The sequence below is a fragment of the Dendrobates tinctorius genome, unplaced genomic scaffold (genome assembly GCF_039654945.1).
Source record: "Dendrobates tinctorius isolate UK_male_01 unplaced genomic scaffold, ASM3965494v1 ptg000237l, whole genome shotgun sequence".
In the NCBI taxonomy this organism is placed as follows: Eukaryota; Metazoa; Chordata; class Amphibia; order Anura; family Dendrobatidae; genus Dendrobates; species Dendrobates tinctorius.
The window spans coordinates 364,295-508,473 of record NW_027361904.1 but is presented as its reverse complement, the minus strand read 5'-3'; the positions used below and the strand labels follow the sequence as shown (position 1 = coordinate 508,473).

Genomic DNA, 144,179 nt, shown 5'->3' with positions numbered 1-144,179 from the left:
TGTCAGCACTTGTGATCAGGCCCCTGCTCCTCCCTTCGGTCTCTCCTGTACAGTGAGGCCCCATTATACCCCTGTATAAGGATCTAGTGACGCAGTGTAGACTGTTATTCAGCATTGCTGTTTCCTCAGATTGTCAGCCCTTGTGATCAGGCCCCGGCTCCTCGCTCCGGTCTCTCCTGTACAATGAAGCCTCATTATACCCCTGTATAAGGATCTAGTGACGCAGTGTAGACTGTTATTCAGCATTGCTGTCTCCTCAGATTGTCAGCTCTTGTGATCAGGCCCCTGCTCCTCGCTCGGGTCTCTCCTGTACAGTGAGGCCTCATTATACCCCTGTATAAGAATCTAGTGACGCAGTGTAGACTGTTATTCAGCATTGCTGTCTCCTCAGATTGTCAGCTCTTGTGATCAGGCCCCTGCTCCTCGCTCCGGTCTCTCCTGTACAGTGAGGCCTCATTATACCCCTGTATAAGGATCTAGTGACGCAGTGTAGACTGTTATTCAGCATTGCTGTCTCCTCAGATTGTCAGCTCTTGTGATCAGGCCCCGGCTCCTCGCTCCGGTCTCTCCTGTACAGTGAGGCCTCATTATACCCCTGTATAAGGATCTAGTGATGCAGTGTAGACTGTTTTTCAGCATTGCTGTCTCCTCAGATTGTCAGCTCTTGTGATCAGGCCCCCGCTCCTCGCTCTGGTCTCTCCTGTACAGTGAGGCCTCATAATACCCCTGTATAAGGATCTAGTGACGCAGTGTAGACTGTTATTCAGCATTGCTGTCTCCTCAGATTGTCAGCTCTTGTGATCAGGCCCCTGCTCCTCGCTCCGGTCTCTCCTGTACAGTGAGGCCTCATTATACCCCTGTATAAGGATCTAGTGACGCAGTGTAGACTGTTATTCAGCATTGCTGTGTCCTCAGATTGTCAGCTCTTGTGATCCGGCCCCTGCTCCTCGCTCCGGTCTCTCCTGTACAGTGAGGCCTCATTATACCCCTGTATAAGGATCTAGTGACGCAGTGTAGACTGTTATTCAGCATTGCTGTGTCCTCAGATTGTCAGCTCTTGTGATCAGGCCTCTGCTCCTCGCTCCGGTCTCTCCTGTACAGTGAGGCCTCATTATACTCCTGTATAAAGATCTAGTGACGCAGTGTAGACTGTTATTTAGCATTGCTGTCTCCTCAAATTGTCAGCTCTTGTGATCAGGCCCCTGCTCCTCGCTCCGGTCTCTCCTGTACAGTGAGGCCTCATTATACCCCTGTATAAGGATCTAGTGACGTAGTGTAGACTGTTATTCAGCATTGCTGTGTCCTCAGATTGTCAGCTCTTGTGATCAGGCCTCTGCTCCTCGCTCCGGTCTCTCCTGTACAGTGAGGCCTCATTATACCCCTGTATAAGGATCTAGTGACGCAGTGTAGACTGTTATTCAGCATTGCTGTGTCCTCAGATTGTCAGCTCTTGTGATCAGGCCTCTGCTCCTCGCTCCAGTCTCTCCTGTACAGTGAGGCCTCATTATACCCCTGTATAAGGATCTATTGACACAGTGTAGACTGTTATTCAGCATTGCTGTGTCCTCAGATTGTCAGCTCTTGTGATCAGGCCCCTGCTCCTCGCTCCGGTCTCTCCTGTACAGTGAGGCCTCATTATACCCCTGTATAAGGATCTATTGACACAGTGTAGACTGTTATTCAGCATTGCTGTCTCCTCAGATTGTCAGCTCTTGTGATCAGGCCTCTGCTCCTCGCTCCGGTCTCTCCTGTACAGTGAGGCCTCATTATACCCCTGTATAAGGATCTAGTGACGCAGTGTAGACTGTTATTCAGCATTGCTGTGTCCTCAGATTGTCAGCTCTTGTGATCAGGCCCCCGCTCCTCGCTCCGGTCTCTCCTGTACAGTGAGGCCTCATTATACCCCTGTATAAGGATCTAGTGACGCAGTGTAGACTGTTATTCAGCATTGCTGTGTCCTCAGATTGTCAGCTCTTGTGATCAGGCCCCTGCTCCTCGCTCCGGTCTCTCCTGTACAGTGAGGTCTCATTATACCCCTGTATAAGGATCTAGTGACGCAGTGTAGACTGTTATTCAGCATTGCTGTGTCCTCAGATTGTCAGCTCTTGTGATCAGGCCCCCGCTCCTCGCTCCGGTCTCTCCTGTACAGTGAGGCCTCATTATACCCCTGTATAAGGATCTAGTGACGCAGTGTAGACTGTTATTCAGCATTGCTGTGTCCTCAGATTGTCAGCTCTTGTGATCAGGCCCCCGCTCCTCGCTCCGGTCTCTCCTGTACAGTGAGGCCTCATTATACCCCTGTATAAGGATCTAGTGACGCAGTGTAGACTGTTATTCAGCATTGCTGTCTCCTCAAATTGTCAGCTCTTGTGATCAGGTCCCCGCTCCTCGCTCCGGTCTCTCCTGTACAGTGAGGCCTCATTATACCCCTGTATAAGGATCTAGTGATGCAGTGTAGACTCTTATTCAGCATTGCTGTCTCAGATTGTCAGCTCTTGTGATCAGGCCCCGGCTCCTTGCTCCGGTCTCTCCTGTACAGTGAGGCCTCATTATATCCCTGTATAAGGATCTAGTGACGCAGTGTAGACTGTTATTGAGCATTGCTGTGTACTCAGATTGTCAGCTCTTGTGATCAGGCCTCTGCTCCTCGCTCCGGTCTCTCCTGTACAGTGAGGTCTCATTATACCCCTGTATAAGGATCTAGTGACGCAGTGTAGACTGTTATTCAGCATTGCTGTGACCTCAGATTCTCAGCTCTTGTGATCAGGCCCCGGCTCCTCGCTCCGGTCTCTCCTGTACAGTGAGGTCTCATTATACCCCTGTATAAGGATCTAGTGACGCATTGTAGACTGTTATTCAGCATTGCTGTGTCCTCAGATTGTCAGCTCTTGTGATCAGGCCTCTGCTCCTCGCTCCGGTCTCTCCTGTACAGTGAGGCCTCATTATACCCCTGTATAAGGATCTAGTGACGCAGTGTAGACTGTTATTCAGCATTGCTGTGTCCTCAGATTCTCAGCTCTTGTGATCAGGCCCCGGCTCCTCGCTCCGGTCTCTCCTGTACAGTGAGGTCTCATTATACCCCTGTATAACGATCTAGTGACGCAGTGTAGACTGTTATTCAGCATTGCTGTGTCCTCAGATTGTCAGCTCTTGTGATCAGGCCCCCGCTCCTTGCTCCGGTCTCTCCTGTACAGTGAGGCCTCATTATACCCCTGTATAAGGATCTAGTGATGCAGTGTAGACTGTTATTCAGCATTGCTGTCTCCTCAGATTGTCAGCTCTTGTGATCAGGTCCCCGCTCCTCGCTCCGGTCTCTCCTGTACAGTGAGGCCTCATTATACCCCTGTATAAGGATCTAGTGATGCAGTGTAGACTGTTATTCAGCATTGCTGTGTCCTCAGATTGTCAGCTCTTGTGATCAGGCCCCGGCTCCTTGCTCCGGTCTCTCCTGTACAGTGAGGCCTCATTATATCCCTGTATAAGGATCTAGTGACGCAGTGTAGACTGTTATTCAGCATTGCTGTGTCCTCAGATTGTCAGCTCTTGTGATCAGGCCCCGGCTCCTTGCTCCGGTCTCTCCTGTACAGTGAGGCCTCATTATACCCCTGTATAAGGATCTAGTGACGCAGTGTACACTGTTATTCAGCATTGCTGTCTCCTCAGATTGTCAGCTCTTGTGATCAGGCCCCGGCTCCTTGCTCCGGTCCCTCCTGTACAGTGAGGCCTCATTATACCCCTGTATAAGGATCTAGTGACGCAGTGTAGACTGTTATTCAGCATTGCTGTGTCCTCAGATTGTCAGCTCTTGTGATCAGGCCCCTGCTCTTCTCTCCGGTCTCTCCTGTACAGTGAGGCCCCATTATACCCCTGTATAAGGATCTAGTGACGCAGTGTAGACTGTTATTCAGCATTGCTGTTTCCTCAGATTGTCAGCTCTTGTGATCAGGCCTCTGCTCCTCACTCCGGTCTCTCCTGTACAGTGAGGCCTCATTATACCCCTGTATAAGGATCTAGTGACGCAGTGTAGACTGTTATTCAGCATTGCTGTGTCCTCAGATTGTCAGCTCTTGTGATCAGGCCCCTGCTCCTCGCTCCGGTCTCTCCTGTACAGTGAGGCCTCATTATACCCCTGTATAAGGATCTAGTGACACAGTGTAGACTGTTATTCAGCATTGCTGTGTCCTCAGATTGTCAGCTCTTGTGATCAGGCCCCTGCTCCTCGCTCCGGTCTCTCCTGTACAGTGAGGCCTCATTATACCCCTGTATAAGGATCTAGTGACGCAGTGTAGACTGTTATTCAGCATTGCTGTGTCCTCAGATTGTCAGCTCTTGTGATCAGGCCCCTGATCCTCGCTCCGGTCTCTCCTGTACAGTGAGGCCTCATTGTACTCCTGTATAAGGATCTAGTGACGCAGTGTAGACTGTTATTCAGTATTGCTGTCTCCTCAGATTGTCAGCTCTTGTGATCAGGCCCCTGCTCCTCGCTCCGGTCTCTCCTGTACAGTGCGGCCTCATTATACCCCTGTATAAGGATCTAGTGACGCAGTGTAGACAGTTATTCAGCATTGCTGTGTCCTCAGATTGTCAGCTCTTGTGATCAGGCCCCTGCTCCTCGCTCCGGTCTCTCCTGTACAGTGAGGCCTCATTATACCCCTGTATAAGGATCTAGTGACGCAGTGTAGACTGTTATTCAGCATTGCTGTGTCCTCAGATTGTCAGCTATTGTGATCAGGCCCCTGATCCTCGCTCCGGTCTCTCCTGTACAGTGAGGCCTCATTGTACTCCTGTATAAGGATCTAGTGACGCAGTGTAGACTGTTATTCAGTATTGCTGTCTCCTCAGATTGTCAGCTCTTGTGATCAGGCCTCTGCTCCTCGCTCCTGTCTCTCCTGTACAGTGAGGCCTCCTTATACCCCTGTATAAGGATCTAGTGACGCAGTGTAGACTGTTATTCAGCATTGCTGTCTCCTCAGATTGTCAGCTCTTGTGATCAGGTCCCCGCTCCTCGCTCCGGTCTCTTCTGTACAGTGAGGCCTCATGATAACCCTGTATAAGGATCTAGTGATGCAGTGTAGACTGCTATTCAGCATTGCTGTCTCCTCAGATTGTCAGCTCTTGTGATCAGGCCCCTGCTCCTCCCTTCGGTCTCTCCTGTACAGTGAGGCCCCATTATACCCCTGTATAAGGATCTAGTGACGCAGTGTAGACTGTTATTCAGCATTGCTGTTTCCTCAGATTGTCAGCTCTTGTGATCAGGCCCCGGCTCCTCGCTCCGCTCTCTCCTGTACAGTGAGGCCTCATTATACCCCTGTATAAGGATCTAGTGACGCAGTGTAGACTGTTATTCAGCATTGCTGTCTCCTCAGATTGTCAGCTCTTGTGATCAGGTCCCCGCTCCTCGCTCCGGTCTCTTCTGTACAGTGAGGCCTCATGATAACCCTGTATAAGGATCTAGTGATGCAGTGTAGACTGCTATTCAGCATTGCTGTCTCCTCAGATTGTCAGCTCTTGTGATCAGGTCCCCGCTCCTCGCTTCGGTCTCTCCTGTACAGTGAGGCCTCATTATACCCCTGTATAAGGATCTAGTGATGCAGTGTAGACTGCTATTCAGCATTGCTGTCTCCTCAGATTGTCAGCTCTTGTGATCAGGCCCCTGCTCCTCCCTTCAGTCTCTCCTGTACAGTGAGGCCCCATTATACCCCTGTATAAGGATCTAGTGACGCAGTGTAGACTGTTATTCAGCATTGCTGTTTCCTCAGATTGTCAGCTCTTGTGATCAGGCCCCGGCTCCTCGCTCCGCTCTCTCCTGTACAGTGAGGCCTCATTATACCCCTGTATAAGGATCTAGTGACGCAGTGTAGACTGTTATTCAGCATTGCTGTCTCCTCAGATTGTCAGCTCTTGTGATCAGGCCCCGGCTCCTCGCTCCGCTCTCTCCTGTACAGTGAGGCCTCATTATACCCCTGTATAAGGATCTAGTGACGCAGTGTAGACTGTTATTCAGCATTGCTGTCTCCTCAGATTGTGTAAAATATCAGTATTTCTATAATATGTATTAATTCTCTCATACAGAATAGTTAACAGGTTCTGCTTACTTTAGAGAAGTGACTGACTTATTCTGAGTGCCTTGGCTCACACAGCTGTTTCTCTTGTCAAATGTATAGGTCAAAATAGTCAAAGCTGTCAAAATGTGACTATTTAGAGATAATGAATGGTTCTAAAGATCTCAGACTTTAGGCTTAAATATCTCAGACTAAGGTAATGCATAAATAACTGTATGCATATTGTTTAAAATAACTAGGGTTCACTTAATATGGAAGAAGTTATGAACATAGTGGCAAGCCACCATATGTGGTTGTAGTTTATAGGTCAGAATAGTATATAAAGCCGGCCTAACTCTTGTTCAGGAGATCTCATATCCCTTGAGACTCTCGAACACCTGGACAACACAGCTGCTCAAGACTATATGTAAGAACAATGCTCGTTTTCTCTTCAAATAATTATTGCATGTCATGAACTTACTTTTCTTCATTTTTTGTAATCATTTTTTGAAATGAACAATTAAAAACAAGATTTATTTTATCCTCAATTCAACATTGCTTTTACTTTTGATTCTCAACCGTGCAAGAAGATATATATATATATATATTTTTCTACATTTTGGCGAGCCTGAGCCAGCCTGATCTTTTGTGCTAATTTTGGTTGGCATTCCTTCCTCGATTGTACAAGGGGGGAGCACGAACTCTGCTAAAAACCACCTGTTGTACAAGCCTCCTCAGGAATTCCACTATTTCACGGCACAAGGATCACATTGAACCTGGAGACGACGGGTGAGGATCGTAAAGAGCTGCATGCGTCTCATCCAGACGGAGATCTGAGGATTGCATAAGGACACTGAGGACCATCCATTGACGGGAAAGACTCTCAATAGGTGAGAAAAAAAAAATATAATGGATTTTATACATGATTATGCTAAGAAAAGTAACATAGATTTCAAGTTTGTTCATAATCATACGGATGCCCAATTATGGTCTAGTTTGTATAATCAATGTGAGGCAGAAAATGTTAAAATTGACAAAAGGTTTTTCTCAGTAAGAAAATTACAAAGGAAACTTCAGAATGTTATGCAGCTTGTTCATGTGTATAATAGCTTAGTCTTTGAGAAAACTGAACCTAACACCTATAAAACATGCATTGTCACACAAGACATTAATCACACTGACACACCAGGTGACACACAAGAGTCTGACGGGGATTACTTTGATTGTCCAAATTGTTTGATTTTGTCAGAGCACATAGAACAATTGGAAGATCAAATAGATACCAGGACAGAGTTATTGTCTAAATTACGACAAGATATAAAAAGGGTTTCTGCTAACACAAGATCAACAGGTAAACAGGAGGACAGTGTTGCCTCTTCATTTGTACCAAATATGCAAGATCCAGATGCTTCAGTAGAGGAATTAGAGGCAGTAGAATTACAACGGAAAAAATTACATGACAGAGCAGCACGCATTAATCTGAAAATACACGATCAGCTAATGAAAATTGTAAAAGACATTCCAAATTACAATGATAAGATGGATGCCTTTTATAATGCGGACACTTTTGAATCAAACACAGATAAATACAATCTGAATGATGAGCAAAAGAATAAAATATTCAAAGTTTGGTTACCTTCACATATGGGAAAAAGATTACAGACCACACCCAGATTAAATGATGAGAATGAAATGGCACATAGTACAAAAGAAGACAGACTTAGACAATTAGTATTGTTTACAACCGGAGAAGACATGCCTACAGTTGATATTTTAGGGAGTTTACAAACAAATATTTCTGAAGACCCATTCTCTTTTTTGGTAAAGTTTGAACAGGCCTATAGGATGGTAATGGATCTCAGGCCTCACGAAGAGCCGGCATCCATGATCAAATTTTTTGTAAAGAAGTTCAAGTACTTAGATCCTGCCTCAGTGCAATTGGCTAACACTCAGCCATCATTGCAAGAAGCAACAGTTTTTATTGACAGAATAAGGAGATCCATGAAACAAAATCAGGTCAAGGCTAAAATAGCGGTAGTTCATGAGAAGGAAGACAGTCAACTGAAACCTAGAGCCACAGTATTCTCCAAGAGCAGGGATCACATTGAGCATAGAGGTAAAAATACTACACAAAGGAACAATGTCCATTGTTATTTTTGTGGTATACCTGGACACTTGAAGTGGCAGTGCAGGAAATTTTTGAGAGCAGAATCAGAGATGGGTACACAAGGAACAGGTAAGCTTGGAAGGGAAAACGGACTCATGCCAAAATCATACACCACACCTTCCGCACCTGCATTACAATTATCTGCACCTGCTCATACTGCCAACAGACAAACACAGTCACCATATGCACCATTAATCAGACAGATCAGAGAAATGACAGTGAAGGAAACAGAGTCAAGGGATAGAATTCCAAGGTCTTTTAAAAAGGACACTGGTCTTCTCCCATCTCCTTCATCTTTCTGACAATCACAGACTATTCCTGAACCACATCCATTGGAATTTGTGACTCGACTTACATTGGATGACTGTGGAAGACCATTTATCAAAGTAAGTTTAGCAGGCCAGAATGCTGTATTTCTTATTGACACAGGAGCTCAGTTAAGTGTTACAAACCTTGATTTGAAGCTAAACCCAGATTCACCAGTTTGTACAATTGTCGGTTTCAGTGGAAAAGGTGGAACTAAAGCGACCTTAGCTCCCAATGTGATATTGGAAATACCTAGTTCTTTCAAAACAGAAATTGACATCTGGTATTGTCGTGATTCTGAAAATATACTTGGCACAGATTTTATGCAGAAATTCGGATGGGTAGTTGACCTAGGAAATCAAGTGATCTGGAAAGATTCCAATGGTTGTAAACCGGTAGTCATTGATCCTAATGATTATAGCCATGTTGGAAGTATTTGCTTAAATGATGTGGTGTCATCTGACCATTTGTGGCCTGACACTAATGATGACGAGGTATTGACAGAAATTGTACAGCTTTTTCCTTCTCTTTGGGCTCAGTTCAGGAATCAGGTTGGAACAATGAAAGACGTTATCGTGAATGTGGAGGGGCGTGATCCCCCGCCACAGCGTCAGTATAAATTGCCTCCAGAATCAATTGACTCTATGTCAAAGATCATACAGGAATTGTTAGATCAAGGTGTTATCCGAAAGGCTAATTCTGTAAGTAACAATCCTTTGTGGTGTGTTTTGAAATCTGATGGTTCTTATCGAATGATATTGGATTTACGGATGTTCAATAAGCATACACCCAATGTCGCGCCAATTGTGGCAGATACACATGACATGATGGCAAGGTTAAATGCAAAGGCCAAATACTAATCTGTACTGGACATTAGCAATGGTTTTTTCAGTATACCTCTTGAAAAGAGTTGTCAGTATAAGTTTGCATTTACTTTCTTGGACGAGCAATATCTGTTTTGCAGGTTACCTCAAGGAGCACATTTGTCACCTAGTGTTTTTCATCAGGCATTGGCAAAGGTATTATCCAGATTTTCGAGGCCTGATTGCATTCTGCAATATGTGGATGATATTTTATTGTCTACAGAGGATAAAGAGACACATGTTTCTCTTCTGACAGAATTGTTTGAGTTGCTGCATGATGCAGGGTTGAAATTGAACACCAAAAAGGTCAAATTAATGCAGACTGAGGTCAGATTTTTAGGGGTGCTGTTGAGTCCAGGAAAAAGGCAGCCACTGCAGGAAAGAATTGAGGCAATTGCTTCCCTACCAATTCCGACATCACACAAGGCATTGAGACATTTTTTAGGTCTTATGAATTATTCAAGGGATTTCATTGAGAATTTTGAAGATAAGGCCAGACCTTTATATGATCTTTTGAAAGGTGAAAACAGTGATTACTTTGGTCCTTGGGGTGATGAACAGCAAACCTCATTTGAACAATTGAAAATGAATTTACAAAATGCACCTGCTTTGTCCACAGTAGATCCTTCGGCTCCATTTGCTTTGCAAGTGCATACATCAGGAACATCTGTTTCTGCTGTATTACTGCAATTACAGGGAGAAGAGTGGAGAATTTTGGGCTATTTTTCAAAACTTCTCTCACCTGTTGAAAAAGGTTTTGAGACCTGTGCAAGACACTTGGTAGGTGTGTACTTTGCAGTCAAAGCAACCGAACATATTGTCGGGTTTAACAAAATCATTTTGCAAACTCCTCACTCTACACTAAAACTTCTCTTTGAGAATAATATCCCAGGTGTGTCACATCAGAGATTTGCTCATTGGTTATTGTCATTGTCTCCCAAACAAATTGAGGTAGATTACAAGGCCAAATATGTTCTTCCTCAGCTGATGCAATATGAAGGACAAACTCATGATTGTTTACAGTCTTTTCAGGATCCAAGTCCATCACTTTTCAGACGGAAAGCAGAGGTAACAGACGAACCAATTTTTGTAGATGGTTCCAGATTCTATTCAGATGGGCACTATTATTCAGGATATGCCATTTTTTATCCCAACAGAGGACAGGTTGTGAAGCACAAATTACCGAGTCATTTTTCAGCTCAAAGAGCAGAGCTAGAAGCAGTAAAAATGGTACTACAGCTGAATGAAGCAGATGATCAGTGTCCCATTACAATCTACAGTGATAGCTCTTATGTTGTAAGATCACTGACAGATTACTTGTCAGTTTGGGAAAAAAGAGGTTATGTAGATTCATCTAATAAGACTCTTGTTCACAGTGACACACTGAAGACAATTTTCAGGATAGCATCAAAAAACCCTAATGGTTTTGCTATTGTCAAGGTTCCGGCCCATAAAAAATCTGATGATGAATTATCTGTTGGAAATGCAACCGCAGATATGCTAGCCAAAGAGGCAGCCCTGACAGGAGAAGAGGTGTTTGAACCTGAACCTCTCAAGGTTTCAGCAGTTCAAAGAACAGACACGCATATCCCTTCTTTTGCGGAAGAACAAGAAAAAGACTCATCTCTTGTTGCTTCCCGGGTTGATCCAAAACCTCCCTTTGTTTGTGAAAACGGGGTTTTGTGTCATGACTTAAACGGGGAGTTGCGTCCTGTTGTCCCAAGACATCTACAGGTTGAGTTCACAAAATACAATCATGAAAGTTTGGGTCATTTGGGCCAACAAAAATTGTTAGGCATTCTCAGAGAGAAATTTTACTGGGAAAAGATGGAAGAGACAGTGCAAAGTGTTGTTCAATCATGTCTCATTTGTGCCCAAATTAATCCAAGACCAAAAGGACAGAAACCGCCACTACTCCGAATCGCACCTGCAGATGGTCCATGGTCTACGTTACAAATCGACTACATTGGACCGTTACCATCAGGTAAAAATGGTCTCAGGTATGCATTGGTTGTAGTAGATGTTTTTTCTAAGTGGGTTGAAATTTTACCTGTCAGGAAAGATGATGCTTTGTCTACAGCTAGAGCATTAGTTAATCATGTCTTTTGTACTTGGGGGATCCCAAGAATGGTCACCTCTGATCGAGGAAGTCACTTTACAGGAAAAATCATGCAAGCCGTTTGTGCTATTCTAGGGGTACGAGAGCAGTTTCATGTACCCTACCATCCACAGTCTGCTGGTATTGTGGAAAGGATGAATAGAACAATAAAATCCAGAATTGCCAAGATGTTATTGGACAAAGGCAATACTTGGGTTGATGCAGTACCTTTTGTACTGTTGAGTGTAAGAGGAACAACCTCCGCCACAACTCAGTTTACTCCTTTTGAACTGATGACAGGAAGAAAAATGCCATTGATTTTCCCTCATGAACCATTTTTGTCTACACCACAAAAAGATGCTGTTGCAAGGTCCAAAGGGTTGCAATTGTTGCAGGAAAATTTGAAAACGATTCTTCCACATGCTGCATCAAAAATGCAGAGAATGGAGCCACCATATGTATCCAAATTCAAGAAAGGGGCTCTAGTGATGATTAAAACTTTCAGGAAGAATGGACCATGGGAAAGTAATTGGGAAGGTCCCTTTGAAATTATCGAAACCATGGGACAAGTGATGATACTTGTGCAACGAGCATCTAAGGTGGTTAAAAATACCCGCAGACAACAAAAATTGTGGGTACATGTTGATCAATGCAAACTGTATATTGCAAAATAATGATACTGCATTTCTTTTAGGAAGAAATGGATTCCAATAAGAACTGGAATATGAAACTCCACGTCTTTGACGGAAGGGATTCAACACCAATCCTTCAGGAGAAAAAGACATTTCCCAGGAAAAGCTACTATCTGATGGGAATCACATTTCTGCTGTTTTGTACTGTTTCAACTGTGATCTACGCTGAAGATATTTCACACCATGAAACAAATACTAGTGAAGTGAAGGAACTTTTCAAAGGAACTTTACATCCAAGGAAACCAAGAGGAACGAATCTACAAAGCTTAATAGATGAGGACATACAGGACGATTCAGTAGATATTACTGGAAACATTTGCATGGGTTTTGGTGCAAAATACTGTATTGAGCTACACTTCATACATGACACTGACATAATATTACATGCAGCCACAGGACCTAAGACTAAGTTCACACAGTTACAAGGAGATTATATACACAATAATAAGACAGGCACATGGGAATGTAGTCCTACAGATGTGTTATTCTGGAATATAGAGATAAGAGGTGAAGAGAGAGCTGTGTGGTCAGGAGATATTACAAATGATATGATCGCAAAAGGGAAAGTTGAAACATCCAAAACAGATGCTTTGTTAAAGACACAACTTTTTGGGAAAGTTTTAGATCCTGCATTTCTTTCTATTACAGAAGGAGACGAGGATTGGGTAAAAACATGGAATTTTCAGATAACCAGAGAACCAGTACAAGTACAGGTATCTGTAGTTTTTACAGTTTCAAATACTATAGCTCCAGAAGTAAGGGTTACACCACAAGCAGTATATAGTCAAGAAAATATGTCTCCTTTATTACTAAAATGCAGCACGAGGTTAGAGCTACCTTCAGAATCTTTGTTAATATGGACCAAAGATAAATCATTTTTGGGAAGTTTTTCAAATGGTCCAACAAATGTTATACACAGAGGTCAATCCGGTAATGTGAGATGGTTAAATAAGGATTTTATTTTTTCTGTAGATAATCCATCTCCTAAGGATTCTGGACTTTACCAATGTTGCATTTTAACGAAATATAACTACAAACAATGTAGAGATGTAAAGGTAAATATATGGTCAGCAGTAGATAATGTATGCACACAGACAAGATTTCAACCATCTACTCCTTTTCAGATCAATCAGTTCCAAACTAAACCTCTGTTACGAGATGGAGTGTTTCTGACCATGGTATGGACCTTTAACATGTCTAACTGGAAAATCTCTTCTAGATATCCCCAGTGTCAACCATATCTCACTAACATGGAGATGGGAATAGAACAATGGTTTGGGAAAAGAACTTCAACACAGGTTAGGAGTAAGAGGGGAGTGTTAGAAGGTATTTTGGGGGGATTAGGAACAGAAGGAAGTTTAATTAACACTATGGACATTCATACACTTAAATCAGATCTGGAAAATATTGGGTATATTGGAGGAAAAGGGGTAAAGATTCAGAAAAGCTTGAATCAAGTCCTTGAAAAGATGGTTTTGAACACTGCTACTGTATTGGGATCTTCTGTATCACATCTTCAAGATGCTACTTTAGCTTTAATGGAAAGTGAACAGGAATCTCAAGTGGCCAAAACATGTCTAGAAATTCAGATTGAATATTCCACCAATCTGAAAATGATTGCACAAGCCTTACAAAGTGGAATTACCCCTTTAGGGCTAATAAGAAATTTGCCCATAGAATATAACTTTGCGTTAAACCATACAGATTTGTGGGTAAATAAGTGGTTAGGATGTGAACAGAACATTTGTGTAGGAACATCACTGATTCCAGTGTCAGGAAGAGAAGAAACCCTGGTTCCTATAGGTGTTCTGGGAATTCCTGTCAGCCCTACACAATTGTTATATTATCAATTACAGTACACAGATTTTGCATTTGATGGTATCAACACTGAACAATTAGACATTTCGTCATGCTTAAATTTTGTTTCCAAGGTAATGTGTCTACCTGGACAGGATAAAGTCATTTATCATTCATGTTTCCATAATCATACTTCTTGTCATGCCAGAGTTGAGAATGTCCACACGATACATGACTTGGTGACACCAGTAAGTGCTAACAAAACTTGTTTCCAAGTCATGTCAGGAAAAGAAGCAGTTTCTGCATTCTTCTCATCTTGTGTACATGTCGAAAATCTGACAATGGGTTTATATTGTATTGAGGGAAATGTTAAAACTCTCACAAAGAAGGAAGGAAGTATTAATATTACGTCAATAGGCTCAAGACGTCTGAAAATCCTTCCGATCCAGTTCAATTTGTCACAAGTCAATAAATTCCCTTGGGATTTGTGGACAAATGAGATAAAGAAAGACAAGGGTTTATTAAATCTGCTGACAAAACAATTAAAAGAAGCTGAAATTGTATTTAGACATGAACAAGGTAATCTAAATGATATTGAACATGAATGGACGAGTATGTCAGGCTCATCTTGGTGGAGAAATTTAGGAAAATCTGTAACTAGTTGGTCACAGTCTTCAGCGAAAATGGCAGCAGGGAATGTATTGTCTAATCCGATTGTTATTTTATTTATCATACTTTTGCTGTGTATAATATATCAAATAATTATTATGTGTAAAATTAGGAGAATTTATAAGAATATAAAGATAGAAATGAAAAAGGAAGATGATATTTTAAGAGAGATGTTAAAACGAAAAAATATAACTCTCTGATCTAATTTTTGTTTTTACAATAGGTTTGGAAATTCAGATGACATTCAGGGCAGATGGTGATACAAGGTTTTCAGAATAAAGAATGAATGTGATACGAATGGTGAGAGAATGAGTTAGGATTGATTATGATATTTCTCAAATCATAATCAGGGGGGACTGTAAAATATCAGTATTTCTATAATATGTATTAATTCTCTCATACAGAATAGTTAACAGGCTCTGCTTACTTTAGAGAAGTGACTGACTTATTCTGAGTGCCTTGGCTCACACAGCTGTTTCTCTTGTCAAATGTATAGGTCAAAATAGTCAAAGCTGTCAAAATGTGACTATTTAGAGATAATGAATGGTTCTAAAGATCTCAGACTTTAGGCTTAAATATCTCAGACTAAGGTAATGCATAAATAACTGTATGCATATTGTTTAAAATAACTAGGGTTCACTTAATATGGAAGAAGTTATGAACATAGTGGCAAGCCACCATGTGTGGTTGTAGTTTATAGGTCAGAATAGTATATAAAGCCGGCCTAACTCTTGTTCAGGAGATCTCATATCCCTTGAGACTCTCGAACACCCGGACAACACAGCTGCTCAAGACTATATGTAAGAACAATGCTCGTTTTCTCTTCAAATAATTATTGCATGTCATGAACTTACTTTTCTTCATTTTTTGTAATCATTTTTTGAAATGAACAATTAAAAACAAGATTTATTTTATCCTCAATTCAACATTGCTTTTACTTTTGATTCTCAACCGTGCAAGAAGATATATATATATATATATTTTTCTACAGATTGTCAGCTCTTGTGATCAGGCCCCGGCTCCTCGCTCCGCTCTCTCCTGTACAGTGAGGCCTCATTATACCCCTGTATAAGGATCTAGTGACGCAGTGTAGACTGTTATTCAGCATTGCTGTCTCCTCAGATTGTCAGCTCTTGTGATCAGGTTCCCGCTCCTCGCTCCGGTCTCTCCCGGACAGTGAGGCCTCATTATACCCCTGTATAAGAACCTAGTGACGCAGTGTAGACTGTTATTCAGCATTGCTGTTTCCTCAGATTGACAGCTCTTGTGATCAGGCCCCGGCTCCTCGCTCCGGTCTCTCCTGTACAGTGAGGCCTCATTATACCCCTGTATAAGGATCTAGTGACGCAGTGTAGACCGTTATTCAGCATTGCTGTTTCCTCAAAATGTCAGCTCTTGTGATCAGGCCCCTGCTCCTCGCTCCGGTCTCTCCTGTACAGTGAGGCCTCATTATACCCCTGTATAAGGATCTAGTGACGCAGTGTAGACTGTTATTCAGCATTGCTGTCTCCTCAGATTTTCAGCTCTTGTGATCAGGCCTCTGCTCTTCGCTCCGGTCTCTCCTGTACAGTGAGGCCTCATTATACCCCTGTATAAGGATCTAGTGACGCAGTGTAGACTGTTATTCAGCATTGCTGTTTCCTCAGATTGTCAGCTCTTGTGATCAGGCCCCTGCTCCTCGCTCCGGTCTCTCCTGTACAGTGAGGCCTCATTATACCCCTGTATAAGGATCTAGTGACGCAGTGTAGACTGTTATTCAGCATTGCTGTCTCCTCAGATTGTCAGCTCTTGTGATCAGGCCCCGGCTCCTCACTCCGGTCTCTCCTGTACAGTGAGACGTCATTATACCCCTGGATAAGGATCTAGTGACGCAGTGTAGACTGTTATTCAGCATTGCTGTTTCCTCAGATTGTCAGCTCTTGTGATCAGGCCCCTGCTCCTCGCTCCGGTCTCTCCTGTACAGTGAGGCCTCATTATACCCCTGTATAAGGATCTAGTGACGCAGTGTAGACTGTTATTCAGCATTGCTGTCTCCTCAGATTGTCAGCTCTTGTGATCAGGCCCCGGCTCCTCACTCCAGTCTCTCCTGTACAGTGAGACGTCATTATACCCCTGGATAAGGATCTAGTGACGCAGTGTAGACTGTTATTCAGCATTGCTGTTTCCTCAGATTGTCAGCTCTTGTGATCAGGCCCCTGCTCCTCGCTCCGGTCTCTCCTGTACAGTGATTCCTCATTATACCCCTGTATAAGGATCTAGTGACGCAGTGTAGACTGTTATTCAGCATTGCTGTCTCCTCAGATTGTCAGCTCTTGTGATCAGGCCCCCGCTCCTCGCTCCGGTCTCTCCTGTACAGTGAGGCCTCATTATACCCCTGTATAAGGATCTAGTGACGCAGTGTAGACTGTTATTCAGCATTGCTGTCTCCTCAGATTGTCAGCTCTTGTGATCAGGCCCCTGCTCCTCGCTCCGGTCTCTCCTGTACAGTGAGGCCGGCCTCATTATACCCCTGTATAAGGATCTAGTGACGCAGTGTAGACTGTTATTCAGCATTGCTGTTTCCTCAGATTGTCAGCTCTTGTGATCAGGCCCCTGCTCCTCGCTCCGGTCTCTCCTGTACAGTGAGGCCTCATTATACCCCTGTATAAGGATCTAGTGACGCAGTGTAGACTGTTATTCAGCATTGCTGTCTCCTCAGATTGTCAGCTCTTGTGATCAGGCCCCTGCTCCTCGCTCCGGTCTCTCCTGTACAGTGAGGCCTCATTATACCCCTGTATAAGGATCTAGTGACGCAGTGTAGACTGTTATTCAGCATTGCTGTCTCCTCAGATTGTCAGCTCTTGTGATCAGGCCTCTACTCCTCGCTCCGATCTCTCCTGTACAGTGAGGCCTCATTATACCCCTGTATAAGGATCTAGTGACGCAGTGTAGACTGTTATTCAGCATTGCTGTTTCCTCAGATTGTCAGCTCTTGTGATCAGGCCCCTGCTCCTCGCTCCGGTCTCTCCTGTACAGTGAGGCCTCATTATACCCCTGTATAAGGATCTAGTGACGCAGTGTAGACTGTTATTCAGCATTGCTGTCTCCTCAGATTGTCAGCTCTTGTGATCAGGCCCCTGCTCCTCGCTCCGGTCTCTCCTGTACAGTGAGGCCTCATTATACTCCTGTATAAGGATCTAGTGACGCAGTGTAGACTGTTATTCAGCATTGCTGTTTCCTCAGATTGTCAGCTCTTGTGATCAGGCCCCTGCTCCTCGCTCCGGTCTCTCCTGTACAGTGAGGCCTCATTATACTCCTGTATAAGGATCTAGTGACGCAGTGTAGACTGTTATTCAGCATTGCTGTTTCCTCAGATTGTCAGCTCTTGTGATCAGGCCCCTGCTCCTCGCTCCGGTCTCTCCTGTACAGTGAGGCCTCATTATACCCCTGTATAAGGATCTAGTGACGCAGTGTAGACTGTTATTCAGCATTGCTGTGTCCTCAGATTGTCAGCTCTTGTGATCAGGCCTCTGCTCCTCGCTCCGGTCTCTCCTGTACAGTGAGGCCTCATTATACCCCTGTATAAGGATCTAGTGACGCAGTGTAGACTGTTATTCAGCATTGCTGTGTCCTCAGATTGTCAGCTCTTGTGATCAGGCCCCTGCTCCTCGCTCCGGTCTCTCCTGTACAGTGAGGCCTCATTATACCCCTGTATAAGGATCTAGTGACGCAGTGTAGACTGTTATTCAGCATTGCTGCTTCCTCAGATTGTCAGCTCTTGTGATCAGGCCCCGGCTCCTCGCTTCGGTCTCTCCTGTACAGTGAGGCCTCATTATACCCCTGTATAAGGATCTAGTGACGCAGTGTAGACTGTTATTCAGCATTGCTGCTTCCTCAGATTGTCAGCTCTTGTGATCAGGCCCCCGTTCCTCGCTCCGGTCTCTCCTGTACAGTGAGGCCTCATTATACCCCTGTATAAGGATCTAGTGACGCAGTGTAGACTGTTATTCAGCATTGCTGTCTCCTCAGATTGTCAGCTCTTGTGATCAGGCCCCCGCTCCTCGCTCCGGTCTCTCCTGTACAGTGAGGCCTCATTATACCCCTGTATAAGGATCTAGTGACGCAGTGTAGACTGTTATTCAGCATTGCTGTCTCCTCAGATTGTCAGCTCTTGTGATCAGGCCCCTGCTCCTCGCTCCGGTCTCTCCTGTACAGTGAGGCCTCATTATACCCCTGTATAAGGATCTAGTGACGCAGTGTAGACTGTTATTCAGCATTGCTGTCTCCTCAGATTGTCAGCTCTTGTGATCAGGCCCCTGCTCCTCGCTCCGGTCTCTCCTGTACAGTGAGGCCTCATTATACCCCTGTATAAGGATCTAGTGACGCAGTGTAGACTGTTATTCAGCATTGCTGTTTCCTCAGATTGTCAGCTCTTGTGATCAGGCCCCTGCTCCTCGCTCCGGTCTCTCCTGTACAGTGAGGCCTCATTATACCCCTGTATAAGGATCTAGTGACGCAGTGTAGACTGTTATTCAGCATTGCTGTCTCCTCAGATTGTCAGCTCTTGTGATCAGGCCTCTACTCCTCGCTCCGATCTCTCCTGTACAGTGAGGCCTCATTATACCCCTGTATAAGGATCTAGTGACGCAGTGTAGACTGTTATTCAGCATTGCTGTTTCCTCAGATTGTCAGCTCTTGTGATCAGGCCCCTGCTCCTCGCTCCGGTCTCTCCTGTACAGTGAGGCCTCATTATACCCCTGTATAAGGATCTAGTGACGCAGTGTAGACTGTTATTCAGCATTGCTGTCTCCTCAGATTGTCAGCTCTTGTGATCAGGCCCCTGCTCCTCGCTCCGGTCTCTCCTGTACAGTGAGGCCTCATTATACCCCTGTATAAGGATCTAGTGACGCAGTGTAGACTGTTATTCAGCATTGCTGTCTCCTCAGATTGTCAGCTCTTGTGATCAGGCCCCTGCTCCTCGCTCCGGTCTCTCCTGTACAGTGAGGCCTCATTATACCCCTGTATAAGGATCTAGTGACGCAGTGTAGACTGTTATTCAGCATTGCTGTTTCCTCAGATTGTCAGCTCTTGTGATCAGGCCCCTGCTCCTCGCTCCGGTCTCTCCTGTACAGTGAGGCCTCATTATACTCCTGTATAAGGATCTAGTGACGCAGTGTAGACTGTTATTCAGCATTGCTGTTTCCTCAGATTGTCAGCTCTTATGATCAGGCCCCTGCTCCTCGCTCCGGTCTCTCCTAAACCAGGGGAAGAGTCTTGAGGAGATCATTTGCATATTCCCAGTGCCTTCTGGGATAAGTGAAGAGTCTCCGCGAGCTCAACGATCACTGGGTTTTGGCGGTTGCAGCTGAAAAGAGGAAATCGGAAAAACCGCGCGCCGAAGTTTGGCTCATCTTTCATCGTTTTTAAGAAATCTCAAGATGGAAGAGGCCAGGAGCCATTTGGTGAGCTGCATTTCTTGCTACATGTTCACAGATTTACCAGTGGAAAAGCCAAACTTCACATGCCACAAATGCAAGCTTGTGTCCCTGTTGGAGGAAAAGTTGCAAAATCTCGAAGAGAGGTTAGCTACGTTGAAGATCATTAAGGAAGGTGAAGAGTTCTTGGACAGAGCAGAATTATCTCTTCATGTTACAGAAAGAGAAGAAATTCGAAGTGCACCTGAAGAAACAGAGGAATGGAGACATGTGACCCAGAGAAGCAGGAGGATCAGGAGGCAGTCAGCACCCATACTGCTCAGAAACCAGTACCAGGCTCTCACGCAGGAAAACGATGAAGAAATACATCAGGATAAGACTTTGCCAACAAACAGCAACCTTGTACGCCCTCAGAGTCCTCCTGGATGGAGAAAGAAAAATCTTGTGAAGAAGAAACGGAGAGTGGTGGTCATGGGGGATTCCCTGCTGAGAGGAACAGAGGCTGCTATCTGCAGACCGGATATAACTTCAAGAGAAATGTGCTGTCTTCCAGGTGCAAAAATTAAAGATGTGTCTGACAGGATATCAGGACTCTTCAGACCTACAGATGACTACCCATTCCTGCTACTACATGTGGGGACAAATGACACCGCAAGAAACGACCTGGAAACCATCTGCAGAGACTTTGAAGACTTAGGCAAGAAAGTGAAAGAACTGGGAGCGCAGGTGGTCTTCTCTTCCATCCTCCCAGTGGATGGCCATGGAACAAGGAGGTGGAATAAGATTCTGCAGGTGAACAACTGGCTACGTCGATGGTGCCGTCAGCAACGATTTGGATTTCTGGATCACGGAGTGAACTACTTATACGATGGACTACTTGCTAGAGATGGGGTGCACCTTACGAAGACTGGAAAGCATGTATTTGGAAGTCGCCTTGCTACACTTGTAAGGAGAGCTTTAAACTAGAACAACATGGGAAGGGAAGCAAAAGACCAGAAAAAGCCATACACCTGACATATGCTATTGAGAACTCTGCTATTAGAAGTGGAAAGGAAGAACAAAGACGAAAGAATCTAATTAATAAAAATATTGGAGAAAGAGAAACCAATCACAAACTAAAATGTTTCTATACTAATGCACAAAGCATGGGCAACAAACAAGGAGAATTGGAACTACTAACACAGGAAAAGAAATATGATGTAATTGGAATCACTGAAACTTGGTGGGACAATACACATGATTGGAATACAAGACTAGAAGGATACAACTTATTTGCAAGAAACAGACTTGATAAACGAGGAGGGGGTGTCGCATTGTATGTTCGAAACGCGTATATCTGCACAGAGATTGAAACTTCAGAGACTGGGAGTTCTGTGGAAACTGTTTGGGTAAGAATACAAGGACAGAACAATGGAAAGGACACCATTGTAGGCATTTACTACAGGCCGCCTGTGCAAGCCGAAGATATAGATGAACTCTTTATGCATCAGATGGCCAAGTTCTCCAAAAAATATGACATAGTTGTCATGGGAGATTTCAACTATCCAGACATTTGTTGGGAATCTCTCTCAGGCAAAACTAACAGGTCAAGGAAATTCTTATCCTCTCTTGCTGACAACTTTATCTTCCAAAAGGTAAAGGAGAAAACAAGGGGAACTGCTACCTTGGATCTAATCCTTATAAACAGGGAGGAAATGGTTGAGGAGGTAAAAGTGGCTGGGACCCTAGGAGGTAGCGACCATGCTATTTTAGAATTTTGGATAACTAGAGGTGGAAGACCTGTGAAGACTCAGACGTCAAGGTTAGATTTCAGAAAGGCAGATTTTAAGGGATTCAGAAAGAGAATTGGAGGGATCCAATGGCTGGATATCCTTAAAGACAAAAATGTCCAGGAAGGATGGGAAATCTTGAAAAATGAAATTCTCAAAGCACAGTTGTTAACAATTCCGAAAAGAGGGAAGAATAGGAAGCATTTAAGGAAACCAGGATGGATGAACACAGAACTTAAGCACATGCTAAAAAGGAAGAAAAAAATGTTTATAAAATGGAAAGAGGGAGGCATATCTAAAGAAGAATATAATGCTGTCTGCAGAACCTGCAGGGCACAAATCAGATTAGCTAAAGCTGAAAATGAACTGAGGCTTGCAAGAGATGTCAAAAGCAATAATAAAGGATTTTGGGGATATGTCAAAAGTAAAAGAAAAGTCAAAGATGCTATAGGATTTTTACAGGATGAAAATGATGAAATGGTAAGACAGGATGTTGAGAAGGCTGAACTTTTAAATTCCTATTTTGCATCTGTTTTCTCTCAGAAAGGAAATGCAACATCAACTGTTATTCACTGTCCTATTAAGGGAATAGAAGAATCCAGGATATCTATAAACAGAAAGATAGTGAGGAAACACTTAGCTAACCTAAATGAATTCAAGTCTCCAGGTCCAGATGAATTACACCCCAGAGTACTGAAGGAGATAGCAGAAGAAATTTTTGAACCCCTCTCCATAATCTTTGAAAATTCTTGGAGAACAGGAGAAGTGCCAGAAGACTGGAGAAGAGCAAATGTTGTTCCTATCTTCAAAAAGGGGAAGAAGGTGGACCCAGGCAACTATAGGCCGGTGAGTCTGACTTCTATACCAGGAAAGATCTTTGAACAAATTATTAAACAACATGTATGTCAATACCTGGATAAGAATGAAGTGATTAAACAGAGTCAGCGTGGGTTTCTAACTAATAAGTCATGTCAGACTAACTTAATTTCCTTCTATGACGGTATCACTGATTGGGTGGATCAAGGAAATGCTGTAGATATAGTATATCTTGACTTCAGCAAAGCATTTGACAAAGTCTCTCATACAATCCTTATTGAAAAAATGACTAAGTATGGAATGGACAAGGCAACTGTTAGGTGGATTCATAACTGGCTTAGTGATCGGACCCAAAGAGTGGTCGTAAATGGCTGCACATCCAGTTGGAAGAATGTCTCAAGTGGGGTACCACAGGGCTCTGTCCTGGGCCCTGTATTGTTCAACATCTTTATCAACGATTTAGATGAAGGAATTGAGGGTAAACTGATTAAATTTGCTGATGACACAAAGCTAGGAGGGATAGCTAATACTAGAGAAGAGAGAGAGAGGATTCAAAAAGATTTAAATAAACTGGAGAAGTGGGCAGCAACTAACAGAATGGTTTTTAACAGGGAGAAATGCAAAGTACTACATCTGGGCAATAAAAATGAAAAAAGCATATATAGAATGGGAGGAATAGGGCTAAGTGACAGCACATGTGAAAAAGACTTGGGTATACTAATAGATCACAGACTGAATATGAGTCAACAGTGTGATGCAGCAGCAAAAAAGGCAAATGCAATTCTAGGATGTATTAACAGAAGCATACAGTCTAGATCACGTGAAGTCATTATTTCCCTCTACTCCTCTTTGGTCAGACCTCATCTGGAATATTGTGTCCAGTTTTGGGCACCACATTTTAAAAAAGACATCAACAAACTGGAGAAAGTTCAGAAAAGAGCGACCAGAATGGTGACCGGTCTGCAAACCCTGTCTTATGAGGAAAGGTTGCAGGATTTGGGAATGTTTAGTTTGCAAAAGAGAAGACTGAGAGGAGACTTAATAGCTGTCTACAAATATCTAAAGGGCTGTCACATTGTAGAAGGATCAACTTTATTCTCATTTACACAAGGAAAGACTAGAAGCAATGGGATGAAACTGAATGGGAAGAGACACAGATTAGATATTAGAAAAAACTTTTTGACAGTTAGAGTGATCAATGAGTGGAACAGGCTGCCACGAGAAGTGGTGAGTTCTCCTTCAATGGAAGTCTTCAAACAGAGGCTGGACAGACATCTGACTGGGATGATTTAGCGAATCCTGCTTTGAGCAGGGGGTTGGACCAGATGGCCCAGGAGGTCCCTTCCAACTCTACGATTCTATGATTCTATGTACAGTGAGGCCTCATTATACCCCTGTATAAGGATCTAGTGACGCAGTGTAGACTGTTATTCAGCATTGCTGTGTCCTCAGATTGTCAGCTCTTGTGATCAGGCCCCTGCTCCTCGCTCCGGTCTCTCCTGTACAGTGAGGCCTCATTATACCCCTGTATAAGGATCTAGTGACGCAGTGTAGACTGTTATTCAGCATTGCTGCTTCCTCAGATTGTCAGTTCTTGTGATCAGGCCCCAGCTCCTCCTCGGTTGTAGTCTTACCATGTATTGTGGCATTTTTTGTTCATGTGCTTTGTGAATTAGTAAATGCTGTGATATGTGTCGGTGCACATGACGCATCCTGATCCTGATGCAAACGCAGGTCCGTGCGTCCCTATGTTCAGTATAGTGATGTAATCTGGATCAGGATTGTTACACATCACAACGCACCGTACCACAACGCTAGTGTGAACGCAGCCCCACTCGTGCAGCCCCTAACCAGGTGCCCCCATGTTATATACATGCTCCAAATACATTTTATTATCATTACCACACTATAACACAGGGCACAAGCCCTTCTAGTGAGGGGGAAAGATCACTGTATGACAGAGCAGCATGCGGACATAGTCTAGATTATGTCTGCAGTCTGGTCCCATACAGCACATCCCTCGCTTCCGCGCATGCTCAGTGCCGCAAAACGTATTCCTGCACACGGAAGCACATGGATCTGTGTTGTCCTGGATCCGTGCGCCATAGAGCTCCATGTTAATTCCAGACGTGTAGCCGCGGATCCGTGCGTCTCCCTGCGCCTGTGTGTTTTTCAGATGATAAAATATGCAGACATGCGGATCTGTGGGAAAACGGTGACATCTGGATGCACACGCAAGTCCCATCCGTCATCACTGAAAGTCAATGGAGACGAAAACGGATCCGTGTGCTGCCAAAATATGCAAGTGTGAGACCAGCTTACCCCTATATAATGATTGGGGCTGGACCTGATCTCTCCACAGGTTTTGCCTAAAATCACTTTATATTACTTACCCCTCCCTTAGGGCTCATACTCACTAGCGAGAGACTCGGGTGATTCTCGTGTGAGTCTCTCACATGGAAACCTGGCACTGCCGCCGGCACTCGGACCGGAGGGGGTGACTGCATAGAAGTACATGTAACCGCACGCTCCCGTCCGAGTGCAGGTGGCAGTGCCAGGTTTCCATGCGAGAGACTCACACAAGAATCGTGCGACTCTCTCGCTAGTGAGTATGAGCCCTTAGCAGCAACACCTGCCGCCGTCTGTCCTCCTCCCTGTAGTGTTGTCCTGAATCCTCCTGGCCCTGCGATCAACGGGATCCGTTACATAGCAGCACTAACGCTGTGTAGCAGATGAGTTAGCGCCCCCAATGGCTGCAATGATACTAACGCATCCAAACTCAGCCTGATGCGTTACTTCATGACGCCCCCTGGAACGCGGTCTGCAGCAGTCAGGGGGCGTCATGAAGTAACACATCATGCCGATTTTGGCATCCGTTTGGATGCATTAGTAGCATTGCGGCCAATGGGGGCGTTATCACGTCCGTTACATAGCGTTAGTGCCGCTTGCTATGTAACGGATCCCGTTGAACGCAGGGCCATTAACGCAATGTGAACCTGGCCTGACACTATGAGAAGATGATATACCAAACAATGTGCTGAGTCTCTCCTCCTGCACACACCATATACTGTATGTATACGCCAGGGATGAGGGGACAGTGAAGTAGATCTTTATTCGGGACTGTAAGAGAATGATCAGCCATAATATACTGAGCGGCCATGTTGTCTCTAGCAGCCATTTTGTTGAAAGTTAGAGAAGATTCAACTTTTACAAAAGAGCTGATAAAATCTACTAAATGGAGGATGGAAAATGAGATCATGTCTCCTAGCAACCTCAGCCGATGTGCGTAGAGGAAGATTGGATCAATAGGGGAATAGGGTCACCAAATATATGGTCAGTAAGCTTATACGTGATAGTGTGGTAGCGAAGTGTAGAGTAGTTAAAATGTCAGGATGTAAGAATTTAGGGACCTAGACTGGAGACAATGATAAGATTTTAGGACAGTAGCCATAGATACCAATGACTTATGGGTTTTAGTGTTGCTTGGAGAAATGTTAATTAATATCTTCGTATTATGTCATTATATTCTCTGTTCTAAACCACGTTTCTGTAGATTACCATGAAAACGCCTTAGAATTATAATGTTAACGCCCTTTGCGGCAAAATGCAGCTTTCTTTGTTCTGATAATGTATAAGAAGCCCCTGTTACTGTCGATCGGGGCCATTCCATCGCCATCATGCCACTGTGCCTCACCATGGCCAGGGCACAGAGCCTTACCATCGCTAGACCTCCTAGCAAATCTCTGCCTGTCTGAATTCCTGTTTTTGCCCGCATATTCCAACTCCTCTGTTATTCTGTATCTGTTTTGCCGTGTATCTCCGAATAAACCTTCAACCTCAGCTTGATAAGAGATCGTCTGTGGAACTTCTTCCCGACTCTTCCAGCTCTCAGTAGGACTTTTTCTTACAGGGACTAAAGGTATCACACAGGTCACTGCAGATGATGACAATGTGCTGAGTCTCTCCATGCCATATATGCCATGGAGGAACTGGCAATGTATATTTGGGACTGAAGGGTTAACGCCACTGCATTTATTCACAGTCCTCTCCTGACTGCTCCGCCCCCAGATGAGTGACAGTCAGGCTTCAGTAAGCTGGGTCTGATAAGCTGCTGAGGCGCCAGGAAAAAAAAACAAAAGACGGCTCCTTCACCCTGCAGAGCCGGCTCATTTCGTTCACAGCAGGGAGCCGGCTCTTTGAATCGGATCATTCATGAAAGACACATCACTAGTGGGCGCCGCTGATCGCTTTGACGTACTATCCCGTCCCTGGGAATTAAGTCCCAGGGCACATGGACGGGATAGTACGTCTGATGGCAGAAAGGGGTTAAAATGGATTGGATTGAGTCCATAAAGAAAGTCATACGGAACGCTTTTTCCTCACATGGTCCTCCTTTATTGATCTGCAGCCACTATCGGTGCGTCAAGCATTACATGGTTGCTTTCAATTCACCGATTGGTATATGAGAGAGCTTATATCTGGTAACCAACCTATTAGGCTTACCTGATTAAGGGGTACTTCACACTAAGCGAGATCACCGATTTTGTGACGCAACAGCAATATTCTTCTTTTTGCTCCATTCAAAATAGAACAAAAATGAAAACACATATTTGATATCGCTGCTTTCTGAATCGCCCGATCTATCAAAATATATATAAAAAAAATCCGATCGGTAATTGGCGTACAGGCAAAAAAAAAGAAAACGCAAGAATTACGTTTTTTGGTCGCTGTAACACTGCAATAACAGGCGACCAAAACATCTTATCTGCCTCAAAATGGTATCAATAAAAAGTCAGAACACTGCTAAAAGAATAAGCCCTCACCAAGCCCTAAATCCCGAAAAGTGGAAATACTACGATTCTTGGAAAATGGATCCATTTTATTTTTTTTTTATTATCTCCCCAGTTGGACATTTGGTGCATAATGTTACCGTATATACTCGTATATAAGCTGACATTTTCAGCACATTTATTTTGTGCTGAAAACGCTCCCCTCGGCTTATACATGAGTCATTGTCGGCGGGGGAGGGGGGCGGCGGAACAGTGTCAGGAGCCAGCGGCTGTGGCACAGTGACAGCTGCAGCCACCGGCTAACAGAAGACATTAATAGTCGCCCTCCATCACTGCATCTCCGTTGTCCGGGCGCCGGCAGCTTCTTCCTGTTCCTGTGCTGAGCGGTCATGTGGTACGGCTCATTAAGGTAATGAATATGCACGCATCTCCACTCCCATAGGCATGGAGCGCATATTCATTGCCGTAATGAGTGGTACCACGTGACCACTCAGCCCGGACAACGGAGATACAGGGATGGAGAACCAGTGCACCAGGAGGGTGGGTAGGACAGGGGAGAGCCGAGCCATGCAGGATGGGACCCGGTAGGGGGAGCCGAGCCTTGCAGGATAGGACCAGGGAGGGGGAGCCGAGCCATGCAGGATTGGACCAGGGAGGGGGAGCCGAGCCATGCAGGATGGGACCAGGAAGGGGGGAGCCGAGCCATGCAGGATGGGACCGGGAAGGGGGGAGCCGAGCCATGCAGGATGGGACCGGGAAGGGGGGAGCCGAGCCATGCAGGATGGGACCAGGGAGGGGGAGCCGAGCCATGCAGGATGGGACCGGGAAGGGGGGAGCCGAGCCATGCAGGATGGGACCGGGAAGGGGGGAGCCGAGCCATGCAGGATGGGAACGGGGAGGGGGAGCCGAGCCATGCAGGATGGGACCGGGGAGGGGGAGCCGAGCCATGCAGGATGGGACCGGGGAGGGGGAGCCGAGCCATGCAGGATGGGACCGGGGAGGGGGAGCCGAGCCATGCAGGATGGGACCGGGGAGGGGGAGCCGAGCCATGCAGGATGGGACCGGGGAGGGGGAGCCGAGCCATGCAGGATGGGACCGGGGAGGGGGAGCCGAGCCATGCAGGATGGGATCGGGGAGGACGAGCCGAGTCATGCAGGATGGGACCAGGGAGGGGGAGCCGAGCCATGCAGGATGGGACCGGGGAGGGGGAGCCGATCCATGCACAATGGGAGGGGGGAGCTGAGCCATGCACGATGGGACGGGAGAGGGGGAGCCGAGCCATGCAGGATGGGACGGGGGAGCCGATCCATGCACGATGGGACGGGGGGAGCTGAGCCATGCACGATGGGACGGGGGGAGCTGAGCCATGCGGGACCGGGGGAGCCATGCATACAACAGGGGGAGCAATGCATACCGGGACAGGACAGGGGGAGCCACATACCAGGACAGGACGGGGGGAGCCACACATAGCAGGACAAGGATGAGGGAACAATGCAAACCCAGCTTATACTCAAGTCTATAAGCTTACCCAGCTTTCCGTGGCAAAATTAGGTGGCTCGGCTTATTCTCGAGTATATACAGTAAATCCAACACATTAGATGTGGTGCAGCTGAAAATACCTGGGGTCTTGTAGTCCTGATGTGAGCTAGGACTCTTTGGTCATTATAAATGGAGATTTTACATTTTTTTCTGATTTCTGGGAGTTTCCTCCAATGATGCTTCTTAGATTCAGTGGCTGCCTATAACAAAGAAATGGGATTCCGGAAATATGGATTTCCCTATCGCTTCGTTGCGGGACACAAGCAGCGTCGGACTGGAGCACCTTGGGCCCACCAGAGAAAATCATCCTTGGGGCCCACTATGTAGCTACATAGAAATAAATACAAGAGACCACCAATTGTGTGGTAAAACACGCTAATATCACGGTATAATATAAGGTAGTACACGTCTTAATTATGTAGCAGGGGTTGGGGTAGCCTCCCTCATAGAATATAATGCAACCCCCTCTCATAGAATGTAATGCAGCCCACCTCATATAATATAATGCAGCACTCCGCAAAATATAATGCAACCCCTCATAAGGTATAATGCAGTCCCCACCATAGAATATAATATAGCACCCTCATAGGGTATAATGCAGCCCCACCACCACACCACCACCATTGTCCCTTCCACCACTACCATCATTGTCCTTTACAACCATCATTGCTTTCTCCCCATCAACATCATTGTCCTTTCCACCACAACCATCATTGCCTTCTCCCCCACCTTCCTATCATTGCCCATTTCACTACCTCCATCCATGCCTCCTTCCCCACCACCCACATCGTCCCCATCGTCCTTCCCCACCACCCCATCATTGCCCATTTCACTACCTCCATCATTGTCTTCTTTCCCACCACCTCATCATTGCCAATCTCCAATAAACACTCCAATACAGTTCGGGGAAAGAGGTGAGTGTGCTGTGTATCTGTCTGCGTGCATGTGTGTGTATGTGGTGCGGTGCTTTGTGTGTGTGAGAGAGTGGTGCGGTGGTCGTGGGGCTTTACATGCGGGCAGTGTAATGGTATTCACTCCTCTCCACGCCAATGGGGGCGTGGGGAAGCATAGCATGAATATTCATTTCTCTTTAGCAGTGGGGACAGGATCCTGTCTCCAGCTGCTGCTCTGCTGGCACAGGGCAGGCCCCCTTGACTCAGGGACCCAATAGCCACTGTTTGGGAGTCCCTGGAGCAGTGGGGGCCCTAGGTAGCTGCTGACCAGTATGCCAGCAGGTGTCAGTGCCTGTGCCCACCGGAGAATCCTCCGGTTCTCTGGTGGGCCAGTACGACCCTGAACACAAGTAACCATGGGTTACACTAGGAGGCTGTCACTATGCAAAATAGTTAGCTCCTCCCCATCAGTATATACCCACCAACTGTCACAAAGCTAATCAGTTTTAGCTTAGTTGCCAGTAAGAGGCGGGCATGGGGTTGCATTCAGCCCCGTTGCAACCTTTAGATTTTGTTGTGTTTTATTAATTATGTCTTTTTTTGCAGATACAGCTTGTGATTTTGGATGACAGAGTGGAATTGTGTTACTCTGTTCACCTCCATAGAGACCGGGAGCACAGTGTAGGATTACGCCATTACTGTACCCTCCCATGCAGGGGCGTACCGTCAATAGTAGCAGACCAGCTGCTATGGGCCTGGATGGGTGAGGGGGCCTGGATGGGTGAGGGGGCCTGGATGGGTGAGGGGGCCCGCGACGGCCGCTGCGGTTTGGCAGCTGTGTTGTGCTGACACAGTACTATCTCCTTTAATTAAATGTAAGCGACGGCCGCCGCCGGCTGTATACCCCCTGGCTGGGCCCCTTGAAGCTCCCCTTTCCTTGTTTCCTGGTCAGCAGTTGGCTGAAGTCTCTGGCTGGATTTGCATATGAACGCCACGCCTCCTAGCAGCCAGAGAGGTAGCAGCACATGTGCATTGCCGGAAGCAGAAGGGTCTCTGGTGCTGATGGGCTACATGTACAAAGTGATGTGTTATAATGAAGGGTCCTGTCTGCACGTGTAGGCTGTCTGTCAGTGGTGGGCTGTGCTTGGTCAGGATGTAGCAGAGCGCTGTGTGTTCCCCCTGCAGAACATGAGCTCACAAGAAGGAGTTAAGATGTTGCTCCTTAGGAGGAGGGAGGAGACCCAGCCGTCTGTCAGGAGGTGGATGAGGTGTGTGAAAGACTTTGGCTTCCTCCTGTGAATTGTGACATAACATTGCTTCTTCAATGTGAACAGGCCCCTGCTCCTCGTTGCAGTCTGACCATGTATTCCTTTCTAATATAAGCCTGCAAAAAGATTTGGACTAGGCCCAGTTTTGTTTACATTTTACACTGAAAAGATCCTTCATGTTCCCCAACTGGAACCACATTCCTCCTGACTCCCCTATTACTGCATTGTAGTAAAGTCATGTGCAGTAAAAATCATTTCATATCAGCACTGGTGATCTGATAATGAACCAGCAGTAGCCCAGCGGGACATCCATTCCCCCAGACTAGTAGTCCGCACCTTCATTGTTGTAGTCCAGGGCCGTTTTTAGGGGGGGACGGGGGGTGCGATCGTCCGGGGCGCCACCCAAGCCAGGGGGCGCCTGCCCAGGGCCGCCATCAGGGCATGACAGCCCTTACTGCTGTATGGGGCCCGATGAACAGCAGTACAGAAGGGGGCCCCACAGATCAGGGGCCCTGCTCCTGTGCTTACAGTCATCGGGCCCCAAGTGCTGCATGTCATGGGGCGCCAGGCGGGCCCCAAGTGTGCTTTGCGGCCGGGCCTGCAGCGTACACATCAGCAGAGCCGCCACAGCGGCCGACATCCAAAGCTACAGAAGAGCTGAAGGACCTGTGGTGACGTCATCATGACCACAGTTCTTCACCATTGATCAGCTCCGCCCCCTGATCACATGACGATGACGTCACCACAGGTCCTTTCAGCTCAGCCTCACACAGCTGCAGCTCCAACTTCAACGTAGGAGCGAGGCCAGGTAAGAAAAAAGTTTTTATTTTATTTTATTATTGAAAGGGGCAATATGTTTCCCTGGCAGAATGGAGACTAGGGGGCAGGACTGGAGACACAACACAGGGGTAAATATGGAGAAATGGGGGCAGAATACAAGACATGGGGGCAGAATGTAAGACATGGGGGCAGAATGCAGATATGATGGGGGCAGATTGCAAGACATGATGGGGCAGAATGCAAGACATGATGGGGGCAGAATGCAAGACATGATGGGGGCAGAATGCAGGTATGAAGGGGGCAGAATGCAAGACATGATGGGGCAGAATGCAAGACATGGGGGCAGAATGCAAGACATGAGGCAGAATGCAAGACATGATGGGGCAGAATGCAGACATGATGGGGCAGAATGCAGATATGATGGGGCAGAATGCAAGACATGGGGGCAGAATGTAAGACATGGGGGCAGAATGCAGATATGATGGGGGCAGATTGCAAGACATGATGGGGCAGAATGCAAGACATGATGGGGGCAGAATGCAAGACATGATGGGGGCAGAATGCAGGTATGAAGGGGGCAGAATGCAAGACATGATGGGGCAGAATGCAAGACATGGGGGCAGAATGCAAGACATAAGGCAGAATGCAGACATGATGGGGGCAGAATGCAGACATGATGGGGCAGAATGCAGATATGATGGGGCAGAATGCAAGACATGGGGTCAGAATGCAGACATGATGGGGCAGAATGCAAGACATGATGGGGCAGAATGCAAGACATGATGGGGCAGAATGCAAGACATGGGGGCAGAATGCAAGACATGGGGGCAGAATGCAGACATGATGGGGCAGAATGCAAGACATGATGGGGCAGAATGCAAGACATGATGGGGCAGAATGCAAGACATGGGGGCAGAATGCAAGACATGGGGGCAGAATGCAGACATGATGGGGCAGAATGCAGACATGATGGGGCAGAATGCAGATATGATGGGGGCAGAATGCAAGACATAATGGGGCAGAATGCAAGACATGGGGCAGAATGCAGACATGATGGGGGCAGAATGCAGATATGATGGGGGCAGAATGCAGACATGATGGGGCAGAATGCAGAGATGATGGGGGCAGAATGCAAGACATAGGTAGAATGCAAGACATGATGGGGGCAGAATGCAAGACATGAGGCAGAATGCTGGACATGATGGGGCAGAATGCAAGATATGATGGGGGCAGAATGCTGGACATGATGGGGCCAGAATGCTGGACATGATGGGGCAGAATGCAAGACATGATGGGGCAGAATGCAAGACATGATGGGGCAGAATGCAAGACATGATGGGGCAGAATGCAAGTCATGATGGGGGCAGAATGCAGATATGATGGGGGCAGAATGCAGACATGATAGGGCAGAATGCAGATATGGTGGGGGCAGAATGCAAGACATGGGGGCAGATTGCAAGACATGATGGGGGCAGATTGCAAGACATGATGGGGGCAGAATGCAGACATGATGGGGCAGAATGCAGACATGATGGGGCAGAATGCAGACATGATGGGGCAGAATGCAGAGATGATGGGGGCAGAATGCAAGACATGGGGGCAGAATGCAAGACATGGGGGCAGAATGCAAGACATGGGGCAGAATGCAGATATGATGGGGGCAGAATGCAAGACATGATGGGGCAGAATGCAAGACATGGGGGCAGAATGCAGACATGATGGGGGCAGAATACAGACATGATGGGGCAGAATGCAGACATGATGGGGCAGAATGCAGATATGATGGGGGCAGAATGCAAGACATAATGGGGCAGAATGCAAGACATGATGGGGCAGAATGCAAGACATGGGGCAGAATGCAGACATGATGGGGGCAGAATGCAGATATGATGGGGGCAGAATGCAGACATGATGGGGACAGAATACAGACATGATGGGGCAGAATGCAGACATGATGGGGCAGAATGCAGATATGATGGGGGCAGAATGCTGGACATGATGGGGCAGAATGCTGGACATGATGGGGCAGAATGCAAGACATGATGGGGCAGAATGCAAGTCATGATGGGGGCAGAATGCAAGTCATGATGGGGGCAGAATGCAGACATGATAGGGCAGAATGCAGACATGATGGGGGCAGAATACAGACATGATGGGGCAGAATGCAGACATGATGGGGCAGAATGCAGATATGATGGGGGCAGAATGCAAGACATAATGGGGCAGAATGCAAGACATGATGGGGCAGAATGCAAGACATGGGGCAGAATGCAGACATGATGGGGCAGAATGCTGGACATGATGGGGCAGAATGCTGGACATGATGGGGCAGAATGCAAGACATGATGGGGCAGAATGCAGATATGATGGGGGCAGAATGCAAGACATGATGGGGGCAGAATGCAAGACATGATGGGGCAGAATGCAAGACATGATGGGGCAGAATGCAAGACATGATGGGGGCAGAATGCAGATATGATGGGGGCAGAATGCAAGGCATGATGGGGCAGAATGCAGACATGATAGGGCAGAATGCAGATATGATGGGGGCAGAATGCAAGACATGGGGGCAGATTGCAAGACATGATGGGGCAGATTGCAAGACATGATGGGGCAGAATGCAGACATGATGGGGGCAGAATGCAGACATGATGGGGCAGAATGCAGATATGATGGGGCAGAATGCAGACATGATGGGGCAGAATGCAGACATGATGGGGGGCAGAATGCAAGACATGGGGGCAGAATGAGACATGATGGGGGCCGAATGCAAGACATGGGGCAGAATGCAAGACATGGGGGCAGAATGCAGATATGATGGGGGCAGAGTGCAGACATGGGGGCAGAATGTGCCAGTAAGACAGGATGGGGCAGAATGTGACAGTGAGACACGGGAGGGGGCAGAAAGTGAGACATGGGGGCAGAATGCAAGACATGGGGGCAGAATGCAAGACATGATGGGGGCAGAATGCAAGACATGGGGCAGAATGCTGGACATGATGGGGCAGAATGCAAGACATGATGGGGGCAGAATGCTGGACATGATGGGGCAGAATGCTGGACATGATGGGGCAGAATGCAAGACATGATGGGGCAGAATGCAAGACATGATGGGGCAGAATGCAAGACATGATGGGGCAGAATGCAAGACATGATGGGGCAGAATGCAAGTCATGATGGGGGCAGAATGCAGATATGATGGGGGCAGAATGCAGACATGATAGGGCAGAATGCAGATATTATGGGGGCAGAATGCAAGACATGATGGGGCAGATTGCAAGACATGATGGGGCAGAATGCAGACATGATGGGGGCAGAATGCAGACATGATGGGGCAGAATGCAGACATGATGGGGCAGAATGAGACATGATGGGGCAGAATGCAAGACATGGGGCAGAATGCAAGACATGGGGGCAGAATGCAGATATGATGGGGGCAGAATGCAAGACATGATGGGGCAGAATGCAAGACATGGGGGCAGAATGCAGACATGATGGGGGCAGAATACAGACATGATGGGGCAGAATGCAGACATGATGGGGCAGAATGCAGATATGATGGGGGCAGAATGCAGACATGATGGGGCAGAATGCAGAGATGATGGGGGCAGAATGCAAGACATAGGGCAGAATGCAAGACATGATGGGGCAGAATGCAAGACATGGGGCAGAATGCTGGACATGAGGCGGCAGAATGCAAGACATGATGGGGGCAGAATGCTGGACATGATGGGGCAGAATGCTGGACATGATGGGGCATAATGCAAGACATGATGGGGCAGAATGCAAGACATGATGGGGCAGAATGCAAGACATGATGGGGGCAGAATGCAGATATGATGGGGGCAGAATGCAAGGCATGATGGGGGCAGAATGCAGACATGATAGGGCAGAATGCAGATATGATGGGGGCAGAATGCAAGACATGGGGGCAGATTGCAATACATGATGGGGGCAGATTGCAAGACATGATGGGGCAGAATGCAGACATGATGGGGGCAGAATGCAGACATGATGGGGCAGAATGTAGATATGATGGGGCAGAATGCAGACATGATGGGGCAGAATGCAGACACGATGGGGGGCAGAATGCAAGACATGGGGGCAGAATGAGACATGATGGGGGCCGAATGCAAGACATGGGGCAGAATGCAAGACATGGGGGCAGAATGCAGATATGATGGGGCAGAGTGCAGACATGGGGGCAGAATGTGCCAGTAAGACAGGATGGGGCAAAATGTGACAGTGAGACACAGGAGGGGGCAGAAAGTGAGACATGGGGCAGAATGCAAGACATGGGGGCAGAATGTGACAGTGAGACACAGGAGGGGCAGAATGCGAAACATGGGGGCAGAATGTGACAGTGAGACACAGGAGGGGGCAGAATGTGAGACATGGGGGCAGAATGTGACAGTGAGACACAGGAGGGGGCAGAATGTGACAGTAATGACACAGGAGGGGGCAAAATGTGAGACATTGGGCAGAATGGACATGGGGCAGAATGTGACAGTAAGACACAGGAGGGGGCAGAATGTGACAGTAAGACACAGGAGGGGGGTAGAATGTGACAGTGAGACGCAGGAGGGGGCATAATGTGAGGCACGGGGGCAGAATGTGATAGTAAGACACAGGAAGGGGCAGAATGTGAAAGTGAGACACAGGACGGGGCAGGATCATGGTGCAGGATGGATACGATGTAGACGGGGCAGGATCAGGAGATCATATGGGGGCAGAATGGATACTCATGAGGGCAGGATGAGAGAAAATATGGCTGAAGTCAGGAATGAGACACACAGGGGTCAGGATGGGGGATATTATTACCATAGGGGCTAATTAAGGGATATTATTACTGCAGTGATGTATTTATTTTATTTCTTTGAGGATACTGTGGTGGTTAGCCTGCTGTCTTTGTGTGTAATATCGGGGGTGATGCCTTCGAGGATTGGATTGATGCAAAGGTAAGACACGTTTATCTAAGTTTATCTAAAGTATTCAGCTTGTTAATGTTGGGGGGGGCGCTTTTTCGATGTTCGCCCTGTTGGCAAAATTCCCTAGAAACTGCCCTGCTGTAGTCATTCCCTCTTGGACACGATTTATCCGCAATCCGTGTTTTTTCTGCAAGTGGATGCAAACGCGTGGAATCCTGATCAGGATTTGGTTGGAAATGTGAAATTCTGATTTCTGGGGCAGAGGATAGGGGAGAGAGAGGGGAGGAGAGGAAAGGGGAGAGAGACTGATGAAAAAAAAAAAAAAAAATGTGGCTCCGACCTGCGCAGTATGAAATCCACATGCAGATTGGACGCAGGCATCCCGATTCGGGTACGTCTACATTGACTATCATATGATTTTAGGACGCGCTGACACATATGATGTCTGCAGATTTTTTTTAACACCCAAAACTTGCAAAAAGCTGCGTTTTGGGACCACATAGAAAATCCTGATGCATACAGCTCCTGATGCAAACGCAGGTCCGTGCGTCCCTATGTTCAGTATAGTGATGTAATCTGGATCAGGATTGCTACGCATCACAACGCACAGTACCACAACGCTAGTGTGAAAGCAGCCCCACTCGTGCAGCCCCTAACCAGGTGCCCCCATGTTATATACATGCTCCCAATACATTTTATTATCATTACCACACTGTAACACAGGGCACAAGCCCTTCTAGTGAGGGGGAAAGATCACTGTATGACAGAGCAGCATGCGGGCATAGTCTAGATTATGTCTGCAGTCTGGTCCCATACAGCACATCCCTCGCTTCCGAGCATGCTCAGTGCCACAAAACGGATCCCTGCACATGGATCCGTGTTGTCCTGGATCCGTGCTCCATAGAGTTCCATGTTAATTCCAGACGTGTAGCCGCGGATCCGTGCGTCTCCCTGTGTCTGTGTGTTTTTCAGATGACACAAAACTGCAACAAGTTGCGTTTTTGTGCATCTGATAAAATATGCAGACACAGCGATCCGTGGGAAAACGGTGACACCTGGATGCACAGTCCCATCCGTCACCACTGAAAGTCAATGGAGACGAAAACGGATCTGTGTGCATCCAAAATATGCAAGTGTGAGACCAGCTTACCCCTATATAATGATTGGAGCTGGACCTGATCTTTCCACAGGTTTTGCCTAAAATCACTTTATATTATTTACCCTACCCTCAGCAGCAACAACTGGTGTCGTCTGTCCTAGTCCCTGTAGGGTTCCTGTCCTGTCCTGAATCCTCCTCAGTGCTGCTGACATAGTATACTAGTATGAGAATTACTATTATTATTTATTTATATAGTACCATTGGTTCCCTGGTGCTGTACATAAGAAGGGGGGGTTACATACAAAGCTATAGATAAAGCTATAGATATTACTTACAGTAAACAAACTTACAATGACAGACTGAAACATGTTACAGGATGGTGGGGAAGGAGACAGTAGGTTGGGGGTTGCAGCAGTTCCGGTGTTGGTTGAGGTGATATCTCCGGTAGTGGTGAGGAGATAGTGGGGTCATTGCAGGCTGTAGGCTTTCTTGAAGAGGTGGGTTTTTAGGTTCCGTCTGAAGGATCCGAATATGGTTGATAGTTGGACATGTTGGGGCAAAGAATTCCAGAGGATAGGGGCTATTCGGGAGAAGCTTTGGAGGCGGTTGGGTGAGGAGCGAATAAGTGTGGAGGAGAGAAGGAGGTCTTGGGATGACCGGAGATTATGTGAGGGAAGGTATCGGGAGATTAGTTCAGAGACATATGGGGGAGACAGGTTATAGATGGCCTTGTAGGTAATTTGAACTGGATATACTGAGGGAATGGGAGCCAGTGAAGAGATTTGCAGAGGGGAGAAGCGGAGGAGTAGCGAGGAGAGAGATGAATTAGTCGGGTAGCAGACTTAAGGATGGACTGGAGAGGTGCGAGGGTGTTAGCAGGGAGACCACAGAAAAGGATGTTGCAGTAGTCGAGGTGGGAGATGATGAGGGTGTGCACAAGCATTTTAGTAGATTGAGGGTTGAGGAAAGGATGGATTCTGGAAATATTTTTGAGCTGGAGGCGACAGGAGGTAGAAAGAGCTTGGATGTGCGGTTTGAAGGACACGGCAGAGTCAAGGGTTACTCCGAGGCAGTGGACTTCTGGTACTGGGGAAAGTGTGATGTCAATAATTGTGATAGATAGGTCAGGTAAGGAAGATCTGTGAGATGGAGGAAAGATGATGAGTTCAGATTTGTCCACATTGAGCTTGAGGAAGCGAGAGGAGAAGAAGGAGGATATGGCTGATAGACACTCCGGGATTCTGGACAGCAGAGAGGTGACGTCTGGGCCAGAGAGGTAGAACTGAGTGTTGTCAGCATAAAGTTGGTACTGGAATCCATGGGACTTTAAGAGTTGACCCAGGCCAAGGGTATAAATTGAGAAGAGTAGGGGTCCTAGAACAGAGCCTTGGGGGACTCCAACAGAGAGAGGGTGGGATGAGGAGGTAGTGTGGGAGTAGGAGACGCTGAATGTGTGGTAGGAAAGGTAAAAGGAGATCCAGGATAGGGCGAGGTCTTTGATGCCAAAGGAGGAGAGGATCTGTAGTAGGACGCAGTGGTCAACTGTGTTGAATGCAGAGGACAGGTCTAGAAGCAGGAGTATAGAGAATTGTCCATTTGCTTTGGCTGTAAGTAAGAGTAATTTTGGTCAGGGCTGTCTCAGTGGAGTGATGGGGGCGGAAACCAGATTGTAGATTGTCAAAGAGCAAGTTAGATGAGAGGTGGGAGAAAGGTCGGCGTGGACGTGCAGCTCCAGGAGTTTGGAAGCGAATGGGAGCAGCGATATTGGGCGATAGCTGGACATAGCGGTTGGGTCGAGGGTTGGCTTTTTACGGATAGGCGTGATTGTGTCATGTTTAAAAGCAGAAGGGTAGGTACCGGATGTGAGCGATAGGTTGAAGAGGTAGGTTAGAGATGGGATAAGTGTGGTGGTGAGGTTGGGGAGGAGGTGGGATGGGGTCAAGTGCACAGGTTGTGAGGTGCGATTTGGAGAAGAGGCGGTTAAGCTCTCCTTCAGTGATGTTGGAGAGGGAGGTTATGGGGTTTGGGCATTGGTCTGGTATATAAAGGGGTTGTGGAGGTTAAACAATGAAGACTTGCCTTGTTTGGTCGATCTTATTTTTGAAGTGTGTGGCAAAATCCTCGGCAGAGATGAGGGAGGTTGGAGGGGGCAGTGGTGGGCAGAGGAGGGAGTTGAAAGTTTTGAATAACTGTTTGGGATTGTACCATAGGGATGATACGAGGGTTGTGAAGAAGGCCTGTTTAGCGGCAGATTTGAAAGCGAGTGTTGCCTGTTTGAATGCAGTGAAGTCATCTTGCGAATTTGTTTTTTTTCCAACGCCGCTCTGCAACCCTGGACACTTGCCAGTTGTCTGTTGGTATGTTACATTCTGCCATGAACGAGAGGGGCGACCGTGTCAATAGCTGATGTGAGAGTGACATTGTAGAAAGCAGGGGCAGTGTCTGTGTCTTGGAGTGAGGATATGGATGCCAGTGGTAGAATAGAGTCAGAGAGCGCATGGGTGTCTAGGTGTGCGAGGTTTCTGCGGGGGTGCACATGTTGCTGGACATGGGTGCCAGGAGAGGAGGACAGGGATGAGAAAGTGAGTAGATGGTGGTCAGATAGAGCGAGAGGGGAGATGGTGAAGTTAGAAAGAGAGCAGAGGCGGGTGAAGATCAGGTCTAATGTGTGTCCGTCTGTGTGGGTGGCTGCGGAGGACCACTGAGTAAGTCCAAAGGATGAAGTAAGGGACAGGAGTTTGGAGGCTGCTGACTGAAGGGTATCAGTGGGGATGTTGAAGTCACCCATGATGATAGTGGGGATGTCAGTTAAAAGAAAGTGAAGAAGCCAGGTAGAGAATTGGTCAATGAAGGCAGTGGTCGGGCCTGGAGGTCGGTATATGACGGCCACTTTGAGGTTGGAGGGAGAGTAGATGTGGACAGAGTGGACTTCAAAAGAGGGGAGAATTAGGGAGGGAAGAGGTGGGATTGGTTTAAAGGTGCAGTTGGAAGAAAGGAGAAGACCCACTCCTCCACCGGGTCTATTGCCAGGGCAAGGAGTGTGGGTGAAGTGGAGGCCGCCGTAACACAGCGCAACAGGGGAGGCGGTGTCAGAGGGTGTCAGCCAGGTTTCTGTGAGGCCGAGAAAGGCAAGATTGCGAGAGAGAAAGAGGTCATGAAGCTTATGGCAGATAGAGCGGGCATTCCAAAGTGCTCCAGAGAGAGGGAGCAGGGGGTTGGGTGTCAATGGCACAGGTTTTAAGTTGGAAATATTGCGGTAGTTTTTATTAGATATGGAGCAGTAGGAAGGGGTAGTAATGGGGGGTATGAACTGTGGGGGTCCAGGATTGGGAGATATGTCGCCTAAGTGGCGCCCCTGAGGCTCAGTCGCCACAGAGGTACTGCACCTCCTCCTGAGGTGTGGTACCCCACCGTCCAGGTAAGGTGGAGACTCCTGACTACACTCCAACACCTGCACCCCACACTACAAAGTAGTGTAGCAAAGCACCTTCGGCGGCTCCCTGCTTAGAGTGTAGCAAAGCACCCATTGGTGGCTCCCTGCTTGGAACACAAAACGTGCTGGGTGGTGGGTGGAGCTTAGTTTACTTTAAAGAGAGCGGGAAGAGTTTAGGAGTCAGTCAGTGAGTGAGTTGTTCAGTTGGTGAGTGAGTAAGAAGAAGATCCCCAGAGAGAGGGATAGATGGATGGAAGTGCTGCAGCAGATCCCAGTGACCTGGGTCTGCTGGCACAGGAAAGGAAGAGAGAGAGAGCGACATAGACTGAAAGCCTGATTTTCCATAGAAAGAAAGATTAGTACGGAACGTGAGAGGACGTGGGTTAGAAGAGAACCCTTCCTAGAAGTTCTAAGCGCAAGGCTGGGGCCCGGTCCCCGAGGTTGTATGGATACTAATGGTCCTGCAGCAGACACCGGAGGAATAGAAGTAGTGACCGCTTTATTCCCACACAAGACTTGGGGGCACAACAGCAGCTGGATAGTTAGCCGGGACTTAGTAGCAAGGAGTCCCCGAAGCAGGCTATAGCTGTCTGCCGTACAAGTAGAGTTCATAAGAACAGGAGGAACTCCAGTGTAACTCAGTATTAGGAGTACTTCATTTAAAGGCGCTATAAGAGGAGACGTTCAGAAAGGCACATGTTGGCGGAGTGTTGGAAAGGAGTATTCCATCTGGCCTGGAGGTTGACTGAGTCCCGGACCCGGAGGACACGGCACGGAGGCGGGCACCTGTGTGTACTACAGACTGTGAGTAAAGCTTTGGAACTACATGCCCTGGTGTCCTCCATTCATTCCTGCGCTACACACTTGGCACATCCCTGTGCCTACACTGCACCATTCCTGCAACGCTTATCTACACTGCCCTGGGACTACAGCTTCACCTGTGGGGAGCTACAACATCTCTGCTGCACCATACCATCAGTCCCAGAAGATCTGCATGCAGCGTCGGTCTAACATCTCTCTTGCCGAACACCACAGGTGGCGCCACGAACCATTCAACTTGATTCCATCATTCAATTCCCCTTTTTACTTGGGCGCCCAGGCCCACGGACCGGGTCACCGCTGCTGTGACACCTTTCCCCCTGAGTTACCGGCCCGGTACCGAAACCAGGGGAAGAGTCTTGAGGAGATCATTTGCATATTCCCAGTGCCTTCTGGGATAAGTGAAGAGTCTCCGCGAGCTCAACGATCACTGGGTTTTAGCCGTTGCAGCTGAAAAGAGGAAATTGGAAAAACCGCACGCCGATAGGCGCGCGAAATTTGGCTCATCTTTCATCGTTTTTAAGAAATCTCAAGATGGAAGAGGCCAGGAGCCATTTGGTGAGCTGCATTTCTTGCTACATGTTCACAGATTTACCAGTGGAAAAGCCAAACTTCACATGCCACAAATGCAGCTTGTGACCCTGTTGGAGGAAAAGTTGCAAAATCTCGAAGAGAGGTTAGCTACGTTGAAGATCATTAAGGAAGGTGAAGAGTTCTTGGACAGAGCAGAATTATCTCTTCATGTTACAGAAAGAGAAGAAATTCGAAGTGCACCTGAAGAAACAGAGGAATGGAGACATGTGACCCAGAGAAGCAGGAGGATCAGGAGGCAGTCAGCACCCATACTGCTCAGGAACCAGTACCAGGCTCTCACGCAGGAAAACGATGAAGAAATACATCAGGATAAGACTTTGCCAACAAACAGCAACCTTGTACGCCCTCAGAGTCCTCCTGGATGGAGAAAGAAAAATGTTGTGAAGAAGAAACGGAGAGTGGTGGTCATGGGGGATTCCCTGCTGAGAGGAACAGAGGCCGCTATCTGCAGACCGGATATAACTACAAGAGAAATGTGCTGTCTTCCAGGTGCAAAAATTAAAGATGTGTCTGACAGGATATCAGGACTCTTCAGACCTACAGATGACAACCCATTCCTGCTACTACATGTGGGGACAAATGACACCGCAAGAAACGACCTGGAAATCATCTGCAGAGACTTTGAAGACTTAGGCAAGAAAGTGAAAGAACTGGGAGCGCAGGTGGTCTTCTCTTCCATCCTCCCAGTGGATGGCCATGGAACAAAGAGGTGGAATAAGATTCTGCAGGTGAACAACTGGCTACGTCGATGGTGCCGTCAGCAACGATTTGGATTTCTGGACCACGGAGTGAACTACTTATACGATGGACTACTTGCTAGAGATGGGGTGCACCTTACGAAGACTGGAAAGCATGTATTTGGAAGTCGCCTTGCTACACTTGTAAGGAGAGCTTTAAACTAGAACAACATGGGAAGGGAAGCAAAAGACCAGAAAAAGCCATACACCTGACAAATGCTATTGAGAACTCTGCTATTAGAAGTGGAAAGGAAGAACAAAGACGAAAGAATCTAATTAATAAAAATATTGGAGAAAGAGAAACCAATCACAAACTAAAATGTTTCTATACTAATGCACAAAGCATGGGCAACAAACAAGGAGAATTGGAACTACTAACACAGGAACAGAAATATGATGTAATTGGAATCACTGAAACTTGGTGGGACAATACACATGATTGGAATACAAGACTAGAAGGATACAACTTATTTGCAAGAAACAGACTTGATAAACGAGGAGGGGGTGTCGCATTGTATGTTCGAAACGCGTATATCTGCACAGAGATTGAAGCTTCAGAGACTGGGAGTTCTGTGGAAACTGTTTGGGTAAGAATACAAGGACAGAACAATGGAAAGGACACCATTGTAGGCATTTACTACAGGCCGCCTGTGCAAGCCGAAGATATAGATGAACTCTTTATGCATCAGATGGCCAAGTTCTCCAAAAAATATGACATAGTTGTCATGGGAGATTTCAACTATCCAGACATTTGTTGGGAATCTCTCTCAGGCAAAACTAACAGGTCAAGGAAATTCTTATCCTCTCTTGCTGACAACTTTATCTTCCAAAAGGTAAGGGAGAAAACAAGGGGAACTGCTACCTTGGATCTAATCCTTATAAACAGGGAGGAAATGGTTGAGGAGGTAAAAGCGGCTGGGACCCTAGGAGGTAGCGACCATGCTATTTTAGAATTTTGGATTACTAGAGGTGGAAGACCTGTGAAGACTCAGACGTCAAGGTTAGATTTCAGAAAGGCAGATTTTAAGGGATTCAGAAAGAGAATTGGAGGGATCCAATGGCTGGATATCCTTAAAGACAAAAATGTCCAGGAAGGATGGGAAATCTTGAAAAATGAAATTCTCAAAGCACAGTTGTTAACAATTCCGAAAAGAGGGAAGAATAGGAAGCATTTAAGGAAACCAGGATGGATGAACACAGAACTTAAGCACATGCTAAAAAGGTAGAAAAAAATGTTTATAAAATGGAAAGAGGGAGGCATATCTAAAGAAGAATATAATGCTGTCTGCAGAACCTGCAGGGCACAAATCAGATTATCTAAAGCTGAAAATGAACTGAGGCTTGCAAGAGATGTCAAAAGCAATAATAAAGGATTTTGGGGATATGTCAAAAGTAAAAGAAAAGTCAAAGATGCTATAGGATTTTTACAGGATGAAAATGATGAAATGGTAAGACAGGATGTTGAGAAGGCTGAACTTTTAAATTCCTATTTTGCATCTGTTTTCTCTCAGAAAGGTAATGCAACATCAACTGTTATTCACTGTCCTATTAAGGGAATAGAAGAATCCAGGATATCTATAAACAGAAAGATAGTGAGGAAACACTTAGCTAACCTAAATGAATTCAAGTCTCCAGGTCCAGATGAATTACACCCCAGAGTACTGAAGGAGATAGCAGAAGAAATTTTTGAACCCCTCTCCATAATCTTTGAAAATTCTTGGAGAACAGGAGAAGTGCCAGAAGACTGGAGAAGAGCAAATGTTGTTCCTATCTTCAAAAAGGGGAAGAAGGTGGACCCAGGCAACTATAGGCCGGTGAGTCTGACTTCTATACCAGGAAAGATCTTTGAACAAATTATTAAACAACATGTATGTCAATACCTGGATAAGAATGAAGTGATTAAACAGAGTCAGCATGGGTTTCTAACTAATAAGTCATGTCAGACTAACTTAATTTCCTTCTATGACGGTATCACTGATTGGGTGGATCAAGGAAATGCTGTAGATATAGTATATCTTGACTTCAGCAAAGCATTTGACAAAGTCTCTCATACAATCCTTATTGAAAAAATGACTAAGTATGGAATGGACAAGGCAACTGTTAGGTGGATTCATAACTGGCTTAGTGATCGGACCCAAAGAGTGGTCGTAAATGGCTGCACATCCAGTTGGAAGAATGTCTCAAGTGGGGTACCACAGGGCTCTGTCCTGGGCCCTGTATTGTTCAACATCTTTATCAACGATTTAGATGAAGGAATTGAGGGTAAACTGATTAAATTTGCTGATGACACAAAGCTAGGAGGGATAGCTAATACTAGAGAAGAGAGAGAGAGGATTCAAAAAGATTTAAATAAACTGGAGAAGTGGGCAGCAACTAACAGAATGGTTTTTAACAGGGAGAAATGCAAAGTACTACATCTGGGCAATAAAAATGAAAAAAGCATATACAGAATGGAAGGAATAGGGCTAAGTGACAGCACATGTGAAAAAGACTTGGGTATACTAATAGATCACAGACTGAATATGAGTCAACAGTGTGATGCAGCAGCAAAAAAGGCAAATGCAATTCTAGGATGTATTAACAGAAGCATACAGTCTAGATCACGTGAAGTCATTATTTCCCTCTACTCCTCTTTAGTCAGACCTCATCTGGAATATTGTGTCCAGTTTTGGGCACCACATTTTAAAAAAGACATCAACAAACTGGAGCAAGTTCAGAAAAGAGCGACCAGAATGGTGACCGGTCTGCAAACCCTGTCTTATGAGGAAAGGTTGCAGGATTTGGGAATGTTTAGTTTGCAAAAGAGAAGACTGAGAGGAGACTTAATAGCTGTCTACAAATATCTAAAGGGCTGTCACATTGTAGAAGGATCAACTTTATTCTCATTTGCACAAGGAAAGACTAGAAGCAATGGGATGAAACTGAATGGGAGGAGACACAGATTAGATATTAGAAAAAACTTTTTGACAGTTAGAGTGATCAATGAGTGGAACAGGCTGCCACGAGAAGTGGTGAGTTCTCCTTCAATGGAAGTCTTCAAACAGAGGCTGGACAGACATCTGACTGGGATGATTTAGCGAATCCTGCTTTGAGCAGGGGGTTGGACCAGATGGCCCAGGAGGTCCCTTCCAACTCTACGATTCTATGATTCTATGATTCTATACCCCACAGCCCTGGGAGGGCGACCCACCAGCAGTGAGGAGAAGCAGAGAAAGGGAGAGCAGATGGGAGGAGAAGAGTGGGCAGCTTGTTTTATGTTTCATTCGGACAGATTTGAGGGTAAGAATGAACATGATACCAATTTGCTGAGTCCCTCTGACCCCTCTACAGTCACATGCCATATATGTCATGCATGAAGCTGGTAGTATATCACTTTATTTGGGACTCATTATTTCCAGCACACATCTCCTCTCTCCTGACTGCTCCTCCCCAGATGAGTCACAGTCAGTCACAGTCAGTAAGCTGAAGCTGATAAGCCACCAGGCGCCAGAAAAAAAAAATGCTCTGCTGGTTCTCACTGCAGAGTCGGCTCATTTCATTCACAGCAGGGAGCCGGCTCTTTGTATCGGCTCCTTCACAAAGAACACATCACAGTGTGATAAATCACAGAGACTCACGTGTGCACTCACTACACTGAGCGGCCAGTCACAGGAAAAGTGTGTGTGTCATGTGGGAGGAGCCAAGTCACATCTAAGCACTGCCAATCATTCCCCACTTGTGCACACTGTTCTTAGGCCCCGTTACACATAGCGATATCGCTACATGTGATACCTCCGACCGGCTCTCCCGCTGGTTATCTTTGATCGTGCAAGAAGGTCCTGGACCATTTCTCGTCGAACGCTTCCTGCTGGGCTTCCTGTGGCGCCAACGAGCGACGTGTGGATGCGGGCGGGAGGACGTCAGGATCGCCGCGTCTGACAGGTAAGTAGCGACCCCCGACCGCTGTTATGTCGCTGGTGAGATCTGCCTGTGTGGCAGCTCACTAGCGACCACTTAGCGATGCACCAGCGATCCATATCGTTGTCGGGATCGCTGGTGCATCGCTAAGTGTAACGGTACCCTAAGTGATGTGTCCTTCATGAACGATCCGATTCAAAGAGCCGGCTCCCTGCTGTGAACGAAATGAGCCGGCTCTGCCGAGTTTTTTCCTGGCGCCTTAGCAGCTTAGTGAAGCCTGACTGTGACACATCTGGGGGCGGAGCAGTCAGGAGAGGACTGTGAATAAATGCAGGGGAGCCCTTCAGTCCCAAATATACACTGCCAGTTCCTCCATGGTAGTGATGGGAAGTTCGGCTCTTTTTTATGATCCGGCTCGGCTCACCATAAAGAGCCGGCTCGTTAAACTGCTCTTTTTTTTAAATAGAAAATCGTTTTCCACAGTTATTGTTCTAGGTCTCTCCTGTAGAGTGAGGTCTCATTATACCTCTGTATAAGGATCTAGTGACGCAGTGTAGACTGTTATTCAGCATTGCTGCTTCCTCAGATTGTCAGCTCTTGTGATCAGGCCCCTGCTCCTCGCTCCGGTCTCTCCTGTACAGTGAGGCCTCATTATACCCCTGTATAAGGATCTAGTGACGCAGTGTAGACTGTTATTCAGCATTGCTGCTTCCTCAGATTGTCAGCTCTTGTGATCAGGCCCCTGCTCCTCGCTCCGGTCTCTCCTGTACAGTGAGGCCTCATTATACCCCTGTATAAGGATCTAGTGACGCAGTGTAGACTGTTATTCAGCATTGCTGCTTCCTCAGATTGTCAGATCTTGTGATCAGGCCCCTGCTCCTCGCTCCGGTCTCTCCTGTACAGTGAGGCCTCATTATATCCCTGTATAAGGATCTAGTGACGCAGTGTAGACTGTTATTCAGCATTGCTGTTTCCTCAGATTGTCAGCTCTTGTGATCAGGCCCCTGCTCCTCGCTCCGGTCTCTCCTGTAGAGTGAGGCCTCATTATACCCCTGTATAAGGATCTAGTGACGCAGTGTAGACTGTTATTCAGCATTGCTGTGTTCTCAGATTGTCAGCTCTTGTGATCAGGCTTCTGCTCCTCGCTCCGGTCTCTCCTGTACAGTGAGGCCTCATTATACCCCTGTATAAGGATCTAGTGACGCAGTGTAGACTGTTATTCAGCATTGCTGTGTTCTCAGATTGTCAGCTCTTGTGATCAGGCTTCTGCTCCTCGCTCCGGTCTCTCCTGTACAGTGAGGCCTCATTATACCCCTGTATAAGGATCTAGTGACGCAGTGTAGACTGTTATTCAGCATTGCTGTTTCCTCAGATTGTCAGCTCTTGTGATCAGGCCCCTGCTCCTCGCTCCGGTCTCTCCTGTACAGTGAGGCCTCATTATACCCCTGTATAAGGATCTAGTGACGCAGTGTAGACTGTTATTCAGCATTGCTGTCTCCTCAGATTGTCAGCTCTTGTGATCAGGCTTCTGCTCCTCGCTCCGGTCTCTCCTGTACAGTGAGGCCTCATTATACCCCTGTATAAGGATCTAGTGACGCAGTGTAGACTGTTATTCAGCATTGCTGCTTCCTCAGATTGTCAGCTCTTGTGATCAGGCCCCTGCTCCTCGCTCCGGTCTCTCCTGTACAGTGAGGCCTCATTATATCCCTGTATAAGGATCTAGTGACGCAGTGTAGACTGTTATTCAGCATTGCTGTTTCCTCAGATTGTCAGCTCTTGTGATCAGGCCCCTGCTCCTCGCTCCGGTCTCTCCTGTAGAGTGAGGCCTCATTATACCCCTGTATAAGGATCTAGTGACGCAGTGTAGACTGTTATTCAGCATTGCTGTCTCCTCAGATTGTCAGCTCTTGTGATCAGGCCCCAGCTCCTCGCTCCGGTCTCTCCTGTACAGTGAGGCCTCATTATACCCCTGTATAAGGATCTAGTGACGCAGTGTAGACTGTTATTCAGCATTGCTGTGTTCTCAGATTGTCAGCTCTTGTGATCAGGCTTCTGCTCCTCGCTCCGGTCTCTCCTGTACAGTGAGGCCTCATTATACCCCTGTATAAGGATCTAGTGACGCAGTGTAGACTGTTATTCAGCATTGCTGTTTCCTCAGATTGTCAGCTCTTGTGATCAGGCCCCTGCTCCTCGCTCCGGTCTCTCCTGTACAGTGAGGCCTCATTATACCCCTGTATAAGGATCTAGTGACGCAGTGTAGACTGTTATTCAGCATTGCTGTCTCCTCAGATTGTCAGCTCTTGTGATCAGGCTTCTGCTCCTCGCTCCGGTCTCTCCTGTACAGTGAGGCCTCATTATACCCCTGTATAAGGATCTAGTGACGCAGTGTAGACTGTTATTCAGCATTGCTGCTTCCTCAGATTGTCAGCTCTTGTGATCAGGCCCCTGCTCCTCGCTCCGGTCTCTCCTGTACAGTGAGGCCTCATTATATCCCTGTATAAGGATCTAGTGACGCAGTGTAGACTGTTATTCAGCATTGCTGTTTCCTCAGATTGTCAGCTCTTGTGATCAGGCCCCTGCTCCTCGCTCCGGTCTCTCCTGTAGAGTGAGGCCTCATTATACCCCTGTATAAGGATCTAGTGACGCAGTGTAGACTGTTATTCAGCATTGCTGTCTCCTCAGATTGTCAGCTCTTGTGATCAGGCCCCAGCTCCTCGCTCCGGTCTCTCCTGTACAGTGAGGCCTCATTATACCCCTGTATAAGAATCTAGTGACGCAGTGTAGACTGTTATTCAGCATTGCTGTGTTCTCAGATTGTCAGCTCTTGTGATCAGGCTTCTGCTCCTCGCTCCGGTCTCTCCTGTACAGTGAGGCCTCATTATACCCCTGTATAAGGATCTAGTGACGCAGTGTAGACTGTTATTCAGCATTGCTGTGTCCTCAGATTGTCAGCTCTTGTGATCAGGCCCCTGCTCCTCGCTCCGGTCTCTCCTGTACAGTGAGGCCTCATTATACCCCTGTATAAGGATCTAGTGACGCAGTGTAGACTGTTATTCAGCATTGCTGTCTCCTCAGATTGTCAGCTCTTGTGATCAGGCTTCTGCTCCTCGCTCCGGTCTCTCCTGTACAGTGAGGCCTCATTATACCCCTGTATAAGGATCTAGTGATGCAGTGTAGACTGTTATTCAGCATTGCTGTCTCCTCAGATTGTCAGCTCTTGTGATCAGGCCCCTGCTCCTCGCTCCGGTCTCTCCTGTACAGTAAGGCCTCATTATACTCCTGTATAAGGATCTAGTGACGCAGTGTAGACTGTTATTCAGCATTGCTGTTTCCTCAGATTGTCAGCTCTTGTGATCAGGCCCCTGCTCCTCGCTCCGGTCTCTCCTGTACAGTGAGGCCTCATTATACCCCTGTATAAGGATCTAGTGACGCAGTGTAGACTGTTATTCAGCATTGCTGTCTCCTCAGATTGTCAGCTCTTGTGATCAGGCCCCTGCTCCTCGCTCCGGTCTCTCCTGTACAGTGACGTCTCATTATACCCCTGTATAAGGATCTAGTGACGCAGTGTAGACTGTTATTCAGCATTGCTGTCTCCTCAGATTGTCAGCTCTTGTGATCAGGCCCCTGCTCCTCGCTCCGGTCTCTCCTGTACAGTGACGTCTCATTATACCCCTGTATAAGGATCTAGTGACGCAGTGTAGACTGTTATTCAGCATTGCTGTGTCCTCAGATTGTCAGCTCTTGTGATCAGGCCCCCGCTCCTCGCTCCGGTCTCTCCTGTACAGTGAGGCCTCATTATACTCCTGTATAAGGATCTAGTGACGCAGTGTAGACTGTTATTCAGCATTGCTGTCTCCTCAGATTGTCAGCTCTTGTGATCAGGCCCCTGCTCCTCGCTCCGGTCTCTCCTGTACAGTGAGGTCTCATTATACCCCTGTATAAGGATCTAGTGACACAGTGTAGACTGTTATTCAGCATTGCTGTGTCCTCAGATTGTCAGCTCTTGTGATCAGGCCCCTGCTCCTCGCTCCGGTCTCTCCTGTACAGTGAGGCCTCATTATACCCCTGTATAAGGATCTAGTGACGCAGTGTAGACTGTTATTCAGCATTGCTGTCTCCTCAGATTGTCAGCTCTTGTGATCAGGCCCCTGCTCCTCGCTCCGGTCTCTCCTGTACAGTGACGTCTCATTATACCCCTGTATAAGAATCTAGTGACACAGTGTAGACTGTTATTCAGCATTGCTGTCTCCTCAGATTGTCAGCTCTTGTGATCAGGCCCCTGCTCCTCGCTCCGGTCTCTCCTGTACAGTGACGTCTCATTATACCCCTGTATAAGGATCTAGTGACGCAGTGTAGACTGTTATTCAGCATTGCTGTGTCCTCAGATTGTCAGCTCTTGTGATCAGGCCCCCGCTCCTCGCTCCGGTCTCTCCTGTACAGTGAGGCCTCATTATACCCCTGTATAAGGATCTAGTGACACAGTGTAGACTGTTATTCAGCATTGCTGTGTCCTCAGATTGTCAGCTCTTGTGATCAGGCCCCTGCTCCTCGCTCCGGTTTCTCCTGTACAGTGAGGCCTCATTATACCCCTGTATAAGGATCTAGTGACGCAGTGTAGACTGTTATTCAGCATTGCTGTCTCCTCAGATTGTCAGCTCTTGTGATCAGGCCCCGGCTCCTCGCTCCGGTCTCTCCTGTACAGTGAGGCCTCATTATACCCCTGTATAAGGATCTAGTGACGCAGTGTAGACTGTTATTCAGCATTGCTGTCTCCTCAGATTGTCAGCTCTTGTGATCAGGCCCCTGCTCCTCGCTCCGGTCTCTCCTGTACAGTGAGGCCTCATTATACCCCTGTATAAGGATCTAGTGATGCAGTGTAGACTGTTATTCAGCATTGCTGTGTCCTCAGATTGTCAGCTCTTGTGATCAGGCCCCCGCTCCTCGCTCCGGTCTCTCCTGTACAGTGAGGCCTCATTATACTCCTGTATAAGGATCTAGTGACGCAGTGTAGACTGTTATTCAGCATTGCTGTGTCCTCAGATTGTCAGCTCTTGTGATCAGGCCCCTGCTCCTCGCTCCGGTCTCTCCTGTACAGTGAGGCCTCATTATACCCCTGTATAAGGATCTAGTGACGCAGTGTAGACTGTTATTCAGCATTGCTGTCTCCTCAGATTGTCAGCTCTTGTGATCAGGCCCCTGCTCCTCGCTCCGGTCTCTCCTGTACAGTGACGTCTCATTATACCCCTGTATAAGGATCTAGTGACGCAGTGTAGACTGTTATTCAGCATTGCTGTGTCCTCAGATTGTCAGCTCTTGTGATCAGGCCCCTGCTCCTCGCTCCGGTTTCTCCTGTACAGTGAGGCCTCATTATACCCCTGTATAAGGATCTAGTGACACAGTGTAGACTGTTATTCAGCATTGCTGTGTCCTCAGATTGTCAGCTCTTGTGATCAGGCCCCTGCTCCTCGCTCCGGTCTCTCCTGTACAATGAGGCCTCATTATACCCCTGTATAAGGATCTAGTGACGCAGTGTAGACAGTTATTCAGCATTGCTGCTTCCTCAGATTGTCAGCTCTTGTGATCAGGCCCCTGCTCCTCGCTCCGGTCTCTCCTGTACAGTGAGGCCTCATTATACACCTGTATAAGGATCTAGTGACGCAGTGTAGACTGTTATTCAGCATTGCTGTGTCCTCAGATTGTCAGCTCTTGTGATCAGGCCCCTGCTCCTCGCTCCGGTCTCTCCTGTACAGTGAGGCCTCATTATACCCCTGTATAAGGATCTAGTGACGCAGTGTAGACTGTTATTCAGCATTGCTGTCTCCTCAGATTGTCAGCTCTTGTGATCAGGCCCCTGCTCCTCGCTCCGGTCTCTCCTGTACAGTGAGGCCTCATTATACCCCTGTATAAGGATCTAGTGACGCAGTGTAGACTGTTATTCAGCATTGCTGTGTCCTCAGATTGTCAGCTCTTGTGATCAGGCCCCTGCTCCTCGCTCCGGTCTCTCCTGTACAGTGAGGCCTCATTATACCCCTGTATAAGGATCTAGTGACGCAGTGTAGACTGTTATTCAGCATTGCTGTGTCCTCAGATTGTCAGCTCTTGTGATCAGGCCCCTGCTCCTCGCTCCGGTCTCTCCTGTACAGTGAGGCCTCATTATACCCCTGTATAAGGATCTAGTGACGCAGTGTAGACTGTTATTCAGCATTGCTGTGTCCTCAGATTGTCAGCTCTTGTGATCAGGCCCCTGCTCCTCGCTCCGGTCTCTCCTGTACAGTGAGGCCTCATTATACCCCTGTATAAGGATCTAGTGACGCAGTGTAGACTGTTATTCAGCATTGCTGTGTCCTCAGATTGTCAGCTCTTGTGATCAGGCCCCTGCTCCTCGCTCCGGTCTCTCCTGTACAGTGAGGCCTCATTATACACCTGTATAAGGATCTAGTGACGCAGTGTAGACTGTTATTCAGCATTGCTGTCTCCTCAGATTGTCAGCTCTTGTGATCAGGCCCCTGCTCCTCGCTCCGGTCTCTCCTGTACAGTGAGGCCTCATTATACCCCTGTATAAGGATCTAGTGACGCAGTGTAGACTGTTATTCAGCATTGCTGTCTCCTCAGATTGTCAGCTCTTGTGATCAGGCCCCTGCTCCTCGCTCCGGTCTCTCCTGTACAGTGAGGCCTCATTATACACCTGTATAAGGATCTAGTGACGCAGTGTAGACTGTTATTCAGCATTGCTGTCTCCTCAGATTGTCAGCTCTTGTGATCAGGCCCCTGCTCCTCGCTCCGGTCTCTCCTGTACAGTGAGGCCTCATTATACCCCTGTATAAGGATCTAGTGACGCAGTGTAGACTTTTATTCAGCATTGCTGTCTCCTCAGATTGTCAGCTCTTGTGATCAGGCCCCTGCTCCTCGCTCCGGTCTCTCCTGTACAGTGAGGCCTCATTATACCCCTGTATAAGGATCTAGTGACGCAGTGTAGACTGTTATTCAGCATTGCTGTCTCCTCAGATTGTCAGCTCTTGTGATCAGGCCCCGGCTCCTCCTCGGTTGTAGTCTTACCATGTATTGTGGCATTTTTTGTTCATGTGCTCTGTGAATTAGTAAGTGCTGTGATATGTGTCGGTGCACATGATGCATCCTGATCCTGATGCAAACGCAGGTCCGTGCGTCCCTATGTTAAGTATAGTGATGTAATCTGTATCAGGATGCATCAGGATTGCTACACATCACTACGCACCGTACCAAAACACTAGTGGGCTGTATCATACCCTGCTGGGCTGTATTATACCATGCTGGGGGGGCTATATACCATGCTGGGCTGTATTATACCATGCTGGGGGGGCTATATAACATGCTGGGCTGTATTATACCATGCTGGGAGGGCTATATACAATGCTGGGCTGTATCATACCATGCTGGGGGGGCTATATACCATGCTGGGCTGTATCATACCATGCTGGGGGGGCTATATACAATGCTGGGCTGTATCATACCATGCTGGGGGGGCTATATACCATGCTGGGCTGTATTATACCATGCTGGGAGGGCTATATACAATGCTGGGCTGTATCATACCATGCTGGGGGGGCTATATACCATGCTGGGCTGTATCATACCATGCTGGGGGGGCTATATACAATGCTGGGCTGTATCATACCATGCTGGGGGGGCTATATACCATGCTGGGCTGTATTAAACCATGCTGGGGGGGCTATATACCATGCTGGGCTGTATCATACCATGCTGGGGGTGCTATATACCAAGCTGGGCTGTATTATACCATGCTGGGGGGGCTATACCATGCTGTCCTGTATTATACCATGCTGGGGGGCTATATACCATGCTGGGCTGTATTATACCATGCTGGGGGGGCTATATACCATGCTGGGCTGTATCATACCATGCTGGAGGGGGCTATATACCATACTGGGCTGTATTATACCATGCTGGGGGGGCTATATACCATGCTGGGCTGTATTATACCATGCTGGGGGGGCTATATACCATGCTGGAGGACTATATACCATGCTGGGCTGTATTATACCATGCTGGGGGACTATATACCATGCTGGGCTGTATTATATCATGCTGGGGGGACTATATACCATGCTGGGCTGTATTATACCATGCTGGGCTGTATCATACCATGCTGGGGGGGGGCTATATACCATGCTGGGCTGTATCATACCATGCTGGGAGGGCTATATACCATGCTGGGCTGTATCATACCATGCTGGGCTGTATTATACTATGCTGGGGGGCTATATACCATGCTGGGCTGTATTAAACCATGCTGGGGGGGCTATATACCATGCTGGGCTGTATCATACCATGCTGGGGGTGCTATATACCAAGCTGGGCTGTATTATACCATGCTGGGGGGGCTATACCATGCTGTCCTGTATTATACCATGCTGGGGGGCTATATACCATGCTGGGCTGTATTATACCATGCTGGGGGGGCTATATACCATGCTGGGCTGTATCATACCATGCTGGAGGGGGGTATATACCATACTGGGCTGTATCATACCATGCTGGGGGGGGCTATATACCATGCTGGGCTGTATTATTCCATGCTGGGGGGACTATATACCATGCTGGGCTGTATTATACCATGCTGGGGGGGCTATATACCATGCTGGGCTGTATTATACCATGCTGGGGGGGCTATATACCATGCTGGAGGACTATATACCATGCTGGGCTGTATTATACCATGCTGGGGGGACTATATACCATACTGGGCTGTATTATATCATGCTGGGAGGGATATATACCATGTTGGGCTGTATTATACCATGCTGGGGGGGCTATATACCATGCTGGGCTGTATTATACCATGCTGGGGGGGCTATATACCATGCTGGGCTGTATTATACCATGCTGGGGGGGCTATATACCATGCTGGAGGACTATATACCATGCTGGGCTGTATTATACCATGCTGGGGGGACTATATACCATACTGGGCTGTATTATATCATGCTGGGGGAGCTATATACCATGCTGAGCTGTATCATACCATGCTGGGGGGGCTATATACCATGCTGGGCTGTATTATACCATGCTGGGAGGGCTATATACAATGCTGTGCTGTATCATACCATGCTGGGGGGGCTATATACCATGCTCGGCTGCATCATACCATGCTGGGGGGGCTATATACCAAGCTGGGCTGTATCATACCATGCTGGGGGGGCTATATATCAAGCTGGGCTGTATTATACCATGCTGGGGGGGCTATATACCATGCTGGGCTGTATTATACCATGGTGGGTTGTATACCATGTGTTGCTGGGCTATATACTATGCGGCTGTTATATACCATGGGGGGTACATTTTACATTATATTCTATAAGGGGAGGCTGTGTTATATAATATGGGGGGGGCTACATTATATTCTATGGGGAGGTGGGCTGTATTTTATTCTATTTGGGGCTACATTATATTCTATAGGGGGACTGTGTTATATTTATTATATTCTATGGAGGGGCTGCATTATATTCTATGGGGGGGTTACATTATATTCTATACAGATATTATATCCAGCCCTGCATAGACTCAATATTAGATAAATAGTAAATAACTTTGTTGTCCTATGAAGGAGGGGGGGGCCTGAAAAATTTCTTGCACTGGGTCCCACTACAGTCTGTGTCCGCCCCTGCACTAGTGTGAACGCAGCCCCTAACCAGGAGCCCCCATACATGCTGCCAATACATTTTATTATCATTGCCACAGCATAGCTCAGGGCACAAGCCCTTCTAGTGAGGGGGAAAGATCACTGTATGACAGAGCAGCATGCGGACATAGTCTAGATTATGTCTGCAGTCTGGTCCCATACAGCACATCCCTCGCTTCCGAGCATCAGTGCCGCAACACGGATCCCTGCACACGGAAGCACACGGACCTGTGTTGTCCTGGATCCGTGCTCCATAGAGCTCCATGTTAATTCCAGCCGTGTAGCCGCGGATCCGTGCGTCTCCCTGTGTCTGTGTGTTTTTCAGATGACACAAAACTGTAACAAGTTGCGTTTTTGTGCATCTGATAAATATACAGACACGCGGATCTGTGGGAAAACGGTGACATCTTGATGCACAGTCCCATCCGTCATCACTGAAAGTCAATGGAGAGGAGAACGGATCCGTGTGCAGCCAAAATATGCAAGTGTGAGACCAGCTTACCCCTATATAATGATAGGGGCCGGACCTGATCTCTCCACAGGTTTTGCATAAAATCACTTTACATTACTTCCCCTCCCTTAGGGCTCATACTCACTTGCGAGAGACTCGTGTGATCCTCGTGTGAGTCTCTCACATGGAAACCTGGCGCTGCCGCCGGCACTCGGACCGGAGGGGGTGACTGCATAGAAGTACATGTAACCGCACGCTCCCGTCCGAGTGCAGGCGGCAGTGCCAGGTTTCCATGCGAGAGACTCACACAAGAATCGTGCGACTCTCTCGCTAGTGAGTATGAGCCCTTAGCAGCAACACCTGCCGCCGTCTGTCCTCCTCCCTGTAGTGTTGTCCTGAATCCTCCTGGCCCTGCGATCACCAGGATCCGTTACATAGCAGCACTAACGCTGTGTAGCAGATGAGTTAGCGCCCCCTATGGCCGCAATGATACTAACACATCCAAAATCAGCATGATGCGTTACTTCATGATGCCCCCACAAATGCTGCAGACCGCGCTCCAGGGGGCGTCATGAAGTAACGCATCATGCCGATTTTGGCAACCGTTTGGATGCGTTAGTATCATTGCGGCCAATGGGTGCGGTAACGTTACATAGCGTTAGTGCCGCTTGCTATGTAACGGATCCCGTTGATCGCAGGGCCATAAACGCAATGTGAACCCGGCCTAACACTATGAGAAGATGATATACCAAACAATGTGCTGAGTCTCTCCTCCTGCACACACCATATACTGTATGTATACGCCAGGGATGAGGGGACAGTGAAGTAGATCTTTATTCGGGACTAAAGGTATCACACAGGTCATTGCAGATGATGACAATGTGCTGAGTCCCTCCATGCCATATATGCCATGGAGGAACTGGCAGTGTATATTTGGGACTGAAGGGTTAACTCACCTGCATTTATCCACATCTCCTCCTCTCCTGACTGCTCCGCCCCCAGATGAGTCACAGTCAGGATTCACTGCTTCCAGGCTCCGGAAAAAAAACAAACGGCTCCTTCACCCTGCAGAGCCGGCTCATTTCGTTCACAGCAGGGAGCCGGCTCTTTGTATCGGATCGTTCACGAACGACACATCACTACTCCATGGCATATATGGCATGGAGGGACTCAGCACATTGTCATCATCTGCAATGACCTGTGGATACCTTTAGTCCCGAATAAAGATCTACTTCACTGTCCCCTCCTCCCTGGCGTATACATACAGTATATGGTGTGTGCAGGAGGAGAGACTCAGCACATTGTTTGGTATATCATCTTCTCATAGTGTCAGGCCAGGTTCACATTGCGTTTATGGCCCTGCGATCAACGGGATCCGTTACATAGCAAGCGGCACTAACGCTATGTAACGGACGCGATAACGCCCCCATTGGCCGCAATGCTACTACCGCATCCAAAATCGGCATGATGCGTTACTTCATGACGCCCCCTGGAGCGCGGTCTGCAGCATTTGTGGGGGCGTCATGAAGTAACGCATCATGCCGAGTTTGGATGCGTTAGTATCACTGCGGCCATTGGGGGCGCTAACTCATCTGCTACACAGCGTTAGTGCTGCTATGTAACGGATCCCGGTGATCGCAGGGCCAGGAGGATTCAGGACAACACTACAGGGAGGAGGACAGACGGCGGCAGGTGTTGCTGCTAATGGCTCATACTCACTAGCGAGAGCGTGGCACGATTCTTGTGTGAGTCTCTCACATGGAAACCTGGCACTGCCGCCTGCACTCGGACCGGAGCGTGCGGTTACATGTACTTCTATGCAGTCACCCCCTCCGGTCCGAGTGCCGGCGGCAGCGCCAGGTTTCCATGTGAGAGACTCACACGAGGATCACACGAGTCTCTCGCTAGTGAGTATGAGCCCTAAGGGAGGGGTAAGTAATATAAAGTGATTTTATGCAAAACCTGTGGAGAGATCAGGTCCGGCCCCAATCATTATATAGGGGTAAGCTGGTCTCACACTTGCATATTTTGGCTGCACACGGATCCGTTCTCCTCTCCATTGACTTTCAGTGATGACGGATGGGACTGTGCATCCAGATGTCACCGTTTTCCCATAGATCCGAGTGTCTGCATATTTTATCAGATGCACAAAAACGCAACTTGTTACAGTTTTGTGTCATCTGAAAAACACACAGACACAGGGCGACGCACGGATCCGCGGCTACACGGCTGGAATTAACATGGAGCTCTATGGAGCACGGATCCAGGACAACACGGGTCCGTGTGCTTCCGTGTGCAGGAATCAGTTTTGCGGCACTGAGCATGCGCGGAAGCGAGGGATGTGCTGTATGGGAGCAGACTGCAGACATAATCTAGACTATGTCCGCATGCTGCTCTGTCATACAGTGATCTTTCCCCCTCACTAGAAGGGCTTGTGTCCTGTGTTACAGTGTGGTAATGATGATAAAATGTCTTGGGAGCATGTATATGACATGGGGGCACCTGGTTAGGGGCTGCACGAGTGGGGCAGTGTTCACACTAGCGTTGTGGTACGGTGCGTTGTGATGCGTAGCAATCCTGATCCAGATTACATCCCTAGGCTGGAGTCACGCTAACCTGCGCAAAATGCGGTCAGTATTTTACATGCGTAATACGGATGACAGACCCCTAAACAGTGCTCCGTATGTCATCCGTAATCAAGGTGTGGTCGCGTATTTTGCGCATGTCAGCATCCGTATGTAATCCGTATGGCATCCGTATGGCGAGATTTTCTCGTAGGCTTGCAAAATGGACATATAATGGAGCCCTATGACAGTTTTAATAAAGAAATGAAAGAATAGATATACACACATAGAATGCATATATATATATAATATATATATATATATATATATGTATTCTATGTGTCTATATCTATTCATTCGTTTCTTTATTAATCCTGTCAGTGTGAGTTTACTGTATAGCGCACTGAATTGCCGGCTTTGCTAAAAGACACCGGGTGCGTATTTCTCGCAAGTCACATGTGTGGTCCGTGTGTAATCCGTATTTTTTGCGCACCCATAGACTTGCATTGGCGTATTACGGGCGTAGTACGCTGACAATCGCAGCATGCTGCGAGTGGCACGGAGCGTAGAATACGGATGAGAAATATACGCCTGGTGCGAGGGACCCCATAGAGAATAATTTGTCCGTGTCTAATGCGTGCTTTTAGCGCCTCTGACTCAGCCGTATTCCTCGCCAGTGTGACCCCGGCCCTATACTGAACATAGGGACGCACGGACCTGCGTTTGCATCAGGATCAGGAGGCATCATGTGCACCGACACATATCACAGCATTTACTAATTCACAAAGCACATGAACAAAAAATGCCACAATACATGGTAAGACTACAACCGAGGAGCGGGGTCCTGATCACAAGAGCTGACAATCTGAGGAGACAGCAATGCTGAATAACAGTCTACACTGCGTCACTAGATCCTTATACAGGGGTATAATGAGGCCTCACTGTACAGGAGAGACCGGAGCGAGGAGCAGGGGCCTGATCACAAGAGCTGACAATCTGAGGAGACAGCAATGCTGAATAACAGTCTACACTGCGTCACTAGATCCTTATACAGGAGTATAATGAGGCCTCACTGTACAGGAGAGACCGGAGCCAGGAGCCGAGGCCTGATCACAAGAGCTGACAATCTGAGGAGACAGCAATGCTGAATAACAGTCTACACTGCGTCACTAGATCCTTATACAGGAGTATAATGAGGCCTCACTGTACAGGAGAGACCGGAGCCAGGAGCCGAGGCCTGATCACAAGAGCTGACAATCTGAGGAGACAGCAATGCTGAATAACAGTCTACACTGCGTCACTAGATCCTTATACAGGGGTATAATGAGGCCTCACTGTACAGGAGAGACCGGAGCGAGGAGCAGGGGCCTGATCACAAGAGCTGACAATCTGAGGAGACAGCAATGCTGAATAACAGTCTACACTGCGTCACTAGATCCTTATACAGGGGTATAATGAGGCCTCACTGTACAGGAGAGACCGGAGCGAGGAGCAGGGGCCTGATCACAAGAGCTGACAATCTGAGGAGACAGCAATGCTGAATAACAGTCTACACTGCGTCACTAGATCCTTATACAGGGGTATAATGAGGCCTCACTGTACAGGAGAGACCGGAGCGAGGAGCAGGGGCCTGATCACAAGAGCTGACAATCTGAGGAGACAGCAATGCTGAATAACAGTCTACACTGCGTCACTAGATCCTTATACAGGGGTATAATGAGGCCTCACTGTACAGGAGAGACCGGAGCCAGGAGCCGAGGCCTGATCACAAGAGCTGACAATCTGAGGACACAGCAATGCTGAATAACAGTCTACACTGCGTCACTAGATCCTTATACAGGGGTATAATGAGGCCTCACTGTACAGGAGAGACCGGAGCGAGGAGCAGGGGCCTGATCACAAGAGCTGACTGTAAGGCCGGGGTCACACTGGCGAGGAATACGGCTGAGTGAGAGGCGCTAAGAGCACGCATTAGACACGGACAAATGATTCTCTATGGGATCCCTCGCACCAGCCGTATATTTCTCATCCGTATTCTACGCTCCGTGCCACTCGCAGCATGCTGCGATTGTCAGCGTACTACGGCCGTAATACGCCAATGCAAGTCTATGGGTGCACAAAAAATACGGATTACACACGGACCACACATGTGACCTGCGAGAAATACGCACCCGGTGTCTTTTAGCAAAGCCGGCAATTCAGTGCCCGATACAGTTAACTCACACTGACAGGTTTAATAAAGAAATGAAAGGATAGATATAGACACATAGAATGCATATAAATATATATATATATACATATGCATTCTATGTGTCTATATCTATTCTTTGGTTTCTGTTATAAACACTGTCATAGGGCTCCATTATATGTCCATTTTGCAAGCCTGCAAGAAAATCTCACCATACGGATGCTGACATGCACAAAATACGCGACCACACCTTGATTACGGATGACATACGGAGCACTATTTAGGGGTCTGTCATCCGTATTACGCATGTAAAATACTGACCGTATTTTGCGCAGGTTAGTGTGACTCCAGCCTTACAGAACCACTCAGCACCCAGAATATGTTGTGCAGTTATATGTATGTGAGATGCATGTCCCTAATGTATCAGCAGTGTCTGCCCTCCCCCCACCTTTGTAATTCCCACAGTAAACATACGCAGGCTCCGGCCACCTGCGGCTTTTGTAATGCATGTCTGGCCTGCCGCTTTTCTATTGGCCTGCCCTCTGTATCTGTGTGATATATTCTCTGTCCTGTGAGTAAAGTGTTGTCAGACTGGAAATACATGGAGAAGCAGTGATCTTTTATATGCGCCCATGCACTCAGAGGAATTCAAGCCAGCGTCATTCATTCAGACTCCAGCCAACGCAGAGCGGACCTCCGAAAACACGGGGTGGTACTGAAAGAGGTACCCCAGCTTGGAAGACCCCGTTACACTGGTGGCAGACAGCAGGATTTGATACCCCTTCTACAGGAGGAAAGGAATGAATGGAAAATAACTACCAGAAGTTAAAGAGGACTACATTAAAAGATCTGGTGGAAGCCCGAGGGTTGATCGCCAGCAACAAAACAAAAGCGGATTTGATAGCAGCCATCATGGAACACGACAGTGCAGCGCCCCCCAATGTGAATGTGGAGGAGACCGAATTCCAGAGGGAGATAAAGAGCAGACTGGTGTTCTATGGCTTAAACCCTGCAGTAGAGATCATATGAGAGGTGATGGCGGATGTGCGTACTGATCTGAAGGAAAAGATGGCCGAGCGGACCAGGATAGAGCTAGCCAAGATGGAGATGGCAGAGCGGACCAAAGAGGAGCTGGCCAAGATGGAGATGGCAGAGCGGAGAGAGGAGAGCCAGCGAGCAGGGGGAGCTCTGGCCTTCGACCAGGTACCTTCAACAGTAAGCCACAAAAAGATCCAGTACAATGCCTTCCGACAGTTGGGGGAGGCAGAGGAAGACATTGATGGCTTTCTGCAGGACTTTGAGCGGCAGTGTGCCCTTCATCAAGTAAAGCCCGAGGAACGGGTTCAGATTCTGGCCAGCAAGCTGACAGGCCGGGCAGCGGATGCCTATCGCATGGTACCTGATGGTGACTGTATGGACTATGAGCGGATGAAAGAAGTGATCTTGGCCCGGTATGCTTTGACACCAGAGGCCTACCGCCAAAAGTTCCGCGGGCTTATAAAACTCGTAACCAATACCCACGCTGAATGGGCCTGTAAATTACGGCGGTCACTGCTACAGTGGGTACAAGGGAGCCAAGCAACCACTAAGGAGGACGTCCTCCAGCTCTTCCTGTTAGAACGATTCTTTAATGGACTAAACCCCGAGACACAGGAATGGCTTCAGGACAGACGGCCAACGACTCGTGAGGAAGCCGCTCGTCTGGCCGATGAACATCATGATGCCAGGAGGCCGCAGTTCTCCGGATCAAAGGTGGCCACTAGGGGCCCGCCCATGGACCTGGAGGGCCCTAAACCACCAAAGATTGTAGGGGGATCAGCTAGAAACCCGGCCTACCACAGTCCCCCTGGGGCGCGATGCCACACCTGCCGTCAGCTGGGCCACCTGCAAAGACAATGTCCCAACCGGACTCGGCATACTCAGTGGCCAAAGTTGGGAACAGCTACCTTCAGCCGGGCTGCTGTACACTGCTACCAAGGCAAAGCTGACCCGGCATTGGGGGCTACGATTAACCAAGGGGTGGAAGGGATGGAGGAAGTGCTGCATGAAGGAGACCCCGTGCAGGCAGCCCGGGCAGATAATCGACAACAGCATCGACAGGTCGTGTGGGTTAATAGGAAACGTATGCAGGGACTAAGAGATTCCGGAGCAACTTTGACCCTTGTGAAGCCTCATCTCGTCCGGGACCAAGAGAAGACGGACCGGACAGTGGCAGTCCGTGTAGCAGGGGGAGCCATACATCGACTACCCACTGCCAGGATTCACTTGAACTGGGGAGTCGGGGATGGTCTTGTTGAGGTCGGCTTCATGGAGGATTTGCCTGCAGACGTCTTGCTGGGAAATGACTTGGGGCCCATGTTGTCTGCATTCTCGGTGGTCTCTCTGGCTGAGACCTATCCTGTGACCACCCGGAGACAAGCTCGAGCTGCGGAGGCGGAATCACACTCAGAGGAGGTCCAGGTAAGACATCCCAGCCCTGCACGTATTCCCATAGCCAGACACATTTCTTGGGCCACTCCAGATGAATTTAAGAGGGAGTTACTTGAGGATCCTTCATTGGAGGGATATCGTGGGAAGGCACAGGAGGGGAGAGGAGTACTAGAAGGGGAACAGTTTGTATGGAAGCAGGGACTCCTCTACTGGATCACAGAGCAGCACCACACAGGGACGAGCCCCACTATAAAACGACAGCTGGTAGTTCCCAAGAAGTATAGGCAGGAGTTGCTGCGAATCTCTCATGATATACCCTTGGCCGGGCACTTCGGCGTCAGTCGCACCAGGCATCGTCTGACACAAAACTTCTTTTGGCCGGGGGTAACCTATGATGTTCGTCAGTACTGCCAGACCTGTGACAGTTGTCAGCGCATTGGCAAGAGGGGGGATCGATGCAAGGCCAAATTACGCCCCCTCCCCATTGTGGAAGAACCATTTAGCCGAGTAGCGGTCGATCTGATAGGGCCGTTAGCCAAACCCAGTCCGTCCGGGAAAAAGTATATATTGACAGTGGTAGATTATGCCGCACGGTATCCAGAGGCGAATGCGTTACCTAACATACTGGCAGAGACGGTGGCGGCCGCCCTGCTCCAGGTTTTCTCACAGGTTGGATTTCCCCGGGAGATTATCTCGGACCAGGGTACCCAGTTTACAGCAGAGGTGACCAACCAACTGTGGAAGCTGTGCGGCGTAAAGTCCATTAGAAGCGCCCCATACCACCCGCAATCCAATGGGTTGTGTGAACGCTTTAACGTGACATTAAAACAGCTCATTGGGACTTTTACCAGGACCTACAGGGACTGGGAGAAATTCTTGCCACACCTCCTGTTTGCCTATCGGGAGGTGCCCCAAGAATCCACGGGGTTCTCCCCGTTCGAGCTGGTATACGGGAGACGGGTAAGGGGACCCCTAGACTTAGTGCTGGAACACTGGGAAGGGGAGGGCCTCATAGAAGGGGTACCTATTGTACCCTATGTACTGGATTTCCGGGACCGCCTACAGGAGCTGACCCAGGTTGTACGTGAGAACCTGCAGTCGACCCAGCGGCGCCAGCGCGTATGGTACGATCGGAGGGCCAGAGAGCGCACCTTGGAAATAGGACAGAAGGTCCTGGTGTTAGAGCCCACTATGCAGAACAAGTTCCAAGCTGCATGGCAGGGGCCCTACCAGGTAGTGGGGAAAATAGCCGACACAACCTATAATGTCGCCGATTGTGATGACCCCAGGGTTATCCGCATGTTCCACGTGAATATGCTGAAGCCCTACCGGGAGCGCCCTGAAGAGGTAGTGGCCATCTGTGCACCTGAGGCAGAGGATTTAGCCGGACTTCCCTTGCCGGATGTCTTAGGGGAAAGGACTCAGCCTAAAACATGGGACCAGGTACACTTGGGTGAAGACCTAGGCCCCCGGGAGAGACAGCAGGCGGAGGCGTTGTTGAGGCTGCGACAGAGGATGGTTTCAGAGAGACTGGGGTACACTCGCCTGACACAAAACAAGGTTGAGACCCAGGATCAGACCCCCCTGCGACAAAACCCCTTCCGCGTCACTGAGTCTGTACGAGAGGGAATGCGACAAGAGATACAAGAGATGTTGCGTTTAGTGGTCATTGAAGAGTCAGATAGTCCCTGGGCATCCCCCGTAGTGTTAGTGCCCAAGAAGGATGGGACTACACGGTTTTGTGTAGACTATCGTAAGCTCAATGAGAAAACCGTGACGGATGCATATCCCATGCCGCGTGTGGATGAGTTGTTAGACCGGCTGGTGGGGGCAAAGTATTTGACCACCATCGATCTATGCAAAGGCTACTGGCAGATTCCCCTTAGTCCTGACGCTATTCCCAAGTCGGCATTTGTCACCCCGTTCGGCTTATTCCAGTTTCGAGTTATGCCATTCGGGATGAAGAATGCCCCGGCGACCTTCCAGAGGCTGGCTGACCGGCTTCTTGATGGTCTCCAGGACTATGCTTGTGCCTACCTGGACGACATCGCCATCTACAGTGCGACATGGGAAGAGGATCCACCAGGCCGGAATCACCCTGAACACAAACAAGTGTCATGTGGGCAAAGCAGAGGTTCAGTATTTAGGGCATTGGGTGGGAAGTGGGAAACAGCGACCAGAACCAGCCATAGCATATGATTGAGGCCATAGCCAAATGGCCCATCCTACGCACTAAAACCCAGGTCATGGCGTTTCTAGGGACAGCGGGGTATTACAGGAAATTCGTTCCCAATTACAGCAGCGTAGCCAAGCCCCTCACTGATTTGACCCGTAAGAACCAACCCCGCCAGGTAACCTGGACCTCAGAGTGTGAGGAAGCCTTCCGCCAACTAAAGGACGCCCTCACCAATACCCCTGTATTGGCTGCACCAGATCCAACTAAACGTTTCCTGGTTCACACAGACGCTTCTATGTTTGGATTGGGGGCAGTACTGAGCCAAGTTGGGCCGGACGGCCAAGAACACCCGGTAGCTTACCTCAGTCGGAAACTACTGCCCCGTGAAGTAAGCTATGCGGCCATCGAGAAGGAGTGCCTGGCGGTAGTATGAGCACTCAAAAAGTTGCAACCATATTTGTATGGACGACAGTTTTCCCTCCTAACGGACCATAATCCCCTAGTCTGGCTTAATCGGGTCTCTGGAGACAACGCCAGATTGCTGCGGTGGAGTTTAGCCCTACAACCTCTGGACTTCACCATCCACTACAGACCCGGCAACCAAAACGGTAACGCCGATGGACTAAGTCGACAAACGGAACTTGTACCAACCCCATAAACTTCGGTCATCCCCAAACCGATCCGTTGAGGATCAGACTGTGTATGCCGATCGCGTCGCTGAAAAGGGGAGCCGTGTTACAGAACCACTCAGCACCCAGAATATGTTGTGCAGTTATATGTATGTATAATAGGCTCCATGTGAGATGCATGTCCCTAATGTATCAGCAGTGTCCGCCCTCCCCCCACCTTTGTAATTCCCACAGTAAACCTCTGCAGGCTCCGGCCACCTGCGGCTTTTGTAATGCATGGCTGGCCTGACGCTTGTCTATTGGCCAGCCCTCTGTATCTGTGTGATATATTCTCTGTCCTGTGAGTAAAGTGTTGTCAGACTGGAAATACATGGAGAAGCAGTGATCTTTTATATGCGCCCATGCACTCAGAGGAATTCCAGCCAGCGTCATTCATTCAGACTCCAGCCAACGCAGAGTGGACCTCCGAAAACACGGGGTGGTACTGAAAGAGGTAACCCAGCTTGGAAGACCCCGTTACACCGACTGAGGAGACAGTAATGCTGAATAACAGTCTACACTGCGTCATGAGATCCTTATACAGGGGTATAATGAAGCCTCACTGTACAGGAGAAACCGGAGCGAGGAGCGGGGGCCTGATCACAAGAGCTGACAATCTGAGGACACAGCAATGCTGAATAACAGTCTACACTGCCTCACTAGATCCTTATGCAGGGGTATAATGAGGCCTCACTGTACAGGAGAGACCGGAGCGAGGAGCAAGGGCCTGATCACAAGAGCTGACAATCTGAGGAGACAGCAATGCTGAATAACAGTCTACACTGCGTCACTAGATCCTTATACAGGGGTATAATGAGGCCTCACTGTACAGGAGAGACCGGAGCGAGGAGCAGGGGCCTGATCACAAGAGCTGACAATCTGAGGAGACAGCAATGCTGAATAACAGTCTACACTGCGTCAGTAGATCCTTATACAGGAGTATAATGAGGCCTCACTGTAGAGGAGAGACCGGAGCGAGGAGCAGGGGCCTGATCACAAGAGCTGACAATCTGAGGAGACAGCAATGCTGAATAACAGTCTACACTGCGTCACTAGATCCTTATACAGGAGTATAATGAGGCCTCACTGTACAGGAGAGACCGGAGCGAGGAGCAGGGGCCTGATCACAAGAGCTGACAATCTGAGGAGACAGCAATGCTGAATAACATTCTACACTGCGTCAGTAGATCCTTATACAGGGGTATAATGAGGCTTCACTGTACAGGAGAGACCGGAGCGAGGAGCAGGGGCCTGATCACAGGAGCTGACAATCTGAGGAGACAGCAATGCTGAATAACAGTCTACACTGCGTCAGTAGATCCTTATACAGGGGTATAATGAGGCCTCACTGTACAGGAGAGACCGGAGCGAGGAGCAGGGGCCTGATCACAAGAGCTGACAATCTGAGGAGACAGCAATGCTGAATAACAGTCTACACTGCGTCACTAGATCCTTATACAGGGGTATAATGAGGCCTCACTGTACAGGAGAGACCGGAGCGAGGAGCAGAGGCCTGATCACAAGAGCTGACAATCTGAGGACACAGCAATGCTGAATAACAGTCTACACTGCGTCACTAGATCCTTATACAGGGGTATAATGAGGCCTCACTGTACAGGAGAGACCGGAGCGAGGAGCAGGGGCCTGATCACAAGAGCTGACAATCTGAGGAGACAGCAATGCTGAATAACAGTCTACACTGCGTCACTAGATCCTTATACAGGGGTATAATGAGGCCTCACTGTACAGGAGAGACCGGAGCGAGGAGCAGAGGCCTGATCACAAGAGCTGACAATCTGAGGACACAGCGATGCTGAATAACAGTCTACACTGTGTCACTAGATCCTTATACAGGAGTATAATGAGGCCTCACTGTACAGGAGAGACCGGAGCGAGGAGCAGAGGCCTGATCACAAGAGCTGACAATCTGAGGAGACAGCAATGCTGAATAACAGTCTACACTGCGTCACTAGATCCTTATACAGGGGTATAATGAGGCCTCACTGTACAGGAGAGACCGGAGCGAGGACCAGGGGCCTGATCACAAGAGCTGACAATCTGAGGACACAGCGATGCTGAATAACAGTCTACACTGTGTCACTAGATCCTTATACAGGGGTATAATGAGGCCTCACTGTACAGGAGAGACCGGAGCGAGGAGCAGAGGCCTGATCACAAGAGCTGACAATCTGAGGAGACAGCAATGCTGAATAACAGTCTACACTGCGTCACTAGATCCTTATACAGGAGTATAATGAGGCCTCACTGTACAGGAGAGACCGGAGCGAGGAGCAGGGGCCTGATCACAAGAGCTGACAATCTGAGGAGACAGCAATGCTGAATAACAGTCTACACTGCGTCAGTAGATCCTTATACAGGGGTATAATGAGGCCTCACTGTACAGGAGAGACCGGAGCGAGGAGCAGGGGCCTGATCACAAGAGCTGACAATCTGAGGACACAGCAATGCTGAATAACAGTCTACACTGCGTCACTAGATCCTTATACAGGGGTATAATGAGGCCTCACTGTACAGGAGAGACCGGAGCGAGGAGCAGGGGCCTGATCACAAGAGCTGACAATCTGAGGAGACAGCAATGCTGAATAACAGTCTACACTGCGTCACTAGATCCTTATACAGGGGTATAATGAGGCCTCACTGTACAGGAGAGACCGGAGCGAGGAGCAGAGGCCTGATCACAAGAGCTGACAATCTGAGGAGACAGCAATGCTGAATAACAGTCTACACTGCGTCACTAGATCCTTATACAGGGGTATAATGAGGCCTCACTGTACAGGAGAGACCGGAGCGAGGAGCAGAGGCCTGATCACAAGAGCTGACAATCTGAGGACACAGCAATGCTGAATAACAGTCTACACTGCGTCACTAGATCCTTATACAGGGGTATAATGAGGCCTCACTGTACAGGAGAGACCGGAGCGAGGAGCAGGGACCTGATCACAAGAGCTGACAATCTGAGGACACAGCAATGCTGAATAACAGTCTACACTGCGTCACTAGATCCTTATACAGGGGTATAATGAGGCCTCACTGTACAGGAGAGACCGGAGCGAGGAGCAGGGGCCTGATCACAAGAGCTGACAATCTGAGGAAACAGCAATGCTGAATAACAGTCTACACTGTGTCACTAGATCCTTATACAGGGGTATAATGAGACCTCACTGTACAGGAGAGACTGGAGCGATGAGCAGGGGCCTGATCACAAGAGCTGACAATCTGAGGAAACAGCAATGCTGAATAACAGTCTACACTGTGTCACTAGATCCTTATACAGGGGTATAATGAGGCCTCACTGTACAGGAGAGACTGGAGCGATGAGCAGGGGCCTGATCACAAGAGCTGACAATCTGAGGACACAGCAATGCTGAATAACAGTCTACACTGTGTCACTAGATCCTTATACAGGAGTATAATGAGGCCTCACTGTACAGGAGAGACCGGAGCGAGGAGCAGGGACCTGATCACAAGAGCTGACAATCTGAGGACACAGCAATGCTGAATAACAGTCTACACTGCGTCACTAGATCCTTATACAGGGGTATAATGAGACCTCACTGTACAGGAGAGACCGGACCGAGGAGCAGGGGACTGATCACAAGAGCTGACAATCTGAGGACACAGCAATGCTGAATAACAGTCTACACTGCGTCACTAGATCCTTATACAGGGGTATAATGAGGCCTCACTGTACAGGAGAGACCGGAGCGAGGAGCAGGGGCCTGATCACAAGAGCTGACAATCTGAAGAGACAGCAATGCTGAATAACAGTCTACACTGCGTCACTAGATCCTTATACAGGGGTATAATGAGGCCTCACTGTACAGGAGAGACCGGAGCGAGGAGCAGGGGCCTGATCACAAGAGCTGACAATCTGAGGAGACAGCAATGCTGAATAACAGTCTACACTGCGTCACTAGATCCTTATACAGGGGTATAATGAGGCCTCACTGTACAGGAGAGACCGGAGCGAGGAGCAGGGGCCGGATCACAAGAGCTGACAATCTGAGGACACAGCAATGCTGAATAACAGTCTACACTGCATCACTAGATCCTTATACAGGGGTATAATGAGGCCTCACTGTACAGGAGAGACCGGAGCGAGGAGCAGGGGCCTGATCACAAGAGCTGACAATCTGAGGAGACAGCAATGCTGAATAACTGTCTACACTGCGTCACTAGATCCTTATACAGGAGTATAATGAGGTCTCACTGTACAGGAGAGACTGGAGTGAGGAGCAGGGGCCTGATCACAAGAGCTGACAATCTGAGGAAACAGCAATGCTGAATAACAGTCTACACTGCGTCACTAGATCCTTATACAGGGGTATAATGAGGCCTCACTGTACAGGAGAGACTGGAGCGAGGAGCAGGGGCCTGATCACAAGAGCTGACAATCTGAGGAGACAGCAATGCTGAATAACAGTCTACACTGAGTCACTAGATCCTTATACAGGGGTATAATGAGGCCTCACTGTACAGGAGAGACTGGAGTGAGGAGCAGGGGCCTGATCACAAGAGCTGACAATCTGAGGAAACAGCAATGCTGAATAACAGTCTACACTGCGTCACTAGATCCTTATACAGGGGTATAATGAGGCCTCACTGTACAGGAGAGACCGGAGCGAGGAGCAGGGGCCTGATCACAAGAGCTGACAATCTGAGGAAACAGCAATGCTGAATAACAGTCTACACTGTGTCACTAGATCCTTATACAGGGGTATAATGAGACCTCACTGTACAGGAGAGACTGGAGCGATGAGCAGGGGCCTGATCACAAGAGCTGACAATCTGAGGAAACAGCAATGCTGAATAACAGTCTACACTGTGTCACTAGATCCTTATACAGGGGTATAATGAGGCCTCACTGTACAGGAGAGACTGGAGCGATGAGCAGGGGCCTGATCACAAGAGCTGACAATCTGAGGACACAGCAATGCTGAATAACAGTCTACACTGTGTCACTAGATCCTTATACAGGAGTATAATGAGGCCTCACTGTACAGGAGAGACCGGAGCGAGGAGCAGGGACCTGATCACAAGAGCTGACAATCTGAGGACACAGCAATGCTGAATAACAGTCTACACTGCGTCACTAGATCCTTATACAGGGGTATAATGAGACCTCACTGTACAGGAGAGACCGGACCGAGGAGCAGGGGACTGATCACAAGAGCTGACAATCTGAGGACACAGCAATGCTGAATAACAGTCTACACTGCGTCACTAGATCCTTATACAGGGGTATAATGAGGCCTCACTGTACAGGAGAGACCGGAGCGAGGAGCAGGGGCCTGATCACAAGAGCTGACAATCTGAAGAGACAGCAATGCTGAATAACAGTCTACACTGCGTCACTAGATCCTTATACAGGGGTATAATGAGGCCTCACTGTACAGGAGAGACCGGAGCGAGGAGCAGGGGCCTGATCACAAGAGCTGACAATCTGAGGAGACAGCAATGCTGAATAACAGTCTACACTGCGTCACTAGATCCTTATACAGGGGTATAATGAGGCCTCACTGTACAGGAGAGACCGGAGCGAGGAGCAGGGGCCGGATCACAAGAGCTGACAATCTGAGGACACAGCAATGCTGAATAACAGTCTACACTGCATCACTAGATCCTTATACAGGGGTATAATGAGGCCTCACTGTACAGGAGAGACCGGAGCGAGGAGCAGGGGCCTGATCACAAGAGCTGACAATCTGAGGAGACAGCAATGCTGAATAACTGTCTACACTGCGTCACTAGATCCTTATACAGGAGTATAATGAGGTCTCACTGTACAGGAGAGACTGGAGTGAGGAGCAGGGGCCTGATCACAAGAGCTGACAATCTGAGGAAACAGCAATGCTGAATAACAGTCTACACTGCGTCACTAGATCCTTATACAGGGGTATAATGAGGCCTCACTGTACAGGAGAGACTGGAGCGAGGAGCAGGGGCCTGATCACAAGAGCTGACAATCTGAGGAGACAGCAATGCTGAATAACAGTCTACACTGAGTCACTAGATCCTTATACAGGGGTATAATGAGGCCTCACTGTACAGGAGAGACTGGAGTGAGGAGCAGGGGCCTGATCACAAGAGCTGACAATCTGAGGAAACAGCAATGCTGAATAACAGTCTACACTGCGTCACTAGATCCTTATACAGGGGTATAATGAGGCCTCACTGTACAGGAGAGACCGGAGCGAGGAGCAGGGGCCTGATCACAAGAGCTGACAATCTGAGGAAACAGCAATGCTGAATAACAGTCTACACTGCGTCACTAGATCCTTATACAGGGGTATAATGAGGCCTCACTGTACAGGAGAGACCGGAGCGAGGAGCAGGGGCCTGATCACAAGAGCTGACAATCTGAGGAAACAGCAATGCTGAATAACAGTCTACACTGCGTCACTAGATCCTTATACAGGGGTATAATGAGGCCTCACTGTACAGGAGAGACTGGAGCGAGGAGCAGGGGCCTGATCACAAGAGCTGACAATCTGAGGAGACAGCAATGCTGAATAACAGTCTACACTGCGTCACTAGATCCTTATACAGGAGTATAATGAGACCTCACTGTACAGGAGAGACCGGAGCGAGGAGCAGAGGCCTGATCACAAGAGCTGACAATCTGAGGACACAGCAATGCTGAATAACAGTCTACACTGAGTCACTAGATCCTTATACAGGGGTATAATGAGACCTCACTGTACAGGAGAGACCGAAGCGAGGAGCAGGGGCCTGATCACAAGAGCTGACAATCTGAGGAGACAGCAATGCTGAATAACAGTCTACACTGCGTCACTAGATCCTTATACAGGGGTATAATGAGGCCTCACTGTACAGGAGAGACCGGAGCGAGGAGCAGGGGCCTGATCACAAGAGCTGACAATCTGAGGACACAACAATGCTGAATAACAGTCTACACTGAGTCACTAGATCCTTATACAGGGGTATAATGAGACCTCACTGTACAGGAGAGACCGAAGCGAGGAGCAGGGGCCTGATCACAAGAGCTGACAATCTGAGGAGACAGCAATGCTGAATAACAGTCTACACTGCGTCACTAGATCCTTATACAGGGGTATAATGAGGCCTCACTGTACAGGAGAGACCGGAGCGAGGAGCAGGGGCCTGATCACAAGAGCTGACAATCTGAGGAGACAGCAATGCTGAATAACAGTCTACACTGCGTCACTAGATCCTTATACAGGGGTATAATGAGGCCTCACTGTACAGGAGAGACCGGAGCGAGGAGCAGGGGCCTGATCACAAGAGCTGACAATCTGAGGACACAGCAATGCTGAATAACAGTCTACACTGCGTCACTAGATCCTTATACAGGGGTATAATGAGGCCTCACTGTACAGGAGAGACCGGAGCGAGGAGCAGAGGCCTGATCACAAGAGCTTACAATCTGAGGAGACAGCAATGCTGAATAACAGTCTACACTGCGTCACTAGATCCTTATACAGGGGTATAATGAGGCCTCACTGTACAGGAGAGACCGGAGCGAGGAGCTGGGGCCTGATCACAAGAGCTGACAATCTGAGGAGACAGCAATGCTGAATAACAGTCTACACTGTGTCACTAGATCCTTATACAGGGGTATAATGAGGCCTCACTGTACAGGAGAGACCGGAGCGAGGAGCTGGGGCCTGATCACAAGAGCTTACAATCTGAGGAGACAGCAATGCTGAATAACAGTCTACACTGTGTCACTAGATCCTTATACAGGGGTATAATGAGGCCTCACTGTACAGGAGAGACCGGAGCGAGGAGCTGAGGCCTGATCACAAGAGCTGACAATCTGAGGAGACAGCAATGCTGAATAACAGTCTACACTGCGTCACTAGATCCTTATACAGGTGTATAATGAGGCCTCACTGTACAGGAGAGACCGGAGCGAGGAGCAGAGGCCTGATCACAAGAGCTGACAATCTGAGGACACAGCAATGCTGAATAACAGTCTACACTGCGTCACTAGATCCTTATACAGGGGTATAATGAGGCCTCACTGTACAGGAGAGACTGGAGTGAGGAGCAGGGGCCTGATCACAAGAGCTGACAATCTGAGGAAACAGCAATGCTGAATAACAGTCTACACTGCGTCACTAGATCCTTATACAGGGGTATAATGAGGCCTCACTGTACAGGAGAGACTGGAGCGAGGAGCAGGGGCCTGATCACAAGAGCTGACAATCTGAGGAGACAGCAATGCTGAATAACAGTCTACACTGAGTCACTAGATCCTTATACAGGGGTATAATGAGGCCTCACTGTACAGGAGAGACTGGAGTGAGGAGCAGGGGCCTGATCACAAGAGCTGACAATCTGAGGAAACAGCAATGCTGAATAACAGTCTACACTGCGTCACTAGATCCTTATACAGGGGTATAATGAGGCCTCACTGTACAGGAGAGACCGGAGCGAGGAGCAGAGGCCTGATCACAAGAGCTGACAATCTGAGGACACAGCAATGCTGAATAACAGTCTACACTGCGTCACTAGATCCTTATACAGGGGTATAATGAGGCCTCACTGTACAGGAGAGACCGGAGCGAGGAGCAGGGGCCTGATCACAAGAGCTGACAATCTGAGGACACAGCAATGCTGAATAACAGTCTACACTGCGTCACTAGATCCTTATACAGGGGTATAATGAGGCCTCACTGTACAGGAGAGACCGGAGCGAGGAGCAGGGGCCTGATCACAAGAGCTGACAATCTGAGGACACAGCAATGCTGAATAACAGTCTACACTGCGTCACTAGATCCTTATACAGGGGTATAATGAGGCCTCACTGTACAGGAGAGACCGGAGCGAGGAGCAGAGGCCTGATCACAAGAGCTTACAATCTGAGGAGACAGCAATGCTGAATAACAGTCTACACTGCGTCACTAGATCCTTATACAGGGGTATAATGAGGCCTCACTGTACAGGAGAGACCGGAGCGAGGAGCTGGGGCCTGATCACAAGAGCTGACAATCTGAGGACACAGCAATGCTGAATAACAGTCTACACTGCGTCACTAGATCCTTATACAGGGGTATAATGAGGCCTCACTGTACAGGAGAGACCGGAGCGAGGAGCAGAGGCCTGATCACAAGAGCTTACAATCTGAGGAGACAGCAATGCTGAATAACAGTCTACACTGCGTCACTAGATCCTTATACAGGGGTATAATGAGGCCTCACTGTACAGGAGAGACCGGAGCGAGGAGCAGAGGCCTGATCACAAGAGCTGACAATCTGAGGAGACAGCAATGCTGAATAACAGTCTACACTGCGTCACTAGATCCTTATACAGGGGTATAATGAGGCCTCACTGTACAGGAGAGACCGGAGCGAGGAGCAGGGGCCTGATCACAAGAGCTGACAATCTGAGGACACAGCAATGCTGAATAACAGTCTACACTGCGTCACTAGATCCTTATACATGGGTATAATGAGGCCTCACTGTACAGGAGAGACCGGAGCGAGGAGCAGGGGCCTGATCACAAGAGCTGACAATCTGAGGAGACAGCAATTCTGAATAACAGTCTACACTGCGTCACTAGATCCTTATACAGGGGTATAATGAGGCCTCACTGTACAGGAGAGACCGGAGCGAGGAGCAGGGGCCTGATCACAAGAGCTGACAATCTGAGGAGACAGCAATGCTGAATAACAGTCTACACTGCGTCACTAGATCCTTATACAGGGGAATAATGAGGCCTCACTGTACAGGAGAGACCGGAGCGAGGAGCAGGGGCCTGATCACAAGAGCTGACAATCTGAGGACACAGCAATGCTGAATAACAGTCTACACTGCGTCACTAGATCCTTATACAGGGGTATAATGAGGCCTCACTGTACAGGAGAGACCGGAGCAAGGAGCCGAGGCCTGATCACAAGAGCTGACAATCTGAGGACACAGCAATGCTGAATAACAGTCTACACTGTGTCACTAGATCCTTATACAGGGGTATAATGAGGCCTCACTGTACAGGAGAGACCGGAGCGAGGAGCAGGGGCCTGATCACAAGAGCTGACAATCTGAGGAGACAGCAATGCTGAATAACAGTCTACACTGCGTCACTAGATCCTTATACAGGGGTATAATGAGGCCTCACTGTACAGGAGAGACCGGAGCGAGGAGCAGGGGCCTGATCACAAGAGCTGACAATCTGAGGACACAGCAATGCTGAATAACAGTCTACACTGTGTCACTAGATCCTTATACAGGGGTATAATGAGGCCTCACTGTACAGGAGAGACCGGAGCGAGGAGCAGAGGCCTGATCACAAGAGCTTACAATCTGAGGAGACAGCAATGCTGAATAACAGTCTACACTGCGTCACTAGATCCTTATACAGGGGTATAATGAGGCCTCACTGTACAGGAGAGACCGGAGCGAGGAGCAGAGGCCTGATCACAAGAGCTTACAATCTGAGGAGACAGCAATGCTGAATAACAGTCTACACTGCGTCACTAGATCCTTATACAGGGGTATAATGAGGCCTCACTGTACAGGAGAGACCGGAGCAAGGAGCCGAGGCCTGATCACAAGAGCTGACAATCTGAGGACACAGCAATGCTGAATAACAGTCTACACTGTGTCACTAGATCCTTATACAGGGGTATAATGAGGCCTCACTGTACAGGAGAGACCGGAGCGAGGAGCAGGGGCCTGATCACAAGAGCTGACAATCTGAGGAGACAGCAATGCTGAATAACAGTCTACACTGCGTCACTAGATCCTTATACAGGGGTATAATGAGGCCTCACTGTACAGGAGAGACCGGAGCGAGGAGCAGGGGCCTGATCACAAGAGCTGACAATCTGAGGACACAGCAATGCTGAATAACAGTCTACACTGCGTCACTAGATCCTTATACAGGGGTATAATGAGGCCTCACTGTACAGGAGAGACCGGAGCGAGGAGCAGGGGCCTGATCACAAGAGCTGACAATCTGAGGAGACAGCAATGCTGAATAACAGTCTACACTGTGTCACTAGATCCTTATACAGGGGTATAATGAGGCCTCACTGTACAGGAGAGACCGGAGCAAGGAGCCGAGGCCTGATCACAAGAGCTGACAATCTGAGGACACAGCAATGCTGAATAACAGTCTACACTGTGTCACTAGATCCTTATACAGGGGTATAATGAGGCCTCACTGTACAGGAGAGACCGGAGCGAGGAGCAGGGGCCTGATCACAAGAGCTGACAATCTGAGGAGACAGCAATGCTGAATAACAGTCTACACTGTGTCACTAGATCCTTATACAGGGGTATAATGAGGCCTCACTGTACAGGAGAGACCGGAGCAAGGAGCCGAGGCCTGATCACAAGAGCTGACAATCTGAGGACACAGCAATGCTGAATAACAGACTACACTGCGTCACTAGATCTTTATACAGGGGTATAATGAGGCCTCACTGTACAGGAGAGACCGGAGCGAGGAGCAGGGGCCTGATCACAAGAGCTGACAATCTGAGGAGACAGCAATGCTGAATAACAGTCTACACTGCGTCACTAGATCCTTATACAGGGGTATAATGAGGCCTCACTGTACAGGAGAGACCGGAGCGAGGAGCAGGGGCCTGATCACAAGAGCTGACAATCTGAGGAGACAGCAATGCTGAATAACTGTCTACACTGTGTCACTAGATCCTTATACAGGGGTATAATGAGGCCTCACTGTACAGGAGAGACCGGAGCGAGGAGCAGGGGCCTGATCACAAGAGCTGACAATCTGAGGAGACAGCAATGCTGAATAACTGTCTACACTGTGTCACTAGATCCTTATACAGGGGTATAATGAGGCCTCACTGTACAGGAGAGACCGGAGCGAGGAGCAGGGGCCTGATCACAAGAGCTGACAATCTGAGGAGACAGCAATGCTGAATAACAGTCTACACTGCGTCACTAGATCCTTATACAGGGGTATAATGAGGCCTCACTGTACAGGAGAGACCGGAGCGAGGAGCAGGGGCCTGATCACAAGAGCTGACAATCTGAGGAGACAGCAATGATGAATAACAGTCTACACTGCGTCACTAGATCCTTATACAGGGGTATAATGAGGCCTCACTGTACAGGAGAGACCGGAGTGAGGAGCAGGGGCCTGATCACAAGAGCTGACAATCTGAGGAGACAGCAATGCTGAATAACAGTCTACACTGCGTCACTAGATCCTTATACAGGGGTATAATGAGGCCTCACTGTACAGGAGAGACTGGAGCGAGGAGCAGGGGCCTGATCACAAGAGCTGACAATCTGAGGAGACAGCAATGCTGAATAACAGTCTACACTGCGTCACTAGATCCTTATACAGGGGTATAATGAGGCCTCACTCTACAGGAGAGACCGGAGCGAGGAGCAGGGGCCTGATCACAAGAGCTGACAATCTGAGGAGACAGCAATGCTGAATAACAGTCTACACTGCGTCACTAGATCCTTATACAGGGGTATAATGAGGCCTCACTGTACAGGAGAGACCGGAGTGAGGAGCAGGGGCCTGATCACAAGAGCTGACAATCTGAGGAGATAGCAATGCTGAATAACAGTCTACACTGCGTCACTAGATCCTTATACAGGGGTATAAAGAGGCCTCACTGTACAGGAGAGACTGGAGCGAGGAGCAGGGGCCTGATCACAAGAGCTGACAATCTGAGGAGACAGCAATGCTGAATAACAGTCTACACTGCGTCACTAGATCCTTATACAGGGGTATAATGAGGCCTCACTGTACAGGAGAGACCGGAGCGAGGAGCAGGGGCCTGATCACAAGAGCTGACAATCTGAGGAGACAGCAATGCTGAATAACAGTCTACACTGCGTCACTAGATCCTTATACAGGGGTATAATGAGGCCTCACTGTACAGGAGAGACCGGAGCGAGGAGCAGAGGCCTGATCACAAGAGCTGACAATCTGAGGAGACAGCAATGCTGAATAACAGTCTACACTGCGTCACTAGATCCTTATACAGGGGTATAATGAGACCTCACTGTACAGGAGAGACCGGAGTGAGGAGCAGGGGCCTGATCACAAGAGCTGACAATCTGAGGAGACAGCAATGCTGAATAACAGTCTACACTGCGTCACTAGATCCTTATACAGGGGTATAATGAGGCCTCACTGTACAGGAGAGACCGGAGTGAGGAGCAGGGGCCTGATCACAAGAGCTGACAATCTGAGGAGACAGCAATGCTGAATAACAGTCTACACTGCGTCACTAGATCCTTATACAGGGGTATAATGAGGCCTCACTGTACAGGAGAGACCGGAGTGAGGAGCAGGGGCCTGATCACAAGAGCTGACAATCTGAGGAGACAGCAATGCTGAATAACAGTCTACACTGCATCACTAGATCCTTATACAGGGGTATAATGAGGCCTCACTGTACAGGAGAGACCGGAGTGAGGAGCAGGGGCCTGATCACAAGAGCTGACAATCTGAGGAGACAGCAATGCTGAATAACAGTCTACACTGCGTCACTAGATCCTTATACAGGGGTATAATGAGGCCTCACTGTACAGGAGAGACCGGAGTGAGGAGCAGGGGCCTGATCACAAGAGCTGACAATCTGAGGAGACAGCAATGCTGAATAACAGTCTACACTGCGTCACTAGATCCTTATACAGGGGTATAATGAGGCCTCACTGTACAGGAGAGACTGGAGCGAGGAGCAGGGGCCTGATCACAAGAGCTGACAATCTGAGGAGACAGCAATGCTGAATAACAGTCTACACTGCGTCACTAGATCCTTATACAGGGGTATAATGAGACCTCACTGTACAGGAGAGACCGGAGCGAGGAGCAGGGGCCTGATCACAAGAGCTGACAATCTGAGGAGACAGCAATGCTGAATAACAGTCTACACTGCGTCACTAGATCCTTATACAGGGGTATAATGAGGCCTCACTGTACCGGAGAGACCGGAGCGAGGAGCAGGGGACTGATCACAAGAGCTGACAATCTGAGGAGACAGCAATGCTGAATAACTGTCTACACTGCGTCACTAGATCCTTATACAGGGGTATAATGAGGCCTCACTGTACAGGAGAGACCGGAGCGAGGAGCAGGGGCCTGATCACAAGAGCTGACAATCTGAGGAGACAGCAATGCTGAATAACAGTCTACACTGCGTCACTAGATCCTTATACAGGGGTATAATGAGGCCTCACTGTACAGGAGAGACCGGAGCGAGGAGCAGGGGCCTGATCACAAGAGCTGACAATCTGAGGAGACAGCAATGCTGAATAACAGTCTACACTGCGTCACTAGATCCTTATACAGGGGTATAATGAGGCCTCACTGTACAGGAGAGACCGGAGCGAGGAGCAGGGGCCTGATCACAAGAGCTGACAATCTGAGGAGACAGCAATGCTGAATAACAGTCTACACTGCGTCACTAGATCCTTATACCGGGGTATAATGATGCCTCACTGTACAGGAGAGACCGGAGCGAGGAGCAGGGGCCTGATCACAAGAGCTGACAATCTGAGGAGACAGCAATGCTGAATAACAGTCTACACTGCGTCACTAGATCCTTATACAGGGGTATAATGAGGCCTCACTGTACAGGAGAGACCGGAGCGAGGAGCAGGGGCCTGTTCACAAGAGCTGACAATCTGAGGAGACAGCAATGCTGAATAACAGTCTACACTGCATCACTAGATCCTTATACAGGAGTATAATGAGGCCTCACTGTACAGGAGAGACCGGAGCGAGGAGCAGGGGCCTGATCACAAGAGCTGACAATCTGAGGACACAGCAATGCTGAATAACAGTCTACACTGCGTCACTAGATCCTTATACAGGAGTATAATGAGGCCTCACTGTACAGGAGAGACCGGAGCGAGGAGCAGGGGCCTGATCACAAGAACTGACAATCTGAGGACACAGCAATGCTGAATAACAGTCTACACTGCGTCACTAGATCCTTATACAGGAGTATAATGAGGCCTCACTGTACAGGAGAGACCGGAGCGAGGAGCAGGGGCCTGATCACAAGAGCTGACAATCTGAGGACACAGCAATGCTGAATAACAGTCTACACTGCGTCACTAGATCCTTATACAGGGGTATAATGAGGCCTCACTGTACAGGAGAGACCGGAGCGAGGAGCAGGGGCCTGATCACAAGAACTGACAATCTGAGGACACAGCAATGCTGAATAACAGTCTACACTGCGTCACTAGATCCTTATACAGGAGTATAATGAGGCCTCACTGTACAGGAGAGACCGGAGCGAGGAGCAGGGGCCTGATCACAAGAGCTGACAATCTGAGGACACAGCAATGCTGAATAACAGTCTACACTGTGTCACTAGATCCTTATACAGGGGTATAATGAGGCCTCACTGTACAGGAGAGACCGGAGCGAGGAGCAGGGGCCTGATCACAAGAGCTGACAATCTGAGGACACAGCAATGCTGAATAACAGTCTACACTGTGTCACTAGATCCTTATACAGGGGTATAATGAGACCTCACTGTACAGGAGAGACCGGAGCGAGGAGCAGGGGCCTGATCACAAGAGCTGACAATCTGAGGACACAGCAATGCTGAATAACAGTCTACACTGTGTCACTAGATCCTTATACAGGGGTATAATGAGGCCTCACTGTACAGGAGAGACCGGAGCGAGGAGCAGAGGCCTGATCACAAGAGCTGACAATCTGAGGACACAGCAATGCTGAATAACAGTCTACACTGCGTCACTAGATCCTTATACAGGGGTATAATGAGACCTCACTGTACAGGAGAGACCGGAGCGAGGAGCAGGGGCCTGATCACAAGAGCTGACAATCTGAGGACACAGCAATGCTGAATAACAGTCTACACTGCGTCACTAGATCCTTATACAGGGGTATAATGAGACCTCACTGTACAGGAGAGACCGGAGCGAGGAGCAGGGGCCTGATCACAAGAGCTGACAATCTGAGGACACAGCAATGCTGAATAACAGTCTACACTGCGTCACTAGATCCTTATACAGGGGTATAATGAGGCCTCACTGTACAGGAGAGACCGGAGCGAGGAGCAGGGGCCTGATCACAAGAGCTGACAATCTGAGGACACAGCAATGCTGAATAACAGTCTACACTGCGTCACTAGATCCTTATACAGGGGTATAATGAGACCTCACTGTACAGGAGAGACCGGAGCGAGGAGCAGGGGCCTGATCACAAGAGCTGACAATCTGAGGACACAGCAATGCTGAATAACAGTCTACACTGCATCACTAGATCCTTATACAGGGTATAATGAGACCTCACTGTACAGGCAAAGACCAGGAACGATGACGGATGGTGGAAAACGGATTTCTATTTAAAAAAAGAGACGTTTAAAGAGCCAAAAGAGCCGGTTCTTTATGGTGAGCAGAGCCGAATGAGCCGTATCGCCAAAAAGAGCCGAACTTCCCATCACTAACAGCTCAGCCTCCTCCCAGATGAGTCACTGCCACTGCCTGGCGCCAGAAAAAAAAAAAAGAACCGGCTCGTTTACAGTGTCGAGCCGGCTCATTTCGTTCCCAGCGAGGAGCCGGCTCTTTGAATTGGATCGTTCATGAACGACACATCACTGAGTCGGGCCTTGTCGTTCACCAGGAGCCGGCTCATCGCCTCGGATCGTTCGGGGAGGACCCATAACTGGCAGCGGTGGACAGTGGTGGTTGCCGGCAGTGGAGGCTGAGGTGAGGCGCTGAGCTCAGGTTAGGGAGGAGGAGGAGGAGGATTTCTGCCACATTCATTTCTGTGGCTCCAGTGGGAAAGTAATAATAGAAATCTGAGGCCGAGAAGCTGCGGCCGGAGCCCGGTGTATGGAGAGCCGCCGTCTGTGAGGGAATAGTAGGAGAAGCAGCGACCCCACACCGGCCTCTAGGACCCGGGACGGCTGCGATCATGGAGGCTCCTTTTTTTTGTTGTTGCTGCTCTTTCATTTTTCCGTCCCCTTCTTCTATGTTCCGGAATTCCATTCCGCGGGAAATATGGGAGGAAGCCGCATGTTAATTCCACCTATTTCCTGCAGAGAAACGAGCGATTTGCGGAGTAATTAGCGTTTTCCCAGCGATCTGTAGCGTCGCCTGGAGAACTGACGGACGGGTCGCTGACACTCGTCAGACCTCGTGTGTGACCAACTCTTCACTATTGAGGCTGCGGCATCAGTAGGAAAAAGATCTAATGTTAAACATAATAAAAGGATGGTGTTTTTCTCCCCTTCCGCCGTCCCGCGCAGCGTTCCCGATCCTCGCGGTGCTCCCGGCAGCTCCCGTTCCCAGGGATGCATTGCCACAATGACCTCTGACGTCTCAGTATCGCGAGACCGCGATGTCACCTGGGGTCATTCCTGCACGGCCTCCCTGGGAGCGGGACCTGCCGGGAGCATCGCTGAGGCCTGGGGACGCTGCGCGGGACGGCAGGAGGTGAGAAGATGGCGGTTTTTTATTTTAATTCTATTTTTTACAGGGATCTGGTGCCCGGAAGACAGTCTCCTCTCCTCCGGACCGTGGGAACCATCCGCACATGTTCTGCTTACTTTTCACATGGTGGGCACAGCCACACACACAGTAAGCGGAACAATGCATTCCTATGGCTGCAGATTTTCCTGCGATTCCGCACAAAGAATGAACATGCATTAGCACAGCATGTGCGGAATGCCATAGGATTGCATGGGATGCTTTTTTTTGCGGAAAAATTGCACGTTTAAAATCGCCGCGAAAACGCAAAAAAAACGCTACGTGTGAACACAGCCTAAGAGCTGTAACTTTGACTTTGTCAGTAGGAAAATAAAAAAAATGTGTGGGCTTGTGGTGGTTTTTTTTTAACTTTATTTTAGTGGAAAAAAAAATGATAAATTCATAACAAAAAAAAAAAATACTTGAGTTGCATTTTTCCAAAGCACCTGGGAGATATATATATACTAGCTGAAGAGCCCGGGCATAGTAACTAACTGTGGTTAGTAATAGCAAATTATAATTATCCTCCATCCCATAGTCCTGTGCCCATATACCCATCATACATATCCGTCATCCCATAGTCCTGTGCCCATATACCCATCACACATCCTCCATCCCATAGTCCTGTGCCCATATACCCATCATACATATCCTCCATCCCATAGTCCTGTGCCCATATACCCATCATACATATCCTCCATCCCATAGTCCTGTGCCCATATACCCATCACACATCCTCCATCCCATAGTCCCGTGCCCATATACCCATCACACATCCTCCATCCCATAGTCCTGTGCCCATATACCCATCACACATCCTCCATCCCATAGTCCCGTGCCCACGTACCCATCATACATATCCTCCATCCCATAGTCCTGTGCCCATATACCCATCACACATCCTCCATCCCATAGTCCCGTGCCCATATACCCATCACACATCCTCCATCCCATAGTCCTGTGCCCATATACCCATCATACATATCCGCCATCCCATAGTCCCGTGCCCATATACCCATCATACACATCCTCCATCCCATAGTCCTGTGCCCATATACCCATCATACATATCCGCCATCCCATAGTCCCGTGCCCATATACCCATCATACACATCCTCCATCCCATAGTCTCATGCCCATATACCCATCATACATATCTGCCATCCCATAGTCCCGGGCCCATATACCCATCATATCCGCCATCCCATAGTCCCATGCCCATATACCCATCATATCCGCCATCCCATAGTCCCATGCCCATATACCCATCATACATATCCGCCATCCCATAGTCCCGTGCCCATATACCCATCATACATATCCTCCATCCCATAGTCCCGTGCCCATATACCCATCATACACATCCTCCATCCCATAGTCCCGTGCCCATATACCCATCATACACATCCTCCATCCCATAGTCCCGTGCCCATATACCCATCATACACATCCTCCATCCCATAGTCCCATGCCCATATACCCATCATACATATCCGCCATCCCATAGTCCCGTGCCCATATACCCATCATACATATCCTCCATCCCATAGTCCCGTGCCCATATACCCATCATACACATCCTCCATCCCATAGTCCCGTGCCCATATACCCATCATACACATCCTCCATCCCATAGTCCCATGCCCATATACCCATCATACATATCCGCCATCCCATAGGCCCGTGCCCATATACCCATCATACATATCCTCCATCCCATAGTCCCGTGCCCATATACCCATCATACATATCCGCCATCCCATAGTCCCGTGCCCATATACCCATCACACATCCTTCATCTCATAGTTCCATGCCCATATACCCATCATACATATCCTCCATCCCATAGGCCTGTGCCCATAGACCCATCATACATATTCTCCATCCCATAGTCCCATGCCCATATACCCATCATAGATATCCGCCATCCCATAGTCCCATGCCCATATACCCATCATACATATCCGCGATCCCATAGTCCCGTGCCCATATACCCATCACACATCCTTCATCTCATAGTTCCATGCCCATATACCCATCATACATATCCTCCATCCCATAGTCCCGTGCCCATATACCCATCATACATATCCGCCATCCCACAGTCCCGTGCCCATATACCCATTACACATCCTCCCTCCCATAGTCCTGTGCCCATATACCCATCATACATATCCTCCATCCCATAGTCCCGTGCCCATATTCCCATCACACATCCTCCCTCCCATAGTCCTGTGCCCATATACCCATCATACATATTCTCCATCCCATAGTCCCGTGCCCATATACCCATCATACATATCCTCCATCCCATAGTCCCATGCCCATATACCCATCATACATATCCTCCATCCCATAGTCCCGTGCCCATATACCCATCATACATATCCACCATCCCATAGTCCCGTGCCCATATATCCACCATACATATCCACCATCCCATAGTCAACCATTATGACATCATAATGAGGGGCGGGGCTTGATACACACTGTTTCCCCATTATGTAGATAGGGGCAAAATTGTTTGATGAATTGGAACGCGCGGGGTTAAAATTTCGCCTCACAACATAGCCTAGGACACTATTGGGGTCCAGACGTGTGACTGTGCCAAATTTTGTGGCTGTAGCTGCGACGGTGTGGATGCCAATCCCGGACACACACACATACACACACACACACACACACACACATACACACACATACACACACACTTTGAGCTTTATATATTAGATATATATATATATATATATATATATATATAAATGTAGGGGTACATATGATGCTTTGATTGCTTCTTAATGCATTTTTTTTGTGGCTTTGTGCCAGAACCCCACAATTCTGGCATTAAATATTTTTTTTTCTTGTATAGTTTTTACAGATCATGTTAATTTTAGATTTAAGTAGAGATAGTGCCATAAAAGTACAATCACTCACTGAGGCCCGCTCGCTGCAGGCGTTATTCTCCCCGGCTCCTCTGCATGAGTGGTCAAGAGCATTACAGGGGCAGGATGATGAGGACAGGTGAGTACATGGATTTTTTTTTATTTATTTTTCTTATTTTTACAGTTGGCCACTGTGGGAGCAGACACTATTCTCATAATGGTCCCCTGCTGGTGCTGATCGCAGCAACCTCCAACCTCCGCGGCAAGGTAGGGATGCTACCAGGCCAAAAATAGGGTCAGTATCCCAGGTGTCCTTGTATGTGATACGGTGGGGAAAAAGTATAAAAAGTATTTAGTCAGCCACCAATTGTGCAAGTTCTCCCACTTAGAAAGATGAGAGAGGCCTGTAACTGACATCATAGGTAGAACACAACTATGAGAGTCAAAATAAGAAATAAAATCCAGAAAATCACCTTGTCTGATTTGCCAAGATTTATTTTGCAAATTATGGTGGCATATAAGTATTTGGTCACAAGATTTAATGCAAGATTACTGGCTCTCACAGACCTGTAACTTCTTCTGTAAGAGGCTCCTCTGTCCTCCACTCATTACCTGTAGTAATGGCACCTGTTTGAACTTGTTATCAGTATAAAAGACATAAACGACACCTGTCCACAACCTCAAACAGTCACACTCCAAACTCCACTATGGTGAAGACCAAAGAGCTGTCGAAGGACACCAGAAACAAAATTGTACCCCTGCACCAGGCTGGGAACACTGAATCTGCATTAGGCAAGCAGCTTGGTGTGATGAACTCAACTGTGGGAGCAATAATAAGAAAATGGAAGACATACAAGACCACTGATATCTCCCTCGATCTGGGGCTCCACGAGGGGACCTAGTGAATGACCTGCATAAAGCTGGGACCACCGTAACAAAGGCTACCATCAGTAATAACTACGCCGCCAGGGACTCAGATCCTGCAGTGCCAGACGTGTCCCGCTACTTAAGCCAGTACTTGTCCGTGACCGTCTGAAGTTTGCTAGGGAGCATTTATATTATCCAGAAGAGTATTGGGAGAATGTCATATGGTCTGATGAAACCAAAGTAGATCTGTTTGGTAGAAACAAAACTTGTCGTGTTTGGTTTGGAGGAGACAGAATGCTGAGTTGCATCCAAAGAACACCATACCTACTGTGAAGCAAGGGGGTGGCAACATCATGCTTTGGGGCTGTTTCTCTGCAGAGGTACCAGGACGACGGATCCATGTGCATGAAAGAATGAATGGGGCCATGTATGGCGAGATTGATTTTGAGTGCAAACCTCATTCAATCAGCATTGAAGATGAAACGTGGATGGGTCTTTCAGCATAATAATGATCCCAAGCACACCACCAGGGCAACGTAGGAGTGGCTTTATAAGAAGCATATGAAGGTCCTGGAGTGGCCTAGCCAGTCTCCAGATCGCCACCCCATAGAAAACCTTTCGAGGGATTAGAAAGTCCGTGTTGCCCAGCGACAGGCCCAAAACATCACTGCTCTAGAGGAGATCTGCATGGAGGAATGGGCCAACCTACAACCAACAGTGTGTGCCAACCTTGTGAAGACTTACAGAAAACGTTTGACCTCTGTCATTGCCAACAAAGGATATATAACAAAATATAGAGATGAACTTTTGTGACTGACCACATACTTATATTCCACCATAATCTGAAAAATAAATCTTACCAAATCAGACAAGGTGATTTTCTGGATTTGTTTTCTCATTTTGACTCTCATAGTTGTGGTCTATGATGTCAATTACAGGCCTCTCTCATCTTTATAAGTGGGAGAACTTGCACAACTGGTGGCTGACTAAATACTTTTTTTCCCCACTATATGTCTATTTGACAAACTAGACCCGATTACGGCTTGCTCTTAGCAGCCAATACCCCTGATCCCCACTATTCAAAATATTTGTGAATTGAGTACCTTACTAGATAAGATTTACATTCATTCAGTGTTTCCATCATTATGGCTTTTTACTGTCACATATAAGTTTTTTTTTGTCACAGTGGTGCTTTCTTTATTTTTGCAGGGTCTATTGGGGTCAGTGAGGGCAAGCAGACATCTCGTGGGGGTGCCATATCACGGCAAGGTAGTGTAACCACTAGGTATCACTATTGCTCACGTGTGTCTCCTCTCTGCTCTATCATTTAGAAGCCCCCCCCTTTTTAATTATTTGTAAATTAAAGCTGTTGTGTGTGTATATATAGTGGGCGGGTCTTTTTTTAGTGATGTTTAATAGGCAAATTAGCCTCTTCTGCTGTAATGACACTCTTGTAGGAAAAACATTTTTTGATAAGTCAAATGGGGTCAAATATTAATGAGAACCAACTAGAAAAAAAAAACCTAAAAAATAACTTTTTCTGCAATTAAATTAAAAGTATATGTTAGTATATACAAAATCCTTTAAAAAGGGGACTATAAACGGGTTAATTGTAATATCGGGAACAATAATACACAAAAGCTAAAAGTCCGTAATAGGCCCTGTTCACCTAGCTTTCAGCTTTTGTGTATTGTTCCTGATATTACAATTAACCCATTTATAGTCCCCTTTTTTTTAAAGGGCTTCATATACAGTATACTAACAAACTTTTATGTGACTTGCATTAATTTTTTTAGGTGTCTTTTTTTCTAGTTGGGTCTAATTGCACCCAATATTCCTCAACCATGAAACCACAAAAACACTAGTGCACGCTCTTATCATCTCCCGCCTCGACTACTGCAACCTCCTACTCTCTGGCCTCCCCTCTAGCACTCTGGCTCCGCTCCAGTCCATCCTACACTCTGCTGCCCAACTAATCCACCTGTCTCCCCGCTATTCCCCAGCCTCCCCCCCTATGCCAGGCCCTTCGCCGGCTTCCTATCGCCCAGAGGGTCCAATTCAAAACCCTAACCATGACATACAAAGCCATCCACAACCTCTCTGCTCCATACATCTGTGACATGGTCTCTAGGTACCTACCCGCACACAACCTTCGATCATCTCAAGATCTCCTTCTCTACTCCCCCCTTATCTCTTCTTCCCACAACCGCATACAAGATTTCTCCCGTGCTTCCCCCATACTCTGGAACTCCCTGCCGCAACACATCAGACTCTCACCATCAACGGAAACCTTCAAGAAGAACCTGAAGACACACCTGTTCCGACAAGCCTACAGCCTGCAATGATCCTCGGTCTACTGAACCACAGCATGACCTGCTCTACCCTCTACTACTGTATCCTCACCCCTCCCTGTAGACTGTGAGCCCTCGCGGGCAGGGTCCCCTCTCCTTATGTACTTGTGGTTCCCTTGTCTTACACATGTTTACTATACTTGTCTATATTTTTTGAATGTTTAAAAAAAATGAACATTTAACTTTTTTTCACAAAAAAAATTACTTCAGGTCCAATTTTTTTATTTTACCAAGGGTAACAGGAGAAATTGGATGCAAAAGTTATTGTGCAAATTCTCCTGAGTACGCTGATACCTGATATGTCGGGGGGGAACCACTGTTTCGGCGCATGGCAGAGCTCAGAAGGGAAGGAGCGCCGTTTGACTTTTTCATTGCAAAATTGGCTGCAATTCAGATCGGTCACCATGTCACGATTGGAGAGCCCCTGATGTGCCTAAACAGTGGAAACCCCCCACAAGTGACCCCATTTTGGAAACTAGTCCCCCCCCAAGGAACTTATCTAGATATGAGAACTTTGAACCCACAAGGGCTTCACAGAAGTTTATAACGTACAGCCGTACAATTATAAAATCATATTTTTTCCACAAAAATGATCTTTTCACCCCCAATTTTTATTTTCCCAATGGTAACAGGACCCTAAAAGTTATTGTGCAATTTGTCCTGAGTACCCTGATACCCCATATGTGTGGGTAAACCACTATTTGGGCGCATGGCAGAACTCGGACGGGAAGCAGCGCCATTTGACTTTTATGGCTGGAATTGAGATTGGACTCCATGTCGCGTTTGGAAAGCCCCTGATGTGCCAAAACAGTGGAAAGCACCCACAAATGACACCAATTTGGAAAATAGACCCCCAAGGAACTTATCTAGATGTGTGGTGAGAACTTTGAACCTCCCAGGGCTTCACAGAAGTTTATAACGTACAGTCGTAAAATTTAAAAAAAAAATCAAATTTTTTCCACAAACATGATCTTTTAGTCCCTAATTTTTTTATTTTCCCAAGGGTAACAGGAGAAATTGGTCCCCAAAAATTGTTGTCCAATTTGTCCTGAGTATGCTGATACCCCATATGTGGGAGAAAACTACTGTATGGGCACACGTCGGGGCTCGAAAGCGAAGTAGTGAGGTTTTGGAATGCAGACTTTGATGGAATGGTCTGCGGGTGTCATGTGCGTTTGGAGAGCCTCTGATGTGCCTAAACTGTTGAAAGTCCCCACAAGTGACCCCATTTTGGAAACAAGACCCCCCACAGAACTTATCTAGATGTGTGGTGAGCACTTTGAACCCCCAAGTGCTTCATAGAAGTTTATAACGCCCGGGCGCGAAAATAAAAAAATCATATTTTTTTCCACAAAAATGATATTTTTGCCCCCAATTTTTTTTTTCCTTAGGGTAACAGGAGAAGTTGTTTTGCAATTTGTCCTGAGTAGGCTGATACCCCATATTTGGGGGTAAAACACTGTTTGGGCGCATGGCAGAGCTTGGAAGGGAAGGAGCACCATTAGACTTTTTGAACGCAGAATTGGCTGGAATTGAGATCACACTCCATGTTGCATTTGGAGAGCCCCTGATGTGCCCAAACAGTGGAACCCCCCCCAATTCTAACTCCAACCCTAACCCCAACACACCCCTGACCCTAATCTCAGCCCTAACCCTAATGGGAAAATGGAAATAAATACATTTTTTTAATTTTATTATTTTTCCCTAACTAAGGGGGTGATAACGGGGGGTTTGATTTACTATTTATGGCGGTTTTTATGTTTGGCAGCTGTCGCACGCTAAAAGACGCTTTTTATTGTAAAAATAGTTTTTGCATCACCACATTTTGAGAGCTATAATTTTTCCATATTTTGACCCACTGAGTCATGTGAGGTCTTATTTTTTGCGGGACGAGTTGACTTTTCTATTGGTACCATTTTCGGGCACGTGACATTTTTTGATCGCTTTTTATTCCAATTTTTGGGACGCAGAATGAACAAAAACCAGCATTTCAAGAATTTCTTTTGGGGGGTGCGTTTACACCGTACCGCGTGCGGTAAAATTGATAAAGCGGTTTTATTCTTCGGGTCAGTACGGTTACAGCGATACCTCATTTATGTCTTTTTTTTATGTTTTGGCACTTATGCACTGAAAACAATTTTATATAAAAAATAATTATTTTTGCATCGCTTTATTCTGCGAGCTATAACTTTTTCATTTTTTCGCTGATGATGCTGTGTGGTGGCTCGTTTTTTGCGGGACAAGATGACGTTTTCAGCGGTACCATGGATATTTATATGCGTCTTTTTGATTGCGCGTTATTGCACTTTTTGTTCGGCGGTATAATAAAGCATTATTTTTTGCTTCGTTTTTTATTTTTATTTTTTAAGGGGTTCGCTAAAGGGGTTAACTAATGGGACAGTTTTATAGGGCGGGTCGTTATGGACGCGGCGATACCAAATATGTGTACTTTTATTGTTTTGGGGGTTTTTTATTTCCAAAAAATGAATTTATTAGGGAATTTTTTTTTTTCAATTTATTTAGCGTTTTTTTTTTTATAAATTATTTTTACACTTTTTTTTTTTTTAAACTTTATTATACTGTCCCAGGGGGGACATTACTGTCATGTGACAGATCGCTGATCTGTCACATCACAGATCGCTGTGACAGATCAGAGATCTGACACAGGCACGGCTGGAGGCTTTCTCATGCCGGCGCTTTGCAGGCATGAGGAAGCCAGATCCCTGCAGGCCCCCGAAGGTCCCCGCCACCATATTGGATCTGGAGACCTGCAGGGAAGGAGGCCCCCGGAGCAGCGCTGCACATCACGCTGCTCCGTGGGGCTCAGGGAAGCACGGAGGGAGCCCCCTCCCTGCCGATGCTTCCCTAAACCCCCGGTACACTGCGGTCCGTGACCACCCCTGGACTCATAGTGCTGGCTGTCAGCTGTGATAATCAGCTGAAACCTGGCTGCGATCAGCAGCGCTCATCCCATGAGCGCCGCTGATCGCGCTAGACGTACTATCCCGTCCATGGGCATCGGGGCCCGGGTCCCATGGACGGGATAGTATGTCTCATGTCAGAAAGGGGTTAATGATGCAATAGTATTATCAGGCGGGCTGCTCCAGCACTATAGTATGCAACACAGAGTGACAGACGCCCCAATAGACCAAGCCAACAGAAAGAGGCCCGGCTGCATCCTGCGAAAACTGATATAAGTGCAAAAAAATTAATGCATACAATGAGTACATTAAATGAGGTATTGGTTAGTATTTTGGCCAAAATAGATTAAGCCCGCAAGCCACGTCACGGCTCCTCATATTTGCGAGTCCCTAACACTAACACCAAAGCAGCTAACATCATTAATAGGTTGCAAGCCAGACACTTTGCATCACACTTGCCTGTGTGACTGGCGTCCTATAATAATAATAATAATAATAATAATAAATTTTATTTCTATAGCGCCGACATATTCCGCAGCACTTTACATTTCAGAGGGGATTTGTACAGACAATAGACATTACAGCATAACAATAATAATAATCAATAAGAATAGTCCTAAGCAAGCTTTATCTATCTGCATTTTTTCTACTAGGCAGCTAACCCCTCCATGGTCTGGTAGGTGTGGGGTGGTTGTTTTTATCAGTAGTGTGCACCTATGCTGCTCCTTGCCTTTATTAGTGGAGGCCTGCTGCATCCTGCTATATGTGCATTTGTCATCAGACAGGGTTTTGGGAAGGCCATATCTTGTGGTATGAGTTTTTCTCCTTTGCCTCATTGGGGGACACAGGTACTGTGGGTGTATGCTACTTCCGCCTGGAGGCTGACACTAAGTGAATGAAAAAAAAGGTTAGCTCCTCCTCCGCAGTATACACCCTCGCCTCGGTTGCAGGCGAAACCAGTTCTTGCTTAGTGTCCATTGGAGGCACACGTCTGGTCTTTTTTTTTTTTTTCCCTTTTTTCTATGAAGATGAGACAGAGACGACGGATCCTATTGAAAGGGTCCGATCTCAACAAATCAACAACGGGCGAGCACGTGCGAGTGTCGCCTCCACGTATCCTCTCCCGCGACGTGGGACATAATGCCGGACTGAGCCCTGACCACCCAAAGGTAGTGAAACCCTAGGCTGTACAGAGGCTTACGAATAGTCCGTGCTGCCCCCACTGCATCACCAATGCCAGACAGCGGTGATGGAAGGTGGCGGACGGTCCCTCTCCTCATCCCCTAAAGGGAAGATGGAGTTAGGGTGCCTGCACCGTCCTTAGTATGTTTTTTGCAGCCCCCCCTTCCCCCCCCCAACCTGAGGATCATCCGGACGTCTAGGGATGAGGCGTGGAAGGAGGTGGGCTGGGAGGGCTCCTGTAGACCCCCGAGTCAGCACTTAGTTTTCGTCCCACACCCTCGGGCTTCCGCGGGGTGCGCCACACAGCGTGGCAGGCGGCGGCGCATTTTTTTCCTGCCCAGGCCCCTGCTCCCGGCGGTCCTGCCCCGGGTCCGGGCGCATGCTGAAAATTTAGTCCCTGGCTTCTGCCAGAGCTAGGCTGCGGGCGGAAGTCCCGCCCCCCGTGACGCCACTTACGGCGGACCCGGGACCTCGGGTGGACGCCGAAAATTTAGTCCCCGGCTTGTGCTGGAGCTAGGCCACGGACAGAAGCTCCACCACAATGACTTCCCAGCGATCGTCTCTCCTTTAGAGGGCCCACCCACACGACAAGGCGCGCTTTTTTTTTAAAAAAGGAGCAGCTGGTCGGCAGGCTGGACACTTAAGGGGAGCCAGGACTGGGGACACAGGACTGGGGTAAGTGCTACCCCTGGAGGAAGGCCACCCTCTGTTTCTTACCAGAGGCTAAGCAATTTTTTTGCCCTCGGCATATCACTTACCGGGGCCACCATGTCCAGAAAAGCTAAAGAGCACACGTTCCTATACGTTGCGTGCACCTCCTGTCAGACCGCCTTCCCACTTGAGCAAACTAAACGGATCTGCTGCCCGACTAATCCACCTGTCTCCCCGCTACTCCCCAGCCTCCCCCCTATGCCAGGCCCTTCACTGGCTTCCTATCGCCCAGAGGATCCAATTCAAAACCCTAACCATGACATACAAAGCCATCCACAACCTGTCTCCTCCATACATCTGTGACATGGTCTCTAGGTACCTAAACACACTCAACCTTCAATCATCTCAAGATCTCCTTCTCTACTCCCCCCTTATCTCTTCTTCCCACAACTGCATACAAGACTTCTCCCGTGCTTCCCCCATACTCTGGAACTCCCTGCCGCAACACATCAGACTCTCACCATCAACGGAAACCTTCAAGAAGAACCTGAAGACCCACCTGTTCCGACAAGCCTACAGCCTGCAATGATCCTCGATCTACTGAACCACCGCACGACCTGCTCTACCCCCTCCTACTGTATCCTCACCCATCCCTGTAGACTGTGAGCCCTCGCGGGCAGGGTCCCCTCTCCTTATGTACTTGTGCGTCCCTTGTCTTACACTTGTTTATTATTCTTGTATATATTACACTTGTCTATAATTCCCCTTTTGACATGTAAAGCGCCATGGAATATATGACGCTATATAAATGCATAATAATAATAATTTGTGAAGCTTGCGATTCCAAACGTGCCCAGGAGCCGTCCCTTGCGACTGAGCCCAGTGCACCTAGTCCCCCGGAATGGGCTCTGTGTTGCAATCCATGGCATCACTTACGAGGGCAATCGAGTCACTTCGAGCCCCAGATAGGGGCAGGGATAGCGACTCGCCTGTCTTAGAGGGGTCCTCCACCTCACAGGAGCCTCCGGCCTGTAGGGGCCGCTCTCCCTCTAGGCAGACGCAGGGGAAATGAACCCACACAGCATCTCCCGGGCCATCTTGTGCTTTGGCGTCTTTAAGCTCTGCCTCTCGCTCGCCTTCACAAGTGGTCGTTAACGAGCAAGACTCAGATTATGACTCGGATGAACCGCTTGATTCAGGTACTCCAGAGTACCGAGAAACAGTCGACAGTCTCATTGAGGCCGTCAACCAGACTCTTGGGATTGAGGATGATTCCACCTTGGCCTCGGGTCACAAGGTGTCATTTAATCGAGTAAAGCGGCCGCATAGAGTTTTTAGCTCTACAATATGTGCAAAAAATAAAGGTAAACAGCTCACCTGCTTTCTTGGCTAGTAGTGGTGCGTGGGAGCTCGGATATTTCGTGAAGCCACACGTGGAGTAAATCAATAATGAAAAAGTTTCCAGCTTCCAAATATGCAGACATTTATTCAAGGCATAAGAACAAGGATAAACTGACATGCCTCATCATAGTGGAAAGACACAGCAACGCGTATTGAACAATATGTTCTTTTTCAAGCTTGAAAGAGAACATATTGTTCGATACGCGTTGCTGTGTCTTTCCACTATGATGGGGCATGTCCGTTTATCCTTGTTCTTATGCCTTGAATAAATTTTTGTATATTTGGAAGCTGGAAACTTTTTCATTATTAGTTTTTAGCTCTCACCCCGAGTTTGAGGACATAGTGCAGCAACACAGGGAGCGGCCAGACAGGCGTTTCTCAGGTCAAAAGGCGCTCGAGGCGAGATACCTGTTTGCCCCTGATCTCCGTAAGAAATGGGCAGAGTCCCCAACGGTAGATCCACCCATGTCACGCTTGGCCTCTAAAGCCCTGTTATCCATATCTAGTGGATCCTCTATCAAGGATCCCACTGACCGTCTCATAGAGAGCTTGGCCCGCTCAGTATTTGAGGCATCAGGTTTAGTACTCTCCCCCTCATTTGCGGCAACTTGGGTAGCAAAGGCCATGATGGCTTGGTCAAAATCATTGAGCAGGGCCTTGCAAGGTATGGACCTACCAGCAGAGGTATCAGAGATCGCAAGTCAAATCACTTTGGCCAGAGAATACTTAATTAATGCATCTTTGGATGTGGCCAACTGCGCGGCACTCGCTGCGGCAAATGCGATCTCCATTAGGAGGGCTTTATGGTTGAGGACACGGCGGGCAGACTCAACCTCCAAGAGATCCCTGACTTCCTTGCCTTATCAGAGCGGTCGTCTGTTCGGAGAGAAATTAGATCAGCTCATCTGACTCTACGGGCGGAAAGAGCAGTTTTCTCCCCAGCAAAGGGTCAAACAGCCCTTTCGTCACCAACGTCAGACACGGTTTCGGTCCTTTCGCAACCCCGGGTGGGCTGCAGCAACTAATCCCACAGCTTCAGGTTGTCCCAGCCAGGACAGGGATTGGCAGGTTTCATATAGAACCAACAAGTTGAAGAGAATGCGTACCCATCAGCCCAGATCACGGGGACCTAGGTCCCAGAGATCTTCAGCCAAATGACCCGAGGCAATCTCAATGCGACACCGGCAGGGTAGGTGGCCGCCTGCTTTGGTTTCGCCACGCCTGGCTCTCTGTCACTCACAACACATGGGTAAGAGAACTGGTGTCCTCGGGGTACAAGATAGAATTCATCAAATACCCCCCAAGACATTTTTTTTTCTTTCCTGTCCTCCCAAAGTGATTGCCCGGGCAAGGGCTTTACTCAAGGCCATCAAATTACTCCAGCACAATGGAGTCATTGTTCCCGTACCGAAGAATGAAAAATTTCAGGGGTTCTACTCCAACCTGTTCACGGTGCCCAAAAAAAATGGGGCCGTCAGGCCCATTCTGGACCTAAACTTGTTCGGGAGCTTTATCAGGATCAGGCATTTCCAGATGGAGTCTCTCCGTTCAGTCACATTGGCCATGGGGCGGGGAGAATCCAAGACGCCTACTTGCACATCCCCATTTTTCCCCCGCACCAAAGGTTTCTGTGCTTCACCATCAACGGCCTACATTTCCATTTCGCAGCACTGCCCTTCGGGCTGGCCACCGCTCCCAGGGTATTCACAAAGGTCATGGCGGTCGTTATGGCCACCCTTCACTCCCGGGGCATAGTCGTCTTTCCTTATTTAGATGACCTCTTGATCAAGGGCCCTTTATTTCGGGCATGCTAGGAGAGTGTCAGCATCATGATAGATACTCTTTTCCACTTAGGATGGTTGGTCAATCTGAAAAAGTCATCCCCTGTTCCAGCCCAGAGGATTTCTTTCTTAGGAATGATTTTCGACACTTCCCAGGGTTGGTAATTCTCCCTCGGGACAAGTCCCTAGCTCTCCGACAGGGAGTCTGGAAATTTCGTCAACCAGTCCCGCATACCATTCGGTTCTGCACGAGGATCCTAGGAAAAATGGTGGTGGCAATGGAGGCAATTCCGTTTGCCCAGCTCCATCTTCGTCCCCTGCAGCACACCCTCCTGTCAGTCTGTGACAAAAACCCATTCGCCGGTGCCAGTTGTCCGCGCGGGGGTCAGACAGCCACTCGGGTGGTGGACAACCAGTACCTCGCTTCTCCAGGGCAAGCCCTTTCCCCCAAACCATTGTCTGGTGGTCACAACCGACGCCAGCCTCCTCGGCTGGGGAGCGGTTTTTCGCCACCACACGATCCAGGGACGTTGGTCGCCGCAGGAGGCACACCTCCCGATCAACTTGATGGAAATACGGGAAATACGGCTAGCTCTGCGACAGTTTCATCACCTTCTAGCAGGCCGGCCCGTTCCGATTCAGTCAGACAACGCCACGGCTGTGGCTTACATAAATCAACAAGGGGGCACCCGCAGCAGGGCAGCCATGCGCGAGGTAGGGCATGTGCTTCATTGGGCCGAGAGAAATCACTCAGCGATATCGGCAGTCCACATCCCGGGCGTAGAGAACTGGGCGGCAGACTTCCTCAGCCAGCAGGGTCTCGCATCTGGGGAATGGTCACTACACCCCGAGATTTTCCAGCAGATTTGCCAACGATGGGGGACGCCGGATGTGAACGTGATGCCCTCCAGAGTGAACGCTTAGGTGCCTGCGTTTGTAGCTCTGTCTCGGGACCCGCAGGCAATTGCCGTGGATGCGCTGGTTCTGCCATTGAACCAGTTTTGCCTCCCATACTTATTTCCCCCACTGCCACTACTCCCGAGGGTCATCAAGAAGATCAAGGTAGAAGGGGTTCCAGTTATTCTGCTGGCCCCAGATTGACCTAGTTGAGCATGGTACGCAGACCTGGTACAGCTACTCGCCGACGTTCCTTGGTGCCAGCCAGAGTGCCCAGACCTACTTTTCCAGGGCCCGATCTACGACCCAAACTCAGGGGCCCTGTGTTTGACGGCTTGGCTGATGAATCTTGGATTCTAACTCAGGCTGGGTTCGGCCGCAAGGTAGTGGCTACGATGGTTAGCACCCGGAAGCCTGCCTCGGCACGTATTTATCACCACACCTGAAAGGTTTTCTAAACATGGTGTCGGGACCATGGTTGTTCTCCACTGAGATTTTCTATTCCCAATAGCTTGGCTTTTCTCCAGTCTGGCCTAGACTCAGGCTTGACCACCAGTTCTCTCAGGAGACAGATATCGGCCTTATCTGTCCTGTTCCAGCGCAGGATTGCCACCAATCTGCAGGTAAAGACTTTCATTCAGGGAGTCTCCCACTTGGTACCTCCCTATAGGGCGCCCCTGGACGCCTGGGACCTTAACCTGGTCCTAAGTGTTCTGCAGGAAGCTCCATTTGAGCCGTTACAGGATGTCTCCTTATCCTACCTTTCCTGGAAGGTAGTGTTTCTTGTGGCAATAACATCGACAGGCAGGTCTCAGAGCTGGCAGCACTATCCTGCCGAGCCCCGTTTCTCAGCTTCCACAAGGATAAGGTGGTTCTCAGACCAGCTCCTCCTTTTTTACCTAAGGTCGTCTCCTGGTTCCACATCAATGAGGATATTGTCTTGCCCTCATTTTGTCCAGCATCGGTATACCGTGTGGAAAAGGCTCTTCATACGTTGGACCTGGTGAGTGCTCTCAGGAGGTACGTGTCGTGGACAGCACCCTTCCGTCAGACAGACACGCTGTTTGTGCTTCCCGAGGGGTGCAGGAAGGGATTCGCTGCCTCAAAATCGACCATAGCCAGGTGGATTCGTTTGACTATTCAGGAGTCTTACCGCATCAGAGGCACACCAGTTCCAGCAGGGATCAGAGTGCACTCTACTCGGGCAGTGGGCGCCTCTTGCGCTCTTCGGCACCAGGCATCGGCGGAACAGGTTTACAAGGCTGCAACCTGGTCCAGCCTGCACACATTCGCGAAGCACTACAATATCCATACCCAGGCTTCGGTAGATGAGAGTCTGGGTAGAAGGATTCTCCAAGCAGCGGTGGGGCACCTCTAAGACAGGAGGTGCATGTAGCTTGGATCGGTGAGTCGTCTCCCCAATCAGGGACTGCTTTAGGATGTCTCACAGTACCTGTGTCCCCCAATGAGGCGAAGGAGAAACATGGATTTTTGTGATAAACTCACCGTAAAATCCTTTTCTCCGAGACGCTCATTGGGGGACACAGCACCCACCCTGATAGCCGGTTTGGCTCTTTGTTTACTTTGTTTATTAATATGTATTTATAATACTAGGTGGGGTTTTTTCTAGACATGTTGTCTCGTGCATTAAGGTTGAAATTGTCTTTTTGTGATCTCCTACTGCTTTTGCACCGAACTGGTTTCGCCTGCAACCGAGGCGAGGGTGTATACTGCGGAGGAGGAGCTAACTTTCTTTTCATTCACTTAGTGTCAGCCTCCAGGCAGCAGTAGTATACACCCACAGTACCTGTGTCCCCCAATGAGTGTCTCGGAGAAAAGGATTTTACGGTGAGTTTATCACAAAAATCCATATTTTTGAATTTTTTTTGAATTTTTCTCTGTTAGCTGTTTCAACTTCTTTAAAATCACAAGCAAAATAAAGTGCTGTGCTATAACTATGGAATTCTTATTCTTGCAGTAGAACACACGAAAGGCTGCTGGAATAGAGAGAAGAGAAAATTAGTCTACCGATAAGATAAAGAAATGAAAGAGAGTCGAAAAAGAAGCAGTATTTGGATTCATTTTCATATCCTCAGCACCGTAAAAGCAGAATGTAAAATATGTAGCAAAAAACTGGCATACCGAGGAGGGTCTACGAATAATCTTCACAGGCATATGAGATCTGTGCATCCTACAGTGAAGATTGATGAAAAAAGGCAAGCTAGTGGTCATGTTAGCTTGCCGGCTGCCGAACCTGAAGTCTGTGCCTCTACCTCAGGTATGGAGGTATTGGAGGCTATAGCATCGGTAGCTGCACAATCGGAAGCTGCAGCATCAGAAGCTGCAGCATCGGTAGCTGCACCATCGGAAGCTGCAGCATCAGAAGCTGCAGCATCGGTAGCTGCACCATCGGAAGCTGCAGCATCGGAAGCTACAGCATCGGAAGCTGCAGCATCGGCCACTCCCCATGCATTAACTAATCCCCAACCTGTAGCAACAACACAAAGCTCTATAATGCAGTTAATGGTACATGAATCCATGACGCCTTTAATGCAAGCTACAGTTGATGAGGAATTGGTTGCAATGATTGCCAGAGATTTCCAACCATTTTCAATTGTGGAGGACAAGGGATTTAGAAAATACACCTATTATCTGAATCCCATGTATAATATTCCAAGCAAGATAACAATCATCCAGACAGTCCTTCCAAGACTATATGACAGAGAACGTGCCAAATTGCAAGACAGGATTACAAGAGTTACAGCAGTTTGCCTGACAATCGACTGCTGGACGTCCAGCACCACCACTGCATTCATTTCTGTTACATGTCATTTCATAGAAAACTATAAAAAGGTGTCCTGCCTTCTGGACTGTTTTGAGTTCAGTGAAAGACACACGTCAGAGAACTTGGCAGTAGAACTACTAAGAGTTGTAAAAGAGTGGCACATAGAAGGCAAAGTGATTTGCTGTGTTAGTGATGACGCAGCCAATATAACGAACGCTATTAAACTTCTAAATTGGACCCATCACTCATGTCTTGCACACACTATCAACCTGATCGTGAGAGATGCCCTCAAGGTTATTAAGCCCACTCTGGACAAAGTGAAGTCCATAGTGGAATTTTTCCATAAAAATACAATAGCCACAGAGAAACTGAAATCTACACAACGACAGATGGGTATGCCCGAGCTGAGGCTGAAACAAGATTGTGTGACGCAATGGAATTCAACATACCACATGCTTAAACGAATTCTGGAGTCGAAAAATGCAGTCATTTTAACCCTGGCCGTTGTCTGTGCACCTGTTGACACTCTGAACCAAGAAGAATGGGAAGTAGTGCGGGAGACATGCATTGTGTTGGAGCCATTTGAACAGGTCATTGTGGAGATCAGCGCAGAAAGGTACAATAGACCGTTATTTAATTTCACAGGGTGGGCCATTTACAGTGTGTCCGTAAAGTCATGGTGCACTTTTGACCAGTCACTGGAAAGCAACAAAAGACAATAGAAATGTGAAATCTGCTCCAAATAAAAGAAAAACTCTCCCAGTCTCATACCTTTTCAGTGCAGTTCGATGTGGGCTCCATTTGTTGCCCTACACACATCCAAACGATAGTGAAGTTCTTGTCACACACGGGGTAAGGACGTCTGGTGTAACAGAGTGAATAATGTCTGGGATTCTCTGTTTTAAGTGATTAATGTCGTTGAAACATTCAATGTACACACGTTGCTTCACATAACCCCAAAAGTAAAAGTCTAAGGGTGACAGATCCGTGGATCGTGGTGGCCATGGCTTGACAGAACCCCTGCCTATCCACCGTCGGGGGAATGTTCTATCCAGAAACTCACGAACAATGGTGGCGTAGTGTGGAGGAGCGCCGTCCAGTTGAAAGATGACAACTTCTGGAAATTGTGGCACTGCATACAATTCCAACATGTCAAGATACGTGTTTGCCGTCACAGACCGCTCCACAAAAAAAAAGGTCCTATCACCTTATCATGCATCAGGCCACACCACACCACACTGTGGTGTAGTGACCACTGTGTCCACTAGGGGGCGCTGTGTGGGTGTCCCAGGGCAGGCGTATAAGCATTTCTAGTGGCCTGATAGGAGTAGGATGCTGAATGATCGTTTTGTATCTCAAGGTAGGTGGCCTTGAGATGAAGGCTTGATTATGTGCTGATCAGCAGAGCTGATCTTTCGTACCAATGTGTTAGGGAGAAGCTACCTACAAATCCACCCAGGGGTGTGTTTAAAAACGCCTATAGTAAAGATTATGTGAGTGTGCTTGTAGGACCTGTGATGAGGTCATAGCCATGTGATCCGGTGGGCGTGGCTACAGACCATGCAAGGTGGCCAGGGTAGGTCACGAGTGAATGCTTGGACCCGGTTGGTCCGTTGTGGAAGGTCCCGCTGGGAGATGGGGCTTCCTGCCTGACAGCACGTGAATGCTGTGAGTAATGGCTGCAAGCATCTGACAGTTCCCAGGGGAGGGAATGAACGCCTGCAGTGAACTGAAGCAGCCATGAGGTAACCCTGACAGGGGATATAAATGTGAGGCTCGAGAGCCTGTGTGCTGGACATTGCACAACCTGTATGACTACAGGATAAACAGAGTGAAGCTCTGTCATGGACGCTATGCTGTTTATATGAACTTTATGTTGCTGCTGTGGGTTTATGATGCCAGAATAAACCGCATGGATTGTTATTGTTGTATGGAAAACCTGTGCCGGACGTGATTATTTGGCTGCCAAGCGAGTTTCCCCAACCTTGAATGACAGCGCTACCTTACAACACGTTCACTATAGGGGTGTTACGTTCGTACTCAACGTAGGCATGAGGGTGTTCAGCAGCCCATATTCGGACGTTATGGCGATGAACATGTCCACAGATATGGAAGGTCGCCTCATCGCTAAACACAATCTTCTGCAAAAATCTTGCATCATTGTCGATCTCATGAAGCAGATCTGCAACAAACGCGCATCGTTTGGGTCTATCCGCCAGTTTGATAGCGCGCAACAGCCGCAATTTGTACCCCGTAAAACAGAGACATTTCTTTAACACCTTATGAACTGTAGCCTTGCTTAGGTGTAATTGTCGAGCACACGCACGCACACATTTTTTAGGGCTCCTTAGGTCGCTATCCCGTATAGCCTCTACAGACTCGTCACTGACTGATGGCCTACCAGAACGGGGTTTCTCCAAACTGCCGGATTCCTTCAACTGCTTAACCCACCGAGTAATGTTATTCCTATGTGGTGGCGCTTGGTTGTAAAGACGCCGATATTCACGTAGCACTTTTGTCACTCATTCTGAAAACTGGGAGGGTTTTCCTTTTATTTGGAGCAGATTTCACATTTCAATTGTCTTTTGTTGCTTTCCTGTAACTGGTCAAAAGTGCACCATGACTTTACGGACACACTGTATATGAATACGCCTAAATAAAATCTTGAAAAGTTTTCCCCCTCCCATATTCTAATGTGCCACAAACAGGAAGTTGATATCACCAACCATTCACATTTTATTTAGGTGTATCCGTATAAATGGCCCACCCTGTATATTCATTGCAAATTATAGGTTAAAGGGGTTGTCCAGGCTTGGTTCTTATATCTGCTGTCATTCTGAGACTGCAGACTTGTGAATACTCACAACGTGCATTGTGCATGCTGTCAATTCTCTAGTGCTGGGAGTGGGTGGACATGTGACCCCAAGTGTGCAATTTGAATACTTCCAGCCACATTCCAATTAGACGTGTCCGGCCTTGCTCAATTCTCTTGTATTGAGTGAGGCAGCACACGTCTAGTCAGTATGTGACCGCATGTATGTAAATCGCACACTTGTGGTCATATGCCGCCGCCAGAGAATCCCGAGAGCACGCACACTGCCTGCTGTGAGGATTCACAAGTCTCGTAGCAAATGTTTCACCAACACGAAGACACACTTCTTAATAATATTGGTGCAATAGACACTAATTTCATTCCAACTAGATGGCTTTTAGAAACCATTTTATGTGTTAGACTGGCAACACCTTCTCCTTCCCACTGCACTCCCATTATACACGGGCTGGAGTGACAAACAAATGTGTAACAGTTAACAACTTTACAAAACAATTGTTTGATCTTTTGACTTCTTATTTGTAGGCCTTAATACATTCTACAAAACAAAGAATATAGACTGTTGTATTTGTCAACCCCAGGTCACATCACCCCCCATGATAAAGGCTGGGGTCGAACAGCTGCAAAATACTGATGAAACAACCAGTTGCACAACAACAATTCATGGAGGTGTTGGTACTGTAGTATTATAAATGTATATGGAGAAGGTTTGTGCACTAAGCATGGTCGTGAGTCGTGACAAAGCTGTTAGCCAGACTTTGTGCACCACAGATGTCTGTAAACAGCGCTATCATTTATATTACTAGCCAGCCCCCTCCATGAGTAGTCTGTGTGAATGGTTTTCATCAGTATTTTGCAATTGTGCTGCCTCTGGTATTATCCTGGGGATGCTGCATTAATTTTGTGACCTTGTTAGGTTGAACAATAAGAAATGTTCACTAGTTGCCTGCTCCTGGCCCAATGGATGTTGATCAGTGTTCACTAAAGAAATCACACCAGAGACACAGTAGGATGTAACCTCTCTTTGAGCAATCTATGGCACAGCTCCAAGAGAGCGTTATTAATAATAATAATAATAATAATAATAGTAATAATATAATAATAAGCTTTATTTCTATAGCGCCAACATATTCCACAGCACTTTACATTTCAGAGGGGATTTGTACAGACAATAGACATTACAGCATAACAATAATCACATAGATCGTAACAGATACCCAGAGGAATGAGGGCCCTGCTCACAAGCTTACAGTCTATGAGGAAAGAGGTAGACACGAAAGGTGGGTGGTAACAGTTGCCCTGATTGTATGGACCAGCCATAATGTTAAGTGTGTAACAGTACAGACACAGAGGGCTAATAGATGCATAAAGCATGTGGGAACATGATGCAGGGAACCTGGTTATGGTAAAACTTTTGACTGTGCCACACAGGGATAGATTAGGCGAATGTGTTGAGGCGGTAGGCCAGTCTGAATAAATGCGTTTTCAGGGCACGCTTAAAATTGTGGGGATTGGGGACTAATCGTTTTGACCTGGGAAGTGCATTCCAAAGAATTGGCGCAGCACGTGTAAAGTCTTGGAGACGGGAGTGGGAGGTTCTGATTATTGAGGATGCTAACCTAAGGTCGTCAGCAGAACGGAGGGCACGGGTAGGGTGGTAGGCTGAGACTATGGAGGAGATGTAGGGTGGTGCTGAGCCATGGAGAGCTTTGCGGGTGAGGGTAATAAGTTTGTACTGGATTCTGGAGTGGATGGGTAGCCAGTGTAATGACTGGCACAAGGTAGAGGCATCGGTGTAACGATTGGCGAGGAATATGATCCTGGCTGCAGCATTCAAGACAGATTGGAGGGGGGAGAGTTTGGTAAGAGTGAGACCTTAGAAGAGAGTTACAATAGTCGAGACGAGAATGAATAAGAGAAACAGTAAGGGTTTTTGCGGAGTCAAAAGTAAGAAAAGGTCGAATTCTAGAAATGTTTTTGAGGTGCAGATAACAAGAGCGAGCCAGTGATCGAATGTGGGGGGCAAAGGAAAGCTCGGAGTCAAGTATGACCCCAAGACAGCGGGCCTGTTGCTGGGGAGTAATAGTGGAACCACACACGGAAATGGCAATGTCGGGTATAGGTACATTAGTAGCGGGAGGAAACACCAGGAGTTCAGTCTTTGACAGGTTCAGTTTCAGATATAGTGAGGACATGATGTTAGACACAGCGTTTAGACAATCGCCGGTGTTTTCTAGAAAGGCTGGCGTGATGTCAGGAGAAGAAGCGTATAATTGGGTGTCATCAGCATAGAGATGTTACTGGAAACCAAATCTACTGATTGTTTGACCAATAGGGGCAGTGTACAAGGAGAAGAGGAGGGGGCCTAGAACCGATCCTTGGATAGTAGAGATGGTTAGCACTCGACTAAATGATGTGGATATACGGTGCTAGTGAAAAGGGAACTGGTAGTCCCGTTAGCATAAATTTAATATAGAGTCACTGCACACGTGAATTTTTGCTCAAGTGGAATATTTTTATTTTTATTTGACGGTGAAGAAGCGACAGCTTGACGTTTCGGCCTTTGCGGTATGACAAAATTGCATTGAGATGAAAGACGTGACCCCATAGGGACAAAAGGGGAGCTATATTGATTGTATAATAATCATTCCTATAAGGCATGTATAGTATATAGAATGCAGCGCAATATCACAAATATGTATAATAATACATATGGCTTAATGTATATAGAAACATGTGGGATCAGGGGAAAAGTTGGGTACCTTTATGGCAAGTGGTCCTGATTCCTGAGGATCCACAACTATGCAAATATGCCCAAAAAAAATTGCCTTGGAAGAAAAAAACATTTTTATAAGTATGCAAAAAGAGGCTACATTGGTGGTGCAGCGGTGGTTACTTTAAGGCATGTTACTTACAATCATTGGTGGCAGAGGGAGATGCAGGCACCGCCGTGCCTGTGCAGTGAGTGAGCGCTGTGTCTGTATCAGCGCCCCTATCAATGCCTGGGCCGGTCACCTGATCGGAAGTGACGTCAGACGCTGGCGCATGCGCTGTATGATGCAGCTTTGTCGCCCCATATGGGGGAACCACCAAGAAGATGGTGTGGGAAAACCGCGCCTGCGCCGTAGCGCATGATAGAGGTCTTTTCTACAGAGGAGAGACGCCAAGGGGCGGGAACATCTTTATGCTGGTGTCGCTATGGGCGAACATAGCTGGAAGGGATGCTGAGAATACAGGCTCCATGTGGAGAAGATAAATGGACATAAATATATCTTGTGATATACACCATAATGCAACATGAAAGATCAGGCATGCGACCTAATTACAGCGATCTATTACATAATGTACACAAATAATAAAGGTGACATTACTCTATTGTAGGAGTCCAAACTGAAAAGAATAGAAGAGGAGGGAGAGAAGGGAATAGAATAGGAGGTATTTTTTCTTAAAGAGAAAGGGAATAGAATAGAGGATGTTTAATTGAGTCAAAAAAAAGGGGAGAAATAAAAGGAAAGCGATAAATAAGGACCTGTAATTTGACCTGTTGGGAATAAAGGTGTTTATAAACTAAAAGAATGCCGGAAAATAAGGAAAAAACATTTTTAGAATAAAAGATTATGTTTAGGAAAGTGAAATAGAAAAAAAAATTGGTAAAAATAAAAAAGTGGAAAATAAAAAAGATATATGGAGAAAATGAAGAAATTGATTCAAAAGAGATAGCGGATAAGACGGGAGTGGAGCAGGCGTTCCAGGAGTTTAGAGATGAAGGGAACATTAGAGACAGGTCTATAGTTAGCGACACAGTTTTGGTCGAGGGATGGTTTTTTAAGTAGTGGATGTATGATGGCATGCTTAAATGAGGAGGGAAAGATACCAGAAGAGAGAGAGAGGTTAAATATTTTAGTTAGGTGAGGGGTGATAGCAGGGGAAAGGGACTGGAGGAGATGTAACAGAGCATGGTATGAGATGATTGGGAGATAATTTCCTGTCGGGTCTGGTCAATTTTTTCTTTGAAGTAATTGTCCAGATCGTCAGCTCGAAGCTCCGTATATTAATTCAAATATAGGTTTATATATCCCCTGTAAGGAGGCTTGGTTAGCTCTAAAATGGGAGTGATCGGATGTATTCCATTGGTTAGTGGGTTGGTCAGTGAGCTAGTCCGTGGGCAGATCCATGAGGTCATCAGGCTGGGTTGGTACATGAGATCATCAGAGTGGGCGTCATCATGGGCGGATCCATGTGGTCATCAGGGTGGGCGTCATCTTGGATACCAGCACATGGTGTGTGGTGAAACAGGAAATAGCAGCCATCTTTAGTGTCACACTTTGATCTGAAAAAGCTCATGTAAGGTAAAATAATACACTTTATGGGTAGTTCCTTTCAATCTCTTACGTCTTGAGGTTAAGTATTTGATCTTAAGGCTCTTCTCAACAACCTGTGTTGGTAAATACAGCAGCTTTTTGTGTAGAGTTGCTTCTAATAAAATTTTCACCGTTTTCTCTCTTTCAGCTACTTAACCTCTTCTAAAATGCTAGTTTTGTGCAGGGGTCTGCAGACAGTGACTACACACCATCAGACAGAAGGAGCTGTAACCACATTAAAGGCAGCAGAGTTGGTGACTGCACTCTGTGCATCCATGAACATAAAGTTCCATAGGATGGAGTACAACACGCTGCTTTCTGAAACCACCATATTGGACCCAAGATATAAAAAGTTGGCCTTTGACGACGCTCAAGCTGTTCATGAAGCACTCAAAAGAATAACATCAGCAGCCAGATGTTACAACATTATCCGACCAGGAGACCAAGGGGGGGAAGCCAAAGCAACGTCTTCTGTATGGAGGCTCTTTGATGAGAGAGCAACAGGAGAAACTGCAGGAAGGAATCCCTCTGCAGATGCCAGAATTGAAGTAAGAGGCTATGGTGAAGAGCCAATTATACAACGATCTGCAGACCCACTGACCTGGTGGGAGGCCAAGGCTTCAATATACCCCAGACTTGCCAAGGTGATGGCAGAAAGATTGTGCATCGTAGCAACATCTGTACCTTCTGAAAGAGTCTTCTCAAAAACAGGACAGATAATAACAGAAAGAAGAAACCGGATCAGCTCAGAAAAAATGAAGCACCTAGTCTTTCTCAATGCCAATCTACCCTAAATCTATTCTTCAAGTGATCTTCTCACATTGAAATTGCCGTCTTGTCTGTAGAAACCATGTCATTACACCAGAGGAGCTGAGCCGATTAATACATGGTGTGACAGGGCCACTGGCACAGTGTACGAGGGGAGATATGTATCACTGCGGTTAACGGCGTCAGTGATATGACACCAGAGCATTTTTCTCCAGCACACTACGTGCTGTGAGGGTTAAGTTGCATAAAAGGGCTGAATTTATTTGGACCTTCATAAAGTGGACCTTCTCCCACCTGCTCCATCTTGCCTGGCAGGACCTGCGGTGATGTCACAATCATGTAATCATCACATGGTCCTGGTTACATACCTGAACATGTGAGACAGTGGCTGTGGTGTCTTGGGAGAGGAAGCACTCCCACGTAGCTCCAAGGAGGAGCAGAGGGCATTGAGACCTGCAGAGGAAAGGACTCTGTTACCCTTTGTTTTTTTGTTTTTCTTCTCCCTTAAGCCAGAAAGGGTCTGTTTAGTTTTGTGAACCCTGCCTTCATGTATACTGACTGCAATAAACCAGCAGGTGTTTCTCCACAAAAGTGTTCTGTGTATACCTGAAGAAGCAGCCAAGCGCGTCATCCCCTCACAATGGTTTTGTAGCCTAACATTTGTAATCAGTGTCGGACTGGGGTGCCAAAGGCCCCACCACTAACATTCACTTTGGGGGGCCCACTTTTCACCTGCATACAAATATTACACTGCCCTCGTTCACAAATTTACCTACATGTCTATATAATAATAAACTGGGTAGTTTGTTTAATGAATGATGAGATGCTGCTTTTATACGTGAATCAATTGAATTATGCAAAGTGCTGCCTATAGAGTGGGGTTGGGGGGGCCGAGATCTCCACTGGGGCCCACCGGAGGATTCCCCTGTTACCCTATGGACCAGTCTGAGCCTGATTGTAATAACTGGTATTTTATTAATGTAAAGTTCTGCCCATGCTGAGGCGGAAGGTGTTTCTGGGAGTACAGCTATGGCCGTCAACCACTTATTAGGACCACCCTGATGCTAGTAATACCAGAATGAGCAGGGATTTGGAAATATAAAATTCAGTTATTCTAAGTTATTTTTTAAAACTTATTTTCATTTGCTCAATTACTACTGCTGTGTAACATGCTGCCTGCAGAATCAGGTAGGACTGTGTGTTCAATGTGACAGGTTCACTTGAGGTGACAATCAACTTATGGAAAAAGTGGCTTAATCCATTGTAACTGGCTATTTACTTAAATACTGTTTTTTTTGCGCATTTATGCTGTTCTCATACAGCTTGCTATGGGCAATATCTAATCCTGTATAAGGTGGCAAGACCACCTGAGTATTTTTTTTTTTTTTATACTATATTACAGGGTTTATCTGGTCACCGCATATTGACAACATATTCACAAGATAGGTCATCAATCTTAGATCATTGGAGGTCTGCCCCCAGAACTTACATCTATCGGCTGTTATCAATGGAAACACTCTGATCTAAGATGCAGAGCGCAGCTCGATTCAATTTACGGCAGCTGCTGGGTACTATCAGGGCCGGACTGGCCATCTGGCAAATGCCAGAAGGGCCTGTCTGGTCGTGGGCTGCCTTGTCTGCTACGTTGTTAAAGGAATCAGTGTTCACAAAGCACTCATATTGTTAAGAGTTGTGACGGAGCACAAAGTCGCCGACTCCATCACTTACCCCAGAAGGCCATGGGACTCATTAGAAATATTGATCATGTAGTAAATAGTGTTGAGCGATACCATCCGATATTGTGAAATATCGGATCGGATTGGATCGGACCAAACCCAAAAAGTATCGGGTATCGCCGATTCCGATACCGGAAACCAATGGAAGTCTATGGGACAGAAACATCGGAATTAAAAAAACCCCTTTCTTTCCTTGCACATCAAGTTCGGGAGGGGGGAAGAGTGTGGGCGGTGCGTGGGCGAACACTGTGCGTGTCTGTGTGTGCGGGCGGGGTCTGTGCGGGCCTGCCGGGGGTCTGCGGGGCTGCCGGGGGCCTGTGCGGGATGCCGGGGGTCTGTGCGGGGCTGCCGGGGGTATGTGCGGGGCTGCCGGGGGTCTGTGCGGGCCTGCTGGGGGTTGTGTGTGCGTGCAGGCATCGTCCGATGGGACTACAAGTCCCATCGGGCGATGCCTGCTACAATGACAGTGATTGACACATTAGCCAATGATGGGACAGTAGTAGTCCCATCATCCGGCTAATGTGTTGAATGTAAAAAAAGAAACATACATACTACATACATACTTCATATATACAACATTCATACAACATACATACATACTACATACATACTTCATATATACTACATTCATACAACATACATACATACATACTACATACATACAGCATTCATACAAGATACATACATACTACATACATACAACATTCATACAAGATACATACATACTACATACATACTTCATATATACTACATTCATACAACATACATACATACTACATATATACAACATTCATACAACATACATACATACTACATACATACTTCATATATACTACATTCATACAACATACATACATACATACTACATACATACAACATTCATACAACATACATACATACTACATACATACAACATTCATACAAGATACATACATACTACATACATACTTCATATATACTACATTCATACAACATACATACATACTACATATATACAACATTCATACAACATACATACATACTACATACATACTTCATATATACTACATTCATACAACATACATACATACATACTACATACATACAGCATTCATACAAGATACATACATACTACATACATACAACATTCATACAAGATACATACATACTACATACATACTTCATATATACTACATTCATACAACATACATACATACTACATATATACAACATTCATACAACATACATACATACTACATACATACTTCATATATACTACATTCATACAACATACATACATACATACTACATACATACAACATTCATACAACATACATACATACTACATACATACAACATTCATACAAGATACATACATACTACATACATACTTCATATATACTACATTCATACAACATACATACATACTACATATATACAACATTCATACAACATACATACATACTACATACATACTTCATATATACTACATTCATACAACATACATACATACATACTACATACATACAACATTCATACAACATACATACATACTACATACATACAACATTCATACAAGATACATACATACTACATACATACTACATATATACTACATTCATACAACATACATACATACTACATATATACAGTATATAACATTCATACATACATACTACATATATACTACATTCATACAACACATACATACGACATACAATGACGGGAGGTAGGTATCCTTCCACACTGTATTCCTCCGCCAGTGTAAAAAAAATAGTCCCTAGTCTCACTTTTGGCATTGCTGTGTGAGAAAGTTCCCACGCAGCTTTTGCCATAAAGTGAGACCAGTGAACTATAGTAACCTCTCAGTGATGCAGTGCAGGAGATCGTCGTGGGACACTCGTGGATTTCTGCAGATCAGGGAGTATATCGGTTGTTTGTTATTTTAATATTTTTTACAGTGAGATGACACTGGCTTCGGGGATCAAAGTGACAAGTGATGGTGAGTATGTACTTCATGTTATATGTACTGTATGTCTATATGTATGTATTGTATGAATGTATTGTATGTAGTATGTATGTTGCATGTATGTATGTTGTATGTATGTAGTATGTATGTAGTATATATGTAGCATGTATGTATGTATGTTGCATGAATGTAGTATATATGTAGTGTGAATGTAGTATATGTAGTATGTATGTATGTTGTATGAATGTAGTATGTATGTATGCTGTATGAATGTAGTATATATGAAGTATGTAGTATGTATGTATGTTGTATATATGTAGTATGTATGTAGTATGTATGTTTTTTTTATTACATTCAACACATTAGCCGGATGATGGGACTACTACTGTCCCATCATTGGCGAATGTGTCAATCACTGTCATTGTAGCAGGCATCGCCCGATGGGACTTGTAGTCCCATCGGACGATGCCTGCACATACACACACAACCCCCGGCAGCCCGCACAGACCCCCGGCAGCCCGCACAGACCACCGGCAGCCCGCACAGACCCCTGGCAGGCCCGCACAGACCGCACATCATGATGACATCATTTCAGCAGCCAATCACAGCCATGACATTAGTTAACATGGCTAACACAACTGGCTCATTGCATTATGGGAACTTCTGATTCTGGTATTTGATATTGTAAAAATATCGGTACTCGGTATCGCAATTCCGATACAGCGAATATCGGCCGATACCCGATTTTTGCGGTATTGGAATGCTCAACACTAGTAGTAAATCTTGCTTTCCTTCATCCATGGTAATATTAGTAATATATCCCATCTGGGACTTGGCAGTGGGGAACAGCATGGGCCTGTATCATTTCAAATGCCAGGGCTGAATTTCAGTCCCAGTCTGTATTCTTTTGAATGCGCAAGCCTTTCTGCGGCAGTATTTACTTGTGTCACTACACACACAGTGGAGCATTATTATTTTATTTACGGTATTTTGCAGCTCAGTTCAGCAGCCACTGGAGCACCTAACAGCAGATCAGTGGGAGTGCCCGACGGGTGCGGAGTTACCCCTGATCTCATATTGATGATCTCTTCTACGGATAATTCAGCAGTATGCCTTCACCAGATAATCACTTTAACGCTAATTTGCTCTGGTGTCGAAAAAATATTCTTGTTGGTTGCTATGAGTTGTCACATAGCAAACAGACGTACTGCTGTAGGAGTTTTACTCCCTCTCTTGCAATAAAGCACTAAGGCTGAGTTCCTTTCCTTGATCCTGTGGCCATGGGCCTCTTCTAAGATCTGGGCTGGAGAAAACGGACCTGCCCCACTACTTTCCTGCAGTTTGTTTAAAAAAAATGAAAGCCCATACCCGGTTTTCCTGAACAATTCCTTGGTCGAAAAGCTCGACCAAGTTCACACTTACTTGCACTTTGCCTTGTGACTCGCAGGCAACCTGCTGTGACCACAAGGCAGTCCAGCGGATCTAATATACTTCTGTGCACATCCTGGGGGACACATAGCGACCCTCGCAGATCACACCAGTCGCTGCCTCACGTAACCCCCCTGTTCAAACTTGTGGGGTTGAACATCTGTCACCATACTGGGGGCCCTTGATGGGTCATCTGCATTTCCCTGTGACTTTCCCATCCGATGTTCCACTGAAAAGCTGAAATTTTGCAGTGACAGAAACCATCTGGTGACCCGAGCATTCCTTTCCTTTTCGTTACCTCATCCATACGAGGGGGAAATGGTCCGTTACCAAACGAAACTGACACCCGAGCAAATAATAGCGTAGGGACTACAAGGCCCATTTAATTGCCAAGCACTCCTCCACTACGCTATAATTTTTTCTTCCAGGCTCAGTTCCTTGCAAGCCTTATCTATGTGCATTTTTCCTACTAGGCAGCCAACCCCTCCATGGTCTGGTAGGTGTGGGGTGGTTGTTTTTATCAGTAGTTTCCACCTGAGCTGCCCCTTGCCTCTATTAGTGGAGGCCAGCTGCATCCTGCTATATGTGCATTTGTCATCAGACAGGGTTCTGGTAAGGCCATATCTTGTTGTGAGTTTTTTTGAATTTTTTTTTGAATTTTTTCTATGTTAGCAGGCTCAGTTCCTTGCTCAGATAGGTGACAGGATGCTCATCTCCATTCACCTCTTGTGACAATACCACTCTTAGGCCTACCTCTGAGGCATCAGTTTTGTCACGGTGCAGTAGTGGGAATACAGGGGACGAGGAACCTGGGCCCCTGAACTGCCCCTCAGACTAGGGGGAGCCTTGTATTTCCTCAATTGGGGGTACCCTTGATGGTAGGGAGGCCCAAGTCACCGACCTGTCCCTTTCTCCTGTTTAGCCCTGAGCTAAACCCCCAACTCCCACCCCAGGAGGTGAGCAGTAGTGGAAACCACCGGAAAAAGAACGAAAGGGAATAAAATAAACTAATGTACAAACAACAAAGGGACAAGTAGAAGAACAACAATTAGCTTCCAGACACCATTGCCAAACTCCACACCGCAGTTGATAAAGAAGCCGAACTCCAAACTTCAGAAACAGCAGACACCAGAGAGCTGCTACTGCTAGGCTGGTCTCAACAGAGAAACTGTATCACCAATAGTCAGCTGATGCATCAAGTGACTGTCACGTCGCCGTCAGACTCGGGAACTGCTGTTCCTGCCTCGGCCACTGGGAGGCGCCGGACTGTCACGTCACCGTCAGACTCGGGGACGGCTGCTCCTGCATTGGCCACTGGGAGGCGCCGTGGTTCGCCCGTGGGTGATGGTAGTGACGGAGAAGGGGCTTCTGCGCAGGTGTTTGGTGCAGGGCTGTGGAGTCGGTAAGCCAAACCTGCGACTCCGACTCCTCAATTTCCCTTACACCGACTCCAACTCCGACTCCACGACTCCGACTCCCACACATATTGCTTATATTTAAGTGAAAAATTTATTGTAGTACAATGTGAACCTCAGACATTTAATCATTTTTATGATCCAATAATCAAGATATTTAGATAGAACAGAATATATATTGGTGTACTACCCGGTTTTCATTCTTTTTGGTACAGATACGATATGGATAGACAGATATGGATAGATAGAGCAGATTTCTAATCTGCTTTTGCTATTGAAAACATTATCTATGAGCTCAAAAACCTTTCAGGTGATGAGGTTTTTTTAAAAAGCTGATCTGCTTTTGCAGCTGAAAAACGTATCCTCAAAAAACGCAGGAAAAACGCTGTGTGTGAATGTAGCCTTAGATCAGGAATAGAACAGCCATTTATAGGACATTTCATAACTTTCCCAAATTCCTATGAAAAAATATTCAGCACATCCTGCATTGAATTACTGTACCCAATTTATTATATATTTTAGGAGTCGGAGTCGGTCCATTTTATACCGACTCCAACTCCGACTCCGACTCCACCAAAATGAGCACCGACTCCACGACTCCGACTCCGACTCCACAGCCCTGGTTTGGTGGGCGCAGGCTCCGCTCTCCGCTCCTCTGTCAGTCTTGAAGGAGTTGGTGCATCGCCGTCTGGCCTGGTTCTGGGGGCGGTCCAAATGAGGTCATCAGACTGTGAGCCCTGATCCTTCAAATGCCTTGGGGCCTGTCTTGCAGGCCGCCAGATATAGTCTTGGTTTCCCCGGTGTGCTAGTGTGTTATTTGCTGTTGCTGACTCTGACCTTAGCCTGGATTTGACTCTGCTACTGCCTGCTGGTTTTGTACCTCTGTTGCCCTCCTGGTTTAAGACTCTGACCTTGGCCTGGATTTTGACTCTGCTACTGTCTGCCAATTTTGTACCTCTGCCGCCTGCCTGGATAAGACTTGGACTCCTGACTACGCCTCCAGTCCCGTTAATTTATCCCTTTCTAGCGACCGTCCTGCTCTGGTCCGCTGCTCTTATACAGACAGCCACCTCCTGGGCTCTGCTGTAATTCCAGATCCCTGTATAGGGGTAAAGGGTCTCGGGGTTGCTCGGGGTGCTGACTCAATTGCAGCTCAGACTTGCACCAGTCGGATGTCACAGTGACCTTTTAAAGGATGGTGGGAGTGGTCATCACTCATATCAGCTGACCCAGCAGCACTGCAGTAACACCAGATTGCCAGCGGGGAAAAACTGACATTAACTCCCGATGGTCCAAAAAGAAAAGAAGTTTTAAATTGAAAGAAACCAGATCTGCCACAAATCCAAAGAAGGATAGTGACAGGTTTGCACAATAAAAGTTTCCTTGAAGTTGGGGCTGATGAGGACTGGCTGTCCACAAAATGGGATTCAGGGATTGAAATGTTTCCTCTATTTGAGGATTCCTCCGAACCATAACTGACTTCCTACCTTTTAACAGGTTAGTTAGTGGTGCGCATTTCCCTGCAAAGTTGGGTATAAACCAACGATAATACCCAATGATGCCTAGAAAAGCCCTCAACTGTTTGGAGCTCAATGGCTTTGGCCAGTTTTGGATTGCCTCGATCTTGTTTACTTGGGGTTTGATAACCCCGCGGCCGAACTCGTAACCTAAGTACCGAGCTATCGTGAGCCGTATCGCATGCACTTCTTTGGGTTTGCTGTTAACCCTGCGTTTCTGAGCGACCCTAGCACTGCTTGTACCTGGGACAGGTGGGTCTCCCAGTCAGTACTAAAGATGACTATGTCATCTAAATATGCCAATGTGTATTTCCGATGAGGTTCTAACGCTATGTCCATCAGCCTCTGAAATGTGGCCGGAGCCCCATGTAACCCAAAGGGCAAGACAATATAGTGATATAGACCCTCTGGCGTGATGAATGCGGTCTTTTCTTTTCGCGCCATTTCTGGGGTGGCAGCGGGCTGGTATTTGTAGCCGGGGGGAGCAATATCCATGGCCCCTTCCTAGGCTATGAATATATCTGCGTAGCCTTTCTGGCTATAAAATATAGGGGGGCCTCCACGTCATTTTTTTCGGAGGGGGGACCCCTATTTTAATAGCCAGTAAAGGCTATGCAGACAGCTGCGGGCTGATATTCATAGCCTGGGAAGGGGCCATGGATATTGGCCCCCCCTGGCTACCAATATTGGCCGTCGGCTTTCCCCCTCTGGCGCAGAAAATTGCGCGGGAGCCCACACCATTTTTTTTTTTAAATATATATGGCTATATATCTGTGTAAGAATCGGGTGTTCCTGTTGCTGCATGAACCAGTTAGCAGTCTAAATATGTAACAGTACAGACACAGAGGACTATTAAATGCATAAAGTATGTGAGAACATGATGCGAGGAACCTGGTTATGGTAAAAATTTTGAATGAGCCACACTATAGATATATCTATGCATTCTATCTATCCCATATCTATCTATAGATCTGTATATCTGTCTGCCTGTGGGTGTTTTTAAAAACGGATCCGCCGAAAAAACGGATGTGTTGCATGCATTTTTTCATCCGTTTCTTGACGGATCCATTTTTAAAAACACCCACAGACAGATAGATATACAGATCTATAGATAGATATTGGATAGATAGAATCAGCGATCTGACACAGGCACTGCAGCAGGCTTCCTCCATGCCTGCTCGCAGCAGGCACTGATGAAGCCGCCTCCCTTCAGGCCCCCGCAGCCATCTTGGATCCGGGGCTTGCAGGGAAGGAGACCCTAAGAGCAGCGCAGCACATCGCGCTGCTTTGGGGGTCTCAGGGAAGCACGGAGGGAGCCCCCTCCCTGACGATGCTTCCCTAATCCCCCGATGCACTGCGATCGCAGTGTGCCAGGGGTTAATGTTTTGGGGCGGTCCGTGACCACCCCTGCCACATAGTGCCGGGTGTCAGCTGTGATAATCAGCTGACACCCGGCCGCGATCAGCGGCGCCCCCCCTCCTGAGAGCGCCGATCGCTTAGACGTACTATCCCGTCCCCGGTCATATGGGCCCGGGTACCGTGGACGGGATAGTACGTCTGATGTCAGAAAGGGGTTAAGAAACACCAAAAGAAATCAAGATCAAAAAATGTGGTAGTCAGTAATGGTTACTTTTTTTAGACCAAGCAGAGGGGAAATATTATGGAGTACACTGCACAGTACAACATCCCCTGTCTTGTATATATACACTGCATGCAGTATCACTCGTCCTAATAAGTTATATATATATATACAGTACATACACACACACTAGAGGGAGGCCCGATGCAATAGAGGGCGGTAATGTCACGATGGGGGCCGGCTTTGCAGCGTTGAGAATCTCTCCCCCCATGTGCTCACCCACCTATCCACTCTCTCTTTCCCCATGTGCTGACTTCTCCCGTCTGTGCTCTCTTCTTTGACCGGTCTACCCCATGTGCTATCCCCCTTGTCTGCTGTCTCTTTCCTGTGCTGTGTTCTCCCCTCATGTGCTGTCCAGTTTATGCTGTCTCCCCCCTGAGCTCTTTCTCTCTCCTCCATCTGCTGACATTACAGCAGGAGATCGCAGAGGTTACATTTTGTGAGGTAAAATATTTTTTAAAAACAGTCAGTGAAATATTTTACCTCACAAGATGAATCCTCTGTGCTCCCCTGCTGTAATGTCAGTATTGTCTTTTGCTTCCTCCCCTGCCCAGGAGATGTGGTATGCTCCGTACACGGTCAGAGACAGACAATTTAAACCCCTTTAATGTGACCGGCTTCCTCTGCCTGTAGACACGTCTGCTGCTGGGATCAGCCAAATGATTCACTGCGCCTGCTTGGAATTCACGCAGGTTCAGTAAATCAGACCGCCGCCATCTTTGTGCAGACAGATAGTGGCGGTCACATTAAAACTGCGCATGCGCTCCTCCTGTACAGAGATGGCGGCGGTCAGTGAATCATTCGGCTGATCTCAGTGGTGGCGTGTTCGCGACAGTGTTCTGCTAGTGGTACCGCGCAAAAGGTTGCGTACGGCATGTACAGTGTGTGTTAGGGACGGCGGAATGCACTAATAGGAAGTGCGTTCGCCGCCCGGGGTCCACCGTGCAGTAGGTGTAACAACCGCTGCTGAGTAATGGCAGACTCGCTATATGGCGGTATACTGCGCTCGGGTTAAACGTCACACGAGGTGCGCAGAGCGGACTCTGTTAAACTCACAGAGGCATTTTAGTACAAATAAAGCATAAACGCCGAGCCTGTTAGCTTCACCGGTCTCAGCTGGCGTGCACACATGGTATATGGTCACAGGACACGGCCCAAGGCAGAGGTCGGTGTCCGTCTTGACCTACCGTGCATGCGGCATCGCTACCGCGGACGCCAGTAAGTGCTAACTGCAGCGTGGCGATAACTACTGCCGCTGTTCTACAGTGCCGTGAGGCATCACACTATCGGACGCTAGTGTAGCGGTGCGGTATGCACTGTGGCGTATGGCTTGCCACTGAGTGGCGCTGACTATAACTCTAATTCCCTATCCACATGCGTAATATCAGAGGGAAGGGGTTTTATAATGAGTCAGTCACCAGAGTCATACATCCGTCACCATTCACACATAGCAAGTATAGTCTATACTAGCGCATGGCCGAGGTGCCATGCGGGCCTTTTATAGCCATGCGCTTCCGGGACCTTCCAGACCTCTGAGATGGGCCAATCAGATCAGGACAAGGACCTGAGCACGTGACCCCCGATCTCCACTGGGAGATCGTCTCGTGGGCATGCCCAGTAGCGCCGCGAGAGGACTTAGCCTCTGGAGTGGTCTCCTGCAAAGCAAGTTGTGCTACTATTGCTGGTCCAGAGGTGGCAGCAACATCCAGACCCAGAGAGCTGGTCTGAGCAGGGCGCCTGCCTAGACCATGACCCTTCCAGTCCACCAAATAAAACTTTTTGCCACGCACAATCCTGCGTCCCACAATCATGACCAATTGATATGCACACTGCATAGGTCCCCAATAGGCAGCACAGGTCCCCAATAAGCAGGTAAATGTCTCCAACAGGTCCCCAACAGGCAGCGCCCCCTCACCGTCTTGCTCCAGTGTCCGTGCACACTAACTGCCAGCCAACTGGTGAGTGGTGACTGCCACAGCCCGCCCCACACCACCGCGCCTGTTGTGACCGATGAAGATAGATGATAAGAGCAGGTGAGGTGACAGGTCGCAGTCAGGCAGGGCCGGCCACACAGACTCCAGTCATATTGTTCAGGTAACGGGCGGCACCTGTGACTCACTAGAGAATGAGAGATGGGACGAGATTCACCGTCCCCGTGACCCAATAGCCGGCACTGCATTGCAATTGCAGCAGGTATTAGTGCGCGGGGGCTGCCGGCCGGGTCAGGTCACTGCACAACGTGCATGTATCAGTGCGCCGTGGGCGGGGTGGCGTGCACGTGCAGGCAAGGGAGCAGCGCTGGAGAGTCCCTCCTCTGCTCCTCCTCGGCTCCTCCCCTCCTCGGTTCCTCTCCTCCTCCTCGGCTCCTCTCCTCCTCCCCTCCTCGGTTCCTCTCCTCCTCCTCGGCTCCTCCCCTCCTCCTCCGCTCCTCGGCTCCTCTCCTCCTCGGCTCCTCCCCTCCTCGGCTCCTCTCCTCCTCCTCCGCTCCTCTCCTCCTCCCCTCCTCTCCTCCTCCTCGGCTCCTCTCCTCCTCGGCTCCTCTCCTCCTCCTCGGCTCCTCTCCTCCTCGGCTCCTCTCCTCCTCCTCTCCTCCTCGGCTCCTCTCCTCCTCCGTGTGAATTGATTTGATGTCACCTTGCGCGTGCTGCCCGGTGCCTGCGGCGCTGCATCAAAGTACCGGATCGCGCCGGCTCTGGCTAGGAGGCGGCGGTGCCCCCTGCTTGGTGTCGCCCCGTGTGATCGCACCCCCGTCCCCCCCTAAAAACGGCCCTGAGGCCGGGAAACAAGTGTCGAATGACTTCAATATTGTCGCTCACACTCATTTAGCGGCCTGAACTCAGCGCATGTAACTACACTCACAATGCTTCTGTGTGATCTGCACTGTGTCAGCATCTGGGCCCCACTGTGCCTAACACCGGCCCTGCACAGTGTGATTTCTCACAGCTCATAGCTGCACTCACTGCACCGAGCAGCCAGTCACAGGCAATGTCTCATGTGGGAGGAGCCATCTCAGCACAGCCAATCACTGCCCACTTGTGCTCTCTGCTCCGAGTCTCCTCCCCGCCCCCAGCCCGGCAGGAAGAAGCACACAGCGCTCCGCTGCAGGTGGGGAGTCGGGCCTTGTCGTTCACCAGGAGCCGGCTCATCGCCTCGGATCGTTCGGGGAGGACCCATAACTGGCAGCGGTGGACAGTGGTGGCTGCCGGCAGTGGAGGCTGAGGTGAGGCGCTGAGCTCAGGTTAGGGAGGAGGAGGAGGAGGAGAGGGAGGAGGAGAAGGAGAAGGAGGAGAGGGAGGAGGGGGGGGAGGAGAGGGAGGAGGGGGAGGAGGAGGAGGAGGAGGGGGGGGAGGAGGAGGAGGGGGGGGGGGAGGAGGAGGAGGGGGAGGAGGGGGAGGAGAGGGAGGGGGGGGGAGGAGGAGAGGAGGGAGGAGGGGGAGGAGGGGGAGGAGGAGAGGGAGGAGGGGGAGGAGGAGGGAGAGGGAGGAGGGGGAGGAGGAGGGAGAGGGAGAGGGAGGAGGGGGAGGAGGAGGGGGAGGAGGAGGGGAGGGAGGAGGGGGAGGAGGAGGGGGAGGAGGAGGGGAGGGAGGAGGGGGAGGAGGAGGGGGAGGAGGAGGGGGAGGAGGAGAGGGAGGAGGGGGAGGAGGAGAGGGAGGAGGGGGAGGAGAGGGAGGAGGGGGAGGAGGAGGAGGAGGGGGGGAGGAGGAGGAGGAGGGGGGGGAGGAGGGGGGGAGGAGGAGGGGGGGGAGGAGGGGGAGGAGAGGGAGGGGGAGGAGGAGAGGGAGGAGGAGAGGGAGGAGGAGGAGGGGGAGGGGGAGGAGAGGGAGGAGGAGAGGGAGGGGGAGGAGGAGGGGGAGGAGGAGGGGGAGGAGGAGGAGGGGGAGGAGGAGGAGGAGAGGGAGGAGGAGGAGGAGAGGGAGGAGGAGGAGGATTTCTGCCTCATTCATTTCTGTGGCTCCAGTGGGAAAGTAATAATAGGAATCTGAGGCCGAGAAGCTGCGGCCGGAGCCCGGTGTATGGAGAGCCGCCGTCTGTGAGGGAATAGTAGGAGAAGCAGCGACCCCACACCGGCCTCTAGGACCCGGGACGGCTGTGCGCACGGTGCAGATCCGCATTGTGATGGACAGCAGCAGAGAAGTCAATGGGAAAAAAACCGCTGTGCAGACGCTGTGGATTTTTCCGCGCGGTTTTCCTGTGGTACAAAATCCGCAGCAAATTACTTCTTTTGTGTGGTTTTCCATCTCCACAATCTCCAAATCCGCACAAAAACCGCAGGAAAGATGGAAGAAATCCGCAGGAAAGATGCAGGACATTTCACCTGAGGATTTCAATTCTGCGCGGAAAAATCCGCAGGGCCAAAAAGTCCGTCTGCACTCAGCCTAAGTGTGCACTCAGGGAGTGTTTTTTTTTTTTTATTGTTTCTGCTCTTTCATTTTCCCTCCTCTTCTTCTAAGAGCTGTAACTTTGACTTTGTCAGTAGGAAAATAATAAATGTTGTGTGGGCTTGTGTGTGTGTTTTTTTTTAATTTATTGTGGGGAAAAAAATTGCTAAATTCATAACAAAAAAGATACTTGAGTTGCATTTTTCCCAAACACCTGGGAATATATATACAGTAGATGCTATCGCATTGGGAGGGCAGTAACATCACGATGGGGGCAGCTTTGTGGCGCTGGGGGTGGCGGCCCACCCACTTCCGTGCAGTCACAGCTGGCAGGAAGGACGGTGTTTTGTGGCCTGTGCTGGAGATGGTGTGTGGCGCCACCAAGAGGATGGCCCAATCTCCAGCACAGGCCTCAAGCCACGGTCTTTCCTGCCAGCTGTGACTGCACGGAGGTGGGTGGGCAGCCAGCAGCGGGATATGGCGCGTGTAGTCAGGCGGTGGGTCTTGGCGGGGGTCCAGCGGCGGCATCGCTCATTACTCCTCCCTCATTACCAGCCGCGGCATCGCTCATTACTCCTCCCTCATTATACCCTCTCATTATACCCCCTCGTTACACCCTTTCCACAGCCTCGGGATCACAGCGGCGGCCTGGATCCGAGCGGCATCACTTGGGTGTTCCAAAATGGCGGTCGGTGTACTTCCGGTGCGGCACGGTGGATTGTGGGATTCGGGGCATCCAGACGGAAGTGGATCCAGTTTGCAATAGTATTTTTGTCACCTTCTTTCCCTTATTTCTGCCTGATGAATGGATGAACAAATTTTGGTCAAATCTCCAGGGTTTGGTAAAACTTAGGTAATGTAGAATTATACACCTTACATCCAGCATATAGAACGTTTCCTCTCTAGGGTTTACTGGGTTCTGGCAGAAAGAGGGGAGGATAATATCCTGTGATCTATGGAAGTCAGACATGATGTTTGGAAGGAAAGATGGATCAAGCTGGAGGACTAAGGAATCATCTCTAATTGTCAGGTAGGGTTCCCTAACTTAAAGAGCCTGTAGTTCTCCTTTATGCCTTGCCGAGGTTATTGCTATGAGGAAGGCAGCTTTGCACGAGAGGAGCTGAGGGGTACAAGATGTCAGGGGTTCAAAGGGAGGTTGTGTAAGCCCTACATTCAGGTCCCATGGGGGAACAACAGCTTGTTTCTTTGGATGTAGTTTGGTATTGGTAGCTGATGTCATAAATCTCTTTATCCAACGGTGGTTGCCCAAGTCCTGGTCAAACATGGAACTTAAAGCCGCAACCTGTACCTTGAGGGTGCTAGGCCTTAGTCCTATTTCAAGCCCACTCTGTAAGAAATCCAGGATACGAGAAATATTGGGATGTGCTGGGTCAGGAGGATTCGGCAGACACCATTCTGAGAATTTTTTCCACACTTTACCATAGATGGCATGGATGACCGGCTTCCTTGATTTCTGCAGGGTCGCAATTACAGCATCTGATAGGCCCCTGGCTTTTAGGACCTAGGCCTCAGTAACTAGGCAGCTAGCTTCAATCCCCGAAGATTCGGGTGGTGTAGGGGACCCTGTAGGAGTAGGTTGTGTTCTATGGGTAAGTGGACTGGCCCATCTATTTGAAGCTCTGTTATCAGGGCAAACCAGCTTCTCTTTGGCCATACTGGAGCTACCAGGATGGTCGGAGTTCCCTCCTCTCTGATCTTCCTCAGAGTCATGGCCAAGATTGGAATTGGGGGAAAGGCATATGCCAGACGGAAATTCCATTTCTAGGTGAAGGCATCTATTCCCAGAGATTTTTCCCTGGGGTTCAGGGAGAAGTAGTTTTCTACCTGAGAATTTTGGCCAGATGCTAGCAGGTCGACCTCTGGGAAGCCCCACCTGCTTACTAGTCCTTGGAAGATTCTTCCGTTCAGACTCCAGTCGCCAGGCTGAAAACATTGTCTGCTCAGGAAGTCTGCCTGAAGATTGGAGGTTCCCTTTAGGTGGACTGCTGTCAATGAAAGGAGGTGACTTTCGGCCCAGAGAAATATTTGTCTTGAAATAGATTTTAGGCTGTTGAATTTCGTGCCCCCATGGTGCTTGAGATGGGCTACCGCAGTCATATTGTCGGAGTATACCTTGATATGATGACCTTGGACCAGTTTTGTTGCTGCTAGGACAGCCTCCTCCACGGCTTTTAGCTCCCTGAAGTTGGAAGATCTTGAACTTGCTTCCTGACTCCATAACCCCTGGAATGGGGTCTGGGATACTATGGCTCCCCAGCCTTTTTTGCTCGCGTCTGTTACTGTGATTAAGGGGAACTGAGCCAACTCACACCTTTGCTCAGATTTTTGGGGTCTATCCACCAAGCCAAGGAAGCTCTTACTCTTCCTGGAGTCAGCACTCTTCTGTTCAAAGAGCGATGGTGTCCGTTCCAGCTTTCCAGGATGTGGGACTGAAGCACTCTGGAATGGGCCTGCGCACAAGACACTAATTGGATGCAGGACATCATTGACCCCAGAACTGACATGGCTGACCGGAGGGTCAGGGACCTCTGTTAACTGAAGTCCAAAATTTTTGAAATTATAGAACTCTGATGATCTTCGGAAGAAAAGACATCTGACTTCTTGAGTCTAACAGTACTCCCAGAAATCTTCTCCTTTGAGAGGGTTGGAACTGGGATTTCTTTATATTCGGAATCCAGCCTAAAGATTGAAGAATATCCACAGCCTGAGCTACCTGGCTCTCCAGGGCCTGGTAGGAGGTACCTACTATCAGCAGGTCATCTAAGTAAGGTACGATGCAGATGGCCTGATTCCGAATATGGGACACGGCTTCCGCCATTATCTTCGAGAATACTCGTGGGGCAGAGGATATGCCAAAGGGGAGCACGTTGTATTGGTAGTGCTCTGTGACCTTCTTGAACTGCAAACTTTAGATACCTTCTGTGGTGAGGATGAATAGGGATATGGAAATAGGCATCCTTGAGTTCTGTGGTGGCCATGAAGGAGTGAGGAATGGCGGTTTTTACCGATTCCATTTTGAACCTGCGGTATGCGATGTGTCAATAAAGAACCATCAGATTTATTATTATTATTCTCGCCTCTCCTGTGGGCTTTTTCACTAGAAATAGCCGGGAATAATGACCTTTCCGCGTTCTTCCACAGGAACCTGGGAAATGGCGTTTGATTGTAATAGGGCCTGTATGCCCGATTTTAGTGTTTCTGAGCCTCCCGAGATGGTAGGGAGGTGAATCTCAGACCCGGGGGGGGGGATGACTCGAACGCTAAGAGAAGGCCCTCCCTGATGACATTGAGGACCCAAAGGCAGTTGGAAACCGACTGCCAAGTGTGGAAGAAATTCAAGAGCGCCCCCCCCCCCCATCCCGGGTCAGAGTCATTGTCTCTCCTGCTGTTGCTGCTGCTGGGGGATGAGGATATATCTACCTCTCCACTTAGCATAGCTTCACCTTCCTGTTTTCCCCTTCCCTTTTGACTGGGAAGTCTGAGTCTGGGGGGCTCAAAAAAAACTCTTCCTGGGGGTCTTTTGCTCAGGAAGAGCCTTCCTCTTATCGGTGGCCTTTTCAAGAATTTCTTCCAGAGCTGGTCCGAAGACGTGTTCACCCTTGAAGGGGATGGAGCAGAGTCTGACCTTAGAGGTAACATCCCCACTCCACATCTTAAGCCAGAGCGCTCATCTGGCAGAATTAGATTGAACAAGGGACCTGGCGGAGGTACGAATCATTTCCATGGTTGCGTCTGCCAGGAACCCTGTAGCTTTCTGGAGTATGGGAAGGGAATCAAGAAGCCCACACCTTGAGGTTCCCTGAGAGATATGATTCTCTAGCTCCTCAAGCCACCTGAAGAGGGATCTGGAAACACATGTTGAGGCAATACCCGACTTTAATGCTGATGCAGAAGTCTCCCAAGCCTTCCTTAGAAGGCTCTCTATTTTACAGTCCATCGGATCTTTAAGCTGGGATGCGTCATCAAAGGGAAGGACTGTCTTTTTTTTACTACCCTCGCCACCTGGACGTCCATCTTCGGGATGTCCCATTTATATGCATCACCCTCCAGGGGGAACCTGTGCTTAAGTTCCGATGGAGAGGAATAGCGCTTCTCTGGGTATTCCCATTCCTGGGAGATCATATCCACTATGCTTTTATGCACTGGAAACCCTGCCTGTTTAGCCCCCTCCAATCCTCCAAACATTCTATCTTGGGCTGACTGAGGTACTGGCTCACATTCTAGCCCCATAGTGGCACGAAGTGCACTAACAAGCTCCTCCACGTATTCTGAGGAAAAAAGATATCTTCTGGCATCGGATATTTTAGTGGCTACCATCTCTTCTCATCTTTCAGAGCCTGAGTCATATGATCGCTCTGACTCAGAAGCTGAGTCCTCTGGCTGAAATCTGTTTTTTTTTTTTTTTTGAGGGAGATGGGCCCACTGATGGAGGGGGGGAAAAGGCGACTAAGGAGGTCTGAAACTCCTGCTTGACCAAGCTGCGGATTTTGACAATCAAGGAGGGGTGCTCGGCTCTAACCACTCTATCTGTGCATGCCTGGCACAATTTCTTCTTCCATGATGTGGGAAGCCTTTTGTTACAAATGGAGCATTTAACCGCTTTTTTGGTGGTGCCTTTATGGGAAGACTTGTCTCCCTACGAGAGAGGAGAGAAGTATTTGGGAATTAGTAACCCCTACACTCAGGCCACCGCCACCAGGACCCACCTCATTAAACACTCACTGTGGCTGGGGCAGCGCTGGGCTCTGCAGATGGAGGGCAGGAAGAGCTCTCCATGCTGACAGGGGATTTGTCTTGCCTGTCGGCGTCTTCCAGTGGGTTTATGAAGGGTTAAACCCGCCCTCAGCGCTTACTTTGTTTTTCCCCCTCCCAGGGTCTTTCCGGTATGCTCTTGTACTCTGTCAGCTCTCCAGGGGCTGCCATAGGCCAGACCAGAAGTCACCTCGTTACAGGGTGGAACGCATACCCCGGAAGTGACTGCACGTCTATGACGTCACTTCCGGGATACCAACAGCGCACACAGGAGGAGGAGAGACCGGAGGGCTGCGGGAAGCCTCCGGTCGTGGATCACTGGCCCGCTTTACCCCCCGAGGGGGCGTGGCTGGGCCAGTAAGGTCTCGAGTTCCAAGAAAGGCGGGAGCAGCACGGAGGAGGGGAGGCAGAGCCACCGACCACTACTGCCCGGCATTCACAAATCCTCAGGTAAACTGCAGCAGCTGGCCACGCAACATACCCCTAACCTCTCTATGCCCCATGGGGGACAGGAAAGACACTGGTGAGAGGGAGGTAGGAAGGACCTTTTAACCTCTTTGTGCTTCCTGTCCCCCATGAGGGCGTGGAGACAACCTCCCATGCTGTTGTGGAAGGATGATAGAGAAAATATCCTTATATTCACCTGTCCTAAATATCCCCCACTCTAATCCATGCAACCGATCATGCAGAGGAGCCGGGGAGAATGACGCCTGCAGCGAGCGGGCCCCAGATCTCTGCTGCGCTTAGCGAGCGGTGTCCTGTCACTGAGGTCCAAGGCAATCTCGCTGCAGGCGTCATTCTCCCCGCCTCCTCTGCATGAACAGTCAAGAGCATTACGGGGGGAGGGGAGGATGATTAGGACAGGTGAGTACATGGATTTTTTTTTTTATTCCTATTTTTACAGTTGGCCACTATGGGAGCAGACACTACTCTCATAATGGTCCCCTGCTGGTGCTGATCGCAGCAACCTCCAACCTCCGCGGCAAGGTAGGGATGCTACCAAGCCAAAAAATAGGGTCAATATTCCAGGTGTCCTTGTATGCGATACAGTGGGGGGGAAAAAAAAGGTATTTAGTCAGCCACCAATTGTGCAAGTTCTCCAACTTAAAAGGGGTGAGAGAGGCCTGTAATTGACATCATAGGTAGAACACAACTATGAGAGTCAAAATGAGAAAACAAGTCCAGAAAATCACCTTGTCTGATTTGGCAAGATTTATTTGGCAAATTATGGTGGAAAATTAGTATTTGGTCATTAACAAAAGTTCATCTCAACATTTTATTATTTCTCCTTTGTTGGCAATGACAGAGGTCAAACGTTTTCTGTAAGTCTTCACAAGGTTGACACACAATATTTGTGAATTGAGTACCTTACTAGACAAGATTTATATTCATTCAGTGTTTCCATCATTATGGTTTTTTATGGTCACATATAATTTTTTTTTCACAGTGGTGCTTTCTTTATTTTTGCAGGGTCTATTGGGGTCAGTGAGGGCAAGCAGACATCTCGTGGGGGTGCCATATCATGGTAAGGTAGTGTAGCCACTAGGTTGCAAGAATGGCCAGTATCACTATTGCTCACGTGTGTCTTCTCTTTGCTCTATCATTTAGAAGCCCCCCTCTTTAATTATTTGTAAATTAAAGCTGTTGTGTGTGTATATATAGTGGGTGGGTCTTTTTTAATGATGTTTAATATGCAAATTAGCCTGTACTATTCCCAGCCTCTTCTGCTATAATGACACTCTTGTAGGAAAAAACTTTTTTTGATAAGGCAAAATGGGGTCAAATATTAATGAGAACCAACTAGAAAAAAAACCCTAAAAATTAACTTTTTCTGCAATTAAAAGTATATGTTAGTATATACAAAATCCTTTAAAAAGGGGACTATAAATGGATTAATTGTAATATCGGGAACAATAATACACAAAAGCTGAAAGTCTTTAATAGGCCCTGTTCACCTAGCTTTCAGCTTTTGTGTATTGTTCCTGATATTATTATTATTAATAGTATTATTATTTATTTATATAGCACCATTGGTTCCATGGTGCTGTACATGAGAAGGGGGGGTTACATACAAATTACGGATCTCACTTACAGTAAACAAACTAACAATCACAGACTTATATAGAGGGGAGAGAGGACCCTGCCCTTTCGGGCTCAGATTCTACAGGATGGTGGGGAAGGAGACAGTAGGTTGGGGGGTTGCAGCTGCTCCAGTGATGGTGAAGCGGTGGCTCCAGTAGTGGTGAGGACGCAGCGGGGATCATTGCAGGCTATAGGCTTTCCTGAAGAGATGGGTTTTCAGGTTCCATCTGAAGGATCCGAGTGTGGTTGATAGCCGGATGTGTTGGGGCAAAGAATTCCAGAGGATGGGGGCTATTCGGGAGAAGTCTTGGAGGCGGTTGCATGACGAGCGAATAAGTGTGGAGGAGAGAAGGAGGTCTTGGGAGGGTCGGAGATTACATGAGGGAAGATATCGAGAGATTAATTCAGAGATATATGGAGGAGACAGGTTATAGATGGCCTTGTAGGTCAGTATTAGTAATTTGAATTGAATACGCTGAGGGAGTGGGAGCCAGTGAAGAGATTTGCAGAGGGGAGAAGCGGAGGAGTAGTGAGGAGAGAGATGAATTAGTCGGGCAGCAGAGTTAAGGATGGACTGGAGAGGTGCGAGGGTGTTAGCAGGGAGGCCACAGAAAAGGATGTTGCAGTAGTCGAGACGGGAGATTATGAGGGCATGCACAAGCATTTTAGTAGAGTGAGGGTTGATGAAGGGACGGATTCTGGAAATATTTTTGAGCTGGAGGTGGCAGGAAGTGGAAAAAGCTTGCATGTGTGGTTTGAAGGACAGGGAAGAGTCAAGGGTTACTCCGAGGCAGCGGACCTCTGGTGTCGTCAATTGTTATAGATAGGTCAGGTAAGGAAGATCTGTGAAATGGGGGAAAGATGATCAGTTCAGATTTGTCCACATTCAGTTTGAGGAAGCTGGAGGAGAAGAAGGAGGATATGGCTGATAGACACTCCGGGATTTTGGAGAGCAGAGAGGTGACGTCTGGGCCAGAGAGGTAGATATGAGTATCATCGGCATAAAGATGGTACTGGAATCCGTGGGACTTCATGAGTTGCCCCAGGCCAAGTGTATAGATTGAGAAGAGTAGGCGTCCTAGAACAGAGCCTTGGGGGACTCCAACAGAGAGAGGGTGGGATGAGGAGGTAGTGTGGGAGTTGAACACGCTGAATGTGCGGTTGGAGAGGTATGAGGAGATCCAGGATAGGGCACGGTCTTTGATGCCAAGGGAAGAGAGGATCTGTAGTAGGAGGCAGTGGTCAACTGTGTCGAAGGCAGAGGACAGGTCTAGAAGGAGGAGTATAGAGTATTGTACATTAGCTTTGGCTGTAAGTAGGTCGTTAGTAATTTTGTTCAGGGCTGTCTCAGTGGAGTGATGGGGCGTAAACCAGATTGTAGATTGTCAAAGAGCAGGTTAGATAAGAGATGGGAGGAAAGTTCAGCGTGGACGTGCTGCTCCAGGAGTTTGGAAGCGATATTGGGCGATAGCTGGACATAGCGGTTTGGTCGAGGGTTGGCTTTTTGAGGATAGGCGTGATTGTAGCATGTTTGAAAGCAGAAGGGAAGGTACCGGAAGTTAGTGATAGGTTGAAGAGGTTGTTTAGAGATGGGATAAGAGTGGTGGAGAGGTTGGGGAGGAGGTGGGATGGGATGGGGTCAAGTGCACAAGTGGTGAGGTGTGATTTGGAGAGAAGATGAGCAAGCTCCCCTTCAGTGATGTTGGATAAGGAGGTTATGGGGTTTGGGCATTGGTCTGGTATACAAAGGGGTTGTGGTGGTTGAATAATAAAGACTTTCCGTGTTTCGTCTATCTTGTTTTTGAAGTGCATGGCGAAGTCCTCAGCAGAGATTTCTGAAGTTGGAGGGGGCAGTGGTGGGCGAAGGAGGGATTTAACCCATTTATAGTCCCCCTTTTTTTTAAAAGGTTTTCATATACAGTATACTAACGTATACTTTTAAGTGACTTGCATTATTATTTTTTTTAGGTGTTTTTTTTCTAGTTGGGTCTAATTGCACCCATTATAATACTTTTTGCTGCATATAGCAAGAAACTTTTTAAAGTAGGGAGGACTTTATTACAATACAGTAATAGGGCTGTCAAGATAAATTGTTTCAGTTGGGGACCCTCACCTGAAGGTTCCTTTCACTGTATGTATGTGTATATATTACACTTACTGACCCAACTCCACATCATGTGCTGGCTTTAGATGGTTGTCCAAGACTTTTAACATTGGTCTATCCTTATAATAGGTAATCAATGGCTGGATTGTGACACGACAGCCCTACTGAACAGCTGTTCTGTGTCTGCCGCAGTGAGAACTGCTCGGTTATGGAGCTGCTCCATCTACTGTATTTGCACAGGGGACGGATGCACACTGCGAGGCCACTATAGAGTAGACTGAGCAGCTCAGTAACTGTAGTTGGAAGTTCCAGCTGACACACAACAGCTGATTGGTCGGGTTGTTGGGTGTCACACGCGCGCACACACCAATCAAAAATTAAAGTGAATCTGTCACCTATTTTTTCACTTATGAGATGCGGCCACAAACATCAAGGACTTATCTACAGCATTCTGTAATCTGAAAGATAAAAAAAACAAGTTAGATTATACTCTCCAGGGGTGCAGTCTGGCTACAGTGGGTGTCGCGGTCCGGGTCCGGTTCCTCCAATCTTCTAGCGATAACGACCTCTTCCTTGCTTCTGTCGCAGTTCTTGCGTAGGCGTAATTCTCTGCCCTGTTGAGGTCAGAGCAGAGTACTGCAGTGCGCAGGCGCCGGACTTCTCTGACCTTTCCCGACGCCTGCGCACTGCAGTGCTCTGCTCTGCCCAGAATTACACCTGCAAAGGAGCAGCAACAGAAGCAAGGAAGAGGACGTCATCACTAGAAGATGGGAGGCAGCGGACCGTGACACCCATCGGACCCGGACCGCACCGGATTGCCCCCCGGTGAGTATAATATAACTCGTTTTTCTTATCTTTCAGGTTACATCTGGGGCTTATCTACAGCATTACAGAATGCATTACAGAATGCTGTAGATAAGCCCCTGATGGCGGTGGCCGCATCTCATACTGGAAAAATGAGGTGACATATTCCCTTTAATGACCTATCATAAGAATAGGCCATCAACGTTAAAGCCGTGGCCAACTTCTTTAAATCACAAGCAACTAAAATGCTGTGCTATAACTATGGAATTCTTACTTCTTGCAGTGGAGTACACTAAAGGCTGCTGGAATAGAGAGAAGAAAAAATTAGTCTACCGATAAGATAAAGAAATGACAGAGAGTCGAAAAAGAAGCAGTATTTGGATTCATTTTCATATCCTCAGCAACATAAAAGCAGAATGTAAAATATGTAACGCTAAACTGTCATACCGAGGAGGGTCTACGAATAATCTTCACAGGCATGTGAGGACTGTGCATCCTACAGTGAAGATTGATGAACAAAGGCAAGCTAGTGGTCATGTTAGTGTGCCGGCTGCCGAACCTGAAGTCTGTGCCTCTGTCTCAGGTATGGAGGTATCGGAAGCTATAGCATCGGTAGCTGCAGCATCGGAAGCTACAGCATGGGAAGCTACAGCATCGGCCACTCCTCATGAACTAACTAATCCCCAACCTGTAGCAACAACACAAAGCTCTATAATGCAGTTAATGGTACATGAATCCATGACGCCTTTAATGCAAGCTTCATATGATGAGGAATTGGTTGCAATGATTGCCAGAGATTTCCAACCATTTTCAATTGTGGAGGACAAGGGATTTAGAAAATACACCTATTATCTGAATCCCATGTATAATATTCCAAGCAAGAAAACAATCATCCAGACAGTCCTTCCAAGACTATATGACAGAGAACGTGCCAAATTGCAAGACAGGATTACAAGAGTTACAGCAGTTTGCCTGACAGTCGACTGCTGGACGTCCAGCACCACCACTGCATTCATTTCTGTTACATGCCATTTCATAGAAAACTATGAAAAGGTGTCCTGCCTTCTGGACTGTTTTGAGTTCAGTGAAAGACACACTTCAGAGAACTTGGCAGTAGAACTACTAAGAGTTGTAAAAGAGTGGCACATAGAAGGCAAAGTGATTTGCTGTGTTAGTGACGACGCAGCCAATATAACGAACGCTATTAAACTTCTAAATTGGACCCACCACTCATGTCTTGCACACACTATCAACCTGATCGTGAGAGATGCCCTCAAGGTTATTAAGCCCACTCTGGACAAAGTGAAGTCCATAGTGGAATTTTTCCATAAAAATACAATAGCCACAGAGAAACTGAAATCTACACAACGACAGATGGGTATGCCCGAGCTGAGGCTGAAACAAGATTGTGTGACGCAATGGAATTCAACATACCACATGCTTAAACGAGTCCTGGAGTCGAAAGATGCAGTCATTTTAACCCTGGCCGTTGTCTGTGCACCTGTTGACACTCTAAACCAAGAAGAATGGGAAGTAGTGCGGGAGACATGCATTGTGTTGGAGCCATTTGAACAGGTCATTGTGGAGATCAGTGCAGAAAGGTACAATAGACCGTTATTTAATTATACAGGGTGGGCCATATGGATACACCTAAATAAAATGGGAATGGTTGGTGATATCGACTTCCTGTTTGTGACACACTAGTATATGGGAGGGGGGAAACTTTTCAAGATGGGTGGTGACCATGGTGGCCATTTTGAAGTCGGCCATTTTTGATCCAACTTTAATTTTTCCAATGGGAAGAGGGTCATGTGACACATCAAACTTATTGAGAATTTCACAAGAAAAACAATGGTGTGCTTGGTTTTAACGTAACTTTATTCTTTCATGAGTTATTTACAAGTTTATGACCACTTATAAAATGTGTTCAAAGTGCTGCCCATTGTGTTGGATTGTCATGCAACCCTCTTCTCCCACTCTTGACACACTGATAGCAACACCGCAGAAGAAATGCTAGCACAGGCTTCCGGTATCCGCTGTTTCAGATGCTGCACATCTCGTATCTTCACAGCATAGACAATTGCCTTCAGATGACCCCAAAGTCTAAGGCCTCTTTCACACAACAGTTGTTTGCCATCATTCGCAATCCGTCAAATTTTGAAAAAAACGGATCCGGTGACTGATGCCGCCGGATCCGTTTTTTTCTCATAGACTTGTATTAGAGACGGATTTTGACTGACGGCCGCAGGTTTCATCCGTCATTCGCCGGATCCGTCGGAAATTGTTTGTCCGGTGGCTGGAGACAATAATAATAATTTTCTATAGCGCCAACATATTCCGCAGCACTTTACATTTCAGAGGGAACTTGTACAGATGATAGACATTAATAACCAACAAACCAGACGAATACACATGATATTTACCAATAGATCTCATGGGTCATGTGCATATGGATTAAATACGCCCATCATCAAAATACAGATGAAGCTCAACAAAAAGATGTTTTATAGGCAATAATTGTATATAACAAAGTAAGTTTATTAGAAAACAATTTAAAACCACATGCCAAGATATGGGGAAAGAAGGGAGTGGGCTATAGGCTCACCGCCATGATCATAAATCAACGTGCATAGCCAGTCAACAGACAGTACAATGATATATAAGAGATAAGAGGGGATGATGATGTGTCTGCTATGAATAATTAAATCAACATCATATCATAATAACATGGACAATTTCAAATGAGACCCTCATCTCCTTATGATAGTAACACCTGTGTACCCTAGGTAACATATAGCCAAACGGCATAGCAGAAAAAAAATTCCTTTCCTAATGGTAAAATTACCTCCAAGGGATAACACCGCAGTACCGCTGTCAGCTGGGGGCTGCACGTCCGCCCCGACGCGCGTTTCGGTCTCCTTCCTCAGGGGGCAGATGATAGACATTGCAGCATAACAATAATCACATAGATCATAACAGATGCCAAGAGGAATGAGGGCCCTGCTCGCAAGCTTACAATCTATGCGGAAAAAGGTAGACACGAAAGGTGGTTGGTAACAATTGCCTTCATTGTTCGGACCAGCCATAATGTTAAATGTGTAACAGTACAGAAACAGAGGGCTAATCAATGCTTAAAGCATGTGGGAACATGATGCGGGGAACCTGGTTATGGTAAGACTTTTGACTGTGCCACACAGGGATAGTTAGGTTAATGTGTTGAGGCGGTAGGCCAATCTGAATAAATGAGTTTTCAGAGCACGCTTAAAATTGTAGGGACTAATCGTATTGACCTGGGAAGTGCATTCCAAAGAATTGGCGCAGCACGTGTATAGTCTTGGAGACTGGAGTGGGAGATTCTGATTATTAAGGATGCTAACCTCAGGTCATCAGCAGAAAGGAGGGCACGGGTAGGGTGGTAGACTGAGACGAAGGAGGAGATATAGGGTGGTGCTCAGCCATGGAGAGCTTTGTGGGTAAGGGTAATAAGTTTGTACTGGATTCTGGAGTGGATGGGTAGCCAGTGTAATGACTGGCTCATGGTAGAGGCATCGGTATAACGATGGGCGAGGAATATGATCCTCGCTGCAGCATTCAAGACAGATTGGAGGGGGGAGAGTTTGGTAAGAGGGAGACCGATTAGAAGAGGGTTACAGAAGTCCAGATGAGAATGAATAAGAGAAAGAGAGTTTTTGCGGAGTCAAAAGTAAGAAAAGGTCGAATTCTAGAAATGTTTTTGAAGTGCAGAAAACAAGAGCGAGCCAGTGATTGGATGTGGGGGGGTGAATGAAAGCTCGGAGTCAAGTATGACCCCCAAGACAGCGGGCCTGTTGCTGGGGAGTAATAGTGGAACCACACACAGAAATGGCAATGTCGGGTATAGGTACATCAGTAGAGGGAGGAAACACAAGGAGTTCCATCTTTGACAGGTTCAGTTTCAGATAGTGAGGACATGATGTTAGACACAGTGTTTAGACAATCGTTGGTGTTTTCCAAAAAGGCAGGCGTGATGTCAGGCGAAGCGTATAATTGGGTGTCATCAGCATAGAGTTGGTACTGGAACCCAATTCTACTGATTTGCTTGACCAATAGGGGCAGTATACAAAGAGAAGAGGCGTGGGCCTAGGACTGATCCCTGATGAACCCCAACAGTAAGGGGAAGATGAGAGAACCAGCAAAAGATACAGTAAAAGAGCGGTCAGAGAGATAGGAGGAAAACCAGGAGAGAACGGTGTCCTTGATGCCGATGGAGCGGAGCATAGTGAGGAGGAGCTGGTGATCCACAGTGTCGAATGCTGCAGAGAGATCCAAGAGAATTAGCATGGAGTAGTGACCATTAGATTTAGCTGTTAGTAGATCATTAGAGACTTTAGTGAGGGCAGTTTCAGTAGAGTGTGGAAACCGGATTGTATAGGGTCAAGAAGAGAGTTATCTGAGAGATTGCGTATCAGACGGGTGTGGACCAGGCGTTCCAGGAGTTTAGAGATGAAAGGAAGATTAGAGACAGGTCTATAGTTAGTGGCACAGTTTTGGTCAAGGGATGTTTTTTTTTTAAGTAGTGGATGTATGATGGCATGCTTAAATGAGGAAGGAAAAATACCAGAAGAGAGAGAGAGGTTAAATATTTTAGTTAAGTGCGTGGTGACAGCAGGGGAAAGAGACTGGAGGAGATGTGATGGAATGGGGTCACTGATGCAAGTGGTTGGGCGAGAAGATGCAAGGAGCCTGCTTACTTCTGTGACTGGTTCAAAATCAGAGAGTGAGCTAGATGCAGTGGGGGAGGGACGACCGTGAATGGTATGAGGTGAATGGGACGTAATTTCCTGTCGGATATGGTAAATTTTTTCTTTGAAGTAATTGGCCAGATCGTCAGCTAGAAGCTTCGTGGTTGGGGCCTGTATTCTTGGGTTGAGTAGGGAATGGAAAGCATCAAAGAGACGTTTAGGGTTATTGGACAGTGAGGTGATGAGGGTGTTGAAATAGGTTTGTTTTGAGAGGTGATGGGCAGTGTTGCATGTTCTGAGCATAAACTTATAATGGATGAAATCTTCGGGTACATTGAATTTTCTCCACAGACGTTCGGCGCATCTGGAGCACCGCTACAGGAAACGTGTTTGCAGGGTGTGCCAGGGTTGTCGCCGTCTGTGTCGTGGTGTTCTATGTATAGGAGGTTCAAATTCATCCAGGGCACTTTGAAGTGTTTCATTGTAATGCTTCAATGCAGAATCAGGACATGAGAGGGAGGAGATGGGGGGCCAATGATGACTGCAAGTTCTTCATAAGTTTCTGGTTGTTAATGGCCTGTATGTCTCTATAAATATGGACAGTGGGGGTGACCTGAGCGGGACTGCAGTTGTTGATAGAGAATGAAAGAAAGTTGTGATCAGAGAGCGGGAGAGGGGAGTTTGTGAAATCATTTGCACAAAGCTGAGAGAAGACCAAGTCGAGGGAGTTTCCGTCTTCATGCATTGGAGAGTTGGTAAGCTGCGAAAGGCCAAATGAGGAGGTTAGAGATAAAAGGTGAGAAGCAGATGGGGAAAGGGGAAGAGCAATGGGGATGTTGAAATCACCCATGATGAGGGTGGGCATGTCACAGGAGAGAAAGTGGAAGCCAGGTGGCACAATGATCCAGTAACTGATAGGAGGGGCTGGGTGGACAATACACCACCGCCACTCGCATGGAGAAGTGGGTGTAGAGTATGACAGCATGGACCTCAAAAGAAGGGAAGACAAGTGAGGGTACTTGAGGGATAACCTGAAAGGTACATTTTGGTGATAGGAGCAGACCAACGCCTCCACCTGCTCTATTGTTTTATCTTGGGGTATGAGAAAATAATAGTGCCCCATATGAAAGAGCAGCAGCGGCAGTGTCTGACTGCTGGATCCAGGTTTCAGTAAGAGCCAGAAAGTTAAGAGAATTTGAAAAGAACAAGTCATGGATGAAGGAGAGTTTATTACACACTGAGCGAGAATTCCAAAGGGCACAATTAAGAGAGACACAAGGCATGCAGGGAATATTAATAAGATTAGAGGGGCTTCCGAGTGTAGCAGTTGGGGGGGTTTGACTTTCTATAACATGGGGGACCAGGGTTGGGAGCAATGTCTCCTGCGACTAGGAGAAGGAGGATAGAAAGAGTGAGCAGATGGTTAAGTGATTTGTGAGAGCGTCTCTGATGTTGAATGGTGGGACTGGATGGATCTGTGCAATTGAGCATTGTGAAAAGAGCGTGAGTGCTATACATAGGAGAGGAAAGGGCCAATATGGATGGAGTGTAGAGTTCATGCCAGGGTGGTGGCTTTGTGAGAATGCAGCGGCCAGGATATAAATTATACAAATGCATATGGTATATATTTGTTGTAATCCAAATGTACAGGGAAGAGATGTATATAAATGTCTTACCTGTCTCCTGCCCTGTCTAACTGCCATATTATAACTGCCTCATACTTTGATCAAATGTACTTCAATTAAATGTACATAAATTCCCCCCCTACATAAATGCATTGCCAAGCTAGGTCTGAATGAGGAGGCTAATGCTTAGAGCTGTTTTTTTTTTTTTTTTTTTCGTTTTTTTTCTCCCCTCGTTAACAATCAATCAAAATAAACTACAAAAGCAGGGCACAATAAATGTACTGATCACATAAACCAATGTCCAGCCCTACATGCATCATAAACCACTTTGAAAAGTTTCTTGACCTCACTACATAAGGGGACAAACAGAGTGAGTTGAAATGACTATATACCAGATATAAGCTTGCATAGTTGAAAAGACATATGTAGCATTCAGTATTAACTGCTTGCTGGCATAGAATGGAGTGGATATACACAGGAGTTGAAATCAGAGCAGGAATTGAGTAAGCTAGTTACCAGCCACTTTCCAATTAGACGTGTCCGGCCTTGCTCAATTCACTTGTATTGAGTGAGGCAGCACACGTCTAGTCAGTATGTGACCGCATGTATCTAAATCGCACACTTGTGGTCATATGCCGTTGCCAGAGAATCCCGAGAACACGCACATTGCCTGCTGTGAGGATTCACTAATCTCATAGTAAATGTTTCACCAACACGAAGAAACAATGTTGATGCAATAGACATTAATTTCATTCCAACTAGATGGCTTTTAGAAACCATTTTATGTGTTAGACTGGCAACACCTTGCCCTTTCCACTGCACTCCCATTTTACAAGTGCTGGAGTGACAAATGTGTAACAGTTAACAATTTTACAAAACAATTGTTTGATCTTTTGACTTCTTATTTGTAGGCCTTAATAAATTCTACAAATCATCAAAGAAAATAGACTGTTGTATTTGTCATCTCCAGGTCACAACACCCCCTATGATAAAGGCTGGGGTAGAACAGTTGCAAATTCTGATAGAATGTGCATTCGTAGAATCCCTCACCGGTTAATTTTTTAAGCTCCGGGAGCAGCAGAATCTAAGAAATGTATTCTTGCTTAACCGAGACACATGGCAAAGTCGTGTTTGGATTTAAATAAATGCCAATTTCATGCTGAGAAAAATGATGATTTCGTCGTCCTTCTACGAGCCTCCCTCACTGAGTTGCCAGTTGCACAATAACAATTCATGGAGGTGTTGGTACTGTAGTATTATAAATGCATATGGAGAAGGTTTGTACACTAAGCATGGTCGTGAGTCGTGACAAAGCTGTTAGCCAGACTTTGTGCACCACAGATGTCTGTAAACCTCTATAATTTATATTACTAGCTAATCCTCTCCAGGAGTAGTCTGTGTGAATGGTTTTCATCAGTATTTTGCACTTGTGCTGCCTCTGCCATTATCCTGGGGTTGCTGCATTAGTATTGTGACCTGTGTTGGTAAATACAGCAGCTTTTTTTGTATGGAGTTGCTTCTAATAAAATGTTCACCGTTTTCTCTCTTTCAGCTACGTATCCTCTTCTAAAATGCTAGTTTTGTGCAGGGGTCTGCAGACAGTCACTACACACCGTCAGACAGATGGAGCTGTAACCACATTAAAGGCAGCAGAGTTGGTGAGTGACCTCTGTGCATCCATGGACAGAAAGTTCCATAGGATGGAGTACAACACGCTGCTTTCTGAAACCACCATATTGGACCCAAGGTTTAAAAAGTTGGCCTTTGACGACGCTCAAGCTGTTGATGAAGCACTCGAAAGAATAACAGCAGCAGCCAGATGTTACATCAGAATCCGACCAGGAGACCAAGGGGGGGAAGCCGAAGCAACGTCGTTAGAAATGCATCGACAAACATCTTCTGTATGGAGGCTCTTTGATGAGAGAGCAACAGGAGAGACTGCAGGAAACTCTGCAGATGCCATAACTGAAGTAAGAGGCTATGTTGAAGAGCCAATTATACAACGATCTGCAGACCCACTGACCTGGTGGGAGGCCAAGACTTCGATATACCCCAGACTTGTCAAGGTGATGGAAGAAAGATTGTGCATCGTAGCAACATCTGTACCTTCTGAAAGAGTCTTCTCAAAAACAGGACAGATAATAACAGAAAGAAGAAACCGGATCAGCTCAGAAAAAATGAAGCACCTAGTCTTTCTCAATGCCAATCTACCCTAAATCTATTCTTCAAGTGATCTTCTCACATTGAAATTGCCGTCTTGTCTATAGAAACCATGTCATTACACCAGAGGAGCTGAGCCGATGAATACATGGTGTGACAGGGTCACTGGCACAGTGTACGAGGGGAGATATGTGTCACTGCACTTAACGGCGTCAGTGATATGACACCAGAGCATTATTCTCCATCACACTATGTGCTGTGAGGGTTAAGGTGCATAAAAGGGCTGGTTTTATGTGGACCTTCATAAAGTGGACCTTCTCCCACCCTCTCTATCTTCCCTGGCAGGACTTGTGCTGAGGTCACAATGGTCCTGGTTAAATACCTGGACATGTGAGACAGTGGCTGTGGTGTCTTAGGAGAGGAAGCACTCCCACGTAGCTCCAAGGAGGAGCAGAGGGCATTGAGACCTGCAGAGGAAACGACTGTTACCCTTTGTTTTCTTTTTTTTTTGGGGGGGGGTTCCCTTAAGCCAGAAAGGGTCTGTTTAATTTTGTGAACCCTGCCTTGGTGTATACTGACTCCAATAAACCAGCAGGTGTTTCTGCACAAAAGTGTTCTGTGTATACCTGAAGAAGCAGCTAAGCGCGTCATCCCCTCACAATGGTTTTGTAGCCTAACATTTGTAATCAGTGTCGGACTGGGGTGCCAAGGCCCCACCACTAACATTGACTTTGGGGGGCCCACTTTTCACCTGCATACAAATATTACACTGCCTTCGTTCACAAATTTATCTGCATGTCTATATAATAATAAACTGGGTAGTTTGTTTAATGAATGATGAGATGCTGCTTTTATACGTGAATCAACTGAATTATGCAAAGTGCTGCCTTTACAGTGGGGTTGGGGGGGCCCAGATCTCCACTGGGGCCCACCGGAGGATTCCCCTGCTACCCTATGGACCAGTCTGAGCCTGTTTGTAATAACTGGTATTTTATTAATGTAGAGTTCTGCTGCCCATGCTGAGGCAGAAGGTGTTTCTGGGAGTACAGCTATGGCCGTCGACCACTTATTAGGACCACCCTGATGCTAGTAATATCAGAATAAGCAGGGATTTGCAAATATAAAATTCAGTTATTCTAAGTTACT

At 47.7% G+C, this 144,179-nt stretch overlaps 2 protein-coding genes across 7 annotated transcripts; both read left to right on the top strand.

The window, feature by feature from the left end:
- The first annotated feature begins 84,157 nt into the window (after positions 1-84,157).
- Positions 84,158-111,694, top strand: LOC141060412 (zinc finger BED domain-containing protein 4-like). Of its 4 annotated transcripts, none has more exons than XM_073556654.1 (5): positions 84,164-84,263; positions 88,092-88,174; positions 89,984-90,043; positions 101,937-103,359; positions 110,083-111,694. In XM_073556654.1, the coding sequence occupies exons 4-5, from the start codon at positions 102,002-102,004 to the stop codon at positions 110,726-110,728; spliced, it is 2,004 nt and encodes a 667-aa protein (XP_073412755.1). In that variant the 5' UTR covers positions 84,164-84,263; positions 88,092-88,174; positions 89,984-90,043; positions 101,937-102,001; the 3' UTR covers positions 110,729-111,694. The 4 variants fall into 4 exon arrangements, with proteins under 4 accessions (XP_073412757.1, XP_073412755.1, XP_073412756.1 ...); XM_073556655.1 differs by having other exon boundaries at positions 88,092-88,202; XM_073556656.1 differs by lacking the exon at positions 88,092-88,174 and having other exon boundaries at positions 84,158-84,263.
- Positions 111,695-123,186: 11,492 nt separating this feature from the next.
- LOC141060411 (zinc finger BED domain-containing protein 4-like) lies at positions 123,187-143,868 on the top strand. 3 transcript variants are annotated; one of them, XM_073556651.1, is made up of 4 exons: positions 123,187-123,605; positions 131,008-131,062; positions 134,811-136,128; positions 142,426-143,868. In XM_073556651.1, exons 3-4 carry the CDS (start codon positions 134,876-134,878, stop codon positions 143,087-143,089), a joined length of 1,917 nt encoding a protein of 638 aa, XP_073412752.1. In that variant the 5' UTR covers positions 123,187-123,605; positions 131,008-131,062; positions 134,811-134,875; the 3' UTR covers positions 143,090-143,868. The 3 variants fall into 3 exon arrangements, with proteins under 3 accessions (XP_073412752.1, XP_073412753.1, XP_073412754.1); XM_073556653.1 differs by lacking the exon at positions 123,187-123,605 and adding an exon at positions 130,350-130,524; XM_073556652.1 differs by lacking the exon at positions 131,008-131,062.
- The last annotated feature ends 311 nt before the right edge of the window (positions 143,869-144,179 follow it).

Bases quoted from the DNA above. Each gene is read 5' to 3' on its own strand.
- LOC141060412 (XM_073556656.1), top strand. From the start codon at position 102,002: ATGAAAGAGAGTCGAAAAAGAAGCAGTATTTGGATTCATTTTCATATC. The intron at 103,360-110,082 runs GTACAATAGACC...TCTCTCTTTCAG, and splicing joins GTGGAGATCAGCGCAGAAAG to CTACTTAACCTCTTCTAAAA.
- LOC141060411 (XM_073556652.1), top strand. From the start codon at position 134,876: ATGACAGAGAGTCGAAAAAGAAGCAGTATTTGGATTCATTTTCATATC. The intron at 136,129-142,425 runs GTACAATAGACC...TCTCTCTTTCAG, and splicing joins GTGGAGATCAGTGCAGAAAG to CTACGTATCCTCTTCTAAAA.